This window comes from Rhipicephalus microplus, chromosome 1, assembly GCF_043290135.1.
Source record: "Rhipicephalus microplus isolate Deutch F79 chromosome 1, USDA_Rmic, whole genome shotgun sequence".
In the NCBI taxonomy this organism is placed as follows: domain Eukaryota; kingdom Metazoa; phylum Arthropoda; class Arachnida; order Ixodida; family Ixodidae; genus Rhipicephalus; species Rhipicephalus microplus.
In genome coordinates, this window is record NC_134700.1 from 260,392,928 (window position 1) to 260,537,106 (window position 144,179).

Sequence of the window (144,179 nt, forward strand, 5' to 3'; positions counted from 1 at the left end):
TCTCACATTTTTTATCTTGAGAGTGAGCGTTGCGCAGACCTTGTTCATGCTTGTAGTTTACAGGCATTTCAAAAGCAGTGAGTGAGTGAGTGAGTGAGTGAGTGAGTCAAAATACTTTTTAAGTGAACACTTAGACCTCGATGCCCACACATTCTCCCAGGGTGGATACACAGTTTGAGATAAACATACGTCAAAAGCCCGAAAATGATGTCATGGCAGGTGATAGGGATGCATTTAACCTCAGCGTCAACTTTAACTATTTGTTAGGGCTCAAATTTTCAAGGCCTTGGTATGATCCCGAGGAATGCCGTAGTGTAGGGCTCCATAACCTACGACCACCTTGAGTTCTTTAACGTGCACTAAAATTTAAGTACAAAAGCCCCGAGCATTCCCGCCTCCATAAAAAAAAAATGCGGTCGCCGCGGCCATCATCCGTTCCCACGACCTTCCAGTCAGCCCTCAAGCAGAATAATTACAAGACTAACGTGGCGGGTAGCGTCGATTAAGATGACGTGTAAGGCTGCACAAAACCAGAACCTTTTAACAACGATTAAGGGCACGTAATCATTTTATAAGCTGCTTCATTGTCTTGCATCCGATAATTCGCATCGTAGCTCTATGTGGACAACACATCGTTTAAAACGTGATTCGCCATTACCATATACGTACACCGTCATACCAGCATGCGCGAAGAGATTGCGGTGAACGACCAGTAAAATACATGCTTTGCACTCGAAATACTAAAATTATAGGTATAAAACCGAGTTATTATTACTCGTGGCTCCTGCCAGAAATATCTGGTGGCTCAGGCAAGGCTGTGAAAAAACCCAGAAGTGACAGAAGGCCAAAGACAACGTGTCCGCCTGCGAGAGGTGAGAAGACTTGATTTCAGTTCGAATTTCTGTCTCTGACATTTCCACATCCGTGTCGTGCCTGTTTCTGCATCGCACTGCGTAGTGGGCACTTACAAGTGCACTTGCATTAGTAGCCCCAGGTGAGTTTACAATTGGTTCTAGAAACACCGCTCTTCTTGCTTTCGCTGTGACTGTGCTGTGCTTTCCGCGCGGGCCTCACGTTTTTCATTCATTCATTCATTCATTCATTCATTCATTCATTCATTCATTCATTGCTCCAACTGCGGATTTCCTACACCTCAAACACAGTTGGCGTTGTCCAAACGTGAAGCTGCATGCGCACAAAATTCACATTTGGCATAACCATAATCATCAATGAGGGTTTTTTTTGCTTTTTTATTTGTTTCTTTTTATTAGCAGGCATCAGGCACGTGGGGCAGCTGTGGTCTCCAGAGATGCTTACGCAAACGTCTGTGTCTTCTTCAATTTTATAACATTCTTTTATTTTGTTCTTGCATGTATGGCACAGAAAGCGCCTCCAAAAAGGTAGCAAGAACCTCGTAGTTTGGCCGCTAAATGTAACTTACAAATAAAACGTAGGTCTAAAACATCTCAGAAGAATTCGGGACACACGAAAGACAATACGGGATGTTTACCAAGGCGATATAAAAATAAATATAACTTTTCATCACAAGTAAATGAAAAGACAGAGCTCTTTTTTTACTTGTTCCTCCTTTAATATGGAGTTTTTTGTTGAATAATAACGCGCATCTGTATAGATTGGAATTTGTCTTCAAGAACGTTCAATATGTGAACATTTACAAATAGAGAGAAATTGTTTTATGTTTTCAACTGCTTAAAAACGATTATATTGGAGACAAAGGTACAAGAGAGCAATAGAAAACCATCTCATCGAACGCCCATGTAGTTACCATTTAGTAATTCTCCAACATATAACACTAAGTATATAACACTAAGTATTTAATGAGGCAATGCCAGCGTGTAGATTTAAATGTCCCACTTTCATTTCCCAATGATAACAATAGCTTTTCCCAAAGGACACACGGCTTGAATTCATTTGCTACGGTCCCTGCTTTGTTAACAAAACGAATTTTCGCGAACAGATGGTATACGCACAATATCGTCTACGAAAGGAGTTGCCCAATAGAACGTTTATATTGCGTAACTTCTACAATACGAAGATAGCGAAAGGGCTTGATTCTACAAGCTTCGTTGTATTCAGTACTACGAAACCAGCCATATGAACAGTTACTAGAAACAAAAATAATAAGGACATAGCACAAGCAGGGTGAAGAATGAACAGCGCCATTCTATTGGCGCGCGCGTTAAGACAGACCCCGCGCTTTCCCGAGTTTCGATTATTATTGGCCTCTCACAGTTCACTCGCTTAATGAGTTCTTCCCACTCTCCCAAATGGTCCGCTCAGCTACCAGATGAAGCAACGAATCTATCCCAGGCCCCCGTCTGGCCGCTAAGATACTCCGCTTACTTATTCACACGCCAGCTTAAACTATGATCTGCCGTGTTTGGACGAGCGGTGAACAGGCGTTGCGTGTGCACCGACTCTTGCCAGCAAAGATGACGAGCACGGGTGTGCTTTTCTTTGTTCCTTTAACTACTGCGGGAGAATCCCCCACGTTTCATGTTTCCCTCGCGTTGCTTGTGAAACAAAATAAAGCTCCTTCGAGTCGTTAATGAACACTTTAGAGCCACGTGTATTTCGTTTTTTGTTATGCAACAGCGTCCATTGTCTTTTTCCCCCCTTCATACACATGCGACAGCTGTGGCTCTCAGAGTCAAGTTTCACTGGCACACACACACATGCACGCACGACAGTGTGCGGCGCTGTATTCTCGGTGCAAGAACGCTCCCATGACGAGAGCTGTCGTGGCGATACGCGCACGGAGAAAGAAACAGCGACAGGCCTGAGGAGGACAACGGAGCGGCGGGATTTGTCATGCGTACCATGCTCCGCTAAGCGCGGTTCCCGCTATTTTAAACGATGTGTTCCGACTAAAGGACAGTGCTAGCGTAGGCGCACGACGAACGGAGCAGCCGTTTGCTTATCCATGTGACTTTTTAGGATCGGCTCCTGTTCACAGGGGCGCGACGTTGAGTATAACCTTTGCTGTCCTCAATCTTTTTCTGCTGGGCTCATTTCTTTCGTTTTTATTACCTTAAATATTTATAACTACCATTCCCCATTAATGCCTCCATCTCCTCAGTGAAGTGGCTGAAACGCGTTTTATTACAGCATACAAGAAAAAAAAATGGCAGCATATTCACGGAGTGAATGATGGATAATGGGGCGAAGCATCCGTCCGTCCATTCGTTCTTGCTTCCGTCCATCAATGCATGCGCCTGTGTGGCCGCCCGTGCGTCCTTCCGCCTGTCCGTGCGTGCATCTGTTCGTGCATCCGCACGCTCATCTGTGCGTCCGTCCCTGCTTTCATCCATGCATCCACTGCTGCGTCCGTTCATGCGTCCATCCGTCCGTGCAGTCATCCATCAGTCCGCCCGTGCATCTGTTTGTGTGTCCGTTCGTCCACCTATTCAACACTCCAAGTACCAACATCTCGCATCTTTTAATAATATATTCCTCATATAGAAGCACCACCATCCAGCGGGCCTTCCAAGGACTGAACGGGAGGAGGCACGCACACACTTTCTTACGGCACCACCTTGGAGGTCAAAATGTTATACTTGTTACACGCTACTACAACGGCTACGAGGGACGAATGGGTGCCGCTATAAGGAGCTTCGCCCCTACAAAAAAACAGGCATGTTGCCAATGGTGCAGTACGTATAATGAAGACATAGCGTTGAAAACACAACAACCAAAAAATAGGAAAAGACGTGCACTGGCCTTTTAGGGGCGAAGCTCCTTATGGCGTGGCTTGGGCGTCCCTCGTAGTACGTAACCACCAGTGGCACATACCCGAAATAGGTATAACATTTGACCTCCGAGGTGGTGCCAGTGAGAGATTTCTTCTGTGCGTTGTTTAACAATGAAAAATAGTGCTCAATGTACATGCCAATGGCTGCTAATGGGGAATGAGAGACAGGAGCATTAGGCTTTTAGTCAACGCGCACGCTGCGATCCCCATTAGCAGCCATTGGCATGTACATTGAGCACTATCGGACAAGAAAGGGTTGCTACATTATTCTCGCTGGGTGTAACCTCTTTCGTTTTAGAAAGATTTAGCGAGTGTTGAGCCGCAGGGCCATGAATACAATGAACTAGTATATACCATGAATGAATTCGAGGTGGTTAAAGGGGGGAAGCAGATACGAAGCGCAAGCCGTAAGAAATTAAAAGCTGAATCCTCCTGTCTCTCATTTCACAATAGCAGCCACTGGCATGTACATTGAGCACTATCTGACAGGAAAAGGTTGCTACGTTATACTCGCTGGGCGTAACCTCCTTGGTTTTAGAAAGGTTTAGCGAGCATTGGGCCGCAGTGCCATGAATACAGTGAACTAGTATATACCATGAACTCAATGTGGTTGAAGGTGGGAAGTAGACCCGAAGCGCAAGCCGTAAGAAAGTGTGCGTGTGCCACCTCTCGTTTAGTCCTTGGATTGTCCACTGAATGGCGGTGCTTCTATATGGGGAATATATGATAAAAAGATGCGAGATGGTGGGACTTGGAGTGTTCAATAGATGGGTGAACGGACACACAGACAGATGCATGGATGGACGCATGAATGGACGCAGGGGCGGATGCATGAACGAACGCAGGGACGGGCGCACGAACAGACGCATGGACGGTCACACAGACGGACGCATGGACGGACGAATGCTTCGCCCCACTCTCCATCATTCACTCCGTGGATATGCTGCCATTTTTTTTCTTGGTGCTTGTGTGTTCGGCGCTATGGCTTAATTGACTTAAAGCGAACAATCTAGTATTCCAAAAGTCGGTACTGATGCAATAGATTGCATTCTTTTCAAACTATTTGATTAAATTTGCTGCGAGCAATACCCTGCAGAAAGTTGCCGGCATATGTGCGTGCTTCTATGCAAAAGTCGTCGGCAGTCTTCTTTCTAGAGAATAAAGCGTTTATTGGATGTTCTGCGGGAGCAGGTCAGTGAGTAAGTGCTGCGTAAGATATGGACGCCATCTGGCAGTAATATAAAAAAAACGAAAGTTTCTCTAGAACGCAGAGCCACTGGTAGGTGGTGGCACCATATGTCGTTTCAGTGAAGCGAAGGAAACGCTTGCTTTTCTATTTATGACGTCGCATTATCAGCGCAGCTTAATAAGCACAGCGGCCTTCAGAATTACGTATCGGTGCCTTTTATAAATAAAGTAACACAATACCTTAACGCTCCCGTATTATTGTTGCACCCAAATATGCATAATATATGTTTTATTTATTGACAATGTTCACTAGTATATGCACGCAGTCAGGAGATCAAGGTGGGTGGTCGTTCAGCAAAGGTTTAAACTTTCGCTCTGATGGCTAAGCCGAGTGATGGACAGAATCAAAAGGACAGACAGAGAGGCCGAAATTTCTGCTTCGAAGTATCCCAAGAAAGAATATCGTCTTTAAAAAGTATAACTGAAATTTTTCGCGCACCATTCGCGCCACCAACTGAGCGCTCGCCACCATTTTTCTGATAGTGGCCGCGTTTGGAAACAGCGCTAACAAGGTCAACCTTGAAAGTAGGCATGTTACCGCGTTGCCTGCGCTTAGAAGCGGTCGCATAGTTCCTTTGTTTTTTCCATGCCGCACGCGCGAGCCCAAAAATTTAAGTTACCCTTAAGCTTCGCCTTTAAGAGTTGAACGCGATAGCGAAATCCGGCCCCTAGTTCACCCTTCAACCGCTAAGTGGATGCTTATTCATATATTTTGTGACATACACACGCCCGCACACAAACCCGCACACAGCATACGGGACCAGCACGCGCTATTATCGCCGAATGGGCTCGCTTTCGTCGTTACACCTGTCGAACAAAATGCGTACAAGGCGCCCTGAAACGCTTTTTCACCATGTAACCATGGAATTAATTCACTAGAAAAGCTTATTGCCTCACGAATTCAATGCCGCAAATACTAAGAATCCGTCCAGCGCGAGCGGAGTTACAAATGTTTGTCGCATGCTGCAATTGCATTCTCTCTTCTCTCATCTCGACAAAAAACGCTGGAAGCTAAGCAGGGAGATGTGGCAGCACAAAGAAACTAGCACGCCTCGTGACCTTGAGCACTTTTTTTCCGAATGCGCTGCTTGACAGTGTGATCACGCGCGCACGCATGGACAAGTAGCGGCCTCCCACGGCTATCTTGGTGACTATTTTTTCGGTCACAGACGCACAGACGATTTTTCGCTCACAACCAACGGGGCCGATGCCCGCGGTGGGTTTTCTGCGACACGAGCTCTGTGACGTTATCGCGTTAAAACACCAGGCCTGCAACTGTCGGCGTTAAAATGCCAACTGTCGCAGCGAATGATAAAAAGCGGCCTTTTCAGAGCCTTTCTAAAACACTCATCGGGTAACTACTGCAAGCGAACTCGCTTGATACCCACTAGGGCATTATTAATAAACTTTTGGAAAGTAGGCTGGCATTCACCATGCTATTTTTCGTCATTTTTTCTGAGAAGCGTGGTATCCGCTAAACACTCGAAATAAATTTCGTGCCAATTGTGCACGCAGTGACTGACGACGATGAGGAATTATGGCTGAAGTGTGTATGCGCCACAGTTAATAAGGGAACAATGACAAGCTTTTGTAATGGGTTGGAGCATTGGACGACCCACTCGTTACCCTATTCGCATTGTGCGACGACTGGTTGTTATTTCTCTATTTTAAAATACTTCATAAGTTGCATTAACGTGAATGCTTTCCCAACATCAAGCCTGCCTAAAGCAAATTTGCCAACAAGTCAAACGCATCAGCGTAGCTGTGGTAGAATACTGGGCTGGCAGTGGCACACAGCAAACCGGTTTCAAGCCCCACATGTCTTCGGTGCTAGGTTTGCCAAGTCACAAGCACCGGCGTAGCTCAGTGGTAGAATATTGGACTGGCACCCAGCAGACCCGGGTTTAGAGCCCCACTGTGTCTTTGGTGCTAGTTTTTTTTTCTAATTTCGCGTGACGTAGTTGTGGACACCGACGGCGGCGGCTGCGGGCAACTGCGCGTGACCCGAGTTGTGATCTAATAGCAGCTTTCGCTTAAGAAGTAAACAGGGATGTCCAAAGGCCATTGCAGTGTGCCGTTATGCTTGCAATCGCGGTGGAAATATGGTGATGTATCGTTGAATTACTTCCCGAATGATGCAGGCGACGCGCGACGGAGAACAGTGCAAATCCGAAACCCACGCATTGAGAAAAAGGCGACTGACACTACGGTAGTTTGCTCTAATCCATTCGCATGCGACGACTTAATTCGCTTCGGTGAGTATGCCGTTATTTAGCGTGTGTGCATTATCATTAATATTCCATGCTTCCAAAGTCCATGCTACTGTCTGTGTGTCCGTTCGTGCACCTATTCAACGCTCCAAGTACCCCCATCTCGCATCTTTTAATCGTATATTCCCTATATTGAAGCACCGCCATCCAGCGGACAGTAGGACTGAACGAGAGGAGGCACACGCACATTTTCTTACGGCTTGCGCTTTGTGTCTACTTCCCACCTTTAACCACCTCGTGTTCATGGTATATACTAGTTCACTGTATTCATGGCACTGTGGCCCAACGCTCGCTAAACCTTTCTAAAACCAAGGAGGTTACACCCAGCGAGTATAACGTAGCAACCCTTTCTTGTCAGATAGTGCTCAATGTACATGCCTATAGCTGCTAAGGGGGAATGAGAGACAGGAGAATTCGGTTTTTAATTAACGCGCACGCTGCAAATTTTTATTGTTCAACAACGCGCAGAAGAAATCTCCTACCGGCCCCACCTTGGAGGTCTAAATGTAAGACTGGTTACACACTACTACTACGACTACGAGGGACGAACGGGTGACGCTATAAGGAGCTTCGCCCCTAATATATTTTAAGGACCTGTTAGAACAACTCCTCACACTTTTTTATTTGCTTATGGGGGTATCTGGTGTCATCTTTATGCGCAAAACAACCCACGTATACGCTCCGTAAAAAAAAAAAATGGACGGAAATCTTTAGGCAGTGCCGGGTCCTTTCGAAGTATGTCAAAGACATAGAAAGTGTACCATAAAACCTTAACGGATTCATCTGTTGACAGCAATTGCCTAACAATCATAAATAAATAAATATACTGGCGCTCGGAAGTTTTATTACATGTTGTCTTGAGGCAATCTCACAAAAATTATACTCATTAGTATGGCGCACCAGAACAAGGAATTGAGTAAGACTAATTGCAATCTAGTTTTAGTGTTTTATTTATTGTGTTGATTGATACGTGGAATTTAACGTCCCAAAACCACCATATGATTATGACAGACGCCATAGGGGAAGGCTCCGGAAATTTTGACCCCCTGGGGTTCTTCAACGTGCGCCCAAATCTGACCACATGTGCCTACAGCACTTTCGCCTCCATCTTCGTTCATTGCGTTCAATCGTCCCAATGGTATATTTGTTAACCAGATATACACTCGGCGAAACGCAACTTACGTTCTTCGTCATTTCAGTAGAACTCTTTCAAAGTTTAATTCCAATAAATAAAAGCACAATAATAAGCTACGAATAAAATAAACTCCGTAATCTAAGTCTCAGGAAGTGAAGATGCTCTCTTTTTTTCTATACTTGCTCCGAGACTCCAACTAATCACTGTAGCTTTACTTCGCAAAGAGCAAAAGGCCAACTTGCTCGCAATGCAGCAGCTCGGGCGAATCTTCATTCTCGCCTCAATTACCCACTTCTTGTTTTTTTTCAACGTTTTTTAAGCAACGTCGCGCTTAGAATAAATATCTAGAGAAATGTCTCATTTTCTACATATATTTTTCACTCCATTTGTCATTTTTTAATCAGCTGTGAGAAGCTCCTCATACAGTGTAATACTGCCTTTATTGTTCAGTTTTCTTCTCTTTTCTTTATACATTTTCTTTATTGTTCATTTATATTCTCTTTTCTTTATACATTTTTGTGTCGAGTTCACATAATCTCCATTACGACTATCTGAAGCACTGAGCTTTGTTAGAGAGCCGACTTGCAGCATGTACACAGCAGTGCTTAGTTCGCGTTCCGTTGGACTGCAGTGCATAGGTGGGCCTCGTATGAGCACTCTAACAGGATTATTCGCTCGACACGAATACGTATCTATTATCGTGCATGTCTACAGGAGACGAAAAGTTCAATTCTCCAGCAGAACAGTACTCCCATAGCGATTTCTGAACTATCTCTTTACCGATCTCGAAACCCCAGAACGTTCGAGCGTCGAATCAGGAACAGATAAAGGAGCTGCTGACGTTTCTACGAGAAACCTGCATTGCTGAACGACTACGACAATGCCACGTTTATTGAGCGTGTCTCTACTTTAGAAAAGCGTGAGTGTAGGCTGTTTGGGGATTCATAACTAGTAAACATGACCGCGAAACAATACGGCACACAGAAAAAGATCACTTCGTGTTGTAGTTTTCTGTGTCAAGTGAGATTGTGTGATCACCTTTCCTAATTGCATTTCTACCTATCTTCGTCACTACCCCCCCTCTTCTTTTCTCTTTTTTATCTCTCTTTTTTTAACTTTTCTGTCCCTCTACCCATTCCCCACTGCAGGGTAGCAAATAGAATATTTATTTCGTCTCCTTGTTCCGTCTCCCTATTTCTTTCCACGGCGCATAGTTGCTTATCTTACATCTTTGGGAATACTTACCTTAATTTTCCGTTCATTTTTACGCGCCTTGTATAAAGGGGCTGCGAGTTTGTAAACAAATTGGCATAGACTGGCTGAAACTTTTATTGTTCGCAGTTGGCAAGTTTGAAGATAACTTTTACGCGTTATTTTCAGTAAACTTGGAGAAGCAACAAAACCGTCGCTAGGATAGTTGGGTGTCAACTCAAATTCGCGGCATGAGAAGGCAGAGTGGCGGCATCCTATTCTCGTCATCACGCTCCGCAGTCCGAGTACATTACACGCGTCGCCGGGCGTATGGACTGTCGGCATCGTAGCGCCGTAAAGGCTGCGGTAAACGGGTACGTCCGCTCCGAGACGAGAAGTGACACCGTCCATTCCGACCCACCGCGGTCTCCATAGAAGACCACCGAGGCTTATCGGTGCCCACTCTTTCCCTGGCAGCTCCAACGGCGTTCCTTTGTGTGTTCTGGGCTCAGAAGGGGAAGGGCAGTGCCAGCGATCGCAGTCGGCCGAGGGAAGCCTTCCTCTCGCGTAAAAAGATGCGAGAGGGAAAGAAAAAGAACGCAAACAGTCTTTTACAACCGCGACTCTGTGGACGCGATTTCGCTAGCGTAGCGCGAAAGTGTTGGAGCAGAGAGGCAGAAAGAGTGAAGAAATGAGCACGGACGAAATTAAAGTAAAGCTACAAAGAAATCAAAGGATGTTGAAAGGGGCAGCTTTAACCGGGGTGGCTGAAGATGGATGATGGAATGAAAAGCTGATATGTTAGTCTTGCAGTGGGAGCCGCCCCTTCGCTGACAATATCGCACAATACGTCAAAGGCTGCCCCCGCGCGTCGCAGCCGCATCGTGCCGCACAAGCGTGGACTGATTTCGCGTCATCTAGTCTGTTCAAATCTCTTCTTTTTCAAAACTTTCTTTTTGTCTGTTCAGTCGAGTCAACACTTTGACAGAGCGATCCGGAAGTGGTGGCAGGGTTGGCGTTTCGTCTGACTGAAAGCGCGAGCCGGCGGACATCATTATGAAGTAATCGTTACCTATCTGATGAACCCAACAAAGCAAACTTGTTATGCGAGATAAACCAGCCATAAATATCGAGTCCGGGTGTGCTCGCTGTCTCAGAACTACTAGTTGTGTAAATGAGGCAAGGGTTCTTTTTTTATTCTTTGGTCGTTCTCTGTACGGGGATTAGCACAAGGGCGAGAATGTTTAGCGTGTAGCTTGCCATAGAAATCTCCCTCAGAGCTTACCATCCGAATATCTCTCAGACGTGGAGAATATGTTCGAACACTCACCCCGATGTTCAGCAAACGTCTGCTGCAATCGGGTAGCTTCTTCGTAAGTTGTGCTAAAAAGCTGAATCTGCTTTTGTACGATTGGCGTATATTGATAACACCGAGAATCAATCACGACCTACGATAAGTATCACCAATTTCTCCACGTCGTATTACGCTTCTTCGGCCAAGTGAGAGCCCAGGAGCGAAATGACAAATTTAACAATAACAAACATAACTTCTAACAAAACGAGCGAACGCTTGCTTGATATAGCTCAGACAAAAACTTATTATGTTGCTAGTCCATCAAACTATTCTGTGTGGCACGTTAAGTTTATTTAAACAGCTTATTCCCTTGAGTTAAACTCAAGTTGCTATGGCCTAACAGATTAAAACAATTGGTCGTGGTGTTAACAAAAACTCGTCGCATTGACAAATAAAAAGAGGGTTATTGTAGATGCACATTAACCCTGACCAGTCCCTTGAATATATGTGCTTCATCATTCTCCATCTTGTGAACGGAAATGCCCAACCCCAGAATAATTCTTCACTTACGTAAACCTTACTTTTAGCCATTTGTCATTTCTGCATAATACCACTATTCTGAATTCACCTCCCCTTTTTGATAGCATTATTATTATTATCATAGTGTAATAATTCATGTGATATCTCTATCTTTTCGAAATGGCCCAAAAAATAGAAAGTATAAGGGGAGAATCGAAGAACAGCTGCCATAAGTCAACATTGCCATAATGCAACAATTACCATGGTTGAGAAGAATAACCCTGTTCATACAGACAAACGAATTCATCGTATGACGAAAAGAACATAAAATGGCACACTTTCAAAGGCACTGCATGCATTACGGTGAATGCATGCAGTAGCTGGGACAGACTCTAAGAATAGATGGAGTCCAGCAGCCACATTTCTGTAAGAGGTGCACAAAATTATATAATAATAATAATAATAATAATAATAATAATAATAATAATAATAATAATAATAATAATAATAATAATAATAATAATAATAATAATAGCGTTCTGTACGTGCACTCACATCGAGCAGTAAGAGGGCCCCAACCGTTTCGCCTCCACTGGAATGCGATCACCGTGGCTGGGATCAAACCAGCGACCTCCGGATCAGCAGCCGATCACCGCAATCACTGATCCACCATGGTGGGCAGCACAATTATTGTGAACGCGGTGACACACAGTTTCGCAAATGTCGAGCGGTGACGAGAGAGCATAATTGCATACTACTTGGCCCTGATGATGCCGTGGGAATTCGTGGGGTATGGCATACGAAGAGAGAGAGAGAGAGAACGATTTGAAAGAAAGGCATGGAGGTCAACCAGAAATTGTTGCATCCGCTTTGCTGCCCTGCACAAAGGAGAGGTGGAAAAGAAAAGAGGGGAAGGATAGCAAAGGGAAGAGTGGAAGCACAAAAAAAACATACGAAGCATGGATGGTCCATTCAAAGAACCCAGACAGCAGAATAATGATATGCTGATATGTTCGTTGGCAAAAAAAAAACGGCAAATCCCACGTACTTGGGAATCAACATTGTGCGAAGCATGTGGGGGGAAGGTGACTGTGTTGCATTTTTTTTATTGAGCGACGCGTCATGACATGACGCTACATATATGTACAAATGTTGCACGCGCAGACATGGGTTGAAGAGTTGCAGATGTTTTAATGACCAGTTGTTTGCACTTGCGCAACGATGCCAACTGGAACATGCGTATCAGCAACACCAGAAGTTGATATGAAGCGCTGATGCTCGCGAAGATTCTGGCCATCGAGACTACTACATAAATCAACTTCTGCGCATAGCAACCAATCACAGCTGAGGTTAACCCGACGTAACGACTGTGTAAAAGGAGTACATATGTAATGTTTAAAAATTTGGATAGGTAGCTCTGAAACCACTATTGACGTTTCTCGAAGATTAGCGTCTATTTGAAAAGTAGTTCCGAGACCTGGCGTAGCACTGTGGTAAAATGCTTCATTGCCACGCAGTGTGTTTGGGTTCAATTCCAACTGGGACCCTGACATTTATTGTTTGCATTTGTCGGGTCAGCGCTTCCGATGTCGGGTATTTATTGACACTCGCGCGTTAAAATTGCCCATGTGTGTTCCGTCGTTCCTGGATAGATATCGAGTGCCAATCACCTGTGGCACATACCCGCACCGCATACCAGCGGCACATACCCGCCCGTGGGTATGTGCCACTGTCTGGCGGAAAGTGTTTGATGACGTATATGACGGGATTGTGATGTTATTCATGTCTTGACCAGCGCGTCATGTTCGTAAAACTATCTAACCCTCCCATGCTAATTTTGGTTCACGCCAGGTTAAGGTGCTGACCATGAGAGCACCCAAACGTAACAGACAGACAGACAGACAGACAGATAGATAGATAGATAGATAGATAGATAGATAGATAGATAGATAGATAGATAGATAGATACGCTCAATGTCACCGAAGTTTGCTAAGAAATGCTTCGCATTTAAAACTTTCTGCTTTGGCTCATGAAAAATACATTGATTCGTTCATTTATTTATTCATTCAAATGAAGGCTCTTTTGATTCACCGTGGAAGCTACGAAAGCCACGTAACATAATGGTTAGCTTTAGGTACGATTATTTACTCTTTAAGGCGCATTCAGCAACAGTATTTTAGCTCTTAAGCAGCTAGAACACGAAATTAGATCGAACATTTTCAGGTATTCAGACCGAATCGCTTATATGACCTTTTCGGCGTCTCTCATAATCATATGGTGGTTTTGGGACGTTAAATCCCACAAATCATCATATATGACCTTTTTGGCTGTAGGTAAGTATATACGATGATAAACACATTTTATTGTTAATCTATTCATTCGTTTCTTTTTTTTTTTTTGATCTCTGAAAGGTGAAAACCAAATCAGATTTTGCTGTCTAACTCACCCCGGTCGTCGGCAACAGCATTTTTCTTCCTCAAACTCGCTTGTTTTTGCACCTTAATGCCTTACTGAACCGCGTGGCAATGCGCAGCAATTTTTGTTTGCTCATTCGTCGCACGGCAATTTTCGGCACCGTCGTCGTCAGGCCACATTGGTTCGCAACGTTCCTTTTTCCTGCCCTGCAAAGTCATGCCGCCCATTTCGTTCACACAAACTTTTCTTTTTCTCTACTTCTTTTCCGAGAGGGCAACTGTTTTTCGATCAGCGATTCTGGGGGAAGAGCACTCTTGCAGCAATCTTGGTTCTCCCTAATTAAGGCCTATACGCCCACTCTGTCTAATTAGGCTGAACTGATTCAGAACGTTCCCCGAACCAGCTTTGGCGAAGTCTGCTCCCTTCCTTTTCTTTTCTTCTTTTTTTTCTCTTATATAAGGAATTCAATATTTTCTATTCTCACGTATCCAACAGCAGGACCGTGCTTCCTAAGTCACTTCAGCGTGTCCATGCGAATAAAAACAATGAAAAAGTCTACACTCAACCCTATATCCTTAATAATAACCTGCCTGTATGTATATACTCTGAAATATGTTGTTTGCTCGTAAGGTCTTTACTTCCGGATCTTCTAAACATGACCTCGTTAAAAATTTTGATTTCTTGAAGGTTTCAATTGGTTTCATTATTTCTTGCGTTTCCCCATCGAAAACGTGCAAATAAAGACGAGAAGTTTCCATCTACGGAAATTGTTAACAGTGTGTATCGTCTTGTGCACCATCCAAAGAAATCGCATAAGGCTATGAAGCTGGAACACTGCATCAGATTTTCGTGTCTTAACAGCCACGTGGTCATTTGAATGGAACAGGCATGTTAAACTGCGAAATACATCAGTTCACAAATCGTGCCCGAGTTGATAAGAACGGCTTGCGTGTGTTTATCGACCACCTCGCAATATAAAAAAAAACATTACTCTTAACTACAAGAATGGCACCGCTTTACTCACTACCGTAGCTCAGTAGCCGTATATTAGGAAGCCGTGCGTATGAAGCTAAGCTGCATTAGCCACATTAAGACTTGGATGGCATTCAAAAATATTGTCACATCAAGATTCAAGTGAACGTCAAGCAACCCCGGGTAGTGAAAGATAATGCACAGCCCTGTTATTAAGTTCAGCAGCACGTTGCTAAGCACGCTCAAACAGCTACAAAAAAATTTTTAAGCACATTTATTAATCGTATTACATGCTGTACACAACACAATAGCTTGCGTTCTTTGGTTTCGTTTTGTTTTATTGAGCAGTCTCCTGCGTATCATAATCAATCGACCAGCACATATGTGTACGCTTCTGCAATTTGTAGGAATAATTTATTCTCTTTCTTACTTACTCGCATACAAAGGAGCTCATTAACAGCTCGTTCCCATGACGCAGTCTATTGTTGAGGCACTATGAATTTTGTGAAAATATTATACGGTTTGTCTCATGCCCTTTTAGGCAATTCTCGTTGAATATTTATTGAATATATTTACTGTTTTCTTCAAGGTGTCATTTTGTTGTCTCTTTGGTCATGTTTGCCCAAACTACGTGAATTCATGGGATCGCGAAAAGCGAGACGAGGAAAAAAAAACACGCCCTGCACACTTTTGATCATGTTCTTGTAGAAGGCGCGCTTCAGACGCAACACCTCGTTTGTTTACGTTCCAGAGACCAGCTGTCGGACAACCACGAAAATCTACACTCCAGCAAGGTTTTCGTGCGTTGGACGTTTGAAGTTTACTATTTTCTTGTTTTACATAAATATTTGTAAGAGCTAAAGGCCATGTGGCCTGACAGAGCCTCTTACTCCTTTGAGCATAAGCCGTTCATACACATTGTTTTGATTCATGTACAACAATAAAGCATAGGCATGTACATACGTTAAATGCAAACAAAGCAATACAGTTTCCCATCATACAAGTACCTCATGAGAACACGAATGTATACAAACAAGCCATGAAGAATAAAATTATTATACAAACACTTTATGAAAAGAAACATATACAAAACACTTCACAAAAAAAACATATTCGCGGGATATATAGAGTAAGTTTGTAAACTGAGGTTTGTCGTGGCCAGAACGTACGGGAAAAGCATGGCGGGAGTGTGAGAGAGGGGGGTTTACGACATACTGCTAACACGTAAAGTATTACAATTGGAAGTCACTTCATCGGGAGATACATTGAACTCGTGCGTGGATTCTCACGAAGAGCGTCTCCTGTTTTCGTGAAATCACTTCGTCGGTCGTTCTTGTGTACTCCTTTGCTTCCGGTTTGCGAAAAGAGCAAAAAAAGCTAGTCTTATCTCTCACATTTACATTCGACGTCCCTTGTAACTATAGCATGAACATTCACTAGAGTGTTTTGTAATCCACGCTTTATCAAAACTGCCGCCTGTGTATCTTTATTTTCTTTGATTTATTGCTTCCTTAATTAAATTACCTCGAAACACGCGGCTGCCGTTACTAACTGTCGGAGGAATGCACCTACGCTGTTGTAGCAGTTGTGAGGAACCATGGTGAGAATATAACTGCTCCTTGTATGCGCTTAACTATGACTTATAGTTACTGCAGAGGCACATGTCGTCCGTCCCACTGCAACGTCAGTTGTTTCTGAATAACTAAAACCTGCTATTCATCCTTTGCTTCTTGTTCGTGTGCGTATAAATATCTGGATTCGAGTGAACGCACCCCGTTCCTGTCCGAGTGATTTAGCAACGATCTTTCTGCCAGCGGACTCGCGTACATTCGCGAACAAGTAAAATGCGAGGAAATTACACAGTGCAACGGTTTTCGAATGCGGTAACTCTAAAGCACTATCTGACACTACCACTTATGTGGTCGCCAGGGATGGTTTTGTCCTCGTGCACGTTGAGCATGCAACAAGGATTCACACTGACATTAAGCGGCCTGGTGGAAACATGGTAGTAATTCGCTTTATTAGTACTAAATTGTTCGAGTTTGAATTGTCCATGAATGTACATCGTGTAAATTGTAGCCTTCCAAGTAACAGTATAGTTTGGTAGCTGGTGCAACTATTCTTGTAGATTTGTATTGTTTACATAGGTCACTCTGCGTTGTTTTGCATTATTTTTCGTGTACCTTTATTTTTTAATTATTTCTTTTGTGTAACCTCACTGTGTACCTTTCTTATGTGCGAAATAGATGGCACATACTCTGCGAATTAGTTTGCTCACGTGTTTATGAAATATTCATTTTTCTTTGTATACCTTCGCCTGTCATTTACTTTGCCTTCTGCTTGTATTGTCACTTGCTTTATAATATTTGTTTTGTTTTGTTTTGTTTTTTCATTTTATTGTACTTCGTTTTTACCCTGTCATTGCTGACGTAGGGTGGACGGTGCTTAGTCAAGCTGCAAGAACTGCAGCTTTTTTGCCGTCTCCCCATTTTTCGCCATTGTATCTGTTTTGGTGAACATGAAAAAAGAAAAGAAAAAGAAAAGAGTGGGGCTACGAAAGTTATTGCGACAGGGTGCTTGGTGTAAGGTGATAACATTTTAAGATATTGAAAGTTGAGTGCCACGAATTGTTTTTTTTGTCTATACAAGCAAGTGGAAGACCTGTTTTGTTTTAGATTGTGTACAGACTAATAAGACTTCTGATCAGATGTTTTTTTACTGCAACTCGCCATGGCCCCCGCGTTACCTCAGTGGGTGATATTAAAAGAAAGTGTGAATGCATAGACAACAGTTCTGACCATTATCTTGGTATACAGCTTTCTGAGGATGTTTTATATAATAATAATAATAATAATAATAATAATAATAATAATAATAATAATAATAATAATAATAATAATAATAATAATAATAATAATAATAATAATAATAATAATAATAATAATAATAATAATAATATCTGGGGGAAGGCGGGAATCTAACATCCCAAAACCAATATATTTATATATTTATTTAGAAAATACTGCAGGCTAAGAATAGCCCAGGCAGGAGTGGGGGTGGTACAGTATGAGGATATGACCAAAAAAGCAACAATACAGGAGGCACAAACCAACAGGTAAATATACAACACATTATGGTACAAGATCTAAGTTACTTAAAAAAATTTTTCAATACACCTTAACAGTTTCCAGATTCAAAAATGTGATTTGATAGTTCGTTTCATTCTGTTAATGTGCGAGGAAAGAAAGAGTATTTGAAATTGTTAGTTCGAGCAAAGATAGGAGTGAATTTTTTTGAATGATATCGTCTAGTTGGACGCGAAGATAACGGAGAAAGAATATTTGATAGCTCAAGTACACTTTTTTTTTTGCTAGATAGATAGAAAAGAAGTTTCAGTCTTGCAATTTTCCTGTGACATTCTAGAGTTTGAATTTTGTTATCATGCATTAGTTCAGTTGAGGAATCAGATCGGCGAAATTGGTTGAAAATAAAGTGGACGGCTAACCTTTGAATTTTCTCTAGATTGTTAATATCTGTTTTAGTATGCGGATCCCACACCTCACGTGCATATTCCAAACCAGACCTGATTATTGTATTATAAGCTAGAAGTTTAGTATATGATGAAGAGATACGCCGTAGTGGAGGGCTCCGGAAATTCGGACCATCGAGGTTCCTTAACGAGCATATCAATCTAAGTACACGTGCCTCAAATGTTTTCGCCTCAATCGGAAATGCAGCCGCCGCAGCCGGAATTCGATCCCGCGACCTTCGGGTTAGACGTCGATCACCATAACCACTAGACCACCGCGGCGGGGCTGTTCCACATGAATGCGCAATGTTCACAATTAGAGGAATAAAGATTAGAAGGAGAAGTAGGGCGAGGCCGTTAAACGATAAAGCATAGAGGTTACGTATGTAGATTGGTGCCCTGTTTGCGTCCCATTGCGTGTATATCAATCAACAGAAAGCATGATTGGTGATTATTTGATATGTGGTGATTAACGCCCCAAAACCACCATATCAATATAAGTGACGTCATAGTGAAGGGGTCCGGAAATTTCGACCACCTGAATGCTTTAACGTGCACCCAAATCCGAGCATACGGGCCTACACCATTTTCGCCTCCTACGAAAATGCAGCCGCTGCAGTCGGGATTCAATCCCACGACCTTCAACAGATAGCAGGGTAGTCGCGACAGTTACTATTAATAATATAGGAAAACCTCACCGGGTCCTACAAGCACTCCCCTAGAACGACGTCAAGGTGAAATTCACCTTCTAAATCGATGTATTAATCCTCCCCCGCTCCCATCTGAAAACCTTCTGCGTATAACGTGGTTTAGCACAGCGTCTGTGATCGGAGGCATTGCAAGCTTTCGCAGCGCTTCTGGTTTGGCATTGCCTCCGTGTTTGACAAAGTGATGATGTCAGATGATGATGATTGATGTCATCAATTGATGCAGTAGCAACCTCACCACCTGCTGACATAGAAAGTTTGTGACGACGACACAAAGACATCAAAAGTTTTTGGCGATTGGCGACGTCATGCTAATGCCACATCATCACCAGACAATTTTTTTTTGCGTCTCTTGTGTTGACATTGACGCCGCTGTTCGCTGCCGTCGCCGACGCCAATCGTCAATATTTCAAGTCTGATGACCCATCGAAGGCTTCCGCTTAAGATTGTACGTTAATTACCAAGACCAGCAAGAAAAACATGCGCACTACGGTGGCTACATCCTTAGGCTGCAAACCTCATTTCTGCGAGGCGTTTCTTTTTTTTTTTCTAAACAACCGGACCCGCTATTGCGAAAGCGAATGGCTCTCACAAGGAAGGTGATCCCTGTTTTACACCATTGAGTGCACCACTGTGACGTCACAAAGGCGTTCACTCAGTCATTTTTTTTTTCAGTCTGTCGGTTCCAGCAAGCCATCCTTCTTGCACGCAAGCACATCTTCCATTTGTTGTAGCTCTCGTAGCTCACTCGCTGCCTTGTCGAAAGGAGAGGAAAAGTATCGCGGTAAGTTTATCAGCCCACTTTGGTCGTCGGATTCGCTGATGTTCTCTCTCCTAATGTGTCAGTCATGAACACGTGCGGCACTGGCGAAATCACATACAACAAAGGGGCGAAATAGGCTATTTCGGCAAGGGCCGTCGGCACGAGAATGCTGACAAAAGCGGCCGACGAGCAGCCTCTGACCAGTTACAGAAGATAAAAGAAGGGGCAAAACGGTCACTGCAGCAACGTCAGGCGAGGCGCGAGAAAAGGAGGAAAAATTTTTTTGCTCAACAAACAATAGAAAATCTACCCAGTCGGCCATTTATCCACTGATGTTCTCCATCAACTTAGCCATACTCTTCTTTCACACTGTCTCCGTTTACTTGCGTTATCTTGTTTGCCCTGTCACAACTTTTTTATTCCTTGGTCGCTTTGTTTTTTGTTTCTCTCTCTCTCTCTCTTCTTCGCTCACTCTGGTGTCGCACGCGCCTCTTCTTCCGTGATGATAGAAAAGCCGACGAGGAAGTAATTTCCTAAAAGAGCGCAACAAGGTAATGTAAAAGACAGAACAGCGTTACAAAAAAAGTGGGCGCGAGATGAAGACACGAAACACGCCTACGCTGAGGAAACGAGCCTGACAAGCTGGACAGAATAAATTTCTGTTGTTCTGCAACGACGCACGCCTCGAAATGAAGTCCTTCCACCGAAGTCGTATCTTTTGTCTTCTGGCTCTCTTATTCGGCTTACTTTCACTTTTTTCTCTCCTACTAACGTCTCTTACAATTTAGCGCTTTTTTTTAGTAGTGGAACTTTTTTTCTATGTTTCCATTCGACATTTCGACATGTTTAGTGTAAAGGGAGACGACATACAGACGTCCGTGTTCTTTTTATTTTACAATTATTCTTTCTCTTACACATATAATAAACAAACCCAAGCTTATGTCTTTTCGGGGAGTGGTGCTGTAAGCCAAAATATATATCTCATTTATAAACACTTCAGTTTATTATAAACAAGAATCTCTTTGTAAAGGTCAGAACACCAATATGCAAGTAGGTCTTTTCGTGAAATTATAACAGGCCTCTGCTGCAACATCCCTTATTCTTAAGAGATCAAATTTAATTAATCAGAAAGTGTATGACAAATAGCGTGTGTCCATAATGTCGATTTCGAGACAGGAAGCAAAATGCGCAAAAATGACGACGATGGCAAAGCCTTCACACGGACCGTATTCCGTGCGGGTCGGACTGTGCTTTCATCATTATTTCTGTGAATCTCATGCTATTGTGGTGGGAGCGAAGTAACGCGGCACAAAGTTGTGGTACCGTACAGCGACACAGCTAACACGGCAGCTGCAATGAGGTTCACCTGGGCATGAGGTCTTGAGAGCACGTTTCGTAGAGAAAATAACGAGAAGGATATATATTATCGTTCTGGAATGCGCTTCAAACACAGATAAGTACAGTGAAGTATGCCAGAGAATCAGTTCGTCAATTAGTCAATTCGTAGCCACAACATGGCGTCATTTTTGGCTAGATAGAGGCCGCCGGTGATAGCTCGGGGATGTATTTTACTTTCAGCAGGCGTCAGTATGCTGGTGGCAGCAAGGATGACACCTTCCTTTTTGTATATTTCTTGATGGAATGTTTCTCTCTCTCTCTCTTCTTGGAAACGTAGACGTGGGTCTCTTTTAAAACATTTTGATTATCATCGTTGTGAGTGATTGTTTTCTAACCAGTTAAAATCATTAGCCGATACAGATTTTTTCTAAATGGGTGGTCAGCTTATGGAAGTGGGCAGAGGGGAGGGGGAGAAGGTTAAGCCAGCCTATAGGAGGACTCGGTAGGGTCTCATCCGGGCATACACATGTATACGTTAAGGGGGTTAAGGCCTTCGAACATATTACTCCCCCTTCTGCCCACGTGTTATCTGGATACGCTCATGGTTAACATCGACATGGTATATATTATCAGGACGCAATATGAAGACGCTGTAAGTACTGATAGAAACATCACGCATATTATGCTACTTCTCAGAGACGAACCACCAGCAACATAGTGCCACTGACAATCTGAGGCCTAGCCTGAAGTCATGGGTTCCATCCTCCACCGTGTCAAACGCAGTTATTACAAGGTTTGCACCACCAGGGATGAGACACAATTCGCACATCTTCCACCCCACTTTAGTTAAAAATAACGACAGTGTAAAAGTGCTCAAAAACTCATTACAACCATTCACACACCAAAAGCTATCGTGGTGAAAGGATAAAAAAAATCGCAATCAGGAATATTACTCCATTAGGCATGCATGTTGGTTATTGTAAGAAAATAACCAATATATAGACGAATCACTGCATTTTATAGTGATGTCTCATTTTTTTAATGATTTTCGCACTTCACTGATTCGCAACAATTAGTGCCACCGTTATCACCGGGATCCACTTGTAAGTGCTACATCTAATAAAAAATGCGAAATCAAAATTAATTGCCGCAAACTGCCACATTTCCGCACAAAGAAAAAACAAACAGCTTTTAGTGTCGCACTACACAAGTGCCATATGTGATTTTAAAAATAGCTTTGAAACTGTTCGCAAAGAACAAATGGAAGGCTTGGTGAGGGATGTTTATTTTATATCATCCGATAAACAAACAAAAAAAATAAAAAGGCAACTTTCCTTGACCAGCGTCTTTAAACTCGTACATTCACCATTTTACAATAGACGTTTAGACATATGCAGTCGACACACGCTGACGAACTCTGCATGTACAACGCATTCAATCCATCTATGGGTAATAATACCATGAAAAGGCTCCAAGTCAACTGTTATTTTTTTTACAAGCTGCCATTTAAGCTTTTGCTTTAATTTCGAGGTGCTGCGCGACATACTTACCACGCCGGGCACTTTCAATGCGTCTTTCGTTTCCTGCTCTTGTTCCCGCAGGACCTCATTGCTGTCATAGGGTTTTCATTGTGACGCATCGAGGGCAAGTGCCTCCACTGCAATAGTGAGCTCGCGTCGCTTCCGTTTCTAATTAGTCGCCTCATTTCTTCCGCGTGCTTCGAACGTCAGCCTGCGTCGTTCTTATATTCTATCTCCTTCCCTCCCTCACCCATACCCCATTTTTACTTTATTTCTTTATCTTCTCTCGGCGCACCACTTGTCTCTGCCCGTGTCGTTATTCACTGCCGTCTGAAACGGCGGCGTGCATTTGCGGTGGCGCCTCGTCGTCCGGAGCCCATTTGTCAGGACGATCAAAGCGGCGCTTCACCCGCGAGACCTCTTGTCCATCTGCGTGGCGAGCTGTCGGCTGATGAGCGCCGATCAGAGCAAGATGCGATCGGCTAGAACGCCGCGGTCCTTTCACTCTGCCTAAGACGACGCTTGACGTCAATGTGCGGACAGCTTGGTTTTCTTCACAGATGAACTGAACGGGGTGAGCTCGCCTCTGTGATTCCGTGTTGAATCTTGGTATGCGCTCTGCAAACCCGATAAGTGCGTTTCGGGAACGGAAGACAGTGCCCCTTGTGTCACTTTGTGTCACTTGAACTGTCGTCGTGTGCAGCCCAACTTATTATCAGTAGTAATCCTGAGCGCAATTCAGTGAAACAATTTATTAAATAAATAAAACGGAAGCCTAACACATTACAACTGTGTTTGTACAAATGCTGCTCCCCCTCTCAAATAATAACGCATACTGCGAGGGAACAGTTTCGTAGCTCGGACCATGTGACAGTTAAAGTTTTTTTTTTATTTTTATAGTTCTCATTTTTCTTATATATTCCCCGTTGCGATAAACTTGCGCACAGTCGTTTTTGAGCACCTTAGTTGTTTGTTCCTTCAACTTAGTCTCGTTTTCGCGCTGTTTTCTTGCAGTATCACGTACCCGCTGGCGCTCGAAGACACCCTTCTGCAGAAAGTAGCATGCCCAAGAATAAACGTGCCTAAAATCATACACACGCAGCCATACCTGGCATGGATAGGAATGAACTCCATGACCTAAAGCCACCTGATACCACCAGGACTGCCCCTGAGAGACGCGATTTTTATCATGCTTGAGAATTTCACATATCGTGGTCCGGCATCGTGGTTTTTTGAGTCAGTGCGGTTAAAAGTGTCATATAGGCCACTTTTTTTGCCAGTGTCAGCAGCATTGTATACGAAGATGTCACTTCACGTCATACCAAAGAAGCGCTATGACCAATCACTGTTGGACAACACAAAAAGAGAGCTCGACTGCCTGAGCTCTTTCGGGACTGTAAATCCTACAAATCGACCGATAAACCAATACAGAGAGAGAGGAAAAGACGAGGACACGTCAGGAAGGTTAACCGGAATAGAAGGTGCTGGTTTTCAAATGTATTCGTGCAGAAGAGATGCCATTCGGTGTAACATCAAAAAAATGTATTTGTTACATTATTGATCATTTTGCGAATGAATTTGGCAAGTGCATTATAATACTTACTCAACAGTATTTCTTTCTTCTTCCAAAAGCAACATATCAGGCAAATAGGCAATAAGTCACTACGATCTGGTTAAATTCCCTGTGTTTCCTTTCTGTCGCTCTCATTTGTGCTTTTTTTTTTTTGCTGATGCCCATCTCGTTTTTTTGTCATGCACTGCGCCGAGAAACATACGCAGAGGACGTGCAGGAGCTTTGCTTCGCAAAAAAAAAAGACATGGCAGTGTCCCCGGAATGGCAAATGCATATTAACAAAGCGTGGAATTCACCATATGTTGAGTAGTAAACATTTGCTTGATCCCCAGGTTAACAAGCCTGACGTCACGCATGCAAAGGCGTGACAACGCCGCGGCATGCTTTCCGCGTTAGTTGCTGCTATCACTCGACAAGCTTTGCTTAACTGAGTTTAACCACCCCATTTTTTGTCGCACGACCCCCGAAAGACAATTTTGTTTCTCTTCCAAACAGGGCCGGTCGAGCATTTCACTTTGGTTTCGCGAATATTCATGAACAGTCTTAAAAAATGAAAATGATGGCTATGGTTTAAGTTAAAATATATCGAGAATATATGATACCGTAGCATACCTTGACATGCATTAAAGACTAAATAACCGTCAAGATAGTTAAAACTCATTGATTACGTTTGTTGAACTATTGTAAGCTTCTGTCATCATCTCAGCGCTTGGCGAAAAGTCTCTCTACCCCACGTTCTCTTATGTAGCAGCGTGCGGAACACATAGCAGGCCCAAGGATTAGGCCAGTGCTAGTATAGTAAACTGAGATTAACTTAGAAAGATAAAAAGATGGAACGGGGGGGGGGGGGTTCAACATATTTTACACATGTGCGTGTGCGTGTGCGTGCGTGTGTGTGTGTGTGCGCGCGTGCGTGTGCGTGTGCGTGTGTGTGAAATATACACATCCAACATTATAAAACTTAGGGGAGAAGTAAGTTCAAACCTCCCCTCCTATTATCCTTACCTCTCGCCTTTGCGTGCATTACCAGACACGCAAAAAAAATATTAGGGTCCCCTAATAAGGATCCATTGTTCCTGTATCGTGCCATCATGCTCTGCCCTTCGCCACTTTCACTTCGAAAATCACTCAGGGCTCTTTCATGCACAGCAGAACAACACCGTACGTAGAACGAACCCTATAGAACCAGGCAAATTGTGCAGATTTTCTCGACGCTTATAACAACGCTAGCCAGAAAAGGACAGCTACAGCTACAGCGTATGAAGCTCTCCACGTACTCGGCAACCTTCACCGGAACGTACACCCTGCTACATCTCATTCATGAAAGCTTAGCTTATAAAACCCTACTCCGGCCAAAATAGGATAAGCATATACCAACACCGTGGAATTCTCCAGCTTGACTTTTTTTTTTCAAAGAGAGAGAGAGAGAGAGAGAGAGAGATAAAGATGCAAGAAAAAGCCGGGAGGTTAACCAGACGCACATCCGGTTTGCTACCCTGCACTGGGGAAGGGATAAAGGGGAGAAAAGAGGTTGCAGAAAGATGAGAAGGTACACACAATCACGAGTACACTCGGGGAGCACACACAGTCTACAGGCGGTCGCTCAGGTTTGTTGACTTAAGGTAAAGTAGCAGTGCTTTAGTTGCTTTCTGCGCAACTGAGGCAGATGCCCAAGGTCCTAGTATCTTCTGCACACAAAATGGTCCGGGGTCAAGTCGATTCAAAACCATCCGGTGCTGGCATCGCTGTGTGTCGTAGCAAGCGCAGCTGCACAGGACGTGTTCGATGGTCTCTTCAGCTCCGCAGTAGTCGCATGTAGGAGTGTCGGCCATACCAATGCGAAAGGAGTACACCTTTGTAAATGCAACACCCAACCAAAGGCGGCATAACAGTGTCGCATCGGAGCGGGAAAGTTGTGATGGTAGCTTTATCTTGAGCGACGGATCCAGTTCATAAAATTGACACCTTTGGAAGCTGGTAGACGACCAGAACGTGCGTGTGAGATCTCGAGCCAGCAGGTAAAGTTGTCTTGCTGCATCATTCCTTGAAAGAAGGTGTAAAATATGTTACGTGGTGAAATGCTCCCCAGTGCACATGTAAATCCCCTAGACAGGAGGGACCTTTGAGGCAGTGAAAATAAATGTAAATAAATACGTCCGCATTCTAGGAGGTTCGGATTCCAGGTAAAAGGCAAGCAAGCGTAAAACGCTAACCCGGGCGTCCAGCAGCTGTCTAAGGCATGCAGCCACATCGCCTGCGACAGATGCGATCCAATCAAGGTGAAAAACCGCGGTGATGCTTATTCGGCACCTTGGTATCTAAACATGTTACCAAAAATTACGCAAACATGGTCACGGGCAACGAAATTCCCAAACCACTGTCATTGTTCCTCTCAATATCAGCCCCGCACATGTTTGTCTACTGACACCTAAAAAGTCCAAGAGCAAGGTAAAAGACGGTTACCTTAATGTTTTTGTCGTTCTTTTGTTTTTTCCTTCCGAAAACATTTACGTACTCCCCTGCATCAGTCATTGCAATGTTACTCTATTTTTTTTCCTCCTTCAGCGTACAGAATCATCGATAAATGCTTGTCAGTATCGACGAGGCGAACCATTAATCTTCGAGCCCACAGACATCTGTGGCCGTGAGACAAAAAACCCTCTCGCTGTAGCGATCGTTCACATGTCGGTCCCGATGTGGCCCGAAACCACCAAGCAAAGCAAGTGTGTCATCATCTGCCCTTGTGCACCGTGGCGATGCGCGGGAAAAGAAAAGGTCACGATGACGAGACGTGAAGGTCGTTAGCGCTGCGCGTCACGGCAACGTGCTCCCGCCACGAACGTGCCATCGCGAAACGACGTGCTCGTACACGCCTGTCCCTGGCAGCGACAAACAAAACGACGCCCGGTCCCTGAAGTGGTGATCGCTTGCTTACGAGGCTAGTTTGGTAGCGTGTTTTTCGCCAACGCATGTTCAGCGAAAACATCGGACCCATTATTGGCAGACAACCAGCTCGAGATGTGTGCGCCGTGGAACGTGGAAAGGCCAGCAAGAAAGAGCCAAAATGAACCTTGACCCTGTGGTAAAAGGCCACAAGAAGTTCTGGAATCTTGTTGTACTATCAGCGTTAAGTGAAACCTGAACAGCGCCAAGCATTGCAATGGTATTGTCCACAATCACCGTGGACAGTCGCGCATATATGCGCAGTGCTGCTAAGCCGAACGAGCGCGCCTGTCAATACTGAGTACTGCAGAGCGTGCACTATATACCAATTTGAATACTTGCAGGTGTTCGGGATTCATTTGATGCGCATAGAACATCGGATATCAATGCTTAGATGCCCCATCAAGCGTGAAAACCAAGGAGGATTAAAGAACATTTTTTTAATCCTCCTTGGTGAAAACTAACGGTCGGCGGTGTCAACGTGAATGCTGGAAAAAAGAAAAAAATCTTCACGTGGTAACGTCACCATTTGATTACGTCGACATATGAAGTAATCATGACGTCACCAAATGCAAATACTTGTGACGTCATATGATGACGCCATTGCATGACATCGTAGATGGGTCGAAGGCGGACTCATCACGGAGGCAGTGCAAAAGCAGCACACGTGGTGCGACATTATGAAGGCGTAATCGTCGTGACATAATCAGCTCCGCTGTAGATTGGTTTCTACGACGAAGGCAGTTAAAGTGACGCATAAATCTTTCTCTTCTTTCTGGTGTTACTTTTTCTTTTTTTGTAAGAAAATTGCCAGGATAGAAGCACTACACTGCCAAATATGAACATGATTCCTCTCGCGGCGAGGAGATGTGATACCGTCGCATGAGCTCGGCGAACACGTCGTCGTTTAGAACATATTTGTAACACTCTGACGGCTATGGGAGAGCGCTCGGCGCTGCGTTTTGGCGCCGCTGTCCGGAAGAACAATATAAAAAATGGGGCACCGAAATTACCGCTTATACGTACGGAAATTTGACACCTGGTTTCTTGCCGATGCAGGACATAAATTCTAGCTCCCCGGTCACGAAGTGCTCAGTGCCCCATTGAAAACAACCTGCTGAAAAACATTACCTGTTTTCAGCGAGAAGGAAAAGAAGATGATAATGGCCTTGAGAAGGATCCGTCGGTTATCAGGATCCCCTGCCCTGCTCTCCTTTCCGTTATTCTTATTCTCGCGCTCTCAACAAAGAACCCTCATTCAAGACTTTTTTTTGTCATGATGAAAGCCTTAGAATATCCATCAAACGTGAATGATGTCCATCAGCTTCGTAAACACGAGAGATGCAAAAAAATCAAGTGATTACGTAATCGTGATGTCACGGGCTGGCAGAATTTGTGACGTCATCTTGACGTCACGTGACCACGCACTGTGACGTCACAGACCAATATCGTCGGGAGCAGCGTTAAACCACGTTGGGTGAGGGAAGCGTTGCCGCGGGATGAACACAATCAAAAGAGAATAAGAAAAAAAATCCGCGCGTCTCCACGAAGTGAATCATGACGAGTTGTCGAAGCTCTGGATATCGTATAGATGAGTAACCATACTTCACCAAAGCATTGCCCCATATAATGTAAGTTTAGCGCCATATAGTGACATAAAGAGCTGATGACAAATCTAGGTCTTGAGGTCCAAATTCTATAATGTCCAGTACTCTATAATTCCGTAAGATTTTATAAGACCACTCAACCCTTGGCCAAGCGCCCACAATGGGTATGAGCCACAAGAGAAGGTGAAGAAGAAGAAGAATTTTATAAAGAGTGGGCTTGTAGGTGTTTAGTATTGTTTACACCCAATTAGACTTTAGTGTCATATTCTATTTCATGTTGCTTTTTCTCGTTTGCTATTTTTTGTTTTTCCTTTCTCTATTTTCGTAACATTTATTTTCTATCATTTTTCATTCCACTCCCCCCTTTCCCCAGCGCAGGGTAGCAAGCTGGTCAAAGAACTGGCTACCCTCCTGCCCTTCGGCTTATTTCTTTCCTCCTCCTCTTTAGTCCAAATCGATATTGATCAAAGTGCATTAATAAACCTTTCTTTGTGTCGCACATCGACCATACCATACGTTCGCCAAACGTTGCCCTATGCGATGCAGCCGTGACAACGAAAACCACGGAGAGATAAGCCTCTTCCTCAAGGTGCTTCGCCCTTTAAAGAAGACGTCTGTCACCTTTCGGTCATATTAGGCAATTAAATAAAGGTTCGCGTGATATCTTCTTTTAGGAGCGAAGCACCTTAGGATGTCGGCTTAGTCTTTCCTCCGTTGAAGTATGAAGCCACCTTACAAACATCCCACTACACGTCATCACCAATCCACCACTTCAGCGACCATAGAGCCAATACTGTTGAGAAGTGATTGATTGATATGTGGGGCTTAACGTCCCAAAACGACCATATGATTATGAGAGACGCCATAGTGAATGGTTCCGGAAATTTCGACCACCTGAAGTTCTTTAACGTGCACCTGTTGAGAAGTAGCCAATATGAAATGCGGATGGTCGTGTACTTGTATACATGTGCGCTTTAAATAACCATATATTTTCCCACGGTGTCCGACCCTTGTTTCTACGTGACCACCTATAGTTCCACCTTTGCAAACTGCCCGCTACTTCGTCCTCGCAAACATCCCGCTACGCCCCACCACCGATCCATCACTTCACCAACCATAAAGCCGTTATAATGAAGGAAGAACGGAAGCGACATATACCTACCACTTACCAATAATAAAATTTCTTGTATAAATATATACCGTGTTTGTCACGTCTTTATTGATGTAGGGGGCGATATTCGCGGATGGTTCACAGTTTAGAGATGAAACCTTCAAGCGCTTCGCCCCACTCATGATCATTCACTCCGTGGATATGCCGCGATTGTTTCTTTTATTTTACATCCGGAGAAAAGTGCAATCGAAATAACTCACTCACATTCGTAAGCGACTCGCCTACATGGTCTAGTGACTAAGGCACTCGGCTGCTGACCCACCGGTCGCAGGATCGAATTCCGGCCGCGGCGGCTGCATTTGTGATGGAGGTGAAAATGCTGTAGGGCTGAGTGCCTAGATTTAGGGGCACGTTATATAATCCCAGGTGGTCTAAATTTCCTGAGCCCTCCACAATAGCGTCTCTCATAGCCGTATGGCGAATTTAGCACCTTAAAACCCAACAGTTATTATTATTATTATTATTATTATTATTATTATTAATATTATTATTATTATCAATACTATTATTATTGTCATCATTATCATCAATTATTATTACATTCACAAGCGAGCATTACTCATCTCATTTGCAGCTACTATAAGGTCTCGCTAGTTTTCATTATTCGATGTGAGGTTCAGCGAGAATCTCTAACCACGCCCATTTCGAACGACCCTATAGGCGAAACCGGTAAGTCCGGTGCCCACACGAAAATATCTCGACTGCGAATCTTGGCAAAGTAGACGTGTCAACCTGAAAAAAATATATGCAAGCAAAAAAGTGCGAGGAAACTAATTACAAAACCTGCTTGTCCTAACGACAGTCACTGCACGAAACGCACGTCACGGCACTTCGCGCGTATGAAAAACTAAGCAGCGTGGGTGTGCATCGGTTCTCTTCTTTATTTTGGTTTTTTATTTTGGTATTTTATTTTGTTTTTGTTTTTCGCGAAAATTATGTTTGTCATCGTTTCAGTTCGTTTCAGCTCGTGTTCTCAGAAGAGGCAAGGCGAGGAGCTAAAAGCTTCCGCAGACATAATATGTACCGTACAGCCCACCTAAAGGTGTGCCGTACATGTTTGGAAAAACAAAATGAAGAATTAAAACACCCGAGGCTCGCGTTTGCAAGCATGTACGACCACGCAAGTGTCACTCAGAAACACTAATCAGTATGCATTAAGACCCCGCGATGAGGGAAATATATATCCCACACTCATAGACATAAGGGCTATGTCCTGAATAAGGTATATAGTGACGTTGCATGTTGAAATGTCTGTGATGCATGTGGTCAGGTATACGTTAAAAATAAAGTTTATATATATATATATATATATATATATATATATATATATATATATATATATATATATATATATATATATATATATATATATATATATATATATATATAACTGAAGCAGAGAGGCGTAAATTAATGTAGGCAGAATAAAATATGCTGTCGTGTACGAAAACTACATGTATTCAATATGCATGGCCTGCCTCATCTCAAAACATGTCATTAAAACAGTGTAACTAGATAGCGCAGTGTCGGGTATGCCATACACGCTCAAAGCGATTCTCGGCGCATGTCGAAAATTCAGGACGGTAAAGAAAATGAAGATGGAAAGAAGAAAAAAGAACATCAACGTAGAGGAAGGGTCGTTCGAACTTATTTTCTGAAAGTTAGCAACAACTTCACGAGAGTCTTCAATCTTGCAGCCTATCGAATTTCCTCGGAGCCACGAGGTGGCGTCCTTTTAGGTGCGTCCACTCCAATCTGCCGGTGCCGCTCCTTATGGCATTGAAGAGCGCGCGAACGTCGATGGTTACGAAACACTTCGTTGATTGGCGAGTGGCGGTCAGATAATGCTTAATTAGGTGTTTTTTTTTAACCGCGACTACTACCACAGGAATAATGATGAATATCAGACCTCTTTTTTAATATAGCAGCGATTTCAGTGCTATAATTAGCTGACCTTATCGTTAAAACATTCACACAGTACAGTGGAATAAGAAAAAAATAGTAGTGAAGTATTATTGGTATAGCATAGTGTTAGGTAGATGGAAAAAATCATCCTAAATTTTCATCGGTATAATAAAGTTTAACAAAAAGCAACAAGGTATTTGAGGTAAAAAAACAAAAACTAAAGACAGATGAGCTTATCATTGCTTTATATAAGCTTTACAGGCACAGTCATAAGGATACGGATTCCCTCTTACGAAGGCTTTCAAAGCACGTTCTCACGAAAAGTTATAGCATTACAACCGCCCACGCGCGCTCTTGGTGACCAACCTACACACTGCTTGTCATGTTAGTTGAACGCTAACGTTTTTGATGCGTTTACTTTTTTCTATTTTTTGTCGGGGGTGGTTTTTTTTCGTCAACTCCAATAACTACCACTGTGCTGGCATTGCGGACGGTTTCAGACAAAAAATACAATAGCAGGAAACTTACAGCTCACAGAGCGTGCGATGTGCTATAGTTGGTCTATTTATGGCTCAATATTAAAGGCTTAAGAGGCAATAATTGAACTAACAAAGAAAAAGAGAGAACAAAAATGGTGGACATCTCCAACTAAGTTTACTCAGCGGAAACACCAGCAATATAATATTAGAAAGAGATGTAAAGAGATGTAGAATATCATACAAAAATAAATGGAAAAATAAAAATAACTTGTACCACACGTAAGTAGTTTTTTTTTTGATAAAAGACCGCACTAGTTCACACCTTTTCTTCTATTGTACATATGTACTATTTGCGGCTGCATGCCGCAGTTTGAAAGTATGCATTTGCTAGGAAATCGCCAAACTACCGTCGCAAGTGATAGACATTCATGCACCAGTTTCCAACCAATCACACTGCACAAAAGCGACTTTCGAGTTTGGAATCATTGTTGCCGCTGGCCGGGTTGCGATTATCTCTGCCACTTATATAATTTTTAACGTTTTCATACGTGCAGGGCATTATATTGTTGTATTTTGCGACAAACCTCGCACGTGTTTTTATACCTTAATACTGCTCGTGCTTTCACTGTCTACATTTAAAAGTTGGCGTTCTTTCTGCCCACCCCCCTCTTTTTTTTTCTCTTCCGTTGTTCTACCCCCACACCTTACACCTAGCTATCACCTCACTTTAGTTTATTTTGTATGAATTGAAAGTATAGCGCAATTATGTGATGCATAAGGAAAGCCTTCAATACCTTATATAAACTCTGTTTTGTGCTAGAGCCGGGAAGCAACTCTGGCAGTCCGCCACGGTGGAGCAGTGCTTATGGTGCTCGGTTGCTTAGCCGAAGGTCGTGGGTGTGATCCCCGTCCACGGCGCTCACATTTCGACGGAGTTCGAATGTCACAGGCCCCTGTACTGAACGATGTCGGAGCTCGTTAAAGAACACCAGACGGTGGAAGTCTCTGAAGCCCTCCACCGAGGCCTCTTTCCATCCTATCGCTGCTTTGGGACGTGAATCCCTGCAGATAATATTCTTATAGTAAGCGGCATTATTACGCTCAACGTGTGAAGGAAGGATAAAGATGGCGTGCACTGCGTGCAACTTTACTTCTTTTCTTTATTTAGAACCACGTACTTTCCATATTGTTTACCTGCCCGCCTTGCCGCGTCGACAAGAACACTGGCGTGTGGGTGTTTCACGCAGAAAAGACACGCATTTTCTTGCGAAAACGGGGTAAAGAAGCCCACCACAAGCTTTCTGCCTGATCAAGATCCTGCGGCTGTCTTCTACGCTGTACGTGTAATGTTGTCCTTTACAGCCCTGACATTTCAGATAGCGCTGTAAGGATGACGGCAGTCTTACAAAACATGGCCCGGGATGTATACAAGAATATTAAGCTCGACATCCTACAGAGTCATTGCAGCGCGTTGAAAGTCGACGCAACGTATACGTCGTTCCAACGTTTGAAAACAGCGAGGCTTTTGGGCTTTTATCACGCTGCACCACAACGCTCAGTTTTATAGCAGCTCCGTTTCTTTGTGGATTTGTATTGTTTCACTTTCCAAACTCTTTTTTTTATTATTTTCTTGTCGGGGGTCACGTTCGTTTTATGATGCAAGCGCCTCCAGTTACCGGTGCAGGCCTTACCAAGTAGATGAAAAAAATATGTGTCTCTGGTAGGTCATTGCATCTGTCTGACGCTGTCTGGCTCGCTCGGTAACTCAACTTTTTTAGCAAGAGAAACGCTGACTTCTTTTATTTTTTCGCTTTTTCATCACATACGTAGTGTCGACAGTGTTAAGGTTGCGCTACGTCTCAATAATCATGCTAGTTAGAGCATACGTGAAGGCAGGACGCAATATTGCTTCGGCCATCCTCTCTTCCCCCCAAGAAACATACAAAAACAAATAGAGAAGCTTGCACAAAAAACTTTCTTGCAAGATTTAAAGCACCCCTCAACCGCACCGAATTAAAAGACATACCATTAGTTTATTTCTCGCCTTCACAACCTTTCAAACAAGCGCATTGACCTCCTGACCACTTATTTCTTCAGAAACTACGTGCGATGCCAGACTTCAGCACTGAGCCAGTCAAGATCTTGCGCCACTTGACTACACGCTGGTACCTCCTATTGCGCAGCCGCAAACGCAGAAAAATAAAGTGAAATCAGCTTATCTAGCATGACAGTCATGCCAAACAAAACAGACCGGGCGTGCCACTGTATAGCAAAGCAAGATAAGCGGCAATTCACAACATGTACCTATCCCACACCGGCCAATCGAGTGTTTATTTTATCCTGACACCATGTGAATACAGAGATGGCACCACTAACTGCGCCGCAAAACCTGATGATATGGGAGGTTTAACGTCCCAAAACCACCATATGTTTATGAGAGACGCCATAGTGGAGGGCTCCGGAAATTTCGACCATCTGGGGTTCGTGCCACAAAAACTGGAAATGCCGGGAAAAAGTAACGTGCTCGTTGTTCGTATTTTCGGGTGTGGTTTAGCAGTCCTTTATAAAGACAATATCCAGCGAATTGTCTACAATACTGGTCTGGAAAGTTGGGGCAAAACATGCTTGCTTGACAACGATGCGTTCGGATCACGATAAGTGATGTATCGATAAGTGATACCCCTAAGGCATATGTTGTAGCCGGTGCCCTATTTGTGCGCCAGCATCCACTTAGATCACGTCAATAAAAAAAAAATCGATGCATCGGGTGCGTATTTTGACGTCACAGCCCAGAAATTGCCCGTTTATTGCTCTATCGCTTGTAAGCTCTATGCACACATGCTGTTCAAGAGAGCTCGGATTCGTCGCATCGGCTTCACCTTCTCCTCAGAAGTAGATATTCGCTGATCGCTGGCGCTTTCACTAACTCAGGAGGAGGAGAGGAAAAATAAGAAAAATAGAGTGATTAGCCAGATGTCTACCCTGCTTTGTGTAAACTGGTGATTGGAATAAGATGCAATAGATGGAGACCGTGCGTAAAAAAATGGAAGAAAAATACCGCGCTGACGCAATGCAACGCAACTCCCACCGTCTCTCGCACAACTATTTAATTTAAAGCTCTGAGTCCTTAACGCACGCTTAGACCGTGCCTTCAGGAATCGCCATTCTCTCAAAAAGGTCAGTTTCGTCGCGAGGGCGAAGCAATGAATGCGATAACAGGGAACTGGAATATTCATGAGAACTAACAGACAATGAGGTCAAGGAAAGTATAGGGGATATTAGTAGAAGTAATTGTAATGCAAGTGTAAATAAATAAAAGTGTATGAAAAGATAACTTGCCGCCGGTACGCCGGTAAGGACTGAAGATGACCCTTTCGAATACCGCATTCGATGCTATACCACTCAAAAAAAAAAACGGTGAATGTTTTTTTTTTCGCTTGCAACTCCTTAGTACGTGTAACACCATGTTGTGCACATATGCTAGCACAAGCTGCATATGGAAATGTTACGCAGCGGGGTGGAGTTTTGGAAATATTGACTTTTTTCTTCAAACCCCCGTATTTGACTAAAATTCAGACGAAAACTGGCTACATAATTTAAAAAAGTACATTTCGCGTGCTTCTGGGAAAGAGGACCTATAGCTTCAATTTCATCTGTAATGTTATAGCTCATGGAATGTAATACTCCCACATGAGGACCACCAATCAATGCTCTGCTGGTATGTACAAGTGACAGCAGAGAGAGAGAGAACATAAGGAGAAAGGCAAGAAGGTTAACCAGGGCTGAGCCCTGGTAGGCTACCCTGCACTGGGGAAGGGGAGAGGGGACGTAAAGTTGTAGAGGAGGAGAAAAAAACGTCACTGACTGGGCCGACGCATAACAGTTTCAAATCGCAGACGATGAAACAGGCCGGTGTCTTTCAGAAAACGCAACAGTGCTTTCGTTACCTTTCAGAATTGGAATGGTCAGTGCCATGGTCCTAATACTTTCTAGACAGTGAAATCACTTCTGTCCAGTTGATTTGAGATACTGCGCAGGTGAAGCCTCTCGGTTGTGTATGCCGGGCAGTAACATAAGAAGTGTTCAATAGTCCCATTGACGGCGCAGTCGTTGCACTCCGCGCTGTCCGCCATCCCAATCTTAAATGAGTAGGCATTGGTGAAGGCTACGCCCAAGCGCAGACGGCACAACACTATACCTTCCTCCCTAGAAAGACCAGAGGGTAGCCGGAGTAGTAGAGATGGGTCGAGGGAATAGAGTCGAAGGTGTGCGAATTGTGATGACTGCCACTTAGGGAGTGCCATGTTCTGCGCCAGCTTACTTAGGTATCTAGCCGAGTCAATTCTAGATAAAGGTACGGAAACAGGGTTTGTTTGTACATGTGAATTTCTGGCTGCTTCATCGGCGAGGCCGTTGCCGCAGATACCGCAATGACTTGGCGTCCACTGAAACACAACGTTGGGTCCTTGTTCGGTCGCATAGTGCAGCATTTCACTGATCTCCCACACCAGTTGTTCGTACAACCCGCGACTAATTGCCGACGAAAGACATTGTAGAGCTGCCTTAGAGTCGCAGAATACTACCCAACGATTAGCCGGTTGTTGCTTGATATAATCGATGGCACCTCGCAGGGCAACGACTTCCGAATCAGTCGATGTGCTAACGTGACAAAGTTTGTACGTGATGTTGATGTGTCGTGATGGGATGACGGTGACGCCGGTGGAGGTAGTCTGGATGGTAGATCCATCCGTGTATACGTGGATTCTGTCAGCGTAGAAGGTGTGTAAACAGTCCAGAGTTGCTTGCTTCAAGGCAAAGGTAGAAATGACTTTTCTATTTCTTATTCCTGGGACGGAAGGGTGCAGGTCGGGTTGTCGTAAGATCCACAAGGCGGATGGTGAACGGACCAAGGGTATAAAACTGGATGGTAGCAAAGCGCGGTGGGAGCTGACCACCCTAGATAACGACGCCTGCGTTCGTGCTTCTGGCATAAACGCCAAATGGCTCAATACCATCCGCGAAATGTGCCTAATATGTGTCCTCAGCACGTCGCTTGTCACTTAGGTTGTAACAGGATAATCCCGAGCCAATATAACAGTTCCAGTGGTTGAGATAGTTCGTGGTAGGCCAAGACAAACACGTAGTACCTGTGCTTGCACACTCCGAAGTGCTCGAATATTTGACTTGCATGTTTTAGTAAGCAGAGGAGAACTGTAGCACAGTACACCAATAAAACGTGCGTGGTATAGCTGTGGCATGCAACTCAATGACGGACCCCATCTTTTTTCAGTGATGACTTTCAGGACGTGCGCAATAGATACCAGTTTAGCTTTTAAGCTAGTCACGTGAGGGCTCCAGGAGAGGTCGCGGTCAACAAGTACACCTAGGAAACGATGGCTACGCTTGTAAGAGGTGGGCTGGCCATTAGTTCTTATCGGGTAACTTGTCATCGTCTTGCGCGTGAAGGCCACCAGTGCACATTTTTCTGTTGAGATTGTGAAACCTTACGTGCGAAGATAGTCAGATGCTTGCGACGCTGCCTTCTGTATCCTTGCTCGAACTTGTAGACGTGTCAATGCTGATGCCCAGACACAGATGTCACCAGCGTATATTGAAACATTGACTGTTTCCGAGAGAGCTTCCGCCAGGCCAAGCAAGGCAAGATTAAAAAGAACTGGGCTTAAAACACCACCTGGCGGGACGCCACGGCACGTGTAGTGGTCTGAGGTAGGGCCATCTTCAGTATATACAAAAAAGGATCTCCGTGCCAGGTAGCTTTGGATCCATCGAAACATTCGCCCTCCCAGTTCAATTAACAGCAGTGTGTCTAGTGAACCTTGATGGGAAACGTTGCCATATGCACCTTTCACATCAATAAAGAGCGCAAGTGCTAGTCATTTCCCTAATTTCTGCTGCTCTACTGATGGCACCAAATCGATGACGTTGTCAATCGATGAACGGCCTCGTCGAAATCCCGCCATGAAGTCAGGGTAAATGTTGTGCCATTCAAGGAACCATTTCAGGCGCGTGAGAATCATGCGCTCCATGAGTTTCCCAACACAGCTGGCGAGAGCTATAGGCCGGTATGATGTCAGCATCAGAGGGGATTTTCCTGCTTTTAGAAGTGGCACAAGATGGCTGCGCTTCCATTCTTGAGGAACGATGCCATCTTCCAAAGACTGATTAAATAAATTTAGCAGTTGTCGTGAGAAACTTGTACTATAGCTCTGTAGCGTCTTCAGCTACTGTCTTCCTTCATAAAAATAGATGCATTCCTTAGGCGCAAGATTAAATAAGCAAGGTTAATAACGCGACCCCGATTCTAAATCACCGCAATTATGAGAAATTCATGCATTACTTATGTTTCTCGTCTTTGTATATTGATTATAAACAGCGTCTCCTTCAGCTGCGTGCAAAATTTTACTTTACTTGTGTCATCATAGCGTAACTCTTTTTTTTTTTCGGCCACTTCATTTTCGCTCTCAGTCACTGATCCGGCCTATATAGATCGCCTTACCGTGCGCAGCAATTCAGACCTCTAGCGGCGTTTGAGAACAACACAAAAAGCAGAGGGAAGTGGCAACTTAGCCTTAATATGCTACGGCTCATTGCAAGGATTTTCAGAGTGGCGTGTTCTTTCCTGCTCAATGCGGCTTAATTTCTCGCCTGCGGAGCACCGTTCACGGCAGTTCCATTTCTTAATCAGACGGCGCATTGGCGCCTGCTTATACCACCAGATCGCTAGCCGAGTAAGAGCGCTGCGTGTACGTTGCTTTCCCAACGCAGTCTTGTATAATCCCACGAGGGAAGCAAAAAACTGCATTAATGAAGGCAAAAGATACGTAAGGAAATAAGGAACAGACACAAATTCAGGGAGCTGCGGCCCTAGAAGAACAGGAACGCAAGCAGCCGTGCAGAGGCAAAAGAAATGCCGCCCATCCTTCCACCTCCTTTCCCTATTTTCCCCCGATCGAGAAACTGGACCCCGGAGAACCTAATGGAATCAAGCCCGTGCCGCAAATGGCCACTGTGGCCCTCCCAAAGCTCTCATAATCATCACTAGGAGCGAGTATTTGCGGCTGCGGCCATTCTAAAGGCAGCAGGGGAAGCGGGAAGACGGGAGGTGAAATAATATAGGGAAGAGACCGGTGGGTTACGGCGCTGTATACGCCAGAGGCGCGTCCGCCGGCACGTGCTAGATGGGCGGATACGGGAGCGCCGCAAAAGAAAGGACGGTTGCCTAAACTGCTGCTGCTGACACGTCGTCGGGGGCCGTTAAATGGCGCTAGACGACACGACGAGTGCGAACATTAAATGGGAGTCGCGTGGCGCGATGTCTGCTTTTGTGGCGTTACGTGTACGTGTGGCCCGACTAAGCTGCTGTCCAACACGGGACGCCAACGATTCACAATGCTCCTTGAGAAATATGGGCTACACAGAACGTGAGAATGCAGCCGGCATGGAGGGCAAGGCATACACTGCAGGTATAGGAGACGGAGGACCCGGTGAAGAGCACTTGAGCTAGGACTGCTCACTCGAAGTATGCGTAGTCTAGCACGACACGATTGGTTCAACAAACAAGAAGTAGTGATGAAGAAAGTTCGTGGCAGGCCGCGTTCCCCTCCAGTTTCTTTTTCGTGTGATGTCGAAAAAAATATTCCTGGCTTGTATAGTTCCAAGAATGATTAGAAAGGGTAGATGGAAACTTGCGGCGAAAAAATGCATGCGTAAACAGGGGCTGTATGCTCGAGACAGTGTTTCAACAAGTAGACTAGTCTTCCTCAAGGACCGAGTTCCAGCTTTGAGGAAGACAACTCCACTTGTCCAAATGTCGGCCGGAGCCTACAACTGCATATTTTTCGTACTTTCTTTAGGGCGTATAAGTGTTTTTCTCTGCCTCTCTTTCCAATTATATTTTCTTCTGTTTCAAATTTGTTTTTCCATCTCCCGATGCCCATCTTCTAGGGCAGGGTGGTCGACCAAAAAGCTTGTTTCTAGATTAATCATTCAGCTATTCCCACGTCATTATCTATCTATCTATCTATCTGTAGCGAGAGAGGAAGACTGGACGGCGGCCAACGTGGTCGTGTCGTTCTCTCGCCACTTTATTCCATGCCTGAAGCGGAGCCGCGTGGCTTTCCACGTCCGACACACCAAGTGCGCTAGCTTGTTCTGATCCTCGCGCAGCTCGAGCTAGCATCAGCTGCGCGAGAGGCGCGGCGCGGTGATTGAAAAAATGATGATGGTGATGGTGGCACTACAGGGCTCCCCCCCCCCCCCAAGCGCTTTGCGCGATTTGAAGGCATATGAAAAAAGAAAGAGAGCGACAAATGCTATATACATGAACAACAATTCATAAAGTGTTCATTTGGCAAGTCCAGGTTGTCAACGATTATGGGCCATTGGTAAGCAGTGTGTCTCCGGTGAACGACTCTGGGAGAAGCGCAAGCGACGAAGAAGGATGAGCCGGGTGGCTGTGGTCACCGACAAGCGGGTCTCGCGATGACCTGGTCGGACAGGCCGAGAGTGGACCGCGTGTCGCGAGGTCATGCTGCTAACGTCGGCCGAGGGTGGGCAGTGTGGGTTTTGACGTTGGGGTCGACTCAACACAGACCTCAAAGTCGAGCGGCGTCTGACGTGCCGGTATAGACATGCCGACGCATGCAGGAACGTGTCCTAACAATGCCGCCAAGTGTATGGTGGGTAGTCGGGTACACGACTAGTGGTGTGACATTGCGTCGGATAGGCCAAGTAGGCGCTTGCGCCATCTTCAGGGCTGTGACTGTAACTCGTGTCTGTGAAGCAGGGCGGCTCAAAAGTTGCCGCAATGTGTGACGCCAAGCACGTTGTCGTCGCCCACGTAAGGTAATGGGTGGTAGACACGTATGAGGTATGAGCGTCATCGCGGTTGTGACACACGAGCAGTTCTTGTGGACACACGTCTGGTTGTTGCCGTCCGGAGGCAAAGGCTCCGGAGAATGGTGGTTGTGGAACCCAGTCAGCGTGGACTTGCCCGGAGTATTGGACGGGACACCTGTGCTCGTGTGATGACCTCCGGTAGTCCGCGCACAAGGGTTGACGTGCAGGTCTGCATAATTGATGGCTGCCTCTGGCCAACACCCCCTAGATTGCTCCACCGCAGGCGTAGTATGCCTGGTGAGCCCTGTCTGAAGCAGACCGGGCATGTCGTCCTCAAGCACGTCAGTCATAGTCGCAGCGTCTTGGAAGCTTGGCCGTGGTTGATGGCTGGTGGCTTTAATTTCAGCTGCGGGAAACTGCTGGTGGTCGTTGCTGGCAGGACGTGCAGAGCATTGAGGCTGGTCGACAGTCGCCTTCGGACATCGGGGAAGGTGAAGGTTCCGCAACCGGGAGGTGAATAGCGGGCATGACAATGCCCATAGTCGTGGTAGCCACAAGGGCGTTCGGTGGTGTTGCTGTCGTAGAACCTGACGTGTCAGCCGTGTTGTGAGCCGTGGAGGTCAGCCGAGACGAGCCGGTGGTAAGCATGCCTGCAGTGTCGTCGGCCGAGAACGATGAAAACACAAACCCCGTGGCTGACTGGTTGCATTCAGCCCAAATGTCGAGAACCTTGGCGGGTGGGCAGTCGGGCGCAGGATACGCGTCGCTAGTGGCCAGACGAGAGGTTAAGTCTCGTTTATCGGACGTTGTTGAAGGCGAAAGCTTCGAGGTCGGGAAGTCAATAACGGGCGAAAGGTCACGTGTGCCAGACTCCGATGCGGGCGGCAAGGTGGTCGTCATAGATTCTGGTGGGGCCACGGTGTCGCGTGCCGTCGCTTTCGTGGAAAACGTGCAGGTAGCAAGCGTGCCAGAAGGACCATTGGCCGAGGACTTCGAAGAAACGCACTTCGTGGTGGACAGGTTGTCGGCAGCAGGAACGACTTCAAGAACCTCGTAGGATCTGTGACCGGGTGCGAGAATCACTGCTCTAGTGGCCGGACCAAAGGTGGAGGGCGACGTTGTTGGGAAGTTAGGTTGCGGTCAGATGAGAGCATCGGGCCGGAGGGTCCAGCACGCTGCGACGCAGGGAAAACCTGAAAGTCGCTGATTCTCGGTGGCGGGTGGTAGGTGAGGCCAAAGCTGGCAAGCACCGCAGAGCAGAGGTCCTCGTAAGGCTGCTGGCTGGAGGTTGAAGTGGCAGAGAGATAACGCAACTCTACCGGAAGGGCGTCATGAAGAATGGCGTGCATCAGCGGCTGGTCCGTGAGGCCATTCAGCGCAAGAACGGCATCGAGCTGCATGAACCATACCTTGGGGTAGGTCGATTGGAACGGCGGCACTGGCGGGCAGAGTTGCGGGAACATGGCCGCGGGCCGCTCCGGCGTGTTCTCCGGGTCACCAATGTAGCGAGAGAGGAAGACGGGACGGCGGCCAACGTGGTCGTGCCGTTCTCTCGCCACTTTATTCCATGCCGGAAGCGGAGCCGCGTCCGACACACCAAGTGCGCTAGCTTGTTCTGATCCTCGCGCAGCTCGAGCTAGCATCAGCTGCGCGAGAGGCGCGGCGCGGGGATTGAGAAAATGATTGATTGATTGATTTGTGGGGTTTAACGTCCCAAAACCACCATATGATTATGAGAGACGCCGTAGTGGAGGGCTCCGGAAATTTTGACCACCTGGGGTTCTTTAACCTGCACCCAAATCTGAGTACACGGGCCTACAACATTTCCGCCTCCATCGGAAATGCAGCCACCACAGCCGGGATTTGATCCCGCGACCTGCCGGTCAGCAGCCGAGTACCTTAGCCACTAGACCACCGTGGCGGGGCGATTGAGAAAATGACGATGGTGATGGTGGCACTACATATCTATCTATCTATCTATCTATCTATCTATCTATCTATCTATCTATCTATCTATCTATCTATCTATCTATCTATCTATCTATCTATCTATCTATCTATCTATCTGTCTGTTTGTCGTAACGTCTCCATCGGGACCATCAGGGAGTAGCCGCTGGCACGCAGCATGAGAACACGTGGAGATCCGTGACCTTAACCCATTCTTGCAGACGGTACATCTACCGCTTTGACCTCGCAAAAACGATCACGTTCCCTGCGCGAGAGCCAGCTTCAAGTTCTGCCTCGTTTCAACCAGTCGTACACGTGCTCAGTGATAAGAACACCAAGGTTACGATTTCGGTTCGTCCTTACATCATCGCGAAATCATTCAATGTACCGTGCGACCGTCAAAATGAGCACAAAAGAAGCATAGAACACGACAAACTCTAACTTCTAACTCAATCTGCATGCTTGTATATTGATTTTTTTGCCGCTCGAACCAAATTGAATGCTTTCAGTAAAACGGGGTTCCCAAACGGGCTGAATGCCATTCCGATGTAAGACTTCAAGGCACAACATTCGCGGCCTTGGAGATTCGCAGATCTTCCAGCAGATCATAACTTCTTCGCTTCATCGACGCACTTTCATATATGTACATAAGTGTGTATATATTTTTCTTCAGAAAAAAGGTTTCGTCATCTTTCTCCTTGTCGCAAAGCGAGGCCGATGTGATGACGACGTTGCACCTCAAACAACGACAGAAGCACGCTCGCGAGTAAGTGTGAAATGAACCAGGACGTGGGAGAAACAAAAATGAAGTGAAAGGAAAAAGTCATAGTTGGCAAGCCTGAGAAACGTTCTCCAGCTTCGCAAGAAATAAACTTCCCACTTCGAACTCATTGCGAAGCAGCGCGTCGTCTCTTTATGCCGGTTGTGTTGTCTTCTGCAACGCGTCCGGAATTGAGAACGGCCCGCACCAGATCGCACAGAATGCCCGGAAAGCTCGACAGAGTGCGCGTATATAGCGTAAACGAGCAGTGGAAAAGAAGAGGGGAGGTCCCACTCGTTGTTATTGTCTTGGACAACGTTCTGTTTTTGCTCCCCTTAAACTACTTTCCTTTTTTTTCCCTTCTTGTTTTCTTTTTTGGCGCGCCTGTATCTCGATGTGCGCTCGTGCTTAGATTTTCACTGTATAGCCAATTTAGTGGCTCTACACTGTTTTCATACTAGCCCGTCGATTTCAAGAACCTTTGAAGGCCCCCATACAACCTTCCTTTCTTTCCACTCCTTTAAAAAAGGGAGCAAAGGAGCCAGAAGGTAAGGAAACGAGTTAAAGAAATTATCTCTTGTAATGCTCCAGTGCGAGCTCACCGATCGTGACCGAGTTATTGAAAGGCGTTTGTGTAACTTAACCGAAGCTGTACCGCGCTCCAGTCGTGCCCGCCTCGGGTTGAGAAACCCTCTCTGCCAGGTTCGCGACAGCCGGCTTCGAAACGTACGGGTGCGCACGTTTCGGGGAGGGCGACGCTGCTCGGGCTGTCGCATTTTGCAAGCAGCGCCGATTCTCGAGTTTAACGAGTCAGACGAAAAACAGAAAGCGCCGGCAGTGGGTGTCCTCTTTCTAATGTTGTTCTAGCGAGTGTGCTAACGCATACTAAAAGCAAAGATTATTTGATTGATTGATTTGTGGTGTTTAACGTCCCAAAACCACTATATGATTATGAGAGACGCCGTAGTGAAGGGCTCCCGAAATTTTGACCACCTGGGGTTCTTTAACGTGCACCCAAATCTGAGTACACGGGCCTACAACATTTCCGCCTCCATTGGAAATGCAGCCGCCACAGCCGGGATTTGATCCCGCGACCTGCGGGTCAGCAGCCGAGTACCTTAGCCACTAGACCACCGTGGCGGGGCGCACGAAGGTTTAAGCAAAGATTACCGGCGATCGTATGCAGGGAGTTTCCCGGAAGCTAATTCGTTTCTTAAACCATCGAGTGTTGCTGATCTGTACTACCTCACCGTCGTGCGTTTTTTTTTTTTTTTGCACCCTTGGAGGGAATTGAGGCAAAGGTGCCTCTTGTTTCTGTCAGCCTCCTTTCACGTGAGAGCCTGCCACGCACTGCCTGCCCCGCCATGGTGGTCTGATGGCTAAGGTACTCGGCTGCTGACCCGCAGGCCCCGGGATCGAATCACGGCTGCGGCGGCTGCATCTTCTATGGAGTCGAAAATGCTGTAGGCCCGTGTTGGGTGCACGTTAAAGAACCCCAGGTGGTAGAATGTATAGAAGGGCAGGTAGACTAACGAAACTACTGGCTGGCTACTCAACATGGAACATGATTTTTATAAAAAGTCAATGACATAACTAACATTAATTTCCCCGTTCACGACTAAACGTCCTGCACGCTTACATTAGTTAAGTAAAAAAGTCGACTCCACAGCGTTGGTTGTGTAACTTGCTTCCCCACGTGGTTGTCGGCTAATCACATTCGAAAATCGAAAAAAAAATAATATGTGAGAAAGAACAATAATGAAAGCTGCAAGGTTTGTACCTGGTATTTGATTTTCTTTTTATTTCGACCAATGTGTTCTTTTAATCTGAGATTTTGGCTGAAAACATCAACAAGTATCCTACCACTAAATGTGGTTGGACACTTTTCATTCTAGTTTATATTTATCTTTAGAAACGCATCTTTCTTTTTTATGCCAGAGCGTATATGTAGCCACATCACTGTATGTTATAGAGACTAAAGTAGAAACTTCATTCCAATCCACCCGTCAGCTGCATTTCAATTTCGCACTCACATCTGCGCCAATGCAAAACATCAAGTGACGAAAATGTGGTGGCTAGAAACAATCAGCTGCAATCTCCTAACTTTTTTTTTCTGGTTAAGGCTTCTGAATGTTTCTCAATAGATTAAACAACCAAGTAGGTGCATGAAACTGTCGCACCAGTTTTTCTTTCTTTTTTTTTTGGGGGGGGGGAGAGCAATATTTGCACTTCAAGCTCGTGTTTAGGTTCTTCGTCATCAATCGTCGCTCTTTGCAAATAAAAACGAAATGTCCTGTTTTATTTCCCTTGTAATCCTCTATGCGCAAGTCTCTATGGTATGAACTCCATTTATCAATTTCTGTACAGCATGCATCAGATGAATTCTCAATTAGCATATCAACGGATTTCGGTGCCATCTCGTGGAGCTGTGGCCATGTTAGCTTTTAATTTACAAATTACTTGAAGCACCGAGTGATATGTTTATAGTTGTTGTTGTTTCGCCATTTCTTTTCTTAGATATCTTTTTGAACGCGCCCACCTGGACAGATCGCGTGCATAGCGAACCAATTTAGAGCGAAACATATCCGCTACTCAATTGCGGGATTACCGAGGAGATCGATTACTCATTCCCAACATAAGCAGCCGAATCGATTCCTGCACGTTACAAGCCCGCATACATCAGAAACGAAAGACCATGCCCTAATACGAGAGCGGCATCGATTTAGCCTCGTCACTCATAGCATTACCAGATGTAACGCTTTGGGAGCGTCCGCATGAGTATCGCGAACAATCACCTCATCATTAGTTCTCGAATTGAGCAAGAGACGGTCAGTACCGCCGCAGGTTTCTGCATTCCCTTTCGACAGGGCATAAATCATCATCGCGTTACAAGTCACAAAGGCCTGCAGGCGCATATGTAAACGACTGGAATAAATGCGGACACCACGCACAAAAACAAGACGTGCTTTTCTGCCTCGCTGCTTTTTGCAAGGTCACGTTTTCTTCTCGTTCCGTCTTTTTTCTTAGGAAACCTTAAGACAGCCTCGCAACCAGCGCACAGAACCTCACTTCTGACGTTGCTACCTAAACTTATAATATTATTCTATGTGGTACAGGTTATGTGGGATATCTTGAGCGCCACTCAATCTGATATGCGCGTCCTTGAGTTGCAATGAGAAATGCTTCTGGGATGGATATGTCAAATGTACTGTGCCGCAATATCTTATGCAACGGGCACACCATCCGCAACGGCAAGTCGATTGCTCAAACTGCGATTACGGCCAATGTCCTGTCTGCGAACCCTTAACCTCAGGTTCGTTTGAATAACACGAGGAACCACGCATGTAGGCGGCGCTGCGATTCTATTGCCAACGCCAGCAATAGCGACGCTGCAGTAGCGTTGAGAAAGTCAGATACGTAAGGCTTAATCTAGCAACGAGCTATACACTCGCGCAACCTGTTTAGGTGCGGAGCGTTTTAGGAGGCCGGGCTGTCGTATGGCGTCATCGTGTTTGTTGTCGTCGCTGAGCGAAACACATAGTATAGCCAGCTGCAGCATCTAGAGCGCACGCTCACGCCAAAGAAAAGCCTTGTTACTCTTGTTCTTCTAGCACCTTGTTAATGATATTAAGTGCGGACATTTATACTATGCCTTGAGAAACATTAACACAAACACGCGTATAAAAATTTAAAAAGCAAGCAAGTGATGAATAGAGAGAAAAGAATATAAGTAAGTAGGGAGAAATTTAGAAATAAGTCGAAATAAATGAGAAAACAAGAAAAGCTAGAAAGGAGAACAACAAAGACAGAGAGTCGGAATTAAAAAATAAAACCAAAGAGAAACACAAAAGGAATTCAGGCCCGCCCCCTTTTTGAGTGAGCGCCATTCATATCAGGTCATCATAATCACCATCATGATCATCATTATATCATTCATTCATTCATTCATTTGGCACTTCCTTCAGTCTTGGCACAAGTAGGGTGAAGCTGCTTTATTTTTTCTTTCGCTTGCCGCTTGCTCCGTGCACCTATGTGGCGTCAATTCTCATGAACACAATCACCGGGTTCAATCAGATTTCGCTGCGCTGCGAAGTAGTCGACTTCTGGGATGTAACGCTTGATCATGATTGATTGATTTATTTGTGAGGTTTAACGTCCCGAAACCACCATATGATTATGAGAGACGCCGTAGTGGAGGGCTCCGTAGATATTCGATCACCTGGTGTTCTTTAACGTGCACCCAAATCTGAGCACACGGGCCTACGACATTTCCGCCTCTATCGAAAATGCAGCCGCCACAGCTGGGATTCAATCCTGCGACCTGCGGCTTGATCCCGAAAATCGAGCGCTATCCACAGCATCACTCGACATTTCCTTCTTCGTAGAGTTGTATCCTCAGCTTCTGTTTTGGCACCAGTAGTCATCAGTTATCGTGTGAAACACAGTAAGTCATGAATTCATTAGGGTGCGACGAGCTGGCAGCTAAGGTATTTGACGCAGTGTGGCGAGTGGAACCAGCCTAACCTAACTGAAAGCTGCGAATAGTTCCACGTTGTACACCGCTGAATATGTAGCTCGATTTGTCGGCTGTAAGAACGCATTTGTTTCATCAGGGAGTTTTAGAATAGCGCAACGCGAGCTCTTGCGGTGCGGTCGCTGCCACTGCGCATGCGTCGTAACGCGAGTCGGCGTTCGCGTTCGCGGACCGCACGCAAAAAATCCGAAATTGCGTGCGGTGATGGCGGCCCGCATGTGGTCCGCAAGCACTGGTTTCGAGGCTACGATGTCGCTACGACCGTGCGTTGCGGATCGCAGCAAGGCAAACGCTGTTCTAAAACTCATATGGCGCCCGCTTCGCCCGCTACGCCCGCAACGCCCGCAGCGCTTGCAAACGCTATTCTAAAGCTCCCTATTATTATGATCGAAGAGCACATGCGTCCTCGCAACATAGAGCTTCCAACGTGGGTGACGTCACTGCATGCGATGTTGTATAGTATTCACGTGCACGGCATCTAAGCTGGGATCATTATATTATCGACTTGAACTGTCGTATTGATATATTGGCGCAGCCTGACGCATGAACGCGCATGTTTCCTCGTTGGATAGACCCGGACAAGGCGGATAATTCTCACTGAAAAGATATAAAACTAAGATACGTTAACACACACCAGAGCAGCCTATATTTTTAAATTCATGCACTGCCGCCATTTTCACGTCACAAGTTGTTGTTTGAGATGTGTGCTTCTAAGCAATTTTGTTGTTGTACCTCACACTGCGAAGTTACTCCCAATACACGCGGAAATTGGAAGTTTTCTCACAAGTACTTTGTCATATAGATTACTTCATAATAGTAACGTCCGGCAATATTCGTATAAGTAAGTGTGGTCTTCTTTTTTAACAAGCGGCTGTCTGTTTTAACCCTTACACATAAAACCCATAACGCATTGAAAGCCTCCGTAAAACGAACGTACAGTACTCACGGATAGAAACCGGGCAATTTAGAGCTAAGTAACACATGCTTTCGTTCCCCACCGTAGTCAGTGCAGGTCATATTGACGTAATTTCGACATAACGCTTAGGTATATGTAGCAAACGTTATCTTTATAGACAAGACTCGTAGCGACAAGACGTGGTTATCTGGAGCGCCATCGCGCATACCACTCGTCATTCTAAAGCAAATGATGTCGTCCTTAAATTCGCGAGTATACTGCAGCCATCCTGTTAAGATGTTTGAGAAGAAAGTAAGCTGACAAGTATAACGAAAAGCATAACGAGACATACGAGCACGTGCGTTTCACTTCAGTAGCTTCTAAGAGAAAATACAGGGCAAACTAAAGTGAGTTGTTACTTGTATGATTACTGCGAACCCGAGCAAAGGAGAGTTTGTATTGTATTATGACGGTTATTTTTTCTCCTGAATGAACCTTATTACCATGAATGCTTAGAATGTTTTCTAAATAAAGTGTCCTTGATAATCTGACAGCTCTCGGTTCCTTTGGTTTTGCTCAATTGAATTTAATATGAATAACAAAAGATTGGTTGATTGATATGTGGGGTTTAACGTCCCAAAACCACCATATGATTATGAGAGACGCCGTAGTGGAGGGCTCAGGAATTTTCGACCACCTAGGGTTCTTTAACGTGCACCCAAATCTGAGCACACGGGCCTACATTCCCGCCTTCATCGGAAACGCACCCACCGGAGCCGGGATTCGATCCCGCGACCTGCAGGTCAGCAGCCGAGTACTTTCGCCACTAGACCACCGCGGCGGGGCAATAACAAAAAAATCTATGTAGAAGTATAAATGATATTTCTTCTTGTAGAGACACCTCAGCACACTGCCAAAAAGGAAGGCATAAACACAAAAAGAAAGGCAGATGATGAGGAGGATAACAAAAAAAAAAGGAGCTGATAAGCTGATCAACGCCGAGAGAATATAGGCAATGTGGACTAAAAAGACCGATTAGAAAGAGGGGGAGCAAAAAGTGGACGTGCGGACACTTCAACACTTGATCACACTTGCCAGTCGTGCTTAAAAAGCCAAAGTAACCAAAAGAACAAAAGGATTGCGGTGATGTGCTCACGACTACATAGGCAGAAAAACAAAAACAAAATAGCTTTAGAGTTTCAGTAAGACGAACACATTTTCAAAATGGTAAGGGCTGTTACTGCCAGTTTCGCAGTGGCGGATTCGCAACGCCAACTGTTCATAATACCATCTCACGAGGTGTTCTAACCATGTCATCCAGGGAAACCAAATCCCTCACCCAGAGTGTTATATTCCCTCTTGAAAAGCAGCACCATTATGTAACCCTGGCAGAACGCCATCTGGTGGTATAAAGTTGGCGCGCCGTCCCCGGCACATTTCACACAAACGATGTCTTTCAAAATCTTGTATACGGTTCTTAGACACTGGCCTATTTCGATTGTTTGCACTGGAACCTGCCAAAACGATGTCTGTGCGCGGTCATTCTTACATTTTTTTTAGTCGACACGGAGCACGTCGTAGAGCGGCTGCCAGTTAAATCAGAAAATGTTAGCCGGAGGCATTAGCAACAAAACTCTATACAGCCCCACACTATAGTCTGCCGGCATGTGCGATAGGTTTCAAAAAATGCCATCAGTGACAGTCGCCACAGCTAGTAACTCAAGCGCAAGTTGACAAATAAGCCGTCCCAAAAGCGACTTTACTGAATAAGCCCCCCGCATTGCATCTGGGACATGTCTTGCTCTTGATTCAACGACAGCCATTGAAAGAGTTCGTGTTGCAACCGGAGTAAAGCTTGCGATGGCCGCATTCCGTCCTCATGAAATCAGCTATAAGCACAGTGTAAGAAATTTTTTCTTCTTACACAATTTCTGTAAGGCAATGCAAGGTAGCACAACCACTAGCGTTATGCCTCGGCATAAAATATGAAGGCTCCGTAATATAGCTCTGAGCGAGCGGTCAATGACCAGCCATGTCGCCAGCGGCGATGGCGAGACATGTGGGATTGATAGAGCGATCTTTAAAATAAAGTAATGAATAAAAGCTCATTTCATCTCGCTCGTGGTTACACAGCTTTCACCGCGCGCTTTTGTACATTAGTTTCGATACCGCTCAACCACAGACCCCTCCTTTTCTTCTTTTTTTTCCATTTACTTTTCCTCCGTAGTATCCTATCTTAAGCCCCTTACATCAGTTTTTTTTAGGGGGATCTTCTGCGGAATTATTCAGAGCGCTCGTTCAGCCGTTGCGTTGAATAATTGAGTCTCAGAACGGCGCGACACTTCACGCTCCCCATCGTTCAACGTGTTGAAGGATGTTTACAGAGCTGTTGCGATCAGAACACTGCACTTTCTTTTTCTTGCTTGCTTTCATTTATTTTTTTCGAATCCTGACGTGCACTGCCAGTCTTAGCGTTATACCATTTCGTTCGAATATAGTTTCGGTCTCTCCAAAACGCAGCGTCTTCAAGATCACCTTACGCGTGCGTCGGGGTTAAAAAACACCCCGTATTCCCATCGTGAATGATGAAAAGTGGTCGAAAATCGGAGAGTTCAGGCATTCGGATACGTTTGAAACGTTTTTTCTACGTTTCCCCTGCGTGGTTTAAAGCAGGTAAGTGATCAGGTTCGGGTGGGTAGCCGTAGTCACACGTAACGTTCGTTGCCGGGACTTTGCGTGACAACAAAGAGTCTTTACATACAGAGTGAATCACGTACTCACTGTGAGCACTAAAGCGGGACCATTCGTTCTGAACGTTAGCATTTTTTGTCTAACTATTGTCGAACCACAAGCAATCGCAAACTTTATTAACTGGGCCCGAAACTTCAATCAAGAAAGTCGCGCTTCGACCGCGTATCGGCGCAACCAACCTCGGGTAGCGACCGCATTCGGCATGTTGCATCCGCTTCCCGTCCGATTCCACTCTGCCAACAAGCTTGCTTCAAAATCGGGAAACCAAGTCAGTAGGGAGTTTTAGAATAGTTTACTTAATGTTTGCGTTCGTCATGGTCGACCGCTATTTCCGTCATAAAACGGGGGCTCGCAAGAGAATAGCGTATGACGCATGCGCAGTGACGACAAGCATTAACGCAAATTATTCTGCACAATATTCTAAAACTGCATTATAAGGTCGATCATACAGGAAAAAGCCACCAAGAATACTCATGGTGCGCCCTGGTAATAATAGCATGCTCTCAAACTAGCGCATCTGCCCTCGTTCCTACTTCCTTCTGTGCTCTCGTGGATTGGTCTCCATTAAAAAAAAACTGTTCCCACTTGACACCATGTGAGAAATTTATGTGTGCTTCTTTATGCTATCCAACATATATGAATGGCGCTACTAAACATGAAACCCTTCGGCTCGAGAAAGAAGAAATGGGGGAGCGTCAGTGAGGTTAACTAAGGTCAACTATACGGATAACTAAGTACCTATGTTGTGTCCTCTCATCCCTTCTCATACGTTTCGTGCTGTGCAACTATGCAGGCACCTTAAGCGTACCCTGCTCCGCCGCGGTGGTCTAGTGGCTAAGGTATTCGGCTGCTGACCCGCAGGGCGCGGGTTCAAATCCCAGCTGCGGCGGCTGCATTTCCGATGGAGGCGGAAATATAGGCCCATGTGCTCAGATTTGGGTGCGCGTTTAAGAACCCCAGGTGGTCTAAATTTCGGAGTGCTCCACTACGGCGTCTCTCATAATCATATAGTGGTTTTGGGACGTTAAACCCCACATATCAATCAATCATCAAGTGTACCCTGTGACGGGTGGAAGATCCCCATCTATGTGTTGTTGTTATATTATTAAAATTATCATCCTCTTTATCTGAACTTCTAGACCGCCAGGTCTTTTCTAGCTATTTCTCAAGTTGCTGCCTTAGACTTCGCCGACGCGCAGTAGCTGAGTGGTCTGGTCCCTTCGACCGCAACCGTACGTTCGGTGCCCTGAATTTTTAATCTCAACCAATGTAAGGAAGCTTGGGCCTCTGAATATGCAGCGAGAGTTCCGTAGGTCGCTCAGAATGTACAATTTTAATCAATATTTCGATGGCCACAGGAAACGCTCGTTGATATTTTTTATCTCCCTAACAACAAGCGAACAGTATATAGACTATCCTTCTAGCAACGCGTGTTATCTGTGTCTGAGTTCCTGAACGGTATGTTTTCTTTTCGTTGCGAAAATTTCTATCGAGTGTACAATCTACTAAAAGCGTGCATTTCTTGTTTACTTTTCTGCATGGATGCAACTTTAATTGAGTTTGACCACTGTGAGATTAAAAAGTGAAGCATAATAAAGCACAGGAACAAATATCGAAACTTTGAAGACTGAAGGTATTTTCACTTAGCTTAATTATTTTAGCAAGTTCGTATCCCATCTCTATGAATAAGATGATTGTTTAACGCGTTGAAAGACGGTAGAAACACCAGAAAGCGACACGCAGAAGACATGTGTGTTCCACATAGTTTTGGTCAGTGAATGCCATAAACGTTCACCATGCTTCTGAACGAGCTTCCAAACCATCAATCATTTCATGAAAACGACAGAGTAATGCGAAATGAAACTTGTGTCCTCACGTTGGTCTAGAGACTACAGTGCTCGAACCAAAAGGTCTCGGGCGCGAATCACGGCTGCTGTGGTCGCATTTCAATGAAGGCGAAGTGCTAGAGGTCCTCAGACTTTGATTTAGGTGAAAGTTAAAGCACAGGACGAGGTTAAATGACAGAACATTAGAAAGACCTTCGACCTTCGGTGGGTGCAGTCACGCTGATGATAACGATAGAGAGCACCAGATGACCAAAATTTCCGCAGTCTTCCACTATGGCATTCGTTATAATCTTATCGGAGTTTTAGAGTGTAACCTGAGGACTCCCCTCTCTTCCCCTGCCCACACTCACAAAAAGATGAAGAAAACTTTTTCTTCGTGCTAGCATCGAATAACAAACGGGTGGGTATGGGACAACAAAACGCGCAGTCAGGCGTGCGGACTATAAGACACGTCACTAGATTATAAACACAGCCACGCAGATAATGACAAAAATAATTAGGGAGACCAGCAATATTGCTGGCATGCTCATAAATGAGATCTTTAGGATAGCTTTGTTTGACACGCGGTTCATTTTAGGACAACGGGCACCTTCCTAGTGCTGTATAAGTTCATTCCAGTGCAAAAAAAAAGAAAATATATATACTAAACATCTCTCGAATATTTCTTCGCATGAGACGCACATTCTAGTTTAAATCAAAGCTTGTAAACTTCTCTAGATGTTGCTGAAGGTGGCTGCTCTTGTCTGACCAAATTGATTGCACTGAAAACTTAAACAAAATTGCAGCGTATCCAGTGTGATCACCTCTAACTTAAGTTTTACGTGTTATAGTTAGGCAAAGCATTTTCGCATAATCATTTTCAGTCAAGTAAGCTCACTTCCAGATTCCTTTTGACAATAGGTTGGAGGACCGGACTAAATAAAGTTTTCCTGTTTCCAGCTACGAATGTCAAACTTCATGCCGACCGGCTGATGTAAGCTGCCGACTAAGGTGTTCTCCTCCTTTATGACCTACCAAAAAAATGTTGAATAGAAGACGATTTCTGAATGCGTCTGTGCAAAAATATGGCAGGTTTCACGCCTTGTGAGAACTAGCTTTTTGTGAAGCATTCAGCCAGTAGTTCTATGTTGCATCCTTTGGTTCTGAGCCTTGGGTTATCGTGTGACGGGCTTTTGTACTTTAGGGCGTTTTGTGCACATTTGGCTCCCCAGGTACGATGATTACGCTGGCGTTCAAATGATAACATATGGTCTAACGTAAAAATTCGGGGACCCTTGAGCTTCGCCTTTAAGATTTGAACGCGATAGCGAAATCCGGTCCCTAGTGCATGTTTCAACCGCTAAGTGCATATTTATTAATATATTTTGTTACATACAGACACGCACGCATGCACACACACATGCACACAGTAGATCATACCAGCTTACGCGCGCAAATGGTACGTACAGGTTTTTGATCGAAAGCAAGAGTCGCACGGCCTCCAAGATACACGCCGCGCGCTCGCCTTCTCGGAAGCCATAAAAAGTCTCACAATGCCTCACAGATGGCAGCACATTATCTATCGTTTGCTGTTGGCTTGGTCAACGCCTCTGGAAAGGCATGATATGTTTTCCGCTAAATGGACATTGTTTTCCGTTTTTAGAGTTGTTTGAATGTTCCTGTGTGTTTTTAGCGGCGATGGCTACACTATGTCGTCTTTTTTCGACGTAGTTTGAGGCTTCCCTAATGCGCCTACAAATCGCCGAATGGGTTCGTTTTCGCCGTGACACCTGTAGAACAAAATGCGTCATAAGGGCCCTGAAACACTTTTTCAAGTAACCATGGAAATAATTCACTAGAAGAGCTTATTGCCTCACAAATTCAACACCGCAATTGTTTTTAAGAATCCATCCAGTATGAGTGGAGTTACAAAAGTTTGTCACATGCTGCAATTTCACTATCTTTTCTCTCGTCCCGACGAAAGCGCTGGAAGCCAAGCAGGGAGGCGTGGCAGGGACAATTAAACTAGCGTGTCTCGTGACCTTGAGCACTTTTTTGCTTTCGAATACGTGGTTTTTTCAGTGTGATTACGTGCCCACGCGTTGACAAGTAGCGGCCTCCCGCGGCGATTTCTGACTTGCTTTTTTCGCTCATAGACGCACAGACGATTTTTCGCCCACAACCAATGGGGCCGACGCCGACGGCGAGATTTTTGCGACACGAGCTCTCTAACGCTATTGCGTTAAAATAACAATTGGTAGGGTTTAACGCCCCAAAACTACGATATGATTGTGCGAGATTCCCTACTGGTGGTCTCCGGAAATTTCGGCAACCTGGGTTTCATTAAACTGCACTCAATCGAAGTACACGGTTCTTGAGCTTTACTGGCTTCACCAAAAATGCGGCCGCAGCCGGGATTCGATCCTTTTACCTGCGGGTCAGAAGTCAAGCGTCATAACCACTAGATCACTGTGGCGGGTCTGACGTGGGATCAACACTCATGTTAAAGGGCAGAAGTCTGTTATACGTGCGGTATACACATCATCGCGTGCACTTTGTTTCATTTGATTGATATGTGGTGTTTAACGCCCCAAAACCACCATATGATTGCGAGAGACGCCGTATTGGAGGGCTCCGGAGATTTCGACCACCTGGGGTTCTTTAACGTGCACCCAAATCTGAGTACACGGGCCTACAACATTTCCGCCTCCATCGGAAATGCAGCTACCGCAGCCGGCTTTCGAACCCGCGGCCTGCGGCTCAGCAGCCGAGTACCTTAGCCACTAGACTACCGCGGCGGGGCAGAAACACATGGGATCACATTGTTAAATATGAAGCGCTCTGTGAAGGCAGGCGATTTTCTTTGCGGCACAGTAAGTTTGCCAGACTATTCAAGTAAGTCTCTGCTGTATAAACCGGAAGTCGCTTTACATAACTAGCTTTTTTCGGGAGATGATTTTTCCCCTATTTTCCATTCAGTTACGGTAGGCCGTCGCTGTGGCCCACGAAAGATGGCACTACGTGCAAATGCCCCAAATCCTGGTCATTACTGGCATTATGCCTGCATATAGTTTTTATATGTGAAGCAGTTCTTTGACTAGTCTGCGTAATGCTGCCCGCCCATGTCTCCACACCAACACGCCGCACCGTGCTCTCCCCCCCCCCTCACCGCAGTTGTTGGAACGATGCCAGGTAGGTCAAGTCACAGCTGCGCGTTAACGTCACTCTCTCCCTCATCCGCAACATCTGCCGGCTCCCCCCAACACACTTGGGTGGTGTTGCTCCTCCACCTGCTTGCAACACACCTCTCTCGCTTCACCCTCTCCACCGCCTGAAGCGCTTGACCACACGCCGAGTGGACACGCTCTTGCAGCTCGTTTATATGCGGTAAAACTTACCCGAGACCCCACTCGCCTTCCGTGTCTTAGGCACTGCTGCGCCGTGCTCCCGACCGGGTTGCAGAAATTAGGTGCCTTTTCTCCTCTTCTAACCACTACCACCACCCTTGCGTGTCTTTGCGTTTCAAAGAAACGTTCACTCGAGTAAAGCCTACATTGAGTTTGGTTTCAAACCGTTCTTCTAGCACCCGCGTCAACGCCCGTTTCAACCGGGTCAATGACATGCGCACCGCTGCTGCTTCGCATTCCATCATGGTTCCTTTCGGGGAGATGGTCCATATTTTTTTTTTCAAAATAACTTTTAGACCTGGCGTGGCTCTGTGGCAAGATACCCGACTGCCAGGCAAAATTCTCGAGTTCGATTTCTGCTGCAATGCTGATTTCTATGCTTTGCATTCGTCTATTCTACGCTGACGAAGTCAAATTTTCTTAACGCTCTCAAATTAAAAAAAAAAGAGTGCCCGTTTTCGCTGTTGCTGGGTAGATGTAAGTTGTCAATCACATGTGGCGTATACCTGCGTAGCACGGCTCTTGGTGTGCGGGCATATACCACACATGTCTGGAAGAAAGGGTTTGAGGACGTACGTGGTAAGATTTTTTTTTAGTAAATTACTGCTTCGAGGCACACAAAACACCATGCTTGCTGCCAGAAGTCTCTTCACAGGCGAGAAAATGCGCAGGAAAGAAAATCCGTATTGTGACATCATTTTGAACTTCTCGCACCAGTCGCCGTGACGTCATAGATATCAATGGTTCCTGCTGGGGCGTACGTAGCTCTTAATGAGTGAAATGATATACAATGTATTCTGAGGGAGCCATAGACTTAATATATCAGCGTCTAGGGTATTTAGTTCAACCAGTGTGGTGATAATACGAATAAGCTGCTGGAAATTCGTGACGCCACCATTTGAGATTTCAACGGGCATTTTGAAAGCGAAGCTTCTGACGTAACTTTTATCATGCGCAAAAAAACCGACGAAAGTGAAATTGATGACCGTAGAGTTTTCCAATTAGATGTTATCAGTCTGAACTAACTGGTTTCACTTCAGTGCCCTTTTAAGATGAGTGCGTCAAGTATAGCTGCAGGAGACCAATACTTCTATCTCATGCTGTTCTGATGTCATGGCTCATGTGGACGTGGCGTAAGCCCTTGTCAAGCTATTGCCACCATGGGGAAAATAAACTGGGCAGATCTCACACATTTAAGTAGTCAGCTTCATGCCGAGCAGTGGGCTAGTAATTGTCTACGATGCATTTTTAAAGATGGTAGTCTTGGGGTACTTCATCGCAGAAATTTTGGTCTGTCTATCTATCCGAGTGCCTGTTTTTTCTGCTTTTCTCCCCGATTCAGTATAGAATGGTGAACGTTTAACCCTTTCGTAAGCAACCAGCCCTCCTGATCTGACTGCCATGCCGAATGCTTCGGTTTTATTCTCGCTAGAATTCTGATATTTATTCATTTCATTCGGGGGTCGACGCTTGCAATGTTGGATTTCCTTAATGGCCACAGGTTTAAATAACCAATGTCTGTTCTCATCGTTCCAGGGTATACGCATAACATGTGACTAACTCGGGCGCATACCGCCATACCAGGAAAGGGTTTGACTACGTAAGGTGACAGGATTTTCATATTATTCACGTCATGACTCGTCAGTCATAATCATCAAGTCCTTTTACCTTTCCGTACTTATTTTGGTCCACACAAAGTCAGGGAAATGATCTTGAGGGCACTGCAAAGGTAGGCGGCTAGATGGATACGTAGACAGAAATGCTTTAAGTGCCGGCAGTTCGCCAAGGAATGCTTCGCATTAAAAAAAAACGAATGCATGGCTTACCTGCGTGGGATTTCGATGGCACAAAAAAAAGCCTTCCATTGAGCACATTGTCCCAAATCGAGGGTAGTCGACCGCACTTAAGCAACATACAAAACGACAATTCTACCAAGGCATTTAAGACACCCGTCACAGATCAATATTATTGCTTCATAGAATTCCACTGAGTGGTAGAAAACAGGGAATACCACGAGTAAGAAACGAAGTGAACAGGAAGGGTACTAGAATAAAACTAACTTATTACCAATGTCGGCGTTCTTCAATACAACAATCAAGGGCATGCGCAGCAATGCTACGCGTCGTTGCAAGGTGGTCCCGTTATCTACGCGTTACTTTAATCGATAGAACGTATCTCATTGTCGATTACATAGATGGTGCTCTCACAGTTTACCGATTCGAGTCAGACTATCTTTGCACACGACAAAGCCCCAGGTTTTTTTTTTTCATTAAAATGTTCGCCCGGTTAGCGTGACCACCTTATATTCGCACATAAAATGAAATCCAGGGGGCGCTGCGCAGTGAAGGCTGGTGCACACCAGCGGCTAGCAGTGGTCGCGTGACCGTTTGCGACTGGCGACCAAAAAGCGACTGATGTTCACACCAGCCGAGGCTGCATGCGAGCGACCAGAAGTCACAATAGCGGAGAGTCACGTCCGGATCTCGTTATCAATGAGAACTCTGGAGACCGGCACCGATCAGCTGATCACCGCCAGCTGAGTGAGTGGAGCAAACCGAGCGCGCCGCATTTTTTTGTTTTTATCCGTTCTCGCCAGCGCCATGAAAAAACAAACAACAAAAATTGAGCAACGCTGATTGGTTCCAGCAGCTTTGCGACCGCAGTCGCGCGACTGAAAAATCGGTCAGGAAGCGACTTGCCAAAGCAGTCGCTTTGCGACCGTTCGCGACTGCGACCGCTGCTAGTCGCTGGTGTGCACCAGCCTTTAGACATCGCTGGCAGTAATGGCAAGTGAAGTGAGTTCGGCGTGCAGATTATCGCTGAAAGAAATACAGCGTTTTTTTTTTTTTGGGGGGGGGGGGATGGCGACGTTAATACGCAATGTTTTGTTGAAGGCGAGTGAGTTTGTGGCACTGAACCCCTTATTTTGGTTGGTGTGAACAACAAATTTGACGACGAAATGGGTGTTGCTGCTCTGTGCGTCTAGACGCCCGACGTAAACTTGAACCCACACAAGATCGTATATAGTGTGGCTGCGAGGTATTTTTACGGAGCCTGAAACGGCAGGTGGCCAGTGCTCCTGCGCTGCAGGCCTCTCTGCAAAGTGCAAGTACGTATCAGCCGTGCTCAATAAGTGATTCTTAAAAGAGAGAAAAGAAGGTAAAAGTGAGCCCTGTAACTGTCTGCATCATAGTGCGACACCTCAACAGTGGCTCACGAGGGATGGGGGTAAGGAAGGTTTAAGAGGGAAAGGAGGAATAAAATGGATAGGGGTAGAGGCATGGACAGAGAGACCCACATGCATGAAATCGTGGTGCTCTCAAATTTTCTTCCTTACCCGCTTTTATCACTACGTATCCCACGTAAGCCATGATTATCCGACGTAAGCTCAAAAGTCAACAAAGCTGAGCGCGCTGTACCTGAAGAGCGAGGCACCAGCAGTACAGTCAGGTGTGATTTGAAAGTTATCACGCCAGCGTCGACCGGCCAAGCACCCAGAGGCCCTAGCGGAACATTTAGGAAGAATAAAAATCAAGATTTTGCTTTCTTCTCTCCCTTGTTGACTGTTCTATGCTACGACAATCACCCCGTTGACGAACTCGTCCCCCCCCCCTTTCTCTCTATTCTAAGTTTTCCATTCGTTCAAGTTCAAGTTCAAGTTTATTCATTGCTGAGTACATGAGTACAAAAAAAAATGAGCTCACATAATATATACAGCGTCAGGAGGTCCCAAAGTAAGAAACTGTCAGGGGGACCTCCTATCGTTAATGGGGTACATAAAAGGTAAGTAACAGCAGCAAAAGCTACAAGTGCGAACAAAAAAAAAATAAAAAGTGCATTCAACACAGAACAATAAATAGTCAAATCGAAAAAGCTAATTTACCAGAACAACATTATACAAAACTACAAGAATACGTAAAAGCAGGAATTGAAAACGTAGAGGTAATAATGAAAATGTTTTTTTACAAATGAACAAGGGGCTCAATTAACAGTATGCTTTTCATGTTATGTTTAAAAGACTGCAATGAATGAGACGACTTAACATGAAGAGGGATATTATTCCAAAGATGAACACAAAAGAAGCGTGCTGTGTATCTGCCATAGTTTGATCTGATTTTAGGTAAAAGGAAGTTATTACGCTCTGAAAACCTAGTACTATTGTTGTTGACGAAGATATGGAAAGGAATATTATCAAGTGATATTTCGCGATGAATGAGACGGTATGTGATGAGCGACAATCTATGATAAAACAATTGTTGAATGGGTAGGATTCGAAGATGTTGATAGATAGGTAGAGAATGGCAACGGAATGGGCTAAAAGTCATTAACTTGATCGCCTGGTTTTGAAGACGTTGAAGCGGTTTGAGACGAATGGCGTATGTGTTACCCCATGATGATAAGCAGTATGATAAATGGCTATTAATATAAGCATGATAAAGTGAGGTGAGAACATGAGGTTGAAAAAATGCCCATGTTGTAATGATAATGCGGATACCAAATGAAACCCTTTTTATAAGTGAATTGGCATGACTATTGTATTTAAGATGTTTATCGAGAGTAACACCAAGGAATTTGACATTGTCAGATGCCAGTAAAGTATAATTATTCAGCAAGACAGTTATGGAGGAAGAAACCACAGTTTGTGGGCTATGAAAGAGTACGAAAGTTGTTTTAGTAAGATTAATCTGAAGTTTGTTATTTCTACACCATGAATGCACGTTGTTAAGATCTGCATTAAGTGTGTCTTGAAGTGCGGTGAGCGATTTATGCGGTGAGTAAATGGTCGTGTCGTCAGCATATAGCAAACACTTAGAAAACGTAAGCGTATTAGGTAAGTCATTTATGAATAGTAGAAATAACAACGGACCTAATATAGAACCTTGAGGAACACCGCAGTTAATTAATTTAGTCGATGAAAATTGACCATTAAGATATACGACTTGTGGCCTGTTAGACAAGTAGCTACGAATAAGATTTAGAGTTGGGCCAGTAATACCAAAAGACTCGAGCTTATCCAGAAGAATGGAATGTTCTAGTGTGTCAAATGCCTTTGTTAGATCAATGAATATGGCGCCTACAACGAACCCTTCGTCAATAAATTGTTTAATGTTATCCGTGAATTTGAGCAATGCTTGTTCCGTTGAATAACCATTCCTAAAGCCAAACTGGTGTGGGGAAAGAAGATTAAATTTGTTTAGATAGTGCATCAGACGACTGTAGATAAGCTTTTCAATGACTTTGCCAGAAAATGGCAAAATGCAAATGGGGCGATAGTTGTTAATGTTATCACGAGAGCCTTTTTTGTACACAGGAATTATTTTACCACGTTTCAACAACTCAGGAAATATACCGGTTCTGAAAATTTTGTTAGCAATATCTGCAAAAACTAATGATATGTCTGCAGCAACCAGTTTAATTCTAGAGGACCGGATGGAGTCCAGGCCTGGTCCCGTAGCTTTGAGGGAAGAAATTACGTTAAAAACTTCTGAAGAAGAAACCGAGCGAAGGAAGAAGGACTGAGGGCTACGTGGAAGATGGGCTGGAACGCTAAGTGAGAGCGTATTTTGGCACGCGGCAAAATTATCGCTAAAAACATTTGACATATCAGCTTCTGTAGAGTATTCCTTGTCTTTGTAAATTATTTTTTTAATGCTGGCATCAGATTCCCTAACATTCAGAAATTCTTTAATTAGCTCCCAATTACGCCGAGTATTTGTTCCGTTTTCAATTATTCGCCGTTCATAATATTCCCGTTTTGCACGTTTGAGGACGCTAGAAAAAATGTTGCTATAATTTTTAAATCTAGCTCGCAAAGATGCGTTAAAAATCTGCAATTTCACCTTTTTGTGAAGATTGTTTTTCTTTATTATGGAGCGCAGCAGCGCATTTGTAATCCATAGATTCCTAGGAGACGAGAATGTGTGCTTATGGGTTACATGGGTTGTGCAATCGTTAATGTAATTCGTTATTGTTGATAGAAAAATCGAATATGCCTTCTCAGGACAATCTTCTCGAAAAACGTTATTCCAGCATGTGTCATGCACTTTTCGTGCAAATAAAGCTTCATTGAAGGAATTTTTCGTATATTGACGGTGCTGTGCACGTTTTCCGGTACCAAGAACGAAGAACAGGAGATAATGATCTGTAATGGAATAATCAATCACTCCGGTGGTGTAATCAGAGGTTGATGATGAAAATATGTGGTCTATTAACGTGCAAGAACCGGCAGTGTCACACCTAGTTGGAACATCAATTAAGGAAGAGAAACCATAGCTAAATAAGCAGTTTATGTAATCAAAGCACGATTGACAGCTAGGAGGAAGTATGTTTATATTGATGTCACCACAAATGATGATGTTCTTATTTTAATTGGTTAAGAGATTAAGTATTTCTTCTAGCTGTGAACAGAAGTCCGAATAAGATGATGACGGGGAACGATAAATGGATGCCAGGATTGTAGGCCTGTTATTGAGTGGCAAGACATTCCGGTCGTGCGAGGAAGCGTAGGTCGTGCGAGGAAGCGGCATTCCGATCGTGTGAGACATTGCAAGGAAGCGTAACTTGGTAGGCTGTTATCTTTCCGCACCACAACAATATTGGTGGAAAAACTCTTGTCAACCTTCATTTGAGTGACGTGCTATGTCGCGCAAATTATAAGCATCGCATCGTAATACTGACTTCTTCAGCCAATAGAATTGTGCCAAACATTTTCGCACAAGGGTGTCAATGCTGCAAGCTGGATGTGACCCCAGACCACATGTCGCAAGAAAATGCCTCGACGGCTTATATTAGAGGAACGCCATGAAATTATTTCTTTGAGAAGGTTTATGTCCCAGCAAGAGACTTCCCGTAAGCTGAACCGGCCACAGAAGACAATCAACCGCATTCTTCGAGCATTTTACCAAGAAAACCGCTTGGAAGATGCACCACACCAAAGGAGGCCTAGAAAAACAACCGAGGAGGAAGACGCCTTGATAATAGCTGCCGTGGTCAAAGACCCTTTCTCGACAACAAAGAAAATTAAAGAAGAGCTTGGCCTTTCCCTCAGTCTTTCGGCTATCCGAAGAAGACTTCTAGCTGGCGGTCTGAAAAGCCACGTGGCGGCTAGAAAGCCACTTTTGACCAGTGAACATTGAAGGAAACGTTTGGACTTCGTGCGTCAGCACGAACATTGAAGTGCTGAAGACTGGCAGCAGGTCATCTTCAGTGATCAATCGACGTTCACCTCTTGCTGGAACCAGCGACTTCGTGTTTGGAGAGTCCATGGCAGCCGGTAAGGTTTATATTGCTTGTCTTCCCCAGTGCAGGGTAGCAAACCGGATGTGCGTCTGGTTAACCTCCCTGCCTTTCCTTGTATCTTTATCTCTCTCTCTCTGTATCAATTCACACAGACAGCGGTTCGGCACCGCTCTTAGGTTTAGGAGCGTACTCATCATCATTATAATCCGCAGCAGCATCACCCTGACTAACCTAACTGCAGCAAAGGTCTCTCCCATACTACTCTAAATAACCCGGTCCTGTTGCCGGCAATGGTACCGTAATTCACTCGAGCTTCTTAATCTCATCCGTCGAACTGATTTTCTGGCGTGCCGAGCTGTGCTTGCCTTTTCTTGCAATCCACTCTGCTACCAATAATTACAATTGATTATCTTTCTCTCTCATTTCAAGTTCGGCCCACTTCCCCATTTCGACTAGTCAGTTACTCACGTTTTTCCCTGACCCACTATGCCATTTTTGTGGCTCGACGAAAGGGTTTTTACATAGTTACCACGCTGTGAATGTTGTGCGTAGAAAACGGATTTATCCCTTTTATTGCAGGTACTAGCATGAAAACATTCGCAGTGTCGGTGCAAGCGGGCGTGTATCGGTCAACGTCTGGGGCGCAATAACATATGCCGGTCTGGATCCGCTCTTCCGCATCCCCGGAAGAATTACGGCTGAAGTCTACAATGAGATCATCGACGATGTGCTCCTACCTTTCGCTATCAATGGACCATTTCCTGACGGATGCTTTTATTTCCAACACGATGGCTGCCCTGTTCACAATGCATCCACAGTGCAAGGAAAGTTAAATGCTTCTGGCATTGCAAAGCTTTGCTGGCCTCCTAAAAGCCCCGACCTCAATATCATCGAGAAGGTTTGGGGACTAATGAAGGCACTATTGGCTCGCGCCAATTTGACAAACAATGACGCAGACGCTTTGTGGAAACACATTGAGATGGAGTGGAATGCTCTCAGACAAGACCCTGATTTGGTGAAATCTCTGTTTGCTTCTATCCCGAAAAGGCTAAACGACGTGAAGGAGAGCTCGGGCGGCGTATCGAAGTATTGATTAAGTTGTAAGCGCTAAATTTACTGTAACAGTGAGTTTAGAGAGACCCCTGAGTTTTTTCGTCTCCAATACAGAATATTGGATATTAATTTCTGTAGTGTCTGCAAAACCATCTCATTTTCAGATGTTCCTTTGTTATGATGATATAAGATAAGTCATGCTCTCTCGTCCGAAAATCGCAATGCTCTGAGTCCTTCAAACTTCTCGACGACCGTGAACCAAAAATAAATCATGTTTCAAACAATCCTTCTTTCTATATTTTTTGTGAAATACGTGACTCTGCGAAACAAAAAAGCCAAATTAAAACTGAAGAGAGCCCGCATCTTATGTAGTCATCACGGGCAGTGTTTGCCACGGCAGCAGTGACGTAATTCACACGCTAGATGCAGCCTTCATGCCGTCCGATTACTGATAATAGCGAAGAATGCGTTGCATGAAATACCATCCCTTTCTATTATCGCAAGCAGGTAAACAAAAAAGAAACAAAAAAACACCTTCCTCGGACGGGAGTGACCGCAGCTTCAGGAACAGCAAAAAGAGTGAGGGAAGATTGCCTACTGCTTCCCTCTCTTGAAAAAAGAATTCTGGGCCTTGGCGCTGTTCTCGCTCTTGGTCCACGCTCGCACGATTATCTTCATATCGCACCCGACTGTACATGGCATGAACGCGGACACAAGAAAAACTCTACAAAGGCACCACAAACGCCTACTAACAATTCAAGAAGCGCACAACGGCGGGAGAAAAGGGCGCACAAACTTATCTGCGCATGCCCATACCACGTGTGAACCTACCAATCTGGCATGCGAGGAGGCCTATGTAAAAGATAACTGTTAAGACATTTCGTGTCATCATTGTGCAAGTTAATCGATGGTTGGTTCACGCGTGCGCTTCCGCTATTATCAATAAAGCGATGCCTCCATCATCAGACGCGTTCCTTCATTCCTATGACGGTACAAAACTGTGCATAGGAATGTACGTATGTACCGGACACCGTGTATGCATGCACATTCGGCTAGGCCCAATAGAGAAAACAACGCAGAACAAGGACGGCGGGAAGAACGACGGTGGAGAGAAGGACCATCGCTAAAAAAATTAGCTAGCCTCGGAGCAGGCTGTACAGCCCCCCTTAAAGAGAAGACTGAAGGGGTCTCGAAAAGTAAAACCAGCTTTTAATTTCAATGTTAAAAACTATACACTAAAAGTCGTTGTAGAGTTTCTCTTATATTATTTCATCCAGCCAGAGAGATATATATTTGTCAAACATGTATACCTTTAAGCAATTTTGAATGTTCAACAATCTCAGTTTTTGCTCGCTAGATCGCTATCCGTGTGCCTTGCGCTAAACAAATGAAGCTGTTCTAAATAGACTCAACAATAAAACTAATCTCGGAACTCAAGTGAGAGCCGTTTATTACCACGTTTTTCGATAGCACATTTATTTTTCGTAACGTAAACCTGTGTAAATGATAAATCAGTCAAGCAGTCAGTCACCCATTTTGATTGATATGTGGGGTGTAACGTCTCAAACTACCATATGAATATAAGAGACGCCGTAGTGGAGCACTCCGGAAATTCCGACCACCTGCAGGGGTTCTTAAACGTGCGCCTAAATCAGAGCATACGGGCCTACAGCATTTCCGCCTCCATCGGTAATGCAGCCGCTACAGGCAGTCACTTCCTTTCATAAGCACATTGTGTTGACTACTAGAAAAACATATGAAGACAATTAAAACAAGATGCTGACCCCGGCAAAACCAAATAAAAGTACTTGATTGTTTTGCTTTCATTGTGCTCAGCGCCTTGTATTATGTTTTATGTCTGTTTCTGACCAGACGGGTTAGCGTCCAACTTTTGACTTCTTTACTGATGATACAAGACACGAGGGGGGGGGGGGGAATGCAGCGTGACGTCTTCCTTGCTTTCTGTTCCATTTCTTGTAATTAATTTTTGTTGCGTTAAAGTTAGCGCAAAGCATTGTGAATACATCACACTGCTTGCTATTAGAGCTCTCGTTTTCTTTTTTACTAAGATCTCAATTATTTATTTATTTAATTATTTATCTATTTTACTAAGATGTCAATTATTTATTCATTTATTTATTTATCTTCTGTTTCTCTCTGGCCCGCCTTGTGAAACGTAATTAATACTGCCCAGAGCACTTTACGACGCGAACCTGCTTTGACAAAAGCGGCAAGCAAACCCGAGGGCAGCCCCCGCAACTCTATTGGAAGAACCGGCGTCCGCGACAGCACACTGCGGCGGCGGAGGGTCCCGCTTTGGGGATCGGCCGCGCGGTGGCGGGAACGGCGCTCGACCCCACGAGCCCTTTTCCGAGCGAAACGGGAAGCGCGCGCCAACTCTAGTTTCGAGGGCTGCGCATCCCCAACCGACGCACCGCCGAGCACGCTTTCGCATGAAACTGCGGATGCTGCCAATGCGAGTTTTTTTCGCGCGCACTGCTCGTAAGCTCTGCTAGAGTGGCCCCCATGCGCTGACCGGTAAGAGCCGCGTGGACAGCGTTTCGTAACCTTAACCACCGTGCGGTCCCTCTCGTCAGCGTTTGTAAAGTCACGTGCTCACCACAAGGTTTTCTTTTCTCTAACCATTTCCCGAGGAGCGACTTTCCAAGTAGGACACTGCTACAGAGAACTCGCGAAGCCATTACTTTCTTTGGCACACTGAATTTCGTATCACTCATGTCGTAGAGATGGCCACGTGGTGCATCTTCTTCTGTGGCCCACGGTGGGGAGAACTCCGGGCATCTTTTCTGCTTCTCCTCATCTCATTTTGTATAGCAGGTAAGTAAAACGTTCACGTTCCTACCTTTATTTCACTTGACTTCTCAATGCACCCTGTTGTCTTTTCTGTGGAAGCGTTGTATACTGGTGCAAAACCTTCCCGTTGCTTTACAATAGCTCCTCCAACGTTACTTTACCAGCGTCATAGCGGCTTGTTGATCCTATTACTGCTTCGACAAAAAGAAATAAAGACGCATCGCAATGTGCTTTGTCATTGTTTGTTTTATATCTATCTGAGTTCATTTTGGGAAAGAAATGACAGATTTCTCAAAGCGGAAAGCTTCATATTGAATTACATTAAGAGCCTCGGCTCAGTGTGTTGCAGAAACAACTGGCTCGCGGAAACGTCACGATGTATTCAGAGGTGTCTTGTAAGGCACTCGCAAAAAAAACAATGAACGTCGAAGAAACTTGCGGCTGCATGCACTGACCTTCAGCAGAACTTCATTCGGACCCAAAGGGAAGAAAGAAACGAATGTAATCAATGACACGTGCGGGCCTCCACGAGTAATTCACTTACGGAAGCAAAAACATACGCGCTGCGCGTCGTCAAAGATCTTCTTGTGCTACCGCACGTGCTGATCAATAATTGATATTCTCTGTCCCATGGTCGGAATGACTGCGGACTTACACAACCACTTCGTTCGTTTGTGAAATTTTCGATGGAGGCGGAAATGTTGTAGGCCCGTATGCTCAGATTTGGGTGCACGTTAAAGAACCCCAGGTGGTCGAAATTCCCGGAGCCCTCCACTACAGCGTCTCTCATAATCATATGGTGCTAATATGGCGATTTTGAGACGTTAAACCCCACATATCTTCATCATCATTTTTCGTTTGTGAAGGACTTTGATCACTTCGCACGCGTTCTTTCTGTGTTCGGGCTTCTATAATATCATCGCATCGCTAAAAGCTTCAGCACAGTTTGCAATATTTAGCGTGAAACTTGGTCGTGCATCAGCGCTGGTGGGCACGTTTTAGCTTCTCTTGATAACCATCTTTACAGCATGCATGGGCTGCGGTTGAGCACCTTTTTGGTTGATGTCGATGGTAATATTGTATCTGCGACACCCGGCAAACCTCGCCCATAACAGTTTTAAAGTGGTACACACCCACACTCTCGGCAATCAGCTGCTAAATCCGATGCCTTGGTTTCGGGCAGCGATCGTTTATTCTAGCTGAGTCTCCTGTTCAAGCTCCTCCCACTGAGTCTGCATACCTTCGTCCTCACGAACGTGAAATTTGGCACGCGGATCCAGTTTCAACGTAAACACAAGAACAAAATAGCATAACTCTGCATCAGAGAGGAAAAAAATATCGAGACAATCGTAATCACAACAAAATGTAAGCCCAATTTGCGCCCTTCACTGGTGCGTGTCAGACAGTGCGCAAATAACTTTAGTAAGTGCTGGAAAGAAGCGTAAGTTCAAGGGCTTGTTTTCTTCATTAATCGCAAGGTTAATGAGAACCTAATATTGAGAAGTATTATGAATTACCAAATAATGGGGACAAGTAAGTGCTGGCATTTTGCTCGGTAACTGGCCTGAAGCAGCAGACAGCATAGCTTGCCAAAAAGTGTGAATAGAGTCGTCACAAACGCGACGGCATAGATGTGTTATTTCTCCTCTTCCGCTTTCCCATGCATTGTCATTTTCAAACGAGTGACCATGACTTACCAGTGATATATTGTACTTAAGGCTTTCTGAATACGACCGTGGAAATCACTGGGAAGACGATGTTTCGGGGTGTTGGTTTCCGGAAGAATATGCATCTCCAGTGTGAGTTACGTACCATCCTTTCATTTTTTTTTAATTTGCACGGCGCTTAGACGCGTTCGATTCAAGTGAGATGTAGTTGCAGATATGCTTCAAGAAAACACAACTTTAAACATAACCATGACCAGAAAAATGAGCATTATACTTTTTCAGATAGGTGCGCTATTTGCGCATGCAATATTGCCGCTCTTGGTCACAATCCTATCTATAATTTAACCCTTCTTTTCACGAATGCGAGGTATTACCATGCACTGCGTCGGCCCAAGAAGAGTCCATGAACCAGGAGGCGAAAACGAGCCCAAGTCTAGTTGGCGATCCACCACGTAAGATAAGCAGAAAAAAGAACAGAGACGTGTGACGGCAATTCCGGGCTCCATCCATCTCCAGTGATTTGGGGATAAAATATGCAACCCGGGCCAGTGTGTGGCTGCGGCCCAAAATCGAGTACTGAGTCGGTGCGCACTGGGGTCTTTCGGAGCGAGTCTATGTGTGAGGGCAAGGGGGAGGAAATGTACGTGCAAAAAGAATAGGAACACGAGCCAGTTGGACAGCTCGTTTTGATTTGACCAGCAAGTGCTCGAAAAACATGGTGGCTACGGCTTGGCAAGTGCGCCTACATGCGAGTGGCCGACGTGACAACACGGAATCATAGGGCGTCACGTGACTCGTCAAGGCCTGCGGGCTGTTTGAGCCCTTCGCGTAAAAATGTAAAAAAAATAGAGCATCTTTTATTACTGAGAAAGATAAAAAATGGTGGGAAAGGAGGATACAGAGTGGAGAACCTGATCGATCGTTATACCCAAGGACGTGTTTTCTTTCTGTATCTGTGTAGCTTTCCTGGTCAATTTTATTTTTTACACATGAGCACCATGAGAAAAAAAGGAATAATAATAGATATTTAATCGTACGGTCTCGAACGGTGCTCGAAAGGTTGCACACTATGAGCCGTTTATTCCAACATCTTGGAATAATGGCTTATGAGCAGTCGCCACGAAAGCTCTCGCTTACATCATTGATATGACACTGCCTTAATGTATCACTAAATGACTTCCGTAATGACGCGGACAGTTCCTATTCGTGTCGTTTCTTGTGCACCGAAAGATATGGGGCACGTTGCGTCCCTAGTCCAGCGCAATATTAACGAGATACACACGGAAACCATTGAGCCGCCTTGCACAAGCCGCTGTTCTAATCGCAGCACAGGTATTAATATAATTCTAATCGCAGCACAGGCATGCGTAATAGTGTTCGAATTTTAGGGGCGAAGCTCCTTAAGCCATGGGTGGTTCGGCCGTCACCTGTATGTATGCATGTATGTAGTAACCACATCACAGCATATCCACGGAGTGAATAATTATGAGTGGGGCGAAGGTTCGAAGGGTTTTATTGGCAAACCGTGAATCATCCGCTGGCCGCGTCCGTCCGTGGTCTGTCTGTCTGTTTGACGCACGGACAGGTGGATGCACGGATGGACGGACACACGGACGGATGTGCGGACGAATGCACGGACGGACGGAAGCAATAACGAATGAACGGACAGAAACGCTGACGGACTTACGGATGTTTCACCCCACTCATCATCATTCACTCCGTGGATACGCTGTGATTTTTTTTTCTGCTTTACAGTATTTCGAGGTATCATAATTGCATTTTCGACAAGCTATACATCGTGGAAGAAACTGCTATGCCACACAATATCATTAGAAGCAAAGTCACAGCAAGGAGTTTGAAATGTTTGCACACTATTAAATTCTTATATGTTGTCATGTAATTTGACTCACTGAAAAAAAATGCGCAAGGTTGGAGCAGAGTAGTACTGGTCGATACTCAGCTGATACTGGCTTGATGAGGCACACATGCATTCACAACCCGATGCAAGAAGTATTTACGGGATCACATTGCAAATCCCGATTATTCAATAGGTATCTATCGGGTTCTATCAGTGGCTGTCTCCATTTCTTTAAATCTTTTTTTCTTTCACTCTCTCTTTCTTTATTTCTTTTTGTCTCAAGTCAGTGATACCTTTCTTTGTTTCTCTCTCTTCCTTTATTTCGCCTTCAGTCCTGATTTATTTCTCTGTATTTTTTAGTTTGTTTCTTTTCCTCTCTGTCTGTTTTTCTTTTCTCACTCTCTCTCTCTGTTTCTACTTTTCTTTATGTCTACCTCTTTCTCTCTCTTCGTTCACGTTCTCTCGCCCGTCCGACTTATTGCACCCCACACCGGACATATCAGCGCAGCGGGAGGGCGTGCGCCTGGCACACTTATTCAGGGAGCTAAGCGAAAGATGGCTAAATGGGCACGCGCTGGCATATTGATAATAGCTTTGTAAAGACGACAATCTATCTTGGGGTACTTAGACGCAAAAATTTAGTTCTGTCAGTCTGTCCATCCGAGTGTCTGTTGGTCCACCGAAACGGTACCCGAAAGGGCCGAAATTCCGACCCCATCTGCAGCACCCACCAATATTGCTCAAGGTTCAGTGTTCATTCATACTTGTGCGATTGCCAATTAAAAGCAATTATTGAGCATATCTGAGGCACAATAACAACACGTCAATATCGCGTATGTGTTTCTTTATAGAGAAGACATACATAAGTAATTCTAAGGACCGTAGCGTTTATGGCGCTGCGCTGACAATGCAACGCTATGCACAAAAAGGCAAGCGTCTCCAACGCTTTGCTAAAACGACACGGTGGTGGCACCTACCCGTCACTTTGTGTTCTACACCTTGTCGCATTCGAGACAGGCGCGTATACCGTCTTTCGTTTTCGAAGATAACTTCCAGATAGCACTCGTGTCTCACGTGCCTCAATGCACTCGTTCGCCTCCGCTGCCCGGATCGAGGCACTCTACAGCGCCTCCAGAATAAATTCACTGATGTTCTCGCGCAGAACATCAAATTAGCGTTTTGTTCACTCTCTCCAGACGCCAGACTAGAGAGCCAGACTATCGTCTTTCGACGACATTCGCAGTGAAACATGCAGATACGGGGCCAATTTTTTAGGGGCGAAGCTTCTTAAAGCGTGGGTCTGTACATCCTCCGATGTTGTTGTACGTAGCCACCGGTGGCGCATACCCGCTCTGAGCTACTGGGGATGCAAGATGTGAGATGACGGTACTTGGAGTGTTCACTAGATGGACGCGCGGATGGACTCATGGACAGACGGACAGACAGACAGACTAGCAGACGTACGGACTGATGGATGGACGCGCGTAGCGGGTATGTGCCACAGAGGATGTGAGATGCGATATGGCGGCACTTGGAGTGTTCGCTAGGTGGACGCATGGATGGACAAACAGACGGATGGACGGACTCATGGACGGATGGATGGACGCACGAACGGACGGACAGACTAATGGATGGACTCACGGACGGACGCTTGGACAGACGGACGGACGCGTGGATGGACGCACGAATTTTCGCACGGACGGGCGGAAGCAAGAACGAACGGACGGACGGAAAGCAAGGACGGGCTGACGGACGCTTTGCCCCACTCATCATAATTCACTCCGGGGATATGCTGACTTTTTTTTTTTTTTGGTCTACACCGCTGACCGGGCAAACGGCGGGCATAACAGCTCGGCTTTAAAACACTTAAAGTAAGCATTGAATACCCACCAAGAGCCCCAGGCCCAGCGTACACAAGTTTGGAGTAGCTCATCTACCAGGCCACCAATCAAATGTTGCGGGATTTTGCAATATCTAAGCTCTGTGTAGGACGTACGCCTCCGATATCACCACGGAAAACTTCTAAGATTTCTTCAAAATCCGAAACTCTTCTCTTTTTTTACTCAATGTGACGTGTGAACGATCTATAAGGAAGGAAGTTTCTACGCAGGCACAGTAAAACGCAGTATCGTTTGTTCAAAGCTTGACTCGGTATCGGTCTTCCTGTTTTTACGTGAAGTTACGACAAGAAAGCTTACTGAGCTCTTATCTTAAGTATGATGTATTAGTCCCTGCGCTAGACGTTCAGCCGGCAAGCCGAGGAAAATCCATATTGGCCAGTCAGCACACGAGTCAACAGTGAACACCGCTCCCGCAACTCGGAGTCAGATTGTTCGATGTTGGCTATGCCTTCCCCGCTACTCGGCAGTTTGGGTCGGGCAAGGCTGCATGTCAAGAGTTATATTTAGACTAAACGTGGACAGCGTATAACGTACACGTGCTGCGCACGTCTCCCAGCGTCTCGTTTGTGCAAGTCAATGAGCTCGTTCCACAGGGCACAAATAGCGCAATAGCTAACTCGGTGGAGCTCGTCCCCTCAGATATCGCACACTTCGCTGTGCCGATATCCACTCAAGTGTGCTCGGCTACTTATCGGCACGGACGACAGCGCGTTGTATCGACGCTGGCGCGCAAGCGTAACTCATCCGTTCCGGGAACCGGAAGGAAAACCATTAGCGCGCACTTGCATCATTGCTTCTGAATCCCTAATGAAGGCTCCCATCTAATCGTCCTGACGTGAACGACGAAGGGAGCGCAACCGCGATAAGGCGTGACAGGCGAGCAGCACAGCCGAACCTCGGCGACCTGTCAAACTTGCCGGCAGGCTAATATGGCCGTTGACCCGCCGTTAAATACCGTTCTTCTTGTGTGACCTCGGTACGCACGCTCTATACCGTTATCCCACGGACAATCATTTTAAACAGTCATTTGACGAGCGAACAAAATTGCGTTTGAGACAACTTTGCTCCCGTCGCAAGGTTGCCCTTTAAGTGTCGCAATTCATTTGCGATTGTACTTCGTTCAGAACAACAATTTGTGCTTAAGCGTTAAGTAAACACAGGCACAATTATCGGCCCGCATCACTCATTTAGAAAAAAAAGGAACTCGTAAGATAAGCTCGTCGATCGCTCTCTTTCCTTGACCATGAAAAAGTTCACTGAAGTTGAGCTAGCCTCCCGCTAATGTAAACTGAAGTATGCGCGCAGGCTCCAAGTTTAACCTTTTTGTAGATTCCATAACCCCAATATTTGGTTACACACGGCGAAAACAATCGGGACGAATACCGTGCTACTAGGTGACCACCACCCATATATATATATATATATATATATATATATATATATATATATATATATATATATATATATATATATATATATATATATATATATATATATACTGTTACGGGGAGAAGGCGTCTGAAAAATGCCTTTACTTTTGGTAAACAGGCACGCATACAATATGGAGCCCGGTCTGCACGAGCTCGCCCTAAACATCGTCCTGTTTTCTACAATGTTCATTTGTGGTACCCCGTAGCATCACCCCCGGCGGCGAAGGCACCGTCTTGGTGCTTGGTTGGTCTGAGTAATATCGTTTCAGCCGAGTGACGTGAACAACGTCAGAACACGATCGCGCGCTGGTGGCGTTAAGAGGTTCAATTTCATATGTCACGTTGGTGACTTGGCGCACCACACGGTACGGACCCAAGTACGGTGAAGTCAGCTTTTCGCACAGGCCAACTCGCCACGACGGCGTCCAGAGAAGGACTGTGTCACCTTGACTGAAGTGGACATCACGATGGCACGCATTGTAGACCTGTCGTTGTCGTTCCTGCGAATCGCTCAGACGCCGGCGAGCAATCTCACGTGCCTCTAGAGCTCTAGAAATCACATAGCGGGCATATTCTGACGTGTGGCCAACGGCAGGAAGGAGCGTGTCGAAAGGCAACGTAGGTTCTCGTCCGTGCAGGAGGAAAAATGGCGAGAAACCTGCAGGGTCATGCCGAGACGTAATATAGGCAAATGTTACAAATGGAAGGGCGGAGTCCTAGTCACGATGGTCGGAAGAAACGTACATGGCGAGCATGTCCGTGATGGTTCTATTTAGCCGCTCCGTGAGCCCGTTTGTTTGAGGATGATACGCCGTTGTGAACTTGTGCTTTGTAGTGCAAGAGTGTAATATGTCTTAAATAATTTGTGATAAAAAGTAGCGACCCCGATCGGTAAGCAGTTGCCGAGGAGCGCCGTGGTGTAATATGACGTCTTCTAGAAGAAAGTCAGCGACGTCTGTCGCACAACTGGTAGGAAGGGCCCGTGTGATGGCATACCGAGTGGTCTAATCCGTGGCGACTGCTATCCACTTGTTTCTGCTGGCCGATAAAGGAAACGGTCCTAGTAAGTCAACACCTACCCTATAAAATGGTTCGGATGGGATCTGAATGGGTTGAAGGCGCCCCGCTTTAAGGATTGCCGATTTTTTGCGGTGTTGACAGGATTTGCATGAGGCGACGTAACGGCAGACGGATCGGTAAATACCGGGCCAAAAGAAGCGACGTCGAACGCGGTCACAAGTTCTTAAAACTCCCAGGTGACCAGCTGTCGGAATATCATGCAACTGTGCAAGGAAAGTCTGACGCATATGTTGTGGTATGACCAACAGCAGCTCAGGTCCGTCAGGATGCATTCTGTAGCGATATAAGACGTCATCTTGGAGCAGGAACATACGGAGAGACGGAGGAGTTGTGGGACCACTAAGCCGAAGGATTATATCTCTGAGGTGAGGATCACGGCGTTGCTGATCTCCGATGTTGCTAAACGCGGAAAGTGGCAAAACGCAAGTAGACTCATCGCTCTCAAAAGGTCTGCTGGGTCTACTGGATGACGCGACAAGCAATCAGCATCCTCATAGTGGTGACCTGATTTGTAGACAACCGTGTAGGAATATTCCTGTAGCCGTAGAGCCCACCGGCCGAGACGTCCACTAGGATCTTTTAAGGACGACAACCAGCATAAGGCGTGGTGATCAGTGACAACCGTGAACGGGCGTCCATACAAATACGGCCGAAATTTACCCACTGCCCAGACGAGTTCGAGACATTCGCGTTCTATGATGGAGTAATTTCGCTCTGCTGGCGATAAAAGACGGCTTGCGTATGCAATAACGCGCTCGCAGCCATGCTGTTGTTGTGCCAAAACGGCTCCGATTCCGTGGCCGCTGGCGTCGGTACGCACTTCCGTTGGAGCGCATATATCAAAGTGGCCGAGAATCGGTGGCGTCGTAAGTCTACTCGTCAGTTCAACGAATGCTCTGGTTTGTTCAGGTCCCCATACAAAAGTCACATTTTTTTTAGTAGTTCCGTGAGTGGTCGTGCGACGTCAGCAAAATTCCGCACAAATCTACGAAAGTAAGAACAAAGGCCCACAAAGCTTCGAACATCGTTCGCAGAGGTCGGCACAGGGAAATCTTTGACGGCACGGATATTCTCAGGATTGGGACGAACACCAGAAAAATCGACAAGGTGTCCAAGGACAGTGAGCTGCCGGCAGCCGAAGTGACATTTCGACGAGTTTAGTTGGAGCCCTGCTTTGCGGAAAACCGAAAGGATTGTTGAGAGACGCTCGAGGTGAGTTTCGAAAGTTGGCGAAAAAACAATGACGTCATCAAGGTAGCATAAGCAGATTGACCACTTGAAACCGTGAAGAAGAGCGTCCATCATTCGTTCGAATGTAGCCGGGGCATTGCATAACCCGAACGGCATAACTTTGAACTTATGGAGCCCGTCGGGAGTTATAAATGCCGTCTTTTCATGGTCCAGATCATCAACTGATATCTGCCAGCACCCGGAACGAAGGTCGACGGAAGAGAAATAATTTGCTCCACTAAGGCAGTCAAGAACGTCGTCTATCCGCGGCAGAGGATACATGTCTTTTTTTGTAACCTTGTTAAGATTTCTGTAGTCGACACAGAAGCGCCAGCTGTTATCCTTCTTTCTCACAAGCACAACGGGCGAAGCCCAAGGACTTGAAGAAGGTTCAATGATGTCTCGGGCAAGCATCTTGTCGACTTCTTGCTGGATCACGTGGCGCTCGGTGGAGGAAACTCGATAGGGTCGCCGGTGTACTGGATTTGCATCACAGGTGTTGATCCGCTGCTTTACGACGGTCGTTTGACCTAGGGGTCGGTCGCAGAGATCAAAGACGTCTTGATACGATGCAAGAAGGCCACGAAGCGCAGACACATGCTCGGCCGGGAGATCAGAGGCAATCATTTCAGTTATGCAGTCTAGTGTACTGCGCGACTGAATACTTGCAGATGACGGTGTATCCTCTGGTAAGGCCGATATGTGGTAGTCGCCGGCCGGGGCAAGGGTTGCAAGGGATATTCCTCGTGGCAGCACTTCGGAGCAAAGTCCAAAGTTCACAATAGGGAGACATGCCACGTTGTTCTTCATTGTGATGATGGTGTGGGGGAACGCAACATTGAGCGAACAGAGTACTGTATGATTAGGTGAAATGACATAATCGCCGTCAGCCACAGGTGGATCAGAAGAGACGTCGATATACGTCACAGCTCGACAAGATAGGCGAACAAAGTCGGCGGAGCGTAGCTTTGGCAGTGCAGGATCAGGAGGGTCAACGCCGTGTGGTAGGACGAGCTGAACAACACCAGCAGAACATTCAATTAGGGCGGAATGCTCCGAAATAAAATCGAGTCCCAATATGATGTTATGTGGGCAGTGGTCCAGTACGTAAAACAGAACAGTGGTATGACGTCCAGCAACAGTGACACGGGTGGCACACATCCCGGTGACCGCTGGTGTTGTACCATCAGCTGCTCAGACAAGAGTGATCAGAGCAGGAGTGAGCACTTTCTTGAGTCGAGCACAAAGGCTGGAGTTCATGACTGATATGTAAGCGCCGGTGTCAATGAGTGCTGCCACAGAAGTACCGTCAACATTTACTTTAACCAAGTTGTTGTGTCCAGGTATCGTGTGTAGAGGAATTTTTGGTCGGGTCGTCGAAGCAGGCTCATCTCTAGGAGCTGTGCCCGTCAGTTTTCCGAGGACTGGTGGTAGGAGGGTGAGGGGGAGCGACGTCGGTTAGTTTAGCGGGACATGCGTCCAGAGGGCGACGGGGAGCGGCTTGGTTGGGCGGGCCTGGATGGCGAAGCATCATCTTGTGCCGTGTAGATCGGCATCCGAGAGCCAGCAGGTGGGCGTCGGGTGTTGGCATAATGCGACAATGGCTGCCAACCCCAGGAAGTGCGGCAATGACGTGAAATATGGCCCACTCGTCCACAGTTGAAGCAGATCGGCCTGTCATCGGAAGTTCGCCATTCTGCCGGGTTCCGGTAACGTGGGCGGTTGTTCGGTCCGCGGGACATATACGGTGTACTGAGCAGTCGGTAGTCAGGTCGGTTAACGGGGCTTAGCGTCTGAAGTCCGGCGTTGGCCAGTTCCTGGCGTACGACACTCTTGATTAAAGAAATCGTGGCGCGAGAGTCGTCAGGGGCCTGGACTTGGTCAGACAGGGGAGATGCTGCCTCGATTTCGTGGCGCACGATGCGCACGATGCGCACGATATTGTCGGAAGCAGCAGGGGCTGGTGCCAAACAGGCGTCCTCGCAGGTTGATGTTGCAGCCGTGTTGGGAAGACGCGAAAAGTGTGGAGTGATACGGCGACTTTTCGCGTCTTTGAAGCGTCGGCATTCATTAATAACGTCGTCTACGGTCAATGAGTTTCGAAATACGAGGAGATTGAAGGCGTCATCGGTGATTCCTTTGAGGATGTGCGCGACCTTTTCAGATTCCGGCATCTTGTCATCAACCTTCCGGCAGAGGGCGAGCATATGTTGTATGTATGTGACGTGCGACTCGGTGCCGGACTGGAGTCGGGACGCTAGTTCTTTCTGCGCAGCACGACGACGCCCGATAGGCTTGCCGAAGAGATTGATGAGTTTCTGCTTACAGGTGTCCCAACTCGTGATATCTTCCTCGTGGTTGGAAAACCAATCTTTAGCTGTACCATCAAGGTAGAAAATAATATTGGCCAACATGAGCGTCGGATCCCAGTTGTAAAGAGCGCTCACCCTTTCGTACAGCTGAAGCCATTCCTCCACGTTAGTACTGTCACTGCCCGAAAATGTGCCTGGGTCACGCAATTGAGTCAAGACGACGGTGCGGTTAGTAGCAGCTGGATGCGGTGCTGTTGGTTGCTGCGTAGTTGGACGAAGCACGGTTGGGGTAGTCTCCGAAGAATCCTCGTACTCGTCGTGATCAGGCATCGCACAGGCAGCCAAGGAACGTCCGCTGCGTAGAATCGTCGTGGTGTTGACTGTGGGAAGACCCGCACTCTCCACCAAAATGTTACGGGGAGAGAGCGTCTGAAAAATGCCTTTACTTTTGGTGCATACAGGCATACAATATGGAACCCGGTCTGCTGCACGAGCTCGCCCTAAACATCGTCCTCTTTTCTACAATGTTCATTTGCGGTACCCCGTAACAAGATATATATATATATATATATATATATATATATATATATATATATAAACTATATATATATATATATATAAATATATATATATACAGTTTCGGCTGGTGGACCAGCCTTCTTCGGAGGATGTAAGTGAAATGATACAAGTTCCCGTAGCAGAGGGTCACCCTCACAGTTTAAAGACCCTCCAAAAAAAAGAGACAAACGGGCGAACGAGGTAGCAACAGACAACAAGAAGCAGAAGAAGGAGAGGAACTAGAAAGGAGCGACGGAGAGCCGCCGGAAACGAGCGGGTAATTCTGGCATTGTTACAGGGTATAGGTAAGACGCGCCGCCAGCGGAGTCGACCAAGAAAAACGGGAAAATGTGGAACATGTTGCCGCTTACTCGTATCCCACACATGGATCGAGTTTAAGTTCACGTGGTTCGGTGGCTGGCCCGTGGCATCGGGCCACACACACACACACACACACAAGAAGCATACGACCCGCTCCAGCTTTCGGAATATAATGACCACGTTGGAAAGCTAATGTGCCCTCTCCCCCTCCCTCCACCTGCCCTCTCTTGCAGAAAAGTGTACAACCATTCATACTGAAAATAAATGAATGGGTATTCTTGTAAAGGATGAACAAACAAAAACGTAAACAAAAAATATATAAAAATAAATAATACTAAAAAAGTGCTCAGAAATTAAAATAAAGTCTAATAGTACTAACACACGCCGTTTGGTTCACGTAGCATCGAATTCGTTTAGTTTCACGCGCTATATTGACCAACTTGCGTGTGCGACTTCCCGTATGTATAAATAAATTAATTGAGTAATTCAATTTCAAATTCAATATTGTTAAGCGGTTTATTGACGGACACTCAGCGATGATTCACGACAGCGACAGTCAATGCGGGGATCGACTCTCTGCACGAGCTGCTCTTCTTCTTAAGAAAAGGGCGACCCACTAGAAGGCGCTGAAGAGGATGACCCACTGTTCAAAGGCTTTACCACAACTACCCCGGCTACGAAAAGGGAGCCGCCTGGCGACCTAACAGCTGGTTACAATGAGCGGGTCATGGTAGGCCTTGAGGCGTTCCACGTTAACAATGTCGCGTCCTCGACGACGCATGTCCGAAGATTGTTCGATGGGTTCAATCAAGTAGTTGACTGGGGAAGTGCATTTGACGACACGGTAGGGGCCTTCGTATTTAGGCAATAGTTTTGAAGATAGGCCAGTTGCAGTAGTAGGGATCGAGAGCCAGACGAGCGCTCCAGGGAGGAATGTGGGTGCAGTAGTACTGGCGTCAGCGTGAATGCTTTTTTGCCGCTCTTGATCATGCGCAGTGAAGGTCTTTGCAAGCTCTCGACATTCTTCAGCAAGCTTGGCTGTAGCAGAAATAGGTGCCCACTCAGACGGATCTGGCCTGTACGGAAGTATCGTGTCGATGGTGTGTGACGGGTGCCTTCCATATAATAAAAAGAAAGGTGAAAAGCCAGTAGTGCTCTGAGGGGCGGTATTATATGCGTAGGTGACGAAGGGTAGAATGGAATCCCAATTTGTGTGATCGGCAGCGACGTATTTGGAGAGCACGTCGCCCAGCGTACGGTTGAAGCGTTCTGTGAGGCCATTCGTCTGCGGGTGGTAAGCAGCAGTTTTGCGGTGAACAACGTTGCACTCTTTGAGAATGGCTTGAACGACTTCAGACAGGAAGACACGGCCTCGGTCACTGAGCAGTTCCTGGGGTGGGCCGTGTCGCAGAATGAATCGTTGGAGCAGAAAGGAAGCCACATCGCTCGCTGTAGCCGCGGGAAGAGCGGCCGTTTCAGCGTATCGCGTGAGGTGGTCCACAGCAACAATGGCCTAGCGGTTACCAGCCGACGTTAGCGGAAGTGGCCCATACAAATCGATGCCAACGCGCCCAAACGGCCTGGCAGGGCAAGGTAGAGGTTGCAGACCTACCGGCGACAGGTTCGTTGAAGTTTTGCGGCGCTGACATTCTATGCAGGAGCGAACGAATTTCTGCACGTAGCGGTACATGCCGCGCCAAAAGTACCGTTGGCGAATGCGGTGGTAAGTCTTCGATACCCCGGAGTGCACACACTGCGGATCAGAATGAAAGAATTCGCATATGTCAGAGCGCAGACTGCGAGGTATGACTAGTAGCCACTGGCGGCCGTCACCGTTGTAATTGCGTCGATGGAGGAGGTCGTCGCGAACGGCGAAATGGTGGGCTTGACGACGCAACGCGCGAGTGGATGAAGTGGATGGATCAGTCAGCAAGTCTATCAGTGAGGTAATCCATTGATCCTTGCGCTGTTCAGTAGCAATAGCATGAATGCTAATCGAAGAAATGGCAAGGTGAGACACTGAGTTGTTGGCATTGTCGTCAGGCAAGGGAGAGCGCGACAGGGCGTCGACGTCAGCATGTTGCCTTTCATTGCGGTACAGCACGCGGATGTCATAGTCTTGCAGGCGAAGTGCCCACCGGGCGAGACGGCCTGAGGGATCTTTCAATGACGACAACCAGCATAGTGCGTGGTGGTCGGTGACGACATCAAATGGGCGACCATACAAATAAGGTCGGAACTTTGCAAGGGCCCAGATGATTGCCAAACATTCTTTCTCGGTGACTGTGTAATTAGTCTCGGCTTTAGTAAGCGTACGGCTTGCGTACGCCACGACATATTCCGGGAACCCTGGTTTGCGCTGCGCAAGGACAGTGCCGAGGCCGACACCACTGGCATCCGTGTGTACCTCTGTAGGGGCCGTAGGGTCGTAGTGGCGGAGTATGGGAGGCGACGTCAACAAACGACGAAGTGTTCTGAAAGCGTCGTCGCACTGTGATGACCACGATTGCAGAGGCCCGTTACTTCCGAGAAGCTTCGTCAGCGGTGATATGATAGTCGCGAAGTTTCGAATGAAGCGCCGAAAGTAGGAACACAGTCCTACGAAACTGCGCAGTTCCTTCACGGATGTCGGCTTGGGGAACTCGGTCACGGCCTGAAGCTTGGTTGGATCAGGGAGAATTCCGTCCTTGGACACGATGTAGCCGAGTATTGTCAGCTGCCGAGCTGCAAATTGGCACTTCTTTAGGTTCAGTTGCAGACTGGCGTTTCTCAGACGCGTTAAAACATACCGAAGGCGTTGAAGGTGCGTCGAGAAGTCAGGAGCGAAAACGACGACGTCATCGAAGTAGCACAGGCACGTGTGCCATTTCAGGTCACGCAGAACTGTATCCATCATGCGCTCAAAGGTGGCGGGCGCATTGCACAGCCCAAAAGGCATAACGTTAAACTCGTACAAGCCGTCGGGGGTGACAAAAGCGGTCTTTGGTCGAGCGTCCTCAGCCATAGGTACTTGCCAGTACCCTGAGCGCAAATCGAGGGATGAAAAGAATTCTGCTCCTTGCAGGCTGTCAATCGCGTCATCTACCCGCGGTAGTGGATACACGTCCTTACGAGTGATCTTGTTGAGGCGTCGGTAGTCCACACAGAACCGCACAGAACCGTCCTTCTTCGTGACGAGAACGACAGGAGATGTCCAGGGGCTGCTAGAGGGGCGAATAACATCGCGGCGAAGCATGTCGTCGACTTGCTCGTTGATTACACGGCGTTCTGTGGGAGATACGCGATATGGACGTTGCCGCAGCGGTGGCTGTGCGCCTGTGTCGATGCGATGCGTAACGGTGGATGTGCGGCCGAGAGAAGGTTGAGCGACATCGAAAGAAGAGCGGAATTCTTCCAACAGGCCCAAAAGCTGGGAACGCTGGCCCTGCGTAAGGTCGTCGGGTATGCAGGGACCGAATATATCATCGGATGATGAAGCAGATGTCGAAACAGCACCAAGCGTACAGGAACTTGGGCAGTGCATGTCATCGGGTTGATCCATAACTTGCGCGTCTTCGATGGGTTCCACGCTGCCGAGACATTCTCCTCGCACTAACGTAACGCTGTACGGAGATGAGTTCACAACAAAAATAGTGGTGCTGCCGTGAGTGAGTTGCACGGTTGCGAAAGGAACCAGCAAGCTTTTTCTTATGAAAACACGATGAGATGGCGAGAGAAGTGCAGCGGTGTCAGAAAGGCTTGCGCAGTAGAGCGACACCGCAACGGACGAGTTTGCAGGCACTTGAGTGTCGTCTCTGACGAGTACCTTGTTTGCAGCGGATGGACTGTCGGCCAGCGTCAAAGAAGAGAATGGTGTCAGCTCTATTTCTGCTGGTGCACAATAAATGACGGCGTCGTGGCGGGAGAGAAAATCCCATCCTAGGATGACGTCGTGAGAGCATGAAGAAATTATGATGAATTCGACCGCATACATCACGTCCTGAATCATAATGCGGGCTGTGCACATCGCCGTAGGGTGAATACTTTGGGCGCTGGCTGTACGGAGAGAGAGCCCACAAAGCGGCGTGGTCACTTTGAGCAGTAATCGGCTAAGTTTTTCGTCCATCACGGATACGGCGGCTCCAGTATCTACAAGGGCATATGCACGAACGCCATCCACAAGCACGTCTATCACGTTCGACGGGCTTTCCTTAGGGCTTCCGCAGTTCGACAGCGTCGCAGCCCTTGCCTCGTGGACTGCGACGACTAGTTTTCCTGGTCGCCCTCGAGTCGACGTGGCCGCATCGGTGACAGTGAGCGACGTCGTGGAGATGGTGAACGGCGGGTAGACGGAACGGGGCGGAACGACGGTGACATAGGCGGCGGTTGGTCATAAGAGCGGCTTGACTGGCTGGGAAAGTTGGAGGCGACCTGCGGTTGCTGCACACGATTGCAATATCGTGCCACATGACCGACGCAACCGCAAGCAAAGCAGATGGGGCGATTATCAGCAGTGCGCCATTGGTTTGCTGGTCGCATCCATGTCGCAGAACGCGATTGGCGAGCCGGCTGCTGATATGAGTGCATGGTAGGCGGCGCTCGGGGCACGTGGGTGACGCCGGCGTATGTAGGCGAGACAGGTTCTCCAAAGGCCTGGAGCCTCGCGACAGTTTCGGTGTAATTTAGCGGAACAGTGACAGAAATCGGTGGGGGCGGCCTGGCAACAACTTGGGCGTAGCTGAGTGGCACAGATGCAGGAGTTGGCTGGTGGTATTCAGGGATGACCTCCGCGATTTCCTGCTGAATGGCTCGGCGGAGCGGAGGTAGAAGTGTACTTGATGGCTGTTGAGCTTGTTGTGGGGAAGCAAAAGCCAGTAGAGAGACCTGGCGGGCAACTTCTTCACGCACGAACGACTTGATTTCGGCGAGCAAGGTTGCGTGGTCTGGAACTGCTGACAAGGCCGAGAGATCAGCATCACGTGGTGGCGGGCGACGGGTCATCAAGCGCTGCCGCCGCAGCTCGTCGTAACTTTGGCATAACATGATGACTTCTGCCACAGTGCGGGGGTTCTTTGCCAGGAGCATGGTGAAGGCATCGTCGGCGATGCCTTTTAGAACATGCGTGATTTTGTCAGCCTCTGACATGTTCAGGTCGACTTTCTTGCACAAGTCAAGGATGTCCTCGATATAACTTGTGAAGGACTCACCGGTCTGCTGGGCTCGTTCACGTAAATGCTGTTCAGCTTGCAGCTTACGAACAGCAGGGCGGCCGAACACGTCGACGACAGCAGTTTTAAAAGCGGACCATGTCGGGAAATCAGATGCGTGGTTGTTGTACCACATGCCGGCCACACCCGCGAGATAGAAAAACAGATTGCCGAGTTTACCTTCCTCGTCCCAATGGTTGGGGACGTTCACGCGTTCGTACATGGCCAGCCAGTCCTCGACGTTGGTGCCATCCGCTCCGGTGAAGACAGGAGGGTCGCGAATGCGGGGGACACCGGGACATGGCGGCGACGTAGGAGGAAGCGTTTGCTGGGCGGCGTCTTGGTACATGGTTGGAGGCACGGTACGGGATCGAAGCTCCAAGGGCATCGAATGCTGACCGAAGGTGTTTGAAGGGCACAGCACTCTCAGCACTCTCCACCAAATTGTTAAGCGGTTTATTGATGGACACTCAGCGATGATTCACGACAGCGACAGTCAATGCGGGGATCGACTCTCTGCACGAGCTGCTCTTCTTCTTAAGAAAAGGGCGACCCACTAGAAGGCGCTGAAGAGGATGACCCACTGTTCAAAGGCTTTACCACAATATATATATATATATATATATATATATATATATATATATATATATATATATATATATATATATATATATATATATATATATATATATATATATATATATATATATATATATATATATATATATATATATATAACGGACATTGATGCCAAGGAAAGTATAGGGGAAGTTATTAGACCAAATTGTAATGAAAGAGTGCAGAAAGAAGAGTGGGTGAAAAGATAACTTGCCGTGGGCAAGAACCGAACCTGCGACCTTCGAATAACGCGTTCAATGCTCTACCACTGAGCTACCACGGCGGCTATCCCCCCAGCCACTTATTGGGTATATATTTTGAATTAAACGTGGCAGTTAGTCAGCGCCACCTACGCCAAGGTGGCGAGTGTGGCACATCCTTTATGAGCCCGTTTGGCGTCACGTAGCACGTGAACTTATTACGACCTGGCAGCTGACCAATTGTCTCTCGTATACAACCTAAAGTAAAGACCCCAAGTCTGCCAGTACGAGACCCTCGTTAGTGAATTCGTTTATATATATATATATATATATATATATATATATATATATATATATATATATATATATATATATATATATATATATATATATATATATATATATATATATATATATATTTATATATATATGTATATATTTATATATGTATATATATATATATATATATGTATATATATATATATATATATATATATATATATATATATATTGTGCAAAGCACCCGCCGTGGTGGTGTAGTTAGTGGTTATGGTTATGCTACTCGACTGCTGAAACGCAGGTCGCAGGATCGAATCGCTGCCGCGATGCCAGCATTTTCAATGGAAGCGAGAATGCCTGAGGCACGGGTGTACTTAGATTGAGGGGCAAGTTAAAGAACCTTACGTCGCCCTCCACTATGGCGTCTCTCATAATCATATCATGAGTGGGAAGTTAAATCACAACAATTACCAGCATTCTGCAAAGTGAGCCAAATTTCAGTCCTTCCGGTTCTTGTCTAAGCTTGTCGAACGCACGTGGACCATTAAAGGACGGGCCCCGCCGCGGTGGTCTAGTGGCTAAGGTACTCGGCTGCTGACCTGCACGTCGCGGGTTTGAATCCCGGCTGCGGCGGCTGCATTTCCGATGGAGGCGGAAATGTTGTAGGCCCGTGTACTCAGATTTGGCTGCACGTTAAAGAACCCCAGGTGGTCGAAATTTCCGGAGCCCTCCACTACGGCGTCTCTCATAATCATATGGTGGTTTTGGGACGTTAAACCTCACTTATCAATCAATCAACCATTAAAGGACGGGACATACAGAGCCCGTTCAGCCTAAAGCAAGCTCATTTCTTGTGCCGGCTATTGTTTCAAAGTCCCACTGGGTCTCACAGGAAAAACAGGCAGTACGCGGGTTTTAGGCTGTGACATATGAAAAGTCAAAAAAAGGGAACTTTTAGCACATGCTTACACCATTAAAATCATAATATTTATGTCCTTTTTTGTCGGTAAGTACTGACGCAGTTGACACGGATCATCCAATATGAAAGATATTCATATTCAGATATCCGTGTCATGAATTTATTATTATACTATTACTATTATTATTATTATTTGAACGCCACTTAGTCAAAACATAAAAGAAAGAAGTGTAAATTTAAAGGCTCGTATTTTGTTGTTGTTGTTGTTGTTGTTGTTGTTGTTGTCGTTGTTGTTGTTGTTGTTGTTGTTGTTGTCGTCGTTGTTGTTGTTGTTGTTGTTAGACAATCAGTAACATATAACCAATACCCGTGGTTTTCGTAAATTTCCTAATACAGTTCTAGCTACTGACGTACGGAACACACAGAAAGGTGCGTACACCTAACATTTTGTCATTGTTCAAGAATACCACACTATTTCTTTATTTCGGAGACTGCAAGGGCCTAGGTTACCATTATCTTCCTTCCCGTTGTTTCTGTCTTTCTATAGTTGGGTAATTTACTGTACGAACTGACCTAGAAGGTCACCAATCAATACTGACATCCCCTACACGTATTTCTTAGCGCTAAATTTTTGAAAGTTCAGGTTTTTATGAAAGTTTTTAGTGGTTTACATATTATGAACGAAGAACCTTAGGGTCTCGGCTTGTCGGCGTTGATATTTGAGGCTTTACATCCCAAACCCACCATATGATTATGAGAGACGCCGTAGTAGAGGGCTCCGTAAAGGCTGTCGGCGGGTCACGTCGTCGTCTCAGTTCATCATACGTGGGTATGAACAACAAAAATTGAATAAATCTCACTACTCCTCATCGGTTTGTACTTTGCATATTATGAGTTAGAGGCTTGTCGTTACTGCACAAAACATTGTTTGGCTCAACAGCGGTGTCATAATTCTCGATGGAATTCACCATGGTGCTCAAGTTTCCTCTCAAAAATCATGATACGGACCAGCAAGTCTACGGTAAGGTCATTCATAACACCACTTTTTGAAACATATCTGCAAAGTGATGGTGCGTTATTGGATCGGTGGCGAGTAAAGCAGTTTTAAAGAATTAATATTTTGCTGGGGGAAACACCAGCGCATGCAACATGCCTCGCCCCTACCCGGGTTTCTCGTTCATGGAGCTGAAAGAGCCTTCCATACGTGAACTTTTGCCACAATTTTTTTATTCGCATTACAGTGAGCGCAAACATAGCACGAAATATTTTCCAACTCACTCAACTTTCTACCCTATTTAATATTTTATTTTTGAATAGAATTTCTATTTATTTCTCGCATTTCTTCGCAAGCTCCATTTCTGTATCGCACCAGTTGTGTTTTACTTCGGGTTTTTATCAAAATAGAAAGCACTCGGTCGCACGAAATGAAAACACTTCCATCGCTCTGAGTTTGCTCGACAAATACTCGACGTTGACGCATGGTCTATTCTGCTTCTGAGGGTATAGGCTACTTGGCTTTTCAATTATTTGTAGCAAGATGTTTTGGTTTGTTGATTTTCTGCTTTCTAGTTTTCAATTTTGTGCAACCGGTGAGAATGCTGCCCCAAGCGGCGCGCCTATAGCACGCACGAAGAGGTACATCAGATCAGACATCTTGGCAAAACTTTGCTCGCAAGATAAACGACGAGGTCTTTGAGTTACCTTCGTTGTGTCTGTAAGCGCAAGTAACTTTCGAGAGAAACGAATATATATACGATGAGCGAGGAACGTCTGCGTTGACAGTCTGCGAGTCTTTTGCTGCAGTACCACACGTAACTCGACTCAACGGGACGGTGCTGGCATGCCTGAACATTATCTCGGTAGAGCACTTGTACTTTGCACAGCGAAGAAGGCTTTATTAGGTCCATTTCTAATCGACTGGTCAGCGATGCCGACAACCGCCCGCAGCGCGTCACGTCCGCCTTTGTTCGAGAGGTAAGCGTGAGCGTAAAACAGGCTTCTCTAATCATTACTGCGACTCTTCCGGTGCCCAGAACCCCTTTCGAGAAGCACAGCGGTGACTCAAGTGCGCCACTGAGTCTCGAGTTCTTGCAAGTTCACTGTGAGATCATTTGCTTTGGTTCAATTTTGATGATGACCGTGCAGTTAATATGAGCAACAGACGTGATCAAGAATGTTGGCTCTAGTGATCATTTGGGCGGCACTTTTTTTTTGCGTCTCCTGCCTCTGCCTTTCAATTCCATTATCCCTTTCTTCCTTGGTAAAGAATAACCTAACATAACTGGATCTCGTTAATTTTCCAGTTGTTATCTCAACGGTTTTTTTTCTTTACTTTTGCGTAGGTTGGACATTCGAGACAGCGCGACGTGGTGCTTCTCAGGGGAAGGAAGTCGGTGCTTTTGTCTATATACCAGGCACCTCTTCAAAATCACTGCATTACCTCGACACTCTTCGCACTACTGCATTACGAAGCTTTGCTTTTTTTGTGAGCGTACATTCGATATTGCGTTATGTATTGCGCAACAGCCATTCTTCGAAGGTGACAGTCGCTCCACTCATGCCACGAAAAATCCTTTCGGAGGCACGCGCAGTGTGAAGCGCGCGACACGACTCGCCGAAGCGCCATCACCGTTGCCAATTATTTTCAGCACTTTGCGCAAAGGCGATTGTGCAATGAGAGCTCCGAATCGCGTGCTGAAGTGCAGTGATGGTGCGTAGTAATGACAGTGTTGCGAAATACGAGTGTGGTTTGCCGGTACGTAAGACGGCAGCTGCTTTGCCTGAGGCGTCTCTGTTGGGAAACTATAGGTTCACCACGCTTGCGCGTGTCGACACCCACGAGAAGGCATGACGCAACATCTCTCTGACGAAGTGAGGCTATTTGTCCCATCTCATTAGTGCGATATCGTTAAGGAACGCGTGTCGAAGAAGATGTGGTGTCACCGTCGACGTCGTTGGCTATGAACGAAAAGTCGGCGTTGAAGTTAGCGGGGAATCCGGATAGATACGCAGAGTAAGGATTAAAGTTTTGAACCGGAATCGGGTCCAGGTATCCACGTGGCAGTCGACTATTCTACTACAAAGAAACGACAATGCTTGGAACTCCACCGGACGAGGACGTGGTACAGTCTTCATATCGGTAAAGAAGTTAGTTAACATGTGTAACATTGTCAGGGGCGTGAAAAAAAAAACGTCAGGTGTCACACCATGTATTTTTCATATCGCGTGTCGGCTGACAGCTGTCGATTCATCATGAAAGCCTGGGCTACAATCAGTCATCGTTATCGCCACACCATTGACAAAATGGGTATCTACATAGGTGCGCATACTGCTGCACAGTAGCGTAGAGTGTGTTTGGTTGATAAGTGGAGTTTAACGTCCCGAAACCGCCATATGATTATGAGAGACACCGTAGTGGAGGGCTCCCAAGATTTCGACCACCTGGGGTTCTTTAACTTGCACCCAAATCTGAGCACACGGGCCTACAGCATTTCCGCCTCCACTGAAAATGCAGCCGCCGCAGCCGGGATTTCATCTCGCGACCTGCGAGTCAGCAGCCGAGTACTTTAGCCACTAGACCACCGCGGCGGCACAAGACCACAGCTTCTAGACCACTGCAGCTGTCATTGCAGTAGCCGACCATGTAGAGTTTATACAAGTCAATGTCATGCGCGCAGACGTACCTTCACTCGGAGAATATTTGAGGTGTCCATCTAGGTGCGAAACAAGGCACGCGAATAAAAAAGCGATGGCAATGAGGACTGCAACGCTACCTCGTTTCGCTATTCAATGTGAAGAAGATAATTGTATCGCGCACAGTTACAGAAATGAAATGACTAAAATTATCCGGGACTTTATTTTGAATTCGAATTGATCAAAAAGTTACGCAGTGCAGTGACACGGGAACAGAATGTCACTAAATATTGCTGTGTAATCATTAAATCTTCCATGTGTCTATTGTTCCCTTGCGTTGGCGTTGCGTCGGCTTTGAGTAGGTTGTTCTTTTGTTGCCGTCGTCGTCGTCGTTGTTGTTGCTGTTGTTGCTGTCATTGCTGTTGTCGTACAAAATATATAGCTATCCCCGCCGTGGTAGTCCGGTGGCTAAGGTATGGCCCGCAGGTTGTGGGATGTAATCCCGGTCGTGGCGGCTGAATTTTCTATGGAGGCGGTCCTTTCTATTATTCTCCCTTTCCCGCACCCCAAGTGTAGGGTAGCCAACCTTGGTTAACCTCTCTGCCTTTCCTCTCTATTTATTTATCTCTCTCTCTTCTATGGAGGCGAAAATGCTATAGGCCCGTGTGCTCAGATTTGGGTACACATTAAAGAACACCAGGTAGTCAAAACTTCCGGAGCCTTCCATCACTGCGTCTCTCATAATCATATGGCGGTTTTTGGACACTAAACCGCAGATGTCATCAAAACGTATTGTTAATGCAGGCAGTAAATTCTGTGACTGCAAAGAAGATCCATTTCGCGTTAATTCGTAACCGCGGAGAGTAACTAAACAGCTTTTTAGAAGCTTTGTGTAGCTGCAATGCATATTGCGCACACAGGGAACAGCCTTGGAGGAAAGGGGCATCTAGCCACGCCGTTGCCCTAATAATTAGGAAAAATTAAGGAAAAACTAAAACTAGCTTCTTTTTTTCAGGACTGCTTTGTTGAAGTGGTAACATTCACAAAAGGTGGATATAAATGTAGACTAAAATGGTGGAGAGATTCAGCATGGTCTACCCGGCTCGCTTTTTTAACACGTAAAGCCAAAATTGAAGTGAATCATGCATACATTACCATACCCATACAAGAAAACGACGACCACAGAAGCAATAAAAAAATGACAGCATATCCACGGGGTGAGAGAGGGTGAGAGTGGGGCGAAGCTGTGTCCGCATGCCGCCGCTTCGGCCTCCCGCTCTCGTACGCCGGGATCTTCTCGGCGGCGCCGCGCAGTTTAATGGCGCGCTTCTGCCTCGCGCGCTCGCATATTGGGGTTCCGTCTTCGAGCGCGAGCCACCGCCGCCTTGCGCGCACTCCGCTATGCAGCTTTGTCTATCCGCCGACCTTCTGAGCGTGCGCGCGCGCCAGGACGTCTTTTATTTTACTACACCGCGCCCCTTAGCGTACGGCGCCGGCGACGAACACGCGATTGCCAACGTCTTCGTGTGACGTCATTTATATTTTCTTGCGCGCTCGCATATCAGGGTTCGTCTTCAAGCGCGAGCCACTGCCGCCTTGCGCGTGACACACTTTTTATCGGCAAACCGCGAATCATCCACTGGCCGCGTCCGTCCATCGTCTGTCTGCCTGTATGACGCACGGATGGACGCAGAGACGGACGCTCGAACAGATGGACAGACGGCCGCATGGACGAACGCAAGGACGGACACACGGATGGATGCATGGACGGATGCACGAATTGACGGACGCGTGGACGCGCGGATGAACGCACAGGCAGATGGATGGATGGACGGACGGATGGACGTATGAACGAACGCAGGGAGGGACGTACGGTTGGATGGACGGATGGACGCACAGATAGACGCCCGGGTGAACGCACAAGAGGACGGACGGACGAACGCATGGATGAACAGATGGACGCATAGACGGACGGAAGCAAGAACGAACGGACGGCCTGAAGCATGAACGGAATGACGGACGCTTCGCCTCACTCATCATCATTCGCTCCATGGACATACTGTGATTTTTATTATTTTATCATACTTATGAGTAACGTCCTACAGTATCAAACAATTTCATTTTCCAGCGTATATTCATTTCGTTATATGATCAAGTACCGCCTTCTACGGTGGGTTCAGGAACTAACGAGAGGTGGCTACATACGATTACCACGGGACGCTTCAGGAGCTTCGCTCCTGGAAAATTCTCCTGAGTGATCGTGGCAACGTGTTTCTCTTTTCTCTTGTCGACCAAGTTTTGCGCACCTCCCGCATCATATTCACGGTAACTTCATAACTTCATGTTCGTGTGCCTTTACACGCGCAAAAGGTGCCGGTTCGACCTCATGACCTTAGAAACTACTTCTGCACATTTTTTCTCGTGTATGCTTTGCGAACTCAGATAAACTCTTACTACGTACAATTACGCTGCCTCGAAACTCAGTTCCTCGCTAATACCCTTTTTTTTGCAACGCAGGTACCACCACAATGGTGACCCAAGCAGAACCCAGCGTAACGCCTCATGCTGAACCACTGTTCGCCGAGCCGATACATAACATAACGGTGCCTGTTGGCCGAAAGGTGACCCTGTCTTGCGTCGTCGACAACCTCAACAACTACAGGGTGAGTTATCTCCTTGGTGGCGCACTCGTCCCAACATTTCGAACGTACAGGTGAATTTACGAATGGAATGTCGATAAGCAGGAACGAAGCTGTGCACCATCCACCTCAGCGAAACATTGGCTATAGTGTACTCGGCTGCTGACTCGAAGGCCGTGGTTTCGATCCCAGCTGCGGCGCTCACATTTCGATGGGGGTGAAGTGGCAGAGTCCCGTGTACTGTGCGATTTCAGGACACGTTAAAGAACAGGAAATGGTCGAAATCCGGAGCCCTCCACTACGCGTCTCTCATAATCTTATGGTGATTTCCGGATGTAAAACCCCATATATTATTCTATACTATGAAGTTCTATAGAGGAGTCTCTTTAAGACAAGCATCACGCACAGTTTGTCGTGAGGATAACATTGAAATAGCGCGCAACCGTACAGTTAGAACTTCATAGGTTCATCTGTGCGGTTTCTGAGAGCCGCGTTGTTATTGAATTAATGTACCGCTGTGCAATTTCACCGTTTTGTGAGGTTGAACGTAATAAAGTTTGTTTAACGCGCATTGAAAAAGCTAGGATGACATAATGTCCTACTTATCCTTCGTTAATTTGTTTATTGGAGAATGCACAAGATGGCAACTACACGTCTTATTAATCTTCAACATCTCCTCATTTTGAAACATAATTTACTCTGAGCCTAATCCATCCATCTATTTCACTAAACTTTACTGTAGTAAGCTGAACCACCAAATTAATGGTTCGCTCCTTTTGTCAAGCCACATCTTAAGTGTACCTGAGAAATTGCGGTAATCTCCCTTACGCTGAGCACAATCCTGACATTTTGCGTATACGCCGCATATTTTTCACGCGTTTTTGTTGCTAACTTGTCCAACAAGCCAAGCTGATTAAGCCAGCCAGAATTTTATTGCTGCAAACCCACGCCCACTAAGACATCTGGATTTACAAACAACGCAAACAACGTACGGTTTTACGGCGTGATCGCTTTAAAGCAGCAGAGGGAAATGCTCAAGGAGAGCCACAGTGGCTGTTATGCGAGCCGAAGGAAACACACATAAAAGTAAGACCTCTTTACCTTATCGGGAGGGCACACTTGAAGTAAGCACTCGGCGTTTTCCGTGAGATTAGTGTGTTCGTTATATCTCCGCAGAGTGAACAATGAGGCAGTGGCTTACCATCTCGTACGAGCTTCCAACGACAATAGATGAACGCCATGCGTGCGCCACAGTACGCGCGACCACGAAACGCTCAACGCGCGATAAAAGAAGACCCGCTTCGCGCACCTAATTCAGCTGTCTGTGGCAACATCATCGCCTGCTGACACCCAGACAGAGAAACGGAATGCGCCTTGTTTGCGCGCACAACATACGCTAAGCGGCTTACCGGCGATCCCAAAAACTATGGCTTGCGAACGGAAGCTCCCATGCACAAAACTCTGATCACCATAAGCGGTGCGACGCACGCGACTGAAAGCATTGCTTTTAAGCTCTTTATCAGCCTTGTGTGGACGGCGTTAGAACCAGACTATATAGCTGTGTCTCTCGCATTCCACTGTCGTTTTTTTTAATGGGGTAAAAAAATTTAGTTAGCGCGACATTCGAGAGATAGTCGCTGCAGTCGTGTGCGCTCATTACTGTCGGCACCCGTTTATGACGTGCGGGGCACAAATGAATGGAATCGTTGTATTACAGAAGGACACTTCTTCGACTGTGTCGGGCATATCACATCACCCAGCGAATGCACGAAGTTTCAGTGCAAACGAGAAAACTGCAGAGGTGAAAGAGACGTAGACGTGGGGTCACGATTAGTTGCTGTGCTTGACGTCTTCATCCATGTTACGGTCAAAAAAAAAAAAAAGCTCTTTCGCTCTTCTTTTTTTTGCTTATTTTTCCTCACTCGTTCACATGTAGAAACCGAGCAAAAAATTTATCAGATCTCACGTACTCTGGGAATCAATTTTACGTGAAGCATGCGCCTGCAAGCTGACTGTGTTGTAATTTTTTGTCGGGCAAAACGTTACCAAGTTGCGCTAAAGATATGTACATAATCATGCATTGACATACGCTAGACATACGCATATGTTTTATATTACCAGTTGTTCACAGTTGCATAATGATGCCAACAGCATCATGGATATTAGCAACATCATAAGCGTTAAGCTGATATAACAAGCTGCTGCTCGCGAGGATTGTAGCCCTAAGCACTGCCACATAAATAAGCTTAAGCGAATGACACCTGGCTACAAATTATGTTTACTCGACGTTACGGCTGTATCGCAAGAGTACATAAGTAATGTTTATATAATTGGAAAGCCAGCACTGCAGCCACTACTGACGTTTCACGAACATAGGGTCTGTTTCAAAAGTGGTTCCGAAACTTGGCGTGGCTCTGTGGTAGAATATTTGTTTGCCACGCAGAATGTTGGGCTTCGATTCCTGCTAGGACCCTCACATTCAGTCTTTGCATTCATCGAGCCTACGCTACCAATGTTACATTTCTTCTTAACGCTCGCGCGGTAAAGTTACCCATGTCAGTTCTCACCGCTCATGGTTAAATATAAACTGTCAATCACCTGTAGCATACACCCGCATAGCTGAGGCACATACGCACCCGCGGGTATGCACCACACGTTTGGTGAACTGAGTTTGACGACGTACGCGACGGGATTGTAACATCATTCATCTCATGACCAGTTAGTCATATTTGTCAAACATAGATTGATTGATAGATAGATAGATAGATAGATAGATAGATAGATAGATAGATAGATAGATAGATAGATAGATAGATCATCAACGGATGGATGGATGAATGAATGAATGGATGGATGGATGGATGGATGGATGGATGGATGGATGGATGGATGGATGGATGGATGGATGGATGGATGGATGGATGGATGGCTCAAAGTGCCTACAGTTCGCCGAGAAATTCTTCGCATTTATTAAAGCTACCTTCCAAACACTGAGTTTCAACTTTCATAAACTTTGGAGGGACACGTTATTTCACTGTTTGCAGTCAAGAACAACACAAACATTTAAAGAAATATTACGGCAGCTTTGCACTAACATGCCTGAAGGAAGGGCGGAGATGAGTGGCCTGCCTGTTTCTCTTGATTTTCTCGTCTCTCTCTCTACAGTTGTTTCTTGTATCTTTTTCTCTTTTATCTGTGTCTTTATATTTATTGCTTTCTCACCCATTTTATATTTATTTATTCCTCTCCTCCCATTCTTTTTCCAACCTTGTTTCTCTCTTCATCTCTCTATGATATTTTATCTCTATTTTTTGTGATTATTCCCTTTCCTCCTCCGTATTTTTCTCTTCCTATTTCTTTCTATCGCGTCCTATCAATTTCTTCGTTTCTTTCTCTCTGTTTGCCGTTTTTTGTGTTGTCTTTCTTTTCATACCTCAGTGTATTTTTTTCTTCTATTTATCTCTACATTAAAGTTTCTTTTTCTTTCTGCCGCTTTCTTTTTCTCTTTTTTATCTCTCTTTCCGACCTTTTCCTGCTTATCAAGCATCACCATGTGCGGAAAAACTCCCTTTCTCGATTTCCCGCCTGGTAATTGATCAGTAAACAAAGCTGCAGCATCAGGTGGGCTAGTGGCACTTGTATTACTAATGTATTACTTGTATAGAACGAAACACAAAATATATATAGAAAGTAGCGCTTGTGGGACTATTCAAGGGCCGTCACTTCAGCCAGCTCTCTTACGTGATCACTCTGAAGTCAGGTAGTTCATGACATACATAGAATCGGTGTAGAAAAGCGTGTTCTTTCAAAGGGCATCTACCCGTGACTGACGGTGACCTCGGTAGGCCAAGTGCACTCCACGACCCCGTTCGGGTAGTGATATGCTAGACATTGCCAGATTCCAGCATCTAGTCAAAACTCTGTAACGGCTGCATTTAAAGGCAATCAGATCAGCCGTAGCAGCCTTGTGGACCAAGCGTAATGCCGAGCTTCTTCTCAAGTTCTTGTTATCGGCCCATTACACGTCTAAATACTGCGTTGCGCAAACCATACCGAACGATTAAGAACTATCGAGATAATCTTAGAACCTTCCGACGCAATTACGAGTTTCTGTTTCGTGGCCACAAGTTCGGCCAAATAAAGAGAAAACGCCGACTGCTGCCTTTTGCAAAGTCATCATCACGTGACAATATTTGACCAATGGAGGAATATGAAAACATTGTGGCATTGGACAACGTCCAGCACAGCACTCAAGCATGACCGGGTCTGAGCTGGACAATACGGTCCCTACTGCCCTGTAACAAACCTAAAAAAACCTCGAACTGGAAGTCACGCCAGGGGTGAATAGAATTTCGCAAGATTCCCCGAGTTCTGGGAGAAGATAATTTAAAAAGATGAGGAATTAATGAACAAACCAGCTAGCGTTATAAGTCAAATTACAGCATATTATAACAAAAAAACGTAAATGACTATCAAGGTATCGTGAAGGGTAAAGCAACGGCGAGATTACTTCTGCAAAACCGACACCAGCGTTTGGAAGCGCGCACTGATGGATGGGAAGGTGCTGCATTATCTTTTTTCTTTCTTTCTTTCTCTTTATTTTCCTATCCATCCTCCAACGCTCTTCGTTTCGCAGCCCGGAAACGACGATATCCATAAATGCGAGACGCGTATATACGAATCGCCGAGAGACCTGCGCGTCCGTATTGACGAAGACAAATGCGACGTTGCGAGAGCGCCGACGCGCGCCACGAAATATGTGCTTCGTTTCTCGCACGTGTGTTTGGGTGTGAGAAAGAAAAAGGGCTGGGTGCTGCTACACATTTCGTGCACGAGCGTACTCGCATGTGCGCTGGATGCGTGCCCACGCACGAAGCGCGTGTGTTTGTATAAGTGTGCGAGAAGGGTAAGTTATGCATTTAGTGCGTGTGCGTGAGTGTGATGTGCGCCCACGCAGGAGGCACGGAAAGCCCGAGACGTAAATCTGAGTGCTGCGCCAAGGAATCGAAATCCATACCTGCCCTTCGGTCCAAAGGTATAGCGAGACGTGGATTTGCGAGGTCTGCCAATAGTGCAGACTAATTGAGCAGTGTAGAAAGCCAGATAGATGACGATCTTACTCTGCGTCCACCTGATGATTGATTGATATGTAGGGTTTAACGTCCCAAAACCACCTTATGATTATGAGAGACGCCGTAGTGGAGGGCTCCGGGAATTTCGACCACCTGGCGTTCCTTAACGTGCACCCAAATCTGAGCACACAGGCCTACAACATTTCCGCCTCCATTGGAAATGCAGCCGCCGCAGCTGGGATTTGAACCCGCGACCTGCGGGTCAGCAGCCGAGTACCTTAGCCACTAGACCACTGCGCTGGGGCACGCGTCCACCTGAAACCTTACCTGCAACGTACAATACAGCCTCACTTAAAAGCTCCTCATAGCTCATCGATTCGACTGAAAAAAATTTTACTCCAAAAACTATTATCCAGCGATGGTGAAGATAGACCTGACGTCGCATGAAAAGCGGCGATTCTTGCGACTTGAGTCCATCGGATCCAAAGCTTGCTGTAGTGTCGATTCAGCTTTCCGTCGAGAATGAAGTAAAGGGTACACACCGAGGCACGCAACGCTGCAATCTCCCTGACGCGGAGTGTGACCTGGCTCTTGGCGCGTGAAATGGTGTCGCCAGCACGGAGACCAAAGCCCTCGCTTCGATGGGTGCGATTTGTAAACAACCATCGGGCGTGCCACTGAGAAAGAACAGCTGCGTATTTCATCTCCCACAGACTCGACTCGGTGCACGCAACCCCTGGGACAAAAAAAAGGGCAGGGGGGGGGGGGAGGGGCTGCGTAGTTCACGAAAGGCACTTTGTTGGTTTTACGCGAGGACAAAGCAGTCGCACTGTGATGCAAAAAAAAAAAAAACTGAGAGGCTTTGGTTTCAAGCAATCGTCGAGCGCTGTAGGCTAATAATGATGGCGTGTGGGGAATTGTCGCGTAGACATTGTAATATAAAAAGTTTGCACGAATACCTATTGCGTTGTTACTGAAAACAAAATGTTCTAAGAGCACCAAAATTTAAAACCCCGCATAAAATAATATAATACACGTAGGAAACTGTTAATTATTGTGTGTGTGTATGTGCGTGTGTGTGTGTGCGTGTGTGCGTGTGTGCGTGTGCGTGTGTGCGTGTGTGCGTGTGTGTGTGTGTGCGTGTGTGCGTGTGCGTGTGTGCGTGTGTGCGTGCGTGTGTGCGTGCGTGTGCGCGCGCGCGCGCGTGTGTGTGTGTGTGTGTGTGTGTGTGTGTGTGTGCGCGCCAACGTTTTTGGTAGCGCTGAGCTTGTATCGATGTCGACAGCCTCACAATACCTACTGCTTATGTGCTGCGTGTTAGTCATGTGCTGCGAGTTAATGATGGTTCGTTATTATGTGTCAGGTTATATGCATGCGTATTGGTTAGCTGTTTTTAGTTGAGATTCAGCAGCTCAAGCGAGGAAAAGCATGGTGTACCGACAAATTATTATTGCCCATATGAGACGACAGCCAACTGCTGTCGTCTCGGATCCGTCACTAACGTGCGAAGTGACTTAATCCGGAGCACGACCTCGGCAGCTCGCGCCTCTCAGACAAGCGCACAGCGAGATGCGCCGTTACGCCACGGCGATTTTCTCGACTCTCTCGCAATGCCGCGAAATATATAGCACGTATAAATTTAAGAGGCGCGCTCGTCTTTTCAAACTGAAATTTTATGGCACCAGATAACAGATCACGTGTTTCTGCCCCAGCCGGCCCGAACATTCTCGGACTGGGACGTGGAAAAACAAGACGGCATAAATCTCACCACCCCCCTCGGGGCACATCCTTAGACGCGACCTGCGTGGCTCCAAAGTGTTGTAATAATGGACCGACGCTCGCTCGAAGACGCCCGCCGCCGTATGCGACGCGAAGACGCGACCAGAGAGGAAAAGATGATGAAGAAGAAAATGGCTGTCAGTCGTTTTTTACAATCAAAGATTGAAGCAATGTCCTCCGTGCTCAACTTGTTTTTAAGCGCGGAATTCTCTTCATTTTATCTGCCGCTTCTCTTTCTTCTTTTGTGTCTCGCGCGGCCAGTTGTGTCTCCGCCATCTCTCTCTCTCTTTCGTCAGAAGGAGAGAGAGGAGGGCCACGAGCGAGAACTCGGCTGACGTGAACACGCGCCGCTCGTAATATATGTGGGCATTTGCCCGAGATCGTTTTTCAAAAACCTGGTATCCTCCGCTCTTTGACGGTTGTTGATCCCACGAGAAAACTGAGCGGGCGCCTCGTCTCTGAGTGAGGAGCGTGATATGTATAGTGTATATGAGTAGCCGGGGCCCGGGCACGTCACTGGTAACAGAGTAAGCACTCCGCCCTTGTTTCGCCTTGTTCTGTCAATATTTATGTCCGATCAATCGTTCCTGTTTTTTTTAACAGTGTTTGTGCCCTCTTGTCTTTTGCTTTAGCCCTCCCCGAGCGAAATTTACGGTCAACGTTCAGCCAAAAATGTGTGAATCGAAGCAAATTTTGACAAACTTGGTTCCAGTGTCTGTATAAACAGGACGTTATCGGTATGCAGCCTGGGTAAACGCCTCTTCGCACCATACGCTACCAGTTTAGTTGAGTTGCACTATTTGTATTACCAACATAGCTTCCTATTTTGGCTGTACACGAAGTTTTGTTGCCTACTACAGCAACATTAGCATTCGCGAAGCATGTACGACGTATTGCGATGTCATTTACGTCATTCAGAGCGGCGCGTAAAAGTAGTCACTAGTTAGGTAACGTTAACTAACTGAAGTACGCAAGCTGCTTCGTGCTAAACTGTCCGTAAAAAATCCCGCATATCACACTTGATTGCGCTTTGCAGAATATCTTTAACTTATATAGAACGAGTATTCCTTCATTTTGGAAACAGCAGAAATGTTGAGAGTGCCATTATCCGCTCCTTGATCAGAGTTTTGATAATAAAATGTTAACAAAACAGCAAGCAATAGCTCCATTGTCGGCGGATTCTCTCCTTGTAGTGAAAACTGTTCAATGGCACTATTCGAAGCATACAGAAAAATAATTGCTGGTTACAGACATATGCCTCTTTTTTTTATGTGATGTCTGCGGGTGCATAACTCAGTATGAACAATCTTTCGGTGGCTATATTTTGAAGTAATATTCTTAAACCTCATCAAACAAGTGCATGCTAAAGACTTACTAATTTGCTCTTTACAACCCCTATTTTACCACCTCTTTGCAGGGTACCAAACCGGTTACTTTTACCAGGTTTACCCCCAGCGTTTTCTTTTCATCTATTTTTCTCCATTTATTTTCTTTTTGTCGTTATAAAAAATACTATGCACCACGAAATTGTAGAAAACTTTCAATCACTCTAATTATGTACGGTAATTTAGGTAATTTTGTACCTAAATCTTACTTCGCAGTACGCGAGTAACTACTGCAAAGTAATATTGAGCCATTTCAATGTTCACTTAAGTTATTGAATTTAAAACAATATTTTGTCTTGACAGTTGTAAACCAATATTGTGTCGCCATTATCTTCTCGAACTACAATGCATAGCATGCCTCTAACTTGTACTGTGACCTCAAGCAAATTTTCTGCACACCAATTATCGCGTATATGAGATGATGCTCGGCACTCTACAGCATGCAGCCAGGAATGAACGTAAACGATTGATAATTACCGGACAGTGATTATACCTCGCCACGCAGAAATATTTTCTCTCTCTACAGTGGCACACGGTGAGCGTGTAAAAAAGAAGACGACCAGAACTGAACATATGCGGTTATCTAAAAATGGTAATCATCCTAACAATCACTTCAAAGAGAGACGCTTATATGTACTGGCCACGTGAACGAGAAGATTCTTGAATTTCTCCCGTTCATCCCTCCACTCCAGGCAAAAGTGATCGATCGATTGATTGATTGATTGATTGATTGATTGATTGATTGATTGATATGTGGGGTTTAACGTCCCAAAACCACCATATGATTATGAAAGACACCGTAGTGGAGGGGCTTCGAAAATTTCGGCCACCTGGGGTTCTTTAACGTGCGCTCAAATCTGAGCACACGGGCCTACAGCATTTACGCCTCCATCGCAAATGCAGCCGCCGCAGCCGGCATTCAACCCCGCGATCTCCTGCAGGTCAGCAGCCGAGTACCTTAGCCACTAGACCACCACGGCGGGGCATCCAGGCAAAATTGAAAAAGCATTCATGTCATTACGATCGTCACCGCGTCAACGTTCTCTTTTGCGTTATACTTTATTCTCTTTTTCGAGGTGGGAAAAACTGTTCACCCACTGGTCAAACAAAAAGTACGAACCGCTATATCATAATTGTTCGTACGCGCTACTGCTTCACGCTTTACAAGGCGGAATCGTCAACTGCGCAGGTGGCCTGGATGTACGTGGAGAAGTTCACGCTGTTGACACTGGCGAAGAGCGTGATCACGCACAACTCCCGCTTCAAGGTGACCCACAATGGCCACCGCACGTGGCACTTGCACATTCACCGCGTCCAGGAGAGGGACCGGGGAACGTACATGTGCCAGATCAACACATCGCCCATGAAGTCCCAAGTCGGATACCTCAACGTCGTCGGTAAATATGCACGTCTTATATATAAACACGCTTCTGTTTACTGCTGTCCAAGAAGTGGTGGACGTGTACTTTTCAGTGACGCGATATCCGCACCTCTCACCCTGTCTGTCAGAAGCAGGAGTCATGTTTTTAGCAGTGTTAGCATCTTTTACTTGTTACTGAATGAATGAATAGACTATATTTAAAGTCCGGCAGTTTTACCGGGCGAGGTGAAGGAAGAGGAGATTAACCCCTGTCCCTTCCCACTCTCCCTTGATCATGATGGCGGTGCCTCAGGTGACCGCTCGAAGTCCTTGCACCCGGGCGCCATCCTCAGCTTGCCGGACGGCCCGAAGCTAGTCGGCCAGCTCGTCGCTTGTGAATGCCGCCTCCCAGCGGCAGCACAGCTGACGCCGCTGATCGGCAACAGTGACCCACAAAGTTTTGAAACACGGTTTATTTTTTTACCATGCAGTTCTGAAACGTCGTAACTCATTTGGAACCGCTTCTTAGTCTGAAAATTTAGTCGCATTTGCAGCCGTCAGCTAGAAAAGACCGTAAAGGGGAATACGCACCGTATTCCTAACGTTTATGTCATAGTGACCCCCTTTCATATATTTCCTGTTGCAAAACAGTTAACTGATCTAGTTTTTTTCCCAACCTTTCCCAGGTGTTAACAATGTAGTGACATCTATTCCAGAGCTTTTTCTCGTTGGCTGAAGCTTACTTAGTAAAGAACCCGTAGTTGCCATTCTAGATAAAATACCGGACCACAAGATAATAACTCTGATGCTGAATCTTGGCCATGAGCCCAAAGAACGAAACGAAGTGCGAGTTGTCTCTGTTTCTGCACGTGCAAATGACGTGAGCATTATGGATGCACTTATCGAACCATTTTCGAACTTCTTTTCTTTCTATCGATCAGGTGGCTGAATATGTTGAGTAGTTGTGGACATTTTTCAAAAATCTCGTCTTAAGTGCACCAAAAATTTTTCACCTATAAAAAGAAAATGCATAAAAATTTCAAAACCCTGGCTTACTAACGAAGTCGTTCGCTTTAACGTGAAGAGCCCCGCCGTGGTGGTCTAGTGGCTAAGGTACTCGGCTGCTGACCCGCAGGTCACGGGATAGAATCCTGGCTGCAGTAGCTGCATTTTCGACGGAGGCGAAAATGCAGCTGCAGGCCCGTGTTCTGAGATTTCGGTGTACGTCGAAGAACCCTAGATGATCGAAATTTCGTGTGCCCTCTACTTCGGCGTCTCTCGAAATCATATGATTGTTTTGGGACGTTAAACCCCACATATCAATCAATCAATCAATCAATCAAGGATGACAAAAAATAGCATAGTGAATGCCGGCCTACCATCCCAAAATTTTTATTATTAATGCTGTAGTGAGTATAGAGCAAGTGTGCTTACAGCAGTGACCCAATGAGAGTTTAGAAAAGGCTTTGAAAGGCCGCTCTTCTAGCTTTCGCTGTGACTGTGCTTCGCCTTCCGCTCAGGCCAAGCGTTTTTTTTTTTAGGGTCGAAGCTCCTTAGGGCGTGGGCTGTGCGTCCCCTGTAGCCTGTATGTAGCCACCTCTAGTTTAGTTCTTGCAGTGTTCACTAGATGGCGGTACCGTCCCCTGTATGTAGCCACCTCTAGTTTAGTTCTTGCAGTGTTCACTAGATGGCGGTACCGTCTCCTGTATGTAGCCACCTCTCGTTTAGTTCCTGTAGTGTTTACTAGATGGTGGTACTTGTAGCTGATGATGAAAAGATGCAAGATGTTATAAACTAGAAAGCGGTACTTGTAGTTGATGAAAGACGCGAGATCCTATAAAATAGGAATGATGTCACATATGGCGCGTGTCATTGGTTGAAGGCAATCGTTCGATTTAGTGCGGCGACGTACGCTAGGGGGAGCGATGTAATAAAATCGAGTGGGCAAAATGTACAGAGGATTCATGGTTTACCAGGTTTACCTCCGGAGCTTCACCCACTCATCATCATTCACTTCGTGGATATGGCGGAATTTTTTTAACTCGCGAGTGGTATGAGAACAGAATGAGCTTCCCGCAGATCTCATCGAACGCTTGACTACAGCAGATTTCATTCAGGCGCCTAATGCTCTTTTGTCGAGCCTTAAAGTATAATTTAAATATTTCTTTTTTTTTCGCCAATGTTCACTTGTACATGTCTACGCAAGTACAATTTTTTTATTTTGTTTTTTGACAATACACAATTTCAGTATCGATAATCTCAAGTTTGACAAAGTACATAAATTATTTATGCGGTGTCCAATATGTATTACTAGCATATTGAAGATAAAAGTTATAGTGTAAATATTTACTGTGGTAATTATCGTTGTAAGTGTTGCTATTATTGCTGTAAAAAAGTAGTGAAAGGTGTGTAGCATGTCATTATCGCCTATTTTGTGTAGTATGTACGTATTGCATTTTTTTGTATTACTACTCCTGCTTATAACCTCTTTAGGTTAGCAGAATATTACAAATAAAATAAACTTTTTTTATGAAAATATGAGTTGCCAAAAATATGAGGCAGGAAATTTTTAACGTGTCGTGAATCGCAGTGCCGCCCAAAATCGATAACAATCTGACAAGTGACAGCACGGAAGTGGCTGAAGGTGGCGAAGTGGCATTGCGCTGCGTGGCAAACGGGACACCGGAACCGGAAATCACGTGGCGAAGAGAGGACGCCCAGTACATCTCACTCGACCCATCCAAGAAAGGTCAGAGACGACTTTCGTGACGCCAGGATGCCTAGGTCAGAGACGACTTTCGTGACGCCAGGATGCCTAGCGATACGCCATGCAAACACTGTGGAGATGTATAGCCTTTTTTATGTGATCCCTGCGGTTTAGACCGGAACTACGAAACTCGTATATATAGCTTTCCTGAAATCCAAATTGCCCCGCCGCGGTGGTCTAGTGGCTAAGGTACTCGGCTGCTGACCCGCAGGTCATGGGTTTGAATCCCGGCTGCATTTTTGATGGAGGCGAGAATGCTGTAGGCACGTGTGCTCAGATTTCGGTGCACGTTAAAGAACCCCAGGTGGTCGAAATTTCCGGAGTCCTCCACTACAGCGTCTCTCATAATCATATGGTGGTTTTGGAACGTACGTCAAACCCCACATATCAATCATCAATGAAATATGAATTGGACCTGAGGTGCTGGCTGATATACTTTCATTATCCACTGGTTCAAGATTTAAGGCAGTCGAATAGGTCTTAGTAACATTGAGAGCCAATAACATCTGTCAGGATGATGAACCCGGGAATAAGCACCAAGTATGAGCCGCTTGATAAACCCCATTGTGCTTCCTATATAGATACAATCTGCTTTGTAGATTCTATTCTTTAGACGCTGTTCGTTTCGGGCCTCGGACACATTGCTGTAGCGGAACGCACTTAAAGAATATTGAACATATTATATTAATTCGTAGAACTAAGAATGTCGCTGGACCTAATATTTCGACGTGTGCACTTGTCTTCATCAAGACAGCAACTGTTGCTTTCGCTTCATTTTACACAGTAATGGCATAGAGAAACATACATAAAGAGCGGGCACTCCCGTAGGGCCCTGCGGCCCAACTAGTGTGCTGCTTTCAGCGCCGCGAGTCAGACCCAATAACGTCTTCAGCATAAATAAAATCACAACTTTTCTTTCTTTCTGACGCTGGGATTTGAACCCGTGACCTCATGCTCCGAAAGCGAGTCTTTACCACTACGCTACACTCCCATGCGTCCTCAAAGGGAATACATGTACAGTCCAACTAAACCACATGAATGTGCCTCTTTGTGCAAAACAAATGCAGAAAGACAACATTTGACTCATACTTTACTGTTTTCTGTTGTAGGGCATTAAATGTCCTCAGCGGCACATGATGTAGAGCAGATATGGAAAATTGCACAAATTAATAAAATTTTTTTTGCAAAAAAATGATGCCAAACTTGGGTATTTATTATCCTCCTGAGGAGGCTATTACATCTCAACAAAAAAAAAGTTAAATTGAGCACGGGTACGTCATCTAGTGGTTATTCAGACCCTTTCTTGCTGGGCCGTGATCGGCTCCAGTGGCCACTCTTTATATAGTATGTTTCTCTATGGTAGACTAATTTCTGAGCTTCTTGGCTAAGCCGTGACTCTCGGTGCGTGCACTGCGATAATCTTATCATGTGCACATAGAGTGCGTGTGTATGATTGCACTTTTCGTAACGGTCGTGTACTCCTGTCCGGTTCGCAGCATTGTCGGTGAGAGGCACCTGGCTAAACATAACGAAGGTTTCCCGCCTGCACATGAGTGCCTACTTGTGCATTGCAACCAACGGTGTGCTGCCCTCGGTCAGCAAGCGGATCATCCTTGCAGTCAGCTGTGAGTACGTTAGAAGTCATTTGAAGTCCGTTGCTGTGCATATGAAGAGCCTGAAATTATATTTGTATTTGTAAAGTATATGAGACTGTTTTGTGGTAGATGGCGAGAGAATGATATAAGCATATCAAGTCACCACGAACGAAATTTATAACTATGTGCAGAGATGATGTCTACATGTGATGGGCTGACTCTTCCTAACTTGTCTCATAAAGAGGAAGAACGACGGCCCTCTAGAAACAAGTTTGTTCAATACCCGTAAGGCCATTCATGCGATCTGAATCACACGAACATGCTTTATTCTCTGTAAGTTATTTCGTCAACTTAACTAAAGAACGATATTCACGGCATTTTACATTGCTATACAGAAAGGATATATATCCAGTGATCTCTAGAATCAATAAAATTTAACAGCGCCATTGAAGGCAACTGCGACCGTGATAGTTATTTAAACACACATGTTCGACTCGCAGTACGGAACATTCAGTAATAGAATTAAGTTGAAGAAAGACTTCTAATATACTTTGTTTTATTAAACTATCAATTTAATTATGTCCCAATGAAGTCAAATCAACAACTGTTTCTTTCCGTCTTCTGGTCTTCAACCGGAATGCCAGCATGTTCTCCAGCGCGTACCAGGCAGTATGTTGTCAATAGAAACTTTAAAGTGAAAGGTTTCGATCAGCTACGAGCCACAACACACATGGGCGCTCCTTTCACGAGTGCACTTTCGAAACGCCACGAAGTTACCTAACGAGCATCACAAGGGTGCTCTAGAGCCAACGACCTTCGTTACCTGGAAACGTCGAGCGTAGGCAAATGGGGGCTATCAACACAAAGTGGTATTCAAATAAAACAAGACGATGAGAAGATCAAATTACAAGTTGGTGGCACGGTAGCTTATGTTAGAGGAAAAGGATTAAACTTTACGGTAATCCCTGCTTAATATGCGGGTTAAATTTCGCAGTGTCTGCAGAACCTCAGAATTATCGTGGCGGCAGTGAAAGTCATTACAAGCCAATGTTACTCGTGCAAGAAGTTAAATTTATCTCGCGACTCCAGCCTACAATAATGCTATCTCTCAGAAAAACAGCGCCGTCAATCTGCTGGACGTAACACCACTTTTCACACTGTGCATCTTTTTGTTCTGTTTATGCGCGAAAGCTTATCCCGCTTCTCCCACCCTTGCATTGCGATTTGTGAAGGATGAACAACGAATGCTTAGGAATGGCATCATGACCTATCCTATTTACCTGCGGCTAAGTACGGCTTATCATTTGTCTAATATTGGCTCAAGCTGGTTAAATGATGAGTAACGTATACGCTAATGTCAAATATGGGCTGTACGATATAGCTGGTAATCGCTAATTTCGCCTAATATAGGCTATCCGCTGTGGTAACAACACTAATTATTCAACCTGAATCAAATCATGCTCTCGCATACGAATAGGCAAAAACCTGAGTTCACTGTGCCTCAATTTTTGTCTTTATTTTATTCGTCGAAGAAGAGACAACCTCCGCACAACTTAAACTGAGTAACTTTCAAGCTACGGTGCGGACGTTTGCCCTCTGTCGCTCTAGTCGCACCCATGATCTGGATCCCGAATCAGTTGGTCGGTGCGAGCGTCGACTCGGACGTGACCCTGGATTGCAACCTAGAGTCTCACCCAAGATCGGTCACCTACTGGACTCGGGGGGCGGACCGTTTGATACACCAGAACGTCAAGTACTCGGTGGTCACCATGCAGCACACCATGTACAAGGTGCGCATGCAGCTGGTCGTACACAGGCTCAAGCTGGAAGACTACGGAGAGTACCATTGTGCCGCCAAGAACACTCTCGGCGAGACCAAGGGCACCGTCAATCTCTACGGTGAGCGACGACGGTTATCATTAGCTGCTCCTTAACAGAGTTCTCAACGGTCCATTCGGACCAAGTTCTTGGCAATCCAGTCGCAGATTTCTGCCTTTGTAATCCTAGAGACAACCTTTGCGATCATTAAATCGAATCAGCCCACACTGATGTGTTATCATAATTTTCTTTCTTTGTTGTCGCTATTCTTCTCATTTCACATTTCTTTTGCACACCTATAACAACGCAGCTTCATTCCTATTGTTGGTCGTAAAATTTCATGGCGTAAACGCAAAACGCCAGAATGAAGGGCCCTTAACCACCAATATGCGCGTCCCTCTGCTAGTACATGCGCTCCCTCCTTGCGTTTTCACGTCGCACGATGAAGAGGGGCATTCGTAGAGCGGAGCAGACGAACCAACGAACGTGTTCCCTGTAGACTCATGCTCGTGCACAACTGGAATGCCACAACTGAACTTCGACCTCCGTTTTAGGGGCGCGTTAGCAATTGAAGAGAAACGGCATATTTTTCTTTGCAATCAGGCATACAGGATATAACCCGACATTAGATTCAATAAGAAAAACCGCAAGAAAAGCATGAAATTCACGTGCTGGATGAAGAGGCACTTATGAACGATGGGAACACACTACCCCGCATATCCGGTAAAGATTAGGTGGCAGCTGTTTTACGCTTCACACGAGGGCTTCGAATGACGTCAGACGGCCCTGCATTACCCCCTATATGTTTCCTGCTCTCGTATATAAAAGTACGGCCCGTATACCAACTCATTGAGTTCAATCCAAGATTGATATGGGTAGACAACGTTAAATAAAAGACACAAGCTAGGACAGCGTGAACACAACGCTCGACGAAATGAAGAAACTCACCTTACTGAAAATGGCTGCGCAACCAATCACGGTCTACACCAGCGACCACAAAGCGATTATCACTACCATTACTATTTAGTAATAACAAAACATACACCCCTCCTCCACATCAGCATGTGTGGTGTTTGAAACAGTTTCACTGACCATTCACGCTCGCATGGTGGGACGGAAGCGATTTCCTCAAGTTTAGGTTAGTCCCCGCGTATTGGTTATTATTTCATATAGCCATGTGCCCTACACTGTTATCCTTGGCAAGTTCCTATTCACACAGTTCTCCAATTATGTAAACTATAGAAATGAAAACGTGGCGGCCAAATATCATACTGCTCGAAGATTGTAAGAGGCGATTATACCACAGTATCGTATACAATTAACCCTTGTCTACGTTTCTCAACAGAGATACCTGCAAGCTCCGGGCCTACGTCCCACTCGACGCTTATCTCAAAAGGACTCCACGGAAAGCTACTTGTCAAGGAATGGAATAGCTCGCCACATTCCCGCAGCCCTGGTGAGCGAGGCACATGGTGCTCCTCAGAGAGTAGCATACGTCACGAATCACAATGCACGTAACCCTCGTTTTCTTTTGAGATTCATTCTCCGTATTTAATTTACTCTACGGTACATTTTATGTGCGTTATAGGAGTTTAGAACTCAGTTTTCTCGCGTTATATTGTTTGAATATTAGTATATTAATGTGGTCTTGCAGGCTCGTTGCGTGACTGGTGGCTCAACTTGTACGGTAACGAGACAGATTCCTGGTCTCCGCTTGCGCCTGCTGTGGTGAACCTTGAAGGTGCGCGATCACTTCCGTATACGTCACAAAATGCAATGCACGTGACCCTCGTTTTCCCTTCAGCTTCATGCTCTGCATCTCATTTATGCTACAAGACACTTATTTTATGTGCGTGGTAGGAGTTTCGCTTCCCCTATTCTAACACTTACGCTATTCCAAGCGCTTCTAATGTTCTTCCGGGCTACTTCTGTACAACGCAAGCCTAGATTGCACGTCGTTGCTGTCCGCCTTTGCTCCGTATCAAGAGAAATGCATTCTTTTATCCTAATGCCGAGCTTGGATCACGCGAATATTTACCGATTGCGTGAAATTGTTAAATTTATATTCTTAAAAATGTGAAGCATGTAACGTAAGCACGCAAGTTTCCCAGTTGTATCTTGCCTAATAAAAAAAATGATGCCAATTGAACATTTCTCATCTGTAGACGCTCGCATAGTTCACCTGAAGTAAACACGAGGACGAAAAGATTTCGCGAAGCACAGCTTCGGTGATACGTGAATAAGGTCACACAAAACAAGTGTTTGTCAGTGTTTCAATAAACAAGTGCAATAATAAGAAAATAAACTGTATGTACAAGTAAGGTGGTTAAGACGGAAAGTGTGGCTGTTTTGCACCGAACATAATTGGACATTGTTACTATAGCGTAGCAGAAGACGGCCTCGAAAGTAAAATAAAAAAACATGTGGTCTGGAGTGGCTCCTTGTCTCTTCGTCCTAATCTCATTTTACGATATAGTAATCATCTCTTATTATAGCTTGGAAGGTATTTCAAACCAATTTTGAAGTTTGTTGCTTAAGTGGTCGACTTCATCGTGCTATTGACACCCTCAAAGGGGACTGTTGGGGACCCACTACTTCCCTTACGTAACCACGCTGCAGCAAGTAATTATACGTGCAAAGTGTACACCCTTGCAATTTATTTTACAACATCAGGCTACCGTTATTAGAAGCGCCCAATATAGGCGCGAAGTAACGCGATTTCTTGCATGATGCGCTAATTCCGAAAGCACAGTGGTTCGCAAGCACCACACGCTACACAGCTAAACGCAAAGCATTTATTTGCGGACTATCTATCTATCTATCTATCTATCTATCTATCTATCTATCTATCTATCTATCTATCTATCTATCTATCTATCTATCTATCTATCTCTCTATCTATCTATCTATCTATCTATCTATCTATCTATCTATCTATCTATCTATCTATCTATCTATCTATCTATCTATCTATCTATCTATCTATCTATCTATCTATCTATCTATCTATCTATCTATCTATCTATCTATCTATCTATCCTCCTGCATATAGGTGTCCACGTGATCACTTTCTTAACTTAGGGTAGATCAAAATTCGTTTGGGGAAGCAAGAGAGTTTGGCGATTATGACTGCCTGGTCATGACATCAATCATCTAAAAATTCCGTCACGTACGACATCGATACTTTTTTGCAGACACATGTGGCACATACCCACACACCACGGGCCGCAGTAGGCGTGTATGCACCACAAATGTTTCAAATTTTATAGGTACATATAAACCATGAGAAAACCGCCTATGACCCACGCTGCACCCGTCGCCTGGCTGCCTGTGGTGCGCGCACGAACGGGCCGATATGGCTCATATACTTTGGCAATACGCAAAAGATGAAGATGGGCCTCGAGAAAGGACGACGTCAACTGATGAACCCACCGAAATGGGGCGCCTTACTGAGCAATGGCAAGCCACCCTTCTCAGCGAGGCCCTCGAAGACCAGGTGTAGGCCGTCCGGCGGGCCAGGGCCGTCGCCGAGGACCTCAGAAGATGTTCCTCGAACGATGTGTCCCTGGCAGCCTAGCCCCGGACACAGCAACAACCGTTGGGCAAATAAAGTTTATTCAACTCAACTCAACATTGGTAATTTTAATTTCAGAATGTTCAGCAAAACTGACATAGCCAGCGGTGACTCGACGAATGCAAATGGTATATTTTACGGTCCCAGCAGAAATCAAACCCAATAATACTGCGTGACAATCAAGTATTCTACCACAGAGCCCCGCCAGGTCTCAAAACTCCTTTGTAAGAGGACCATGTGCAGGCGTAACGTTGGTAAAACGTCGATTGTGGTTGTTGTGCTGCCAATCTAATGTTATGAATATGTATGCACCGCAATGATACAGGCGTCATCTCGGATTGGCGTAGATTGTAGTTAAACGTCACCCACTGAAGTTGGTCTATGTAAACTATTCAGGGCCAGGGGTGAATCTAGCGACTCATTTTAGGGGGTGACGGTTGCCTGAAGTTACAGAAGTAACACCAGATTGGGGGGGGGGGGGGGGGGGTCCTGATTTTGTTCTGTTTTTAGTAGCATGAAAACCTTGTCATGGCCGAAATACTGTAAATATGTGATCACAGTAGTTCCACTCAATTGTTCTAATTGGTGAAATTAGTGATAGGACATGGATGAAAAGTACTGAAGAGAGGTGGGTGCTGACGCAGGGGGTGGGGGGAGAGGCGATCACCCCTACCACCCTCCCTCTGGATTTGCCTGTACCAGGGCTGCCATCCTCGCAAGCACAAGCGCAACACTTCATATTACTGTTTCTGGTATTGGTAATACCCATGTTGTTTTTGACGTCGTTACGCAACAGCAAACAACTGGTTATGTAAGCATATTCGACTTTTCAACATATATGTCTGTATGTACAACATTTCTGCGTATGTTTAACATCATTTTATCAACAGTTCGCTCTACGGAAAAAAATTTCATTTGTAATGTTTGCGCAGGCACACGGGGAGACAGAAAAGAGTACAAACGGGCGCAAAATATTTCTTCCGTGTCCCCATGCATCCGCGCAAACATTTCAAGATGGGTTTATTCCAGCTAGGCCGACTCACAGTTTTTTTCAAAAAAAAATAGGCCACAGTCACCTTCCCTGCGCATGTATTGCATGACAACGATTCACATAGTACGCGGGATCTGCCGAATTTTTTCGCTTAGAAATGCACACGCACTATCATCCTCGTCTGTGTGATCACGTGTTAAAAAAGTTGATGTAACGCTGGTAACATATCGCTGATTTTGTTGCACCTCGTTGATATTAAAAACGTCCACGTATAGTGGTCGACATGCGCAAAATAATATTAAAAGTTTGCAAGCGTGTGCATTGTAGATTTAGAGCAACATAAATAAATGTCATTGTTGTCTATTAGTTCTAAGGCGTTTATTATAAGCCTTACCTCGTGAGTGAGTTCAACGAACGTGATTGATTTGATTTCTGACGCTTCATCTTAAAAACAAACCAGAAATCTTTCTGGCTCATGATAGCTCATGATGTATTTATATATATTTGAATTCGCTTTTGCAGCCACTGCAAACTGCGGTGCATGTCCCAGCCCCACAAGCGCAACGCTTCCACCCAGGCTGCTCGTGAGCTTATTGTCCCTGCTAGCAACTGCAGTTTCGTGATCACCTACAGAGAAGCCTTCAACATGAAGCCTTCATCACGCACATCTCACTACCGCGCAAGGTACTCCGGGACACATATCCTGCTGCTGCAAAGACACCTGCAACCTCCGAGTGTTTGTGTGCGGGTGCGTGCGCATGTGATAGACTCCGTGCAAACGTCTAGGAGCCGGTCTCTTCGTCAAACCTTCCAACAAACTCACCACCTATAGTTAACTAGATCCGCTTCAATGTTTTCTACGATCTCGCGGTCACAAGCTCACCAACGTTCATCAGATCGTTGAACACCAAGAGTTTCCTAGGCATTCAATGAATACGCCATTACAGGTACATGGCACATATCATTGCCTCTTCTGAATCAATTTTCCTTTAACTAAGATCAATCTGTTGAATCACTGCAGCGCATCAAGCTATCCAAAGCATTTCCTTTGTGTACTGTTATTACATGTGTTACATTACATATGTTGCAAGTGTTCTGTCATTACATGCACGCCATGAACAATTCATGCTAGACATTCACGCAGAGCACTATGAAAAAAGGCACAAAGCTACCACCCACTGGCCCTTCGTTTTCCTTTTTTTCATTGACCTTGTGCTGTTTTCTGGCCCTTTGTTATCAACACACGGGGTAAATATAAAAGATACAAAGATGAAACTGCGAAATGATACGATCACAGCCAATGCTAGTAGGCAGCTTCGAAAGCCCAATTTTGTATTGTTTTCACTCATTGTGCGCTGTAGAAACGGAGGAATTAGAGAACCGTCTGGTTCATGTGAGAGCAAATCAGCCATTCTCATAAACAGTGTCCTATATTTACTCGCAGTTTTGGTGAGTATATTCGAAACACGCATCACGCAAAACCACGCTCTCGAATTTTTGCCTGTAGAGCGTGCTTTGTTGCAAACGTATAATGACCGCAAAAAAGCCAACAGTGCTGTTGACTGGGGGAAATTGAGTGACTTCGTCCTTCCCAAGCAAAATGTTATTATTATTATTATTATTATTATTATTATTATTATTATTATTATTATTATTCAGGAAAGTGATACGACTGCTTCTTTTTCCCCTTCGAGTTAAGAATATTTGAAGCAAATAGCCCTTTCGGCAGTGAAACTGAGAGCTCAGAAATAAATACACCTATATCAGACAATATGCAAAAAGTTTTGGAAACTTCGACTTGCCATTCTACATAATGCCTCAAGCCGCTTAACGATATTCTTTTTATATACAGCGCCAGAGACACAAACAGTGGAACACCCTACAGGAAGCTGTTTAATAATAACACTATTAAAGACGATAGTATTTCTTGGGGACCTTCAACGCAAAATGTTTTGCCTGTCTGTACATTTGTCTGTTTGTCCACTCTTAACGGCATTGGGTATTTGAAACGGCCGACCCCATCCGCAGCGCCCACCAATGTTGCTCAAGGTTGCGCGTTCATGCTTGTGCAATTGTCAATTTAAATGCAATTATTGCGCATGTCTGGGGCACCATAACAACACGTATATGTTCTGCATGGGCGTATTTTACTAGAAAAGGCGTACATAAGCAATTTTAAGGACCGTAGCGCTTATCACGCTGCGCTGACCATGAAACGCTTGCACGAAACGGGGAATGTTTCCAGCGCTTAGCTAAGACGAGGCGGTGGTGGAACTTACCCGTCGCCTTGCGTTCTACACCTTATCACCTCCGAGACGGGCGCGCAGGGCGTGCGCGCTTCGCTTTTCAAGATAACTGCCAGATAGCGCTCATGTCTCACGTGTGACGTGGCTTGATGCGCTCGTTCGCCTCCGCTGCACGCTCGAGGCACTCTAAAGCAGCGCCTCCAGAATACCACTCACCAATTTTCTTGCGCAGAACATCAAATAAATGTCTTGTTCACTCTCTCCACACGCAAGACTATCGTCTTTCGACGACATATGCAAAAACATGCAGATACGCGGCCAACTTTTTTATTCTAACTCGTACACCTCTCTCTACTTTTCTAACAATAATTTGTCGCCAATACGTGTTCTTTGTTTAGTAAATATATTAGACTGCTAATTTACTTCATTTAGTCAGTCATTATATCCTTGTGGTAATATTTTATGCTCATTAGTTACGCACATTGTGCAATTACAGAATTGGAATTATGTTTACATCACAGTGTCTGTCGAAGCTGGAGCCTCATCTTGCTGTTATCGCAGCTGCATTCTAGTAAATGGGTGCACATAGCTCACCTTACAAGTTTATTCATTTTCAACTACGTGTCTGTAGTGTTTACCTTAATCGTCGTTACAAGCATACATCCACTTTCGCTAAAATTAAAAATCTGGTATACGAGTTTTGTGCCCGAAATTGTTGCCTTATGCCATAAAAGAGCGGAGACGTGTCCTAGCCGCCTCCTTGGTGCTTTTTCCCACACCGCCGCCATAAAATTTGGAAAAATTAAATTGCTTGATTGGGATATTCATCTCCATTACAGAAGCGGAGTCTAACTGACTTATCTACAAACACATCAGCATTCGCATTCACTCAAGAAGATACCGCTGCCTGTAAGACATGCGAGATGCATATATGCCAGAAATTATTTGCGCGTCATTGTCAACGAAGACTTTGGTATGTGTGCGTGTTTGTGTTTTTATTCTCTCCCCCATACTTTTCCCCGGTGCGCGGCAAGACGCGGACTTGCAAATGTGGCTTCGGCCCTGCGCGTCCGATGTTGTTAATCTGGCTTGGCCTCAGCTGGCGCCGATGATACTCCAGCATTATACAGAGCGACGACCACACTACGCGTGCTTCCGGAATCTGGGCCACGTCATTAACAACTAGTTCAGAAGCCACGTGGCACGCAGATCGAGGTGGAAAGCGCTGACGCCGGGTGACGCCATACTGAAAACTCATTTCAAATGCGTTTCACGGGGTAACACGTGGTATGCTTTAAACTTCGGACAGTCTAATGAGAGTATGAATATCAACTCCCGACGAGACGAAGGATATCACAAATCACATGCTAAATTTTAAAACGTCATGCATGTCTTGAGAACAATGTGTCAGAAGGTGACGTCAGTGAGTGACAGGATTTAGGTTTGGAACATAGTCGATGAAACCTTACCTGCGCACCATTCGCAGCGTCTACAGCTACGACACGAACAGCATCTCCGGCACATGACTGCACAGCAGACTTTCTGATGCTTCACTCAAGTTTCCATTTCTTCCTGTTCCAGAACCGCATGACGTCCTCTTTTGAATATCATAAATATTCTTTCCGCAGAACTCGCACATTATGGGGGGTTTAAGCTTCTTAACTGGTAATAACACAAGACAAAACAATAACGGAAAGCGGCATTACAGGCACTAAAATGAGTTGCCTCTTTTAAATGCGTTACGCGCACATCTTAACTAGAATCGACTTCGGTCACTTGAAAACGGTGCAGTTTCCGCCGTTTTCGTTTCTGTCAGAAATGGAAAGTCAAAAGCTCGCGAAGTTCAACGCTCCTATATTTATATGTGTACGTATTTTAAGTTCACGATTTCAGTTACCAACGAGGTAAAATTTGTGTGGCGGCTTCGGGGAACCATCGTATTTTTTCTAATTACTTAATAACTGACTTACCGACCTTGATTTGCAGCTTTGAAATTTGAGCGCAATCTTTGTTGTTCGCTGATGTGATTTGCAGAAATTTCGAGCTGAAAACGGGCTCACCTTCTTTCTAAATCAGCCCGTTTTCTGTAATGTATTTCGCCTGGCTATAATAAACTTCTGCTCTCCTTACACTATCCACAGCATTAAACAGTTTTAACTACTTGAAAATTGCGCCAGGACACCAAATTCGCAAGTTAACAATAATGCGTTTTTTTTTTCTTGCGAAGAACGAAAACGCTCCATTTTTCTCTCTTCAATAGCACTGTTGGCTTTTTTTGCAATACATTATAGTTTGCCGCAAAGCGCGCTTTACAGGCACACAGCCGGACAATGCATTGCTCGCAAGCGACTGTCGTTAGGTTACATTTACCGAGACTTCAATCAAGTGTAGTTCACTAAATTTAGTCGTATGAAAATTATGTTAGCCCACTTAAACACCATGCGAGAAAAAAAAGAGGATTGTCAAAACGTTCGACTAGTTTTGAGATAGCGTAGCAAGACGACCTATATGCTTCCGATAGCCAAATCCAGGTACATCGCGAAAAAAACAAACAGTGGGGAGGGGGCGGCAGTCTTGTGAAACACTTCCAAGTACTAACGAGGGAACATGGGCGATCTGGTTTTCAAAAAAAAAAGCTTAATGAAACCCACGACTCATCGCAATATCAGCCTCGTTCTTTTGCGTCAACCAACTCGCCGACGTGTAGGCGCCGACAGGAAGTGCATTTTCCAACATTTTCGCAATCTCACCTAGAATGCCGCCCTTTGCCATGATATGGCACGATTAACTAGGAAAGTGTCGTCACTAGTCGTCACGTTGTAAGTACTGAACGTCACGCATTCACTGCGCGAGAACAGCGTAACACGCTTTTACGTCTTCGAGGGGGAAAACGCTTTCGCCAGAAAACTGCAAGAAACGTAATTACAAGTTGACGCCAGGAAAGCTCCTACTTACTTATTATCTTTCTTCACTCCCCGCGTACGCATACCTCTGCGTGCAAGAAATGCGAAGCGCTTGTAATTTAGCATTCCATCGTACTTCGGGAAGTTCACTGCGCGCCTGAATGCTCAAGAAAGTCATTTTTTAGGGACTGCGGAAAGTCGCAAGAAAAGCTTAACTTTGGTTTGTTTGCTTTCAAGACGCCCTCATTATTATTTTTTCCCCATACCTCGACAATGCCTTATGAAGCTCAAAGAATGCTCTCCTTCATGAAAGTAGCAAGGAGTAACAAGAATGCACGGGATTTCAAATTTTATTTTTAATTATAATTAGCGCGTACAACTGCATTCAGTCTACGACTACCAAAAATGCCCGCAAACACACATCGAGTAGGATATAGGCAAACTGGAATACTTTTGACGAAGGCGATCGTCAGATGACCAAAATCGCTTTTTGGGAGTCAAATTGCACAAATCTAATTGCCTCACGTTTCCACGTTTTCAGTGATCATTTTAGCTTTAATTCCCTGGCCGATGAAATAAGCATCATTTTGTAGATATCAGCCATAAATCAAGTAAAACATGCCTTTTGAGCCGACAGCCCAAAAGGTATGCATTTTAATGATTGCCCGTATTCTCTGAATGTACATCTATTATGCTTTGAAAGTGCTCATTTCTTCTAGAGAGATAGAAACTTTATGTCGAACTTAAATGATAAACATTTTCTCCTTCGTAGTTCACTTACCAACATTGATTTTAGCTTCTTTTTTCTATTTTTCTTGCTTCTAGTCTTTGCCTGTTTTTTTTTCATCTGCTGTTTATAAGTTTTCTAGATTGAACAAACTGTAACTCTCTCAAAATTCTTATTGTAAATATCCCATTTCATTATAGCATTTTTCATCAAGACAGAATTCTGCATTATTCTGTGCTATGAGCAATTTTTCTTGTAAACTTAAAAAAAAGTCTTTGCTGGCAGAAAAGCATTCATCTATATCGCAGTCTTACTGAGAGCGGGAGACAAATCTCGTAAGTTGTACCGAACTGCTGCTTTTTGTGACCACGACATATCTGTCCACAGCTTATCAAACCTGTGTTGGTTGCTGTCAAAATGTGCAAGTTGTCCCTCTGCACTGCTAGCACACCTTTACGTAGGAACCATGCGCTAAGACTGCTAGCACACGTGTCATGCTGGCTCTCATTAAGAACTACACGTGCTAGAGTTAGTTGCCTGCGACCAGCCTCCAACGACAATGCACACACAGGGTCCAAACAGTTTGCACCACTGTCAATTTATCCAACGCTTTTCGTAGACAAGCTTTGACGAAAGGCATGCAGCCCTTCTTGAAATTAAAATTCAAACTGCGATCACTTGTTATAGCAAAACTCTTTTTTTCCGAGAATATGTATAACACTAAATTCATATATATCCGGGTATGCACATGTCTGTAGTCATCAGCTTAAATGATAGGTCGGTGCCATTGAAAAGTTCTCTTTCAATGCGATAACTATATGGACACTACAGGAGCATTTTTGTCATCACCGTCATGTCCATTATAAAGTTAAAATTTATAGCATCACCTAACGCTTGGTACAACCTACCTCGGTGTAAAAACACGCGAGTACTGCCGCGACATGCACGGTTCGAGCAAAAATAAAATAGGCCGACCAGCTGCATCGCACAAAAATTGCAAGATAAAAGCCGACACAAGCGTTGCAAGGAATGCTACTGTGGTAAAAAAAATGCGCGCTAGGCAGGACGCTCGCGCGGGTTATTTCCTGCAGTGCTGTATTAGAACGAGCTCCAAAACCAGCCTCCAAAATACGAGAACCTTAAATGCACCGTTTGTCGGGAGTTGGAAGTTGCACATCCGGCGCAAGCTTCATTCCAGACAACTCATCCTTCTCCGGCCATAATCTTCTAGTGACAAGCAGTTATCCACCAAAAGTTTGTGACTTTCGGTTTTCATTTTGTTTGTTTTTAGATACGAAGCGTCTTATCGTCGAGCTTATTCTGGTGTGCGGCATGACCACCCGTACAGCGAATGCGCGTCGCTTCTTCTCTTTTCTCTCGTGTCTTCCACTTTCTCCTCGCAAAGCCGATGCAGGCAATGTCCGCTAGCGAGTTTCTTGATTTAAAAAACCAACTGCTCGCGCAGTTCAACCCTTCACTGGCCACTATGGCACTGGCACTGAATCTTGACCTCCAAAGCAGTGCCGGTGGGAGATCTGTCTTGTGCTTTGTCGAACGACCGAAATTCGAAGCGTGTGCGTTAACTAAACACGGACTGCAGGCCTCTGTGTCAAGTCGTAGTCTTTTGTCTGTCATCGCCCATCAGCAGCAATTAGCATGTTCCAGCAAGAAACACCAGTCCATCACTGCGTGCTTTGCATCTCACCACATTTCTTTCCTGCGCAACGCGGCGATGAGCGCCAGTGTCAACACATCTGCACATGGTTCTATTTAGCAGAAGATGGTGTAATTTTTTTACTCTCTGGAGAACCTCCGTATCCTCCCGTGTTCATGCCTCACTCCTGGTACAACTCTTCTGGACAATGCAACCCGGGCAAATGGCACACCCTCGACAACAATTCCGCAAGATTATGAGTTCCGACGCATTGGCTACGATGCTAGCTATAATAAACGCAGTACCTACACCTACTACACATGCCTGAGCGAGAGAATCACAAATTGTGACATCTTCTAGGAAGTGCTGCACGCTAGCAGGTGCCTAAAATAACAATGACGTTTGTACTCATGCAAAAAAAAAAAACACTGAGACCCTTCTTTTACCTGGGCCTATCATTCAGGCAGCACAATGTCACACAGATTCTACATAGTGTTAGTTTCTGCAAGCAAATGACTCGAAAAGAAGGCGGAGTTCAGAGGCAGAAACGTAGAATAAGGCACTTAAAAGCATTCGCTTGTCGCAACAAAGAAAATAAAGAAGCTGGCTCGTGACACTTCTACAAAGCATCTTGAGGATGCAGTCCAGTCCAGTCCATACAAAAGCCCCAAAATAGCTTGTTTTTGTGAAATAAAGTAAGGCTAAGAAAATCCTGACGAGAGGTACAAAGGCCCTGAATTAGTGTCCGCAGCATCAGGTTGCCGAAAACAAACATAGGAAACAGAAACAGCAGATTTGCCCTATTTGTGCCTAATTAGACTTTGGCGACCAGTCTACACAGCAGAGTTAATGACAATCTTTAAACACAGATATGCTGCTGCCTTGGCATTATCAGAGGCTGTTGGAACAATACTATCACAAACAATACATTCTGAAATGTTGCGAATTCACAATCAAAAGTGGTGTGTGCAACAAGAAACGAGAACAGTGAAAACTTAATACAAGACAACAGGTACATGCAGTTTGCCTGCATGGTGAAAATACTGTGCAGCTCTGACGAGGAGATTCCGAAAGGCATTTCATGAACAGAACGTTACTGCAGGAATGTGAATTCCTTCCATTGTGGTAAAGGCAACAGCCCAAATGTAGATAAATTGAGGCAGGGGCACCCACTTGAAAAAGAGCAGAATGTGTTGCCTGCCATGTCCGGAATGTTTGCCATACGTCCACAGCAATGTTGCTATGGCACACAAACACACACAGACACAATAACCCTGACTAGCTGTGTGCTCAATAAGCAATACGTAAAAACATATCTGTCAGTGGTCCTTCAGCACGTATTTACCTGACCCCTATGTTAGTTCCCAGGCAATTATTCTTTGTATACATAGAGAGTGTGTATATGGTGTACATGTATGTGTATATATATATATATATATCTATGTATAAATTTCTTTACAGCCTAAATACATACAAAATACTATAAAGACCTTCTTGAGGCAAGTAGACACACTAGACACCTGTCACACTATACTGTGAAACAGAGAGAAATCAATAGATTGATCACTAAAAGTGGCCCATAGCTACCATGTTCTATAGCGGCTGCAAGAACAGTGAACAAAGTGATTAGCTAGTCAATGTCCAACACTTACGCACCAAATAATGTAGCCCTTTACCAGTAAGTTAAGAGTTAGCATAATTAAAGATATAACCTGCCTTTTCCATTTTTTCATCTACTGCTGAACGAAATATAGTGAAAGCCCAGCATTTTCGAAATGTCAGGCTTAATCTTTTGGCACTTGGAAAGAAAAATAAAATAAAATACAACTTCTAATCAATTTAGTTTCGAACTTCTGCAAACTGTCTTGAGACAAATGAGTGCTATGCACTCACCTCAGTAATATGACTGAATCATGACAAATACACATTTTTCTGCAGCAAGGGTAACAGGCTCATTTTTAAACCACTAAGGAGTAACTCTAGCAGTTAAGGCATACCAATTCATGATCGCTGTACTGAAGGAGCAATTGTTACATAACGATGACATAGTCTCACTCTTCTGCAATTCATCTACTGCTCTACAGTTGATGACATACCACACTCACAGGGCTCAACAAAAATGATGCAATGTTCATTGGCAAACACAACATGAAACATAGATTGCCAGCTGTCATTTTCCCGCTTGCCTTCACAACAAATTTGCACTTTTCATAGACACTATGTTGGACATACGGCAGGTGCAAACGAAATGTAACAATAATGAAACCAAGTTCGTGAAAAATACAGCACCGGCAAGCAAATCGAAAGCACTCATGAAAAACTTTAAAAGCACACAGAATTTAAGCAATTTTTAACAACTCGTGTGAAGTTCACTAGAATATTTGTGCGATGAGAGCAAAATTGTGCAAAGCTGTGGCCTAAGTTGTTGTAAAAATATTGACGCCACACAATGAAAAGCACAAGTAATATTTATGAGACACAGCAACATCTGTGCAGCCCAAAAGTTTCAAATCGCTTGCACACTGGCGAGACAACATTAGGCAATTAGCAACATTGCATTACGACATTCAGCCATACATTGGTAGTATTCTTTTTAATTGGCTTTCATGAGAATTACCAGGTGCAGTGAAAGCGTAGGAAGCGGGAAATGACCGTAAGGTTATGATCAAATGATGACCTGTGCTGGCATAAAACCAATACATAGGCTTAACGTTCCTCAACGAATGCAGCTTAGCCAGTTTCACCAAGTAAAAAGCAAAGTGCCTCATCAAATACTGCAGCCCACCATAGACACATTCAACAATCAAAGGAAGTATGTTAACAACACACAGCAGACATGTTCGGCAATGATCATTTGTTCTGCACATTTTACACCAGACTGGCACAAAGCAGTCTGGTGTATACAACAAAACACAGAAATAATTCGTATTTAGTTGTACCATTAAAAAATATATATGTAACCCATTGGCAAAGCTTCAGTTTTGCGGAGGCAATGATGCTTTTATACAATAAAACACTCAAAACAGGGAGATGTAAAAAAAAATGGCACTCCGTGCCATGCAAGTGTGCTTAATCAAAAAGAATGAAGAACGGGAGTGTGGCGTGTGCCTCGAAACTTGTCAGTATCCATTTTCGGGGATAATAATTACGATATGCCACATTTGCATGCAAAAGGAAGAAAAGGGTTCAAGCAGAATCAACAGCTTCTTCCTATACTAAATAATCTAAATTCACTGAAAAAGAGAAAAAAAATGGGTGTAATGAAAAACAACTATGTCAAAGTGGCATACCTGAAGTATACGTGGGGGTTCGCATGTGCAAATGGCATAATGGCAAGGCAAGGCACGATCGCTATCCCAAGACCCTTAGGACTTAGTAGTTTTGTCCGGATGTCCCTCGTGGAGTAAAGGGAATTCCTCAGTAACTGAGCTATCTGACAGAAGCCCCTGTTCAACCCGGCGGTCCCAGTAGGAGCTGCGCTGCAGAATTCCGCGAGAGGCAGCAACTCGAGGCCGGCGCTTGCTGCTTGAGGGATGCCTGGGAACCCCGCTGCCTCCACCCAGTGACGAGCTTGTGGAGCTCTCGTCGGAGGCATAGCCGGGTGTTACATCCCCAGCTGCTGTGGCTGGAATACATCACAGATACAGAACAGCCCTATTAGAATGTTGTATATACAGTAGACAAACCTCCTATACGTGACGATGAAGTACCTTCACCTCCATGAACATGAATGAGCTGGACTCACTCAAGCATCTGGGAAAAAAATATCACCAGCTCAGCAGGTATACAATACACTTTATTTCAAGTTCTCCCACAAAGCACTTAGGTTTTAACTCAGTGATAAGTAGGAGACGTGCTGCCTCAAGAGTGATAAAACAGTTTACACTGTATTTCATAAAACAGTCTACCAGAAATAAACTCGGTGATAAGTAGGAGACGTGTTGCCTCAAGAGTGATGAAACAGTTTACACTGTCTTTCATAAAACAGTCTACCAAAAATAATCAATATAGCCAGTTCTACCGAGAATTGAGAATGACTGCATGGAGCATTTACAAAATCTGCAGTGACTTCACAAGGCTAGACGTAAAAATTAATGTAAGGCATTACTTTTGTGCGACTGAAGAGGCTGAGCTAACTCATCAAAAATTTGACAAATTACTAATATGCGACTTCTTGTTACAACCGATTGCAAGGCACAACCAAAACTGAAATTAGAACAATTTTTCTTCTTTCCTTTAAAGAAAACTCAAGGCAACTTTTCTTATGTTAGAAGAAGGGGCCACTTAGCATTTTATATGATTGAGAAGCACTAGTCCTAGGATATCACAGGCTAGTCAGCCTAATGTAGTGATGACCCATTATCTTCAAGTATTTATATCTAACGATAGAAGTTGTAAGAGCAAACTGCAGGACAAAGCCCTCTTTAACTGTCATGAGCTACCACCACCAAATTCATGTAAAAAGCCCCACAGCAATAAAGAAGTTGCAACAAACCGGAAACATTATTGTTGTTGTTGCTGTTGTTTCTGTTGCTGTTGTTGGCTGCTGGCACTTGCAGTGGCTGTGGCTGGAACATTTGTTCGGATTGAGTTCCCGAAGCTGGTGGGAACGCGGGCGATGTGACAACAGTGCGGTTCATTTGACGTGGAACGAGATTTCGTTGAGCGTGCTCCCTAAACTCCCGAGGCAAGCTGCGTGCTGTAAGGCTGTGGACCTAATAACAAAAAAAAAACAAGCCCAAAGCATCCATAAAACAGGAGAACAAACTTTTTCTCTAAATATATTTCAATAGTTACTTCATCTATTTACTATCATACAGTTTTATATATGCTTGTATAAACCTGTAAACTTGCCGACTAATTTTTTTTGTATGTTTGGCTTGCCAGTATGCTTTATGTTTTAAAAAAGTTATTAGGCAAATGCTATCAGGTATGTTTTTGTGCCAATTTTACCCCTTTCACACAATTGAATTTCTTTGCTGCATAGGTAGGCATGTGCATATAGTTACGTAACTGTAAGAGGAAATGAGAATTATAACATTTCTTTTACTACAGCTGCTTAGGGCAAAGTAGCTCTGCAAGCGATGACAAGAACTAGTTTCTTTTATTTCCTGTGTATAGTATCACCAAATTGAGCTGTTTGCCAGAAGATGCATAAGAAATAATAAACGTGTATGCATAGCATATTCATTCAATTACGTTGAAAATCTTGAATCATACTGAGAGTGTTATGCACAATATCAAAACCTTTGTTCAAACTTTAAAAAAAGACATACAAGTGCACAATCAGCATGACAGAAAACACATAACACATACCTTGTGCATTAACTAAATTACTTGTATTGCAAGTGCAAAAAGCAGTGTTGCAAGAGGACAGCAGCCTGATATTGAGAACAAGCTAGCAGTGAACTCCATGCAGTGTGTGCACAACAACGTGAAAACAAAAAGAAACAGGGACAAAACTGGTAAGCATACTGGCTTTGGATGCATCGCACTGCCATCAAATTCTGCTCTAAAGTAGGCATTTCTTGTAATGCTTGGCACACACACAAAAAAAAACTTTGTAAGGTTCCCCCCCACCCCCTTACGCAGTCAGTTTCTACGAAAACAACTCATGAACTTTCGTTGCGGTTTTTTCATTCAGTTATTTCTTGTCATTTATTTCTATTACTTATGAATGTACTCATGAACGTTCATTGTGGTTTTTCCATTTAGTTCTTTCTTGTCGTTTCTTTCTATTACTCATGAATGTATGTAACTATGTACTGCTCTCCTGCATGAACCTACAGTCTGCAGTATTGTATAAATAAAAACTTTTTAAAAATGAAGCGGAACACTGCAACCTAAAAATCTTCACGCATGATGTGTGCTAGAACCTTAAATCACACCTTTAGATTTGTTGTTCTATTAGTTAAAAGCGAGATCCCATTCACTCCTAGCATAAGAATCAAAATTCTGCATATTGTCACTGCGAAATATGGAAGAGGATGACGACGAAAAAGTGCTGAGCGGAGTGCTCTGAAACTGGCAGCCTTGTATGTTTTGTTGTTAAATATACATTGTGTATAAAGTTTCTTTCTCATACTAACAACTTTGGTGAAGCTGCATTAAAAGCAAAAACTTGGGAGCCTAGACCCCAATGGATGTATTAATCATAGTGGAGAAAGCATAACAACTCAGCAAGCAGCCCATGTTGCCTTGTAGGAACATCCTACGTGTACCTAACTATAAAGAAGGTAACAAAGGAACGTGCATCCATGAAATATCTTCTGCTGCATATGAAGTCCACCTTAAGAAACATAACTCATTTGCACTAAGTGAGCAAGCTAACTAGACAATGGAATTCTTACTCCTAAGTGAGGGACTTTTTACCCCTAAGTTTTCATTGAACCTGACTTCTTACATGTGTTTCATTAAAAAAAAGATACCATAAACCTGCTTTCGCTTCTTTCGGTACCCAAGCTGCCGCAGTGTTTACTTGGAGTTTCGTCAGTGTCATAATTTATATGTCTGCCCCTATGAAAGCACATAGAAAGCTGAAGGAGCTTAACCAACACGGCTTTGCTTACTTTTGAAATTCAAGTGAACACTAATGTAGCATGCTCCCTTTTAATTTAAAGGGTCTGTTAAATGCCAAACAAACTTTTCAAAAGGATGTCAAACCAATTTTCTAGGTAATCATAAAACGATCTTAGTACTAAGCCTCACAAATAATTTGCTGCAACAACCTCGCTTGTTAACTGGATACAAGGAGTAACAGGGATTTCTTGCACGCTTCATATGCTTACTCGCTTCTCTCATCCCAGTGAATGCGCCGTATTCTACAAAGGGACAGATGGCTTGAGAAAAAAAGGGAAGTCAGTGTAACTCAAGATTTTTAGCACACATGATGAAATACAATCACCCTTTCCAGTTGCGATTTTTGTGTGCGCTAGTGTGCCCACTGTGTAACGCTAGCAGCCTACGCCACGGCACCAGCACGTGGTGGCGCCTCCTGTTGAGAAGGAGCACACCTGATCCAAATGCCACTCTTGATTTACAAAATTTATAAGCCAATAGCATGCTATCTATTGATGGCAACGAAAGTGCTTTAAGAGTGAGAACAGGCCTCTGCGTGAAAAGAGTGCACCTGAGGAAATGAAAGCTTCGCACACCACTCTCTCCCTTCCATGAATTATCACGACATTTGGCTAAGCAGTTCATAGTGTCTGCTTTCCACATATTTCACCAAGCTTAAGGGACGCTTGTTAGATCACCTGTACACCTGCAGTCTGAAAACTTATAAAAACACGAGCCTCTGATATGATGACTAGACGACGAAGATATCGCACTTGGTAAAAAGGTTGTAAAAAGACAAAAGCCATAACACTCTCCCATGCATACAACAAAGTGGTCTTCACATAAAGCAGCAGAGAAGTGACAAGGAACACAAGGACATAATTTAAGAGTCAAATCACGAACATGCAACTGCACACGCATTGAGTGAAGTGGTTTTTTTTACGAACCAGACTTTTTCTCGATAGTGACTGAAAAGGGCATCATGTTCATGTTAACAGCAGTGCGAGAGCATTTAGCATTAGCAAAGCTTGATAAGTGAGCTCAAATATTTTGAACAGGTACACTGACTGACCTGGGGCCTTATTGATGGCTCATCAGAATCCTGCAAGTCATAAACCACATGCAGACATCTATTAAAAGCAAGCGCTACAGTAACATAGACAAAACACGACCTTACCGGGATAACTTTTAGTTCTTTACAACCATCTCATGCCACCTGTCAATTCTTTCCAGGGTTGTTTTGTTTCGTGCAATTCAAGGGCCTATCGGAATAGAGTCAGTGTGGTGCAAATTTTACTTTGAGCACATCACTATCATAATAGGCGTTTTTTACCGACCTCCGAGATTGTCAGCGGATTCTTTGATCACCTTGACAAATTTTATTAGTGAGCATAACTACAGTAGCGGAAATATAATCCTAATGGGAGACTTTAACGCGCCGGGAATTCAATGGTCCACCCTGTCTCTAAGCAATTCGCCCTCTCTAACAGACACAGAGCTGCTGAAATTTTCTCTGTTTCTCGGCCTAACCCAAGTTGTTCGAGAATTTACAAGAGAGTCTGCAGTTCTCGATTTAGTCTTTGTTAGCCCTACTCTCTTAGAAAGCACGTTTAACTGCCTTGTCACTGAAGGAATTTCCGATCATAAAGCCGTTTTCGTCTCACTCTCATGTCGTGTACCCACACCGAATATTGTGTATTCAACTCATCATGACCTTAACCGTGCAGATGACGTCAGTATCCTAACAGTTCTAGAGGATTCATTTGAAAATTTTGAACGGCTTAGTGAATCTAGCGACGTCAACGATTTGGTTTCTTTCTTAAAAGTCTTGTGCATTCTTGTATCACCCGCTTTATTCCAATAAAAACTGAGAAAAAAAATGTCTGGTTGTTATGGATGACGAGGGAGTTGTTACAACTGACACGTCGCGTAAAAAGGTTACATTGTTCAATTAGACGTCAGACCTCCCCGTCACTAAATGAGTTCAATAAACTTAAAGAATAATTAAGAGCCAAAACTAAAGCCTCCAAAGATTTCTATTACCAAGTGACAATAAAAAACCTGATGGTAACAAATCCAAGAAAATTTTGGAGCTCCATCTTGCCGAGTTCAACGGAACCACCCACAATGTACATTCATGGAGCTTCCACAAGCGATCCTGTCACTATAGCCAATGCATTTAATTCTTATTTTAAATCTATTTCGCCATTGATAATTTTCAAACACCTACCTTTTCACTGGCCAACCCTGCACCTTAAATTGGTGACGTATGTTTATCTGAAGAAGGCATTCTAAATTTGATACTTAACTTAGACACTAAAAAAAGCCCTGGCCCAGATAATATTCCCAAAACTTTTTAGTACGATATGCTTCATGTACAAGCCGCTACCTTATGATAATATACAAAAAATCCCTAGCAACAGCAATAGTTCCATTATCAAGGAAGCTTGCTAAAGTGCTCCCCTTTTTTAAAGCTGGATGCAAATCCTCGCCGGCTAATTACAGGCCTATTTCCTTGACATCTCACTCATGCAAAATATTGGAGCACGTCATATACAAACACATAGTAGAATTTCTGGAAGCTAATAATATTCTAAACCAGGTTCAACACGGCTTTAGACGCGGTTTCAGTACAATCACTAAACTTACCGAATTTAGTCATGATGTTATTGAAGCCATTGACTCGGGTTATCAGGTAGATGCTATTTTTATCGACTTATCAGAAGCTTTCGATACAGTTCTCCATTCCAAACTTTTACTTAAACTTAATTTCATATTAAAAAACCCGCTGCTCATAGGTTGGATATCTAGTTTTCTCTCGCACCGCTCGCAGTATGTATTTTTTAACTCAACGGCATCCAGTACCGCTGGTGTAACTTCAGCTGTTCCGCAGGGCTCAGTACTTGGACCCCTTTTTTTCTTAGTATTTATTAATGACATATCCGGTAACATAACGTCTCAGATTAGGCTATACGCCGATGACTGCGTGATTTATCAAAAAATTACTTCTGGTGAGGATCACGGGAAACTGAACAACTCATTTTCCAATTTTTGCACTTGGTGCCAAACCTGGCAAATGAATGTAAATTTCTAAAAAACTGTGTGCATGACATTTTCTACTCGGTCATCCGCTCATCTATTTCCCTACTTATTCGATGGTTGTCATTTAACAAGAAAAATGGAATATAAGTACCTCGGCCTTCATTTCACTCACAACATGTCCTGGTCCAAACACATTGATATTACGTATAATAAAGCCCTGAAGAGATTAGGTTACTTACAGCGCGTTCTCCGTGTAGCACCAAAAGAAACCAAGCTCTTAACATTTAAAACGTTAGTACGGCCATTACTCGAATACGGTTGTGTCGTGTGGAATCCACACAAAGCGTCCGACATTGCAAAACTAGAATCCATACAAAAAAAGCCATCCGTTTTATCTGCCGAAGATATGACCGGGATTTTTCGCCTACGTCCAACTTAGCACCTTTGGGTTTAACTCCTTCATCTGCCAGGTGCCATTCAGAATGCTTAAAGCTCTTGTACACCTTGATTAATTCGCCGCGCTTGCCCTCGCTCCACAGGTATCCGCAGTTTGCCATACCACCCTCTGTTCACACCAGGAGTCAACATGCGCTAAATATTACGCCACTTCACCCCAAAACTGATTTGTTTAAGTATAGTTTTTTTCCCTTCACTATTGAGCTCTGGAACTTGCTACACGGCGATTCCCGCGGGCTCCCTTTGGAGCAGTTTCTGAGTGCAATATCACATGCGTGTTAAGTAGATATTTCCATGTTCTTTTGCTTTCTGTGCTCTTGCTCTGTTCACTCTGTATCTTGTGTAGTACTATGAACCACAAATTTGTGCCATATGCTCATGTTTTTGTTTCTGCTTGTTACCACCTGATCATTTGTATGTCCACTCCTGCAATAGCCCTAATAGGGGCTGCAGTATGTATAAATAAAATGAATAAATAAATAAATAAATAAAATAAGATAGGACAAAGCGAAACTTATTTTTCAGATCTTGCATGGCCAGATCATAAATTTTGCAAAACCAAAAAACAAAATGCATTTCCCACTTTCATTACCACGTTTTCCAATGTATAAGTCACACCTTTGTATAGGACACACCACCTACTTTTCCCAACTGTCGCGAAATACCATTTTACATAGGATGCACATTTTTAAGCCGGTCAACATAATAAAACTATATGATGCACACATATATTTATTCATCGCAAAATGCGTAGCCTAACACAACACTGAATATCTATAAGCAGCATTATAAAATCCAAAAACAACACTTTCCTAATGAATATAAAACCAACTTTGTTGCCCTTCACTCGAAGCTACATCCTCCGGCGCACTGTCATAAGTTTTTCTGGCTCGGTTAGCACCATCGCCAGGTTGGGTGCTGTTGGCCTCTGAGTAACTCATTCACGCGGCATTACAAGCCCCGTAGAGCGCATCGTTGGCGTTGGCTTTAGGAAATATGAGACTCGTTGGGGACACGCAAAATCACACAGCTCACTCAATAACGCAACTACTGAAATGCCCAAACCACTGAACAAAAGCGCACGAAAGGTAAATGGCAGCAGGAAGTCGCAAGCTTTGACTACTGCTGAAATGCCAAGAAGTGTTATAAGGACACTGATGATGACAACAAAGTGGTGCTTTAATTGTTGTAACTGGTGGATCGCAGGCGCTACAGCGTCCCCGTAAAAGATAGAGGTCGGTTAGTCAAACTTCATTACAAGTCCTGAGAGATGCGACTAGCACACAGTAGAATGCCCTTTATTTAATGCATCAATCCTACGGGTTTAATGCTTTATAAAGAAACAACTAGGGCAGCAAGATAGCACGTGTGATGGCAGTGGCCTTTATTGTGGCTAATATCTTCGTGGTCGCTATGCTGCTTTACCGGCAATTGGCTGACATCTGAGATCACATTTTTTACAAATGTTGTCACGTGCAGCTTAGCAGGATTACAGGCAAAATATGGACACTCTGGTCGCTCAAGATCGCATAAAACTTCATGTATATAAGACGTACCTGCGCAATGTTTACAAAAAAGGTGCATTTTATTCTCTGGGAAATAGAGTATCTGTGTAGATGGGAAACTCCTCATATACTTATGATGATTCCCCAGTGATTTACCCCATAAAATCTCGGTTGGTAAGACTCGCAGGGCGCGGGTTCGAATCCCGGCTGCGGTGGCTGCATTTCCGATGGAGGCGGAAATGTTGTAGGCCCGTGTGCTCAGATTTGGGTGCACGTTAAAGAACCCCAGGTGGTCAAAATTTCCGGAGTTCTCCACTACGGCGTCTCTCATAATCATATCGTGGTTTTGGGACGTTCAACCCCACAAATCAATCCATCAATCAATCGGTTGGTCAGACTTGTTTTGTTCTCCTATAGACAAGCACATCCTTACATTTGACATTTTACCAAGCCGAACCTAGTGGTTGATAAGAATCCCGTGTGACATTTGACAAACTTGCAGTCTTTTCTAAAAGATCGCACATCGTCATTGCAGTGCGAATACATGACGCCACACAATTCAGAGTATCAGGCAACAATGAAAATGCGACACCTCATTACGCAAACGTTTACCTTTTTGATAGACCAAGCATCTTGATGTTTGGCTGCTACATGACGTTCTTTTTGAATAGAGTTCCCCTGGCCATTGAGCGCCTTCTTTCCCAAGATCACCTTCTTATCAGGAAATATGCTCTGTGTGGCAAATAGAAAAAGTTCAGTAAGCGAGTTTAGTTTTCGTTCGAGTAATCGAAGCAAACAAAAAAGTAAACCAGCATAAGGTCGCACATCCCAAAATACAAGTTCTTGATCTAGTCATTTATCGTAAATAATTTTAGAAAAAAGGTGAGTGAGTGCGAAAGCAACAAAGGCACTAAAAAAATCTATATCCACCACCAGATACAAAAATGACCAGCAAGTAGTTGTCACGTTCATTAAAACGAAATAATTTAATTTGACTTGGCTGCAGTTTCTGAACCAGTTCTTGGGGCTTTTGTGATGGCCTGGCTTCCTTCTTGCGTCCACGTATTCTCGCACTGTCTCTTTCAGAATGATACGAACCAACTAGCTCAGGTCTCTGTAATTCTAAGTACTTGGTGATTCCTTGCATTGTGCCACACGAGTTCACCAAGTGCTAATGTTGAGCATCATTGTTGTGCTTCGTGGCTGCTAATCAAATGAAAAGTAGTGCAACAAAATAAGCAGTGTCATCAGCTGGTGATGGCCAATCATTTTCAATCATCGATATGAATCAAAATTCATTTTGCATTCATTCATTTTGCATTCATGGATATGAATGCAACGAGTTTCTTCTGTTTATTATTGCAGTGCTTTCCCACGTTGAAAATGACAACATAGAGGTGCCCATTCACGCCACTTTTTTATACAGAAATGCATCTCGGAAGATGCTGTTGAAATAGAACTATTTTTTATGACTTACAAGTGCACAGTAATATATGCTCACAACTACCAGGCCATCAAACTTGCAGCTTGCTTCTCTTTAGACTAATTTAAACAAAGAGAAAACCATACCTGCCAAGTTCAAGGATTCTAAATCCGGGATATTTCTGCAATTGGGGAGGGGAGGGTTGAGCCAATTTATTGCCCCCCCTCGTTTGTTGCACCAAAAGAAGCATAAAACATCGCAAAAAAAAGGCGGGGAAGCCCGTAAACATCAACGATGCATTCTTATAATGGCTTGGAGTGGCCGAACACATGAAGGTAGAGTTTCCCAACTGCAGTAGAGGGTGCGAATCTCAAAGGGGGGTGCACGAATATTTGTATCTTCGAAAATTTTGCATCATGAAAAAAACTAAAAAATCTATTTTTGTCAAAAGAACTTGCATATGTCTTGCTGGGACACACACGAATGAATAGGACGGTGCAACCAGCTTCCAGGAAAGTGTGGGTGAACGCTTCGCTTGAGGCCAACTGAAAAGTAAATGTCAAAGTATAGCCAAAGTACACAGACTGACAGGAACGTTATTTAATTCTTTGGACAAGAACGCCAATACGCTTCTAGCCTTTATCACGCCTTTATTGCCTTCAATCTACTGGAGCATTAGCCCTCGGCTAGTACCGTATTTGCTCTCATAATCCTTGCACTTTTTTTTTAACGGAATACCGATGCAAAGTTGGGGAACTGTGTACAGTTCTCCAAGGTTATGATAATTTCATGAGATGTACATGCGAGTCTGGGCCATTTACTAGAGAGTGCGAGTTAAATTAGCCTGTGAAGACATTTTTGTGCATTTTCCAATATAGGAACTACAGGGCAAGAAGTTTTTTTTTTCCAGGTCAACGGCATTTTTATTAATGCTCCCCTCGACTTATGTCAGGTGGCATTGTCACGTGAGCATAAACTTGTAGAGCTGTACATCACTACGTGTTGATGCAACGTTCTGCAATGATTCTATCATTTCTAGCTGTTTTCTATAGAGCTTGCATGACAGGTGCTCCATTAACTGCAGTGGTGCTAGCTTCGATTGTACAATAAATTTTTCTTCGTAAGGTTGCATTCAGTTTTGATTTCATTCCCATGTTTGTACTGCAGCAGTACATAGCAAAAAATAAATTTAAGTAAGTAAGGGATAAGATTCAGCCCGTAATCTACAAGCCTGATATATTCTGTGATGGGAAATGGCGGAAATTGCAAGGAACTCGCTTTCCTTCTTGTATAGCGGCAGGAACAGGGAATAAGTGGTCGTTGCTATGTGTAATGTTTGTGTACGTTGATATCGGTACAGGAGCTTATAAAGAGCAGGGCACGACCTATTGACATTGTACATGTGACCTCTGTTATGTAAATGCATCTGTTCATGCTTCTATATGTAGCTCTGCATCCCTGCACATTCAGGCCAAGCTTCATTTCTTGTGCGTTTTTTCTGACCATTGCAGTGAATTACGTATTGCTAACTGGGCTGCTTGTTTAAAGCAAGCACGAGCCAACGAATTGTTTCCCTGCCCTAATATTTCATTGACGAAGGCAATGCAAGTTAGCTAAAGAAGTACTGCATCAGAACTGCTGGGTATATTTTTTTTAGAAAATTAAAAGAAATGTTTATTTTGGGGAAAAAACATGTATTTGAAAGTAATGCTGTTGCACCACGAGTAATTTTTATGGTATGTAGGGTAATATGAAACCAAGTGTTTCGATATTCATCACAGCCATTGTATTCAAAATTTCTAGGCAAAACTCGTTAGTACTTAACAGCTGATTTCAAAGTTACTACCTGTTAACCTTGTTCTGCTGAAATAAAAAAAAATTGTATCTGATCTTCCCATATAAGAACTGCACGGCCTATCCTTTTCATTGTCACAGTTTCTACAACTCGATTTATGTACTCAAGGCTTGTGTGAGGGGGCAAATGACGTCGGGAGAAATCGGTGCAATGAAACAAATACTTAATCCTATTTCTGTTCAAGCCCTAGAAACTTCTTCAAAAAGAGGTTACTAGTTGTACTGCTGCATTATATAACCGTGCGATCATAATTGTTGTGCCATCACTTGTTAACCAGCAACAAAAACAACAGTAAACTACCTTAATCACATGTATAATGAATTCATATTTTAAATGTAACGTATTGTAACTAGTGAATTTGCCAATTATCTTTAATAAATAATTACAAAATCAATATCTACCTTAATTGTGTCGAGAATAATAAGCCGGTCGTTCACTCTCACTTGCATATTGGTTACGCTTGCACTCAAGGGCTACTCACTGGTGGTTATCTGCATGTCTGCTTTTGTTGCTGCATGTTGTGGTGGCTGTTTCGTGTCTTGCTTGTGGTGCGGCCTTTCTTCCATGCGCTTTGTTGTTATGCACTAACCTCGCACGGTTTTGGAATCCCGTGTGGCAGAATCTGCCAGTCGGGCGGCATCCACCTTTGGTCATACAGCGCACATGGGCTGAGCGCCAGGCAGCGATGCAGCCTGCTAAGGTAAAGCTGACTTGTTGCTGTTAACACCTCGGTGGTCTTTGTATTGTGGTGTGTGTGGGTGTGTATAGTACATTGGCTCTTTGGATGGGGTGCTTGCGGGAAGAAAATCTAGCGCATAACATGCTAGTAATTTAGACTTGGTGTGCAAGAAAACTAATTGCTGAAATGCATTTAGCATTGCTGCTTCAGGATGGGGCCTTACTTTAGAGCTTAAGCTTTCGGTAAGAGCCTGTGTGAGAGCATCGTTACTACCAAAAACTCCAAGCGTGCAGACCGCTCCATTGGTGGCACCTCATGGTACCGTGATGCTGTGGTTGACCAGTGTGCAATAGATGTGTTTGGGCAAATAAGACTCTCTTTGATTGAGTTTAAAAAGCTGGAAATTCCTTCAATAAGGCTATAACCTAATTGACAATCTTTACCTTAGAAGGTAGATACAACGTGGTACATTTCTCAATTCTGGCATACTTTTAGTGAGTTTAAAAAGCTAGAAATGCCTTCAAAAAGACTATAACCTAATTGACAATCGTTACCTTAAAAGGTAGGTCAATGTGACATATCTACTCAATTCGGGCACACCTTTAGTGTTATCTCGCAGTTTGGTTTGAAGACCTCTGAAAAGCTAAACTTTGTTACTATGTATTTGTCTGCAGAACTCCTTTTGTTCTGTGTGCAGAAGTACTGTGTTAGCGAGGTCTTTTTTTCTTTAATACTAACGTCAGTGCTAGTTTTGCATACAGACTATTGGGCTTTATTGTCACTTGCCAGGATGCAGTGAGAAGCACATTGGATCTTGCCCACCAATCACTCTGATCGCCTCTGTGATAGATGGGCTCCTACATATAAAAGTGACATCTCAATTTCGTGCACATTCCAGAGTGACGCAAAGCTGCCAAAAATGCCGTGGAGTTTTGCTGCAAGTTTGCCTCCCTGTAACATTTTCTTTAAGTATGCTCCCATTGCCTCACAGATTCGTATTTTAGCACTTTGAACCCGCAATCACGTGTTTGACAGTGCAGTGAAGTTGTTAAAGTGAATACCAACTGTTTCTTCACTTCACTAATTCGATGCAATCTGATGCACAATCCAGGCAACTGCCGAAATTTCTTAATGGCGTCAAGTACTCGTCCAGTGCTAGCCACACGAGTGGTTACGGAATTTCGGGTTAAAAACATCTGTTTTCTAACAGTCATTGTATTGAAGGTGTGGTACGCCTAGCAACATCACACGCATGAACTGTTACCATTAAATTGCACTAAACTTATGTTCGATGTGTGCATTGCTTGCATGGAATCACTGCACATGTTGCACAGAGAATGCAGAGTATTTTTATATGCAGAGAAAAACCCTCGTGTGTGTCCACTTTAATGTCAGTTACAATGAGGTACGTCTAAAACCCTGTTATAGCTCCTAATTTTAACACAAGCATCTTTCTTTTTTTTTTCGATTTTAGTAAAGACTGTGCATCAGAATAGAGTAAATATGGTAGTTGTTCATTCTCATAAGTTTGGAATGGTTTAGTTGAAGGCAGCATTGTAAAATATCGCTGTCACTGCAGACGTTGCTATCTACATGTTCAGCGAAATGCTCTTACGCTATAGACAATGCAAATGTGGTGGTCTGGGCTTTCTCTAGGGCTCTTTAGGTTTCTTATGTTAAAGGAGAAAACAGACAGTGGCGCCCACAGATTGTTGCTTTGCTTTAAAGAAGTTGGTGCGATTTTTATCAGCAGATATTAAATTTTGAGGAGTAGGATATGTATGCAGTTCAGATTTTAGTTAATAAATTGAGGACTCTCCTGTGCTCTATATACCTGCCGTGCTGAGTGCTCAATTTTCTGTTGTGTAACAAATTCTGCAAAATTGGTTAAATTTACAGCTGTTTAATAAAAGCCTGCATGATGTTTATATAGTAAAACTTATGAAAGTAGTGGAAAACAGCCATCAGTTTTTTTGTATAATATTGAACACCAGGAACGTATTTTTTCTTGCAGATAAGTTACAAATTAGTGATGCTTTTCTTTATATGTAGTACACATCTTGGTAGTTAATACGTATTAAATTGTTTCCATGAAAGTTATCACATTATTTATTTCCTTTGAATCACAATATCTGCCTTCATATTGACTGCAAACATGATCCAACCAGGTAACTGCACATCAGGAACACAGGTCTAGTGTCGTCCACCAAGACAAATATTATAGTTGGAGCGCAATATTGCAAATTCAGGAGACTGTATCTTCATGTTTTACTATTGTGTCTTTCGTGGGCATGAATCACGTATGCCAGCTTGTTTTCGAGCAGTAAAATAAAAAATGTAGTTATTGTTCATCAGTACTATCTCAAAGGACCCCTGACAGCTAAAGTTTTGTTTGCAATATTTTTTCAGTGATTTGTAGCTTTGCATATGATAATACTGAAATTGAAACGTAAATACTATAAAGCATTGTATAATTTATGCCAGCATGGTTAATTCAAAATGATTGTGTACCAGTTCTAAACAGCCACCTAAATACTATTAAAAAACTAGCGCCCCACGACGAGGCGTCGCCTGAGACTATGTGGGCTCAATCTTCGGTGACATTGAACACGCTCGTTTCTAATAGGGGGACCCGCAGGTGGTGATGAGTGAAACGATGTAGACGCTTTGAGCATGCTCTCCTCAGGCGAAAAAGAAAGCATTCCTGGCATAAGCAGCCAAAACCTACCTTGAGAGCAGCCCGACAACAGAGCGAGAGGGGTAACAAACAATAGTCCTTACGGGTGCCATTTGGGGTATTGTGCATGCCCCGAAAATGTACTCCGATACCATCAATAATTGCTTGACCTCTGCAACGTCACTAAGGTGCCCCCTGTCTACGTCAAAGCACAGAAAATGTCTATTGCACCTGAATACTTAGACAAGCTTGCACCCTTACTTTAAAACCAAATTAAAATATCTTATAGGCAATGCTGATCACTAATAATCAATCAGAAGTGCATACAGGGCTCTCAAACTACACATACATCTCTTGTTTCCAAATTTGATGTCCGGGTCCTTTAATTATGAGTGATTGAATATCTTGATGGTTCCTATGGATAGCTCAGTAATATTGAACATCTCTTCACATTTTAGAGAGCATGCTGAAGCCTTGATTTTCCCATTTTTTGACATCTGTGCTGTTCTTAGAACAGTGCAGAGTGTGGTTTGGGCAACTAGTTTACCAATTGTTGCCTATTTTGTAGCTTGAATACTGTGCAAAAGGTTTATGTAAACATTTTCTCTAGTATAGGCTGCATATTGGCTGCACATTGACTGTGCCTTTTGCTGATTGCGTTTACAATTTTCATATTTGACCACTTCTTCTTTTTGAAGTTTCGCCTCGACACAAATTTTCGTCTAACACTTTTTACAACCACGTCTGGATTGCAGTGCGACTCCTTCACGATGAATACCTGTCACCTTAGGTAACTGTTCTGCAAACAAACAAATAAACTTCTGCAGCTTCGGCAGAGTGAAGCGTGTCTACACTGCTGTACTTTAGCAGCCTTTTTCTGTCTATGCACGCATTTGAATATAGTACCTAGACAGAAGTTATTATTGATTGTGGGCTTAATTTAATGGTTGCATTGCTCACATTCATCATGTTTCTAAGCATCAAGACTATTCTCTGGTAGTAAAGTGGACAATAAATGATCTTGCATAATTACTTTATGAAGAGGTTAGGGACATGGACTACTTTTCCTGGCATGTTCAATTGCACCTCTTGCTTAGGTACATTTATTTTGCAGGTCGCAAGAGGGGAAAGCTCTCTTACTTACGACAACACATCAACATTCAAGAATGTTGATGAGCAGACAGAGCTTGTGCCTTCGGTTGAACTGCTGAATGCACCGCCAAAACCCGGTTAGTGCATGTCATCTTGGCAGAATGCATAAACATATCAGCTGCTTTACATATTCTTCCTGATCTGTACATTTCTTTTTCTTTGCCCTTGCAGGAACTATAGCAGAGCGTGAACATGCCAAGTGGCTGAATGCCGTGCCTTTGCCGAACAACCCCTACAGCGTAGAAAACATGTCGAGGCGGGCCAGTGAAAGTCGCCGAGACTCCCTGACCACTGCCAAAACGAGCTCTTCGTTTGACACACCACTCAAAGACGACAATGAGGAAGATGGTTGCTCCTCACCTGTGCTTCCTTCTTCCTACCTGCGGGATTATTACATCAATAATCCTAAGCTTGTTGAACAAGTAGAGGCCTCATCTACATGGCGATCATCTTTACAAAGTGCAAAATCATTGACGTCGTCTGGGCACCCTGAGGAAACTCTGCATTCATTTGAAGAACAGGTCAATCTGAAAGAGCTTGGAGCAAAATTTACTGATGTTACAATTGTCCAGACGATTTAGCATCTCATGTGGCCTGTTTAGCAATAATGAAGCCTGGAAATAAATGTATATCTTCTGAACGTTCGGTTTATCAAAACTAACATATTGTTTGTGGTATTCAATTACTAACAATTCCGATAATTCACAATAGAAATTCCATCTCGTGCAAAATTATATAGAAAAGAAAACACCTAAATAAAGTACTGAGGAGGTAATGCTTTATTGTAGCAATAACTAATTTAGAAATCAATCAAAAGATGTCAAGTTAGGCAAGTGTCGGAAGGCTAATGGTTGGAAGACATTGTTACTTGCACTGCCACCTGCTACTGCCATTGCAGCAACTTCAGTGATTTTATATATTTCATGAACATTATTCATAGGAGAAATAAGAGCCAATAACTCATCGGCTTGTTTCATACCTGTCTCCCAAATTTTATTTTGTCGGTTTGCCTTTGTAAATGAAATTTACGTGGTTAAAGATATACAGTTATATGAAATGCTAGTCGTGCAAAGCTTCTCACCTAGGGATGATTGTGAGCTCTGCAAAAATGTAAGCCAGTCTACCACAGGGGTGTACTGGATACATTGCTCAGCTGCGAACCCGAAGGTCACAGTGGTTGCATTTTGGTGGAGGCAGAATGCTGGAGGGCCATCTGCTTTGTGTTGTCGGTGCATGTTAAACAACTCCAGCTGGTTGACATGCCAGAGCCTCATAAATATATTATGGTTTTTGCACGTAAAAGCCCAGATACTATTAATATGCAAATAGTGAAAACGAGCTCTTTCGAAATATAGTAGGTCATTACTACTGCTTAGTTATCATAACGGTAAGTATGCTGTGCCTTTTATACATAAGCTTACTTGCAAGGGTCTTGATTAGAGGCAAACTTGTCCTTGTTTTGACTTGTTTGAGCATGGTTTTATGGTACGTACTGCCTTTGTCGCAAAGTATATCATTATAGCTGGCACATAGAGGAAGAAGTCTTTTGTATTTGCTCAAATTCATTGTTCTGTATAGTGAAGCCAGCTTTCACACTCACTTTGCAAAGATTACTTTTCAGCCTTCGTTTTTTGTTACTGCAGCTGTAGATAACAACGTTGACTCTAGAGGTGCTATTTTCGGTGCGGCTCTTTTATCCGAGAAATAACCACCTTGTCAAACATACGGTAAACATGTCTGCAGTAAATAAAATTTTGTCTCGATTTTGTCGCTTGAGTATGGCTGAAAGGGGTGATTTCGCGGTGCTTACAAAGTGAGGACTTTTTTTTTAAGGTTTACTCTAGTCCTAGAAAGGCATTCCGCCCAACTGTACACATGCGGACACTCACAGCAGCTGTCAGCACTCCTCACCTAAACATCGAAGACGCAACTGTGAGTTTTATACCTACTTTTTGTGATTTCAGAATACATTTTTTCCCAGCATTTGTGTTTTACAACTGAGTTATGTTGTTGCTTACAGGGTGTTGTTTACGTGTACCACAGTTGCATATATGATAGAAAATTTGCCGTTGGGTAACTAATTTACATTGTGCGAAAAGCAGTTGTGCACATCATTCTGCTAAAGCCACATTTGCTGGAGAATGCCTCTGAACTCTCCTAGAAAATTAGTCTGAGCGTGCATCAAGAACAGCACGAAAATTAAGTCTTTGTTTTGCTCATGCTGGGTTGCTGGTAAAACTGAAACCAGAACCTAAAAGTCATTACTTGTGCCATCTCTGTAGGTTAATGTAATGGTCATAGCGATTATTATAGCTGATGCTGTTTGTCCTCAGTTTGCCGTTTTTGCATTATCACTGCATTGCTTTCCTGTGGAGGCTTTAATTTACTGCTGCTTCGTGATAATTTTTATGCCATATGTCCTGATTTTTCTTCATTGCATCAAAGGAACCCTTGGTTGTTGTTCAAGTCACGCATTTATCACCATAGATTTTATTGTAGGAATACTTTAGCAAAACGCTCGTGAAGTGAATCAGGTTGCTGCTTCACTAGTGCCGGTAATGCCATTTAGCTTGTGGCAGAACCAATGTGATATTTACACATTTAGACAAAGAAATGGAAACTGACCGGTCTGTAAAGCCAGAGCACACCATAATCTCACAACTTGTTTCTGCACAGCGCTTTCAGCGTCTATT

The 144,179-nt window shown here is 44.8% G+C and overlaps 1 protein-coding gene and 2 long non-coding RNA genes across 3 annotated transcripts in view; 2 read left to right on the plus strand and 1 right to left on the minus strand.

The window, feature by feature from the left end:
• Window positions 1-68,123: 68,123 nt before the first annotated feature.
• On the plus strand, window positions 68,124-116,126 carry LOC142814741 (lachesin-like). Its single transcript, XM_075893980.1, has 9 exons — window positions 68,124-68,461; window positions 94,147-94,292; window positions 103,694-103,901; window positions 106,455-106,613; window positions 108,128-108,256; window positions 109,835-110,125; window positions 111,390-111,500; window positions 111,699-111,785; window positions 115,132-116,126. Exons 1-9 carry the CDS (start codon window positions 68,371-68,373, stop codon window positions 115,230-115,232), a joined length of 1,323 nt encoding a protein of 440 aa, XP_075750095.1. The 5' UTR covers window positions 68,124-68,370; the 3' UTR covers window positions 115,233-116,126.
• A 10,518-nt stretch (window positions 116,127-126,644) lies between these two features.
• LOC142814749 (uncharacterized) lies at window positions 126,645-134,688 on the minus strand. The gene is made up of 3 exons (XR_012895077.1): window positions 134,313-134,688; window positions 129,770-129,799; window positions 126,645-126,854 (listed from the first exon to the last, which is right to left on the minus strand). It is a non-coding gene; the product is annotated as an uncharacterized LOC142814749 (long non-coding RNA).
• A 7,258-nt stretch (window positions 134,689-141,946) lies between these two features.
• The window catches only part of LOC142814753 (uncharacterized), a 3,364-nt gene continuing 1,131 nt past the window's right edge, over window positions 141,947-144,179 (plus strand). Inside the window, exons 1-2 of the long non-coding RNA XR_012895079.1 lie at window positions 141,947-142,007; window positions 143,320-143,418. This is a non-coding gene — a long non-coding RNA (uncharacterized LOC142814753). The remainder of the gene's footprint in view (window positions 142,008-143,319; window positions 143,419-144,179) is intronic.

What these genes read in the sequence shown, in the direction of transcription:
- LOC142814741 (XM_075893980.1), top strand. Translation starts at nt 68,371, where the DNA reads ATGGCCACGTGGTGCATCTTCTTCTGTGGCCCACGGTGGGGAGAACTC. An exon ending in CATCTCATTTTGTATAGCAG is followed by an intron (nt 68,462 to 94,146) that starts GTAAGTAAAACG and finishes TTTGCAACGCAG; the next exon opens with GTACCACCACAATGGTGACC. An exon ending in ACAACCTCAACAACTACAGG is followed by an intron (nt 94,293 to 103,693) that starts GTGAGTTATCTC and finishes TCAACTGCGCAG; the next exon opens with GTGGCCTGGATGTACGTGGA.